At 46.5% G+C, this 144,179-nt stretch overlaps 1 protein-coding gene across 1 annotated transcript; it reads left to right on the plus strand.

The window, feature by feature from the left end:
- The first annotated feature begins 123,414 nt into the window (after positions 1-123,414).
- Positions 123,415-126,917, plus strand: LOC125551321. Its single transcript, XM_048714511.1, has 2 exons — positions 123,415-123,972; positions 126,487-126,917. The coding sequence occupies exons 1-2, from the start codon at positions 123,424-123,426 to the stop codon at positions 126,658-126,660; spliced, it is 723 nt and encodes a 240-aa protein (XP_048570468.1). The 5' UTR covers positions 123,415-123,423; the 3' UTR covers positions 126,661-126,917.
- Positions 126,918-144,179: the final 17,262 nt, after the last annotated feature.

A 144,179-nucleotide genomic window follows, 5' to 3' on the forward strand; every position in this document is an offset into this window, starting at 1 on the left:
CACCTCTCAACGAGCTTACAAAGAAGGATGTGCCTTTTGTTTGGGGTACCGCATAGGAAGAAGCCTTCACGGTATTGAAAGATAAGTTGACACATGCTCCTTTACTCCAACTTCCTGATTTTAATAAGACTTTTGAGCTTGAATGTGATGCTAGTGGAATTGGATTAGGAGGTGTGTTATTACAAGATGGCAAACCTGTTGCATACTTTTCTAAAAAATTGAGTGGGCCTAGTCTGAATTATTCTACTTATGATAAAGAATTATATGCTCTTGTTCGGACCTTAGAAACATGGCAACATTATTTATGGCCCAAGGAATTTGTTATACATTCTGATCATGAATCTTTGAAATGCATTAAAAGTCAAGCAAAACTGAACCGTAGACATGTTAAATGGGTTGAATTCATTGAGACTTTCCCTTATGTCATTAAACACAAGAAGGGTAAACAAAAGGTAATTGCTGATGCATTGTCTCGTCGTTATACTATGCTTTCACAACTTGACTTTAAAATATTTGGTTTGGAGACCATCAAAGATCAATATGTGCATGATGTTGAATTTAAAGATGTATTGCAGAATTGTAAGGAAGGGAGAACTTGGAACAAGTTTGTTCTTAATGATGGATTTGTGTTTCATGCTAACAAGCCATGCATTCCAGCTAGCTCTATTCATCTTTTGTTGTTGCAGGAGGCGCATGGAGGAGGATTAATGGGACACTTTGCGTCAAGAAGATGGAGGATATACTTGCTACACATTTCTTTTGGCCAAAGATGAGACGGAATGTTGAGCGTTTTGTTGCTCGCTGCACTAGATGTCAAAAAGCTAAGTCACGACTCAATCCTCATGGTTTATATATGCCTTTGCCTATACCTAGTGTTCCTTGGGAGGATATATCTATGGACTTTGTTTTAGGTTTACCTCGAACAAAGAAGGGGGGGGATAGCATATTTGTTGTCATGGATAGGTTCTCGAAACTGGCACACTTTATACCATGTCATAAAAGCGATGATGTTGTTAATGTTGCTGATTTGTTCTTTTGTGAAATTATTCGCTTGCATTGTGTGCCAAATACTATTGTTTCAGATCGTGATACTAAATTTCTTAGCCACTTTTGGAGATGTTTATGCGCTAAGTTGGGGACTAAACTGCTTTTTAGTACTACTTGTCACCCCCAAACTGATGGACAAACTGAAGTAGTCAATAGAACATTTGCCTACTATGCTTAGGGCTATTTTGAAGAATAATAAGAAAATGTGGGAAGAATGCTTGCCCCATATTGAATTTGCTTATAATCGTTCATTGCATTCTACTACTAAGATGTGCCCTTTTGAAATTGCGTATGGTTTCCTACCTCGTGCACCTATTGAGTTGTTGCCTCTTCCATCTTCGGAGAAGGTTAATTTTGATGCTAAAGAACATGTTGAATTGATTTTAAAATGCATGAGTTAACTAAGGAAAACATTGAGCGTATGAATGCTAAATATAAACTTGCTGGAGATAAGGGTAGAAAACATGTTGTGCTTGCACGTGGAGATCTTGTTTGGTTACATTTGCGTAAGGATAGATTTCCTAATTTGCGCAAATCAAAGCTAATGCCACGTGCTGATGGTCCTTTTAAGGTGTTAGAGAAAATAAATGATAATGCATATAAGCTTGAGCTGCCTATAGATTTTGTTGTTAGTCCCACTTGTAACATTGCGGATTTGAAGCCTTATTTGGGTGAGGAAGATGAGCTTCCGTCGAGGGCGACTTCATTTCGAGAAGGGGAGGATGATGAGGACATCAATACCATTGTTACACCCACATCCCCTGCTGCTATACATACTGGACCAATTACTAGAGCTCGTGCATGCCAATTAAATTATCAGGTACTTTCGTTTCTCGGTAATGATTCTAATGTTCAGGAGAATATGATGCTGCCTAAATTGGATACATTTGTTTTGCTTACAAATGAAGGGCCTGGCATGGATAAGGGGGATGAACACTGGAGCAAGACCAAGCATGGAGATGATGGCCTGCGCAAGGGGATCAAGAACGGAGTTACAAGTGATGATTTCAGGACTTTGAGGCCACCATAAGGAGTGCATGAAGCCTTGGACGAAATATACAAGATGCTACTTCATAAATTTCGTCCAGAGGCTATTCTAGGTGCTGCGTCACCTTATTATTGGGCCAGGCCCATGTATTTTCGAAATACTTAAGTATAGGCTATTTTTAGAGTCTGTATGTGTGGGGAAACAAGAGTTAGGGTTGGTTTCCGACCCCTCTTCCAAGGGCTACGAAATTCCCCCCTCTTCCTCCATATATACAGCCCTTAGGGCGTCGTTTGGACTTTGGGTTTTGTTTAGATTAAAGTTCGCCATAGCTGCAACTTCACGTACTTCGTTTGTGTTCAACGACCAGACAAAGGCGTCACAGAACCCCGCCTTGATCAATAAAGCTTTCATCTTATATTCGCAATATCCAGAATGCAATCTCAGTTTCTTGCTTGTTATTCGTTTGCTCGCAGGAAACAGACCCTCGTGGTCAGGTTGATCATGCTCCGGCGTGGTCAATAACCCCTCGAAAGTTGGTTTAGCGATTGGTAAGGCGCGACATCTCGCACGTTTGTAGTCGGATCGTCAAGGTCGACTCCCACAGAAAACGATAGCCACCATCTCATCAAAACATCGGGACACCCTCGCCTCTATCAACGAGTGTCGGACAAGATTACGAAACTTCGGACCGTCGTAACATCGTCGTACATGACAACTATCGCGCACGCTATTATGTGGTGCAACGTTTACGATGCATACTTCATCAGAAACAGTTCATGGTTGCGAATTGTGTATGATAAGGCAACTAAAACAAACGTTTAGTTTTCCCAGACCGTTTGTGATATTGTCTAACATCGCACATGCTTTGCAAACGGAAACTGTGTGCATGCTTACACATGTTTACTCTCTGTGAACCGTCTCGGATTATGGTGCATATCGCAAATGTTTCTGTTTTACCAACCGTGTGTGCCGTAACAACCTGGAGAGCGTAATTTCACCATAATTTAACTGCTGCTTTTCCAAATTGTTCCAGATTTGGATTTGAATTTGAATGTATGCTACAGCTTTAATCATATCCATTAGGTTCAAACAAGCAATGCATTATTTGATTCATAGGTACATATGTTCAAACATTATATAAGAACCAAATAAAGAATGATGAACCACAGTTGTATACTTGTACTATTAAAGATGGTAAAGAAAGAGGCAAAATATATTCTGGTTGCTGAACAAGGTGAAGCAGAATGCCCATATTGTGCCCTCCTCCATGCAGAAGGCACGCACGACTCTAGTCCAACCTCTTGTGATGGCCGACCGCCCATCCTTCACAGTCTTCATGAAAACATCTAGATAATCATCATGTTCTGGTAGAAATACTTTAACCTTTGCATGCCCACCAGTCATGTAGTATGAGAGGTAATCTTGAGTAAACTGCTTTGGCAACCACTACAGTGGAATAAGATTTCAAACATTGTCATCTAAAACAACTCATTATGGGCAGTAAAAAGAAGGCTGCAGAGTTCTTACTTACCATCCTGTAGTTCGCTGTTGTCTTGGATAAAGTGTAAACAAATAGTTTAATTTCCATCTTTGGACCCATTTTACTAACAATCTTTATCAGCTTCCTCACTTGATGCTGGTTCATCGATATCTCATTGCCCAATACGCAGAAAGGGTCGAAACGCGGATCTTTAACAATGACATATGTACCTAAAAGCGCCAAGTTAATATTAGAAGCTAAACAGCAATGGCACAATGATGTAGTACAACACTCTTTTATAATATGTCTATATACATCCATATGTGGTAGTCCATTTGAAATCTCTAAAAAGAACAAATATTTAGGAACGGAGGGAGTATCCTATAACATCCAATATACTCACATATTAGATGAATTGACATCTTATATTATGGGACGGAAGGAGTTTAGTTCGTTCTTAAAAATTATCTGCTGCTGTATCCACGGGTTATAGTTAGTTTGAGCTAGTTCAGGCTCAAATAGCCCTAAAGTATATCTAAACATGATGGCTAGTTTGAGCTAGTTGCATTTATAACCCACCCAAAAAAACTAGTATCCAATCCAAGAGGTGCTAATTGGAGCTAGTTCTCCTGGTGCATTTATTATCAATCTAACACTACCATCCAAACAACTCTTTGAATGGAGTTAGTTTAGGGTGAGTAATGATCTAGAAACGAACTCTAACCTCTAGCTAAGTTGAGTATCCAAACAGGGTTGTGTTGTTGTTGTTGTTGTTGTTGTTGTTGCTGCTGCTCTTCTACGTATATCTATACATCATTAGAACGTTAATGTAACACTCTTCCTTGTTGCTATGTAGCGTAGGATTGCATATTTAGACATTAAGTACAGTGCATGTTGCTATGTAGCCTCAGATATATTACATATGGCCCTAGTTAACCTAAGGAAAAATGGGTTGCAGATATATTCAGTTAAAAGTCCGATTCACCGATTAGTCCCTTATCAGCCGCCGACCTATATGGTACCAGCTACGGATATCCTGAACAGTGAGCAGATGTAAGCCATGGGATGAAACTAACCTCGATGGAAAATAGCAGTCGTTCCCAAAATTGTCCTGTGTATGTACATCAATAAGCATGTTAAGCACAACAGGCTAAACATCAACCAAAATTACATATGTCAGACAAAATAATCTCCAAAAGATAGCTTCAGTGTGCAGGTTTAAGCACGCTAGTAAAGCAAAACAAGTGGAGAGGTGTGCTAACTACAACAGGCCTAACATTTAACAACAAGCAAACATGGTCATTCAAACTGGTATTGTGCTGGTCTAAGTACACTGGTTATGGTTAAATAAAATTGGAAAGGCGTGTTAACTACAAGATGCAGCAACCAAATGTAGTCATTCATAGTGGTATTGTTGAAACTGGCACTGATGAAATTGAATTGCACAGTTCATACTTGCACATATAGAACATCACATCGTGAATAACTAGAATAAACAAGGCATACTACGAACAACCAAAGATAGCATTTGACACTGAACATACGCTAACTACAAACAACCGAACAATAAAAAACTTTGAAAGAGGCATATGCTAGCTATAACAGGCTTAACAACAAGCAAATATATGCATTCCTATCGGTACGTTTAAAACTAGATTGATGAAATGTACTGCACAGTAAATAATTGCACATATAGAGCATCACATTATGAACAACTGAAAAAAACAAATCATGGATTTCCTCACTTGTCATAGATGGGCTCATTCTCGTGCGAAGAGCATGGACCCTGGATGCGCTCCATGTTGTCGCAGATGGGCTCCTTCCCCTTGGAAGAGCACGGCCGTAGGGTGCCATCCCTGATGTCGCAGACGGGCACTTTCCCCTTGGAAGAGCAGATGGGCTCTTTCCCCTTGGAATAGCCGGAGAGGGTGCCCTCCTCGTGGTCTCCGTCGATGAGGTCTGACTTGGAAGCTGTGGATCCCAAGCCAGCATCGCAGAGCGTGTCCTTCAGAAATGACAGAAGGGGCTCGATGGCGATGTAGAATGGCAAATTGTTGACAGCGAGCCAGAGGAGATCAGCGGCGGGGCCATGGATGAGATCGACGGCGGTTGAACCCGAGGGGTTGGGCATGGGCCACTTAACCTATGACACAGCCCGCCTCAGGGCATCGCTGTCGATGACCTTGATGTCGTAGCCGGCGGACGAGACATGCCTGCATACTCTAGCCCACTGCTTGAGTGACTGCCGCCAGTAATGGTCGTTATCTTCCTCGGCGACGTTGGGCGAAGAGACCGCTATACACCTCTTTTGGGCCAGTCTCTCCTCGAGCTCCATGGGAAGCGTAGCCGGGCTTAGGCTGAGACGCTCTGGAGTGGGGGATGGGGATGGGGATCTGTGGGAAAGGGGGCGTTTGGCAGGCATCATCTAAGAAACTCAGGGCGGCCTGGGTATGGATATCGGTGGGTAAGCTGCATGGGCAAACCGGCAGATGTTGACAATGGAGGCCTTGCGGCGGTGGGGGGTGGGACTCTGCTAGGGTTTCGAGCGAAGGAGGGGTGTGTGTGTGTGCGCGCGCGCACGTGCACGCCCGAGGAGGTTTTGGTGTGTGTGTGTGTGTGTGGAGGGGGCGTGGGGTGTTTGAGGAAATGACGCGGGTACTGAAAATTTTACTACGCGGGAGTCAAACGCGGGAGTGAAATGTCAGGCTATTGAAAATTTTGATGATAGTGCATCACACACGGTCCGGAGATAACAATCGTGTGTTATGAAAAAGAAAATCCCTCGAGGTGGGCAGATATTTTCGATGCAGGCGGGATTGAGAACAAGAAACATCGCACACGGTCCGGAGATAACAACCGTGTGTTATGAAACAGAAAAACCCTCGAAGCGGGCATATATTTTTGAGAGGGGGAGCCTCGTGGAGCCCAATGTACTGCGCGGATGTGTGTGTGACAGGTGCACCGGCGTGGCACACGGCTAGTTTGAGTGAACCGTGTCTCTTGCATCATCCGACTTGTCTAATGTTCATAAATTTGGCGAAAAATGACGCAGGAGAGGGTCAGAACACGAACACACTTGCATGTGGACCAAATTTATGTATCAAAAGGGTGGTTTTATTTTCAAATACCAAATGCAACTTCGATGTGGCACCTCTCTCGCAAAGCGCACGGTATTGCTTGCTCCCACCCTCTCTTGTCGGCACGAAGGGAATCCTAACCTATGAATGCATGCCCCCTCCCCCTCAACCGAGGTTCACCTAGCAAAGTGCGAAGTAGCTAGCAGCCCCCCTCCTCCCTCGTGCCGGCATGAAGGGAATCCTAAGCTATATATGAATGCATGCCCCCTCCACCTCAACCGAGGTTCACCTAGCAAAGTGCGAAGTAGCTAGCATCCCCCACCTCCCTCGTGTCGGCACGAAGGGAATCCTAAGCTATATATGAATGCATGCCCCCCCAACCGAGTTTCACCATAGCAAAGTGCGAATTATCTAGCAGGCCCCCTCCCTCGTGTCGGCACAAATGGAATCCTAAGCTATGAATGCATGCCCCCCAACCGAGGTTCACCTAGCAAAGTGTGAAGTAGAGCTAGCATCCCCCCCTCCCTCGTGTCGGCACGAAGGGAATCCTAGCTAAGCTATGAACGCATGCCCCCCCAACTAGGTTCACCTTAGCAAAGTGCGAAGTAGCTAGCAGCCACCCCTCCCTCGTGTCGGCATGAAGGGAATCCTAAGCTATGAATGCACATGCCCCCCCCCCCCCCCCCCCAATGGAGGTTCACCTAGCAAAGTGCGAAGTAGCTAGCAGCCCCCCTCGTGTCGGCACGGAGGGAATCCTAAGCTATGAGCATGCCCCCTCCCCTCCCCCAACCGAGGTTAACCTAGCAAAGTGCGAAGTAGCTAGTAGCTCCTCACCCACCTTCATGTCGCCACGAAGGGAATCCTAATTAAGCTATGAATGCATGCCCCCCCCCCCAACCAAGGTTCACCTAGCAAAGTGCTATGTAGCAACCCCCCCAAACACACACACACTTTCAGTCAGCGGGCCAGAGAGGCATATATCTCACCAAGATGGATCGTAAAACGGACCAAGAATAATCCACCTTGGTCGTACAACCTATCTCTTGTTGTTGGTCAAAGTGATGGTCATCCATGCAACCCCGGAGATGGGCTAGCTCGCCAATAGTCACGCAAGTAGCTAGTCCCTGAAGACAACCACTGCATGCGTGTGGCCCAAACATATGTATGGAGAGGTGTGTTTTTGAGTAACAATGAACTACTTTGATGTGGCACCGTGATTTCGAACTAGAAATCCCCACACTGAGTGAGGATTAGGTTGACGATGCATATGTATGTTACACCACACTTCAAGCCAATGACAGGGATTCATATATGCATGCATGCGTGCATAGTATATGCGCTCAAACTTAATTAGGTCAGAATCTCACCATGACCTATACTATTATAACACTAACCAAGTAAAGAATCTGCCATGGTAACCTATCTTGTTATTGGTCAAGGTGATCATGGATGTCCACGCGATCCCACGAATATATAGGCTTGTCGGCGATAACCATGCGAGGGAGTGTATCGTTCGAAGGCAACCACTACATGCATATGTATGGAGGTGATGCATGCATGCATGTTTGAATACACAACATTGATCTGGCGCGTGTGTCAAAAATCGTACACTAGCTCCCCACACGGAGCGAGATCGGTTCATGATGGTGTCGTTGTACTAGCCACTTCGACTTGATGGGAGGGATTCATGCGTACACATGCATATGTGTGTGCTCAAAGTGTATCATGCATGTCATCCCAGAGCAAAAATAATAATCCCCTCCTAAGTCAAATTAACCACTCTTGTTGTCAGGCAAAAAGAAGTGATGGACCAAGCGGGCCCATAGATACAAAGCATCAATATCGCTGATAACCGCTTAAGTGGGTGCGAGAGGACAACCACCACCGCTTTGCATGTGGGCCAAACATATATATGTTGAATACCCAAAATGCACAACTTTGATGTGCCACATGCCTCAAAAACCGTAAACCATGCACCCACACAGAGCGAGGTTCATATCAAGTGTACTACAAATGATGGTCCCCTTCCCCCCTCTTCACCGCATACTATATGCTCCTACCGTAATATATGTACAACCCAAAAGAATCCTCATCGATTGTGAAATTAATTAACCTCTCCCGATGTAGGTCAAAGTGATGCATGCATGCATGCATCGACGATAGCCTCGTGGGCCCACAGATGGAAGTGTCACACGTGAGTGTCCTAGCTAGGATATATATATATATGCATGTTGCCCAAAAATGTGTTGTGTGATGTTTGAATAACCAATTTCACAATTTTGATGTGGCACGTGCCTCGATAATCAAAAAGTCCCGACACTGAGTGAGGTGTACTTGTTCACGGACACATACGTATAATATATATGCTAGTCCCCTCCCACCTCTTCGACGCGTACTATATACCACCATAACACAAACAAAAAAGATTATACCTTGTTGGTCAAATTAACTTCACTACCGGTTGTTCGTCAAAGTGATGGACGACGACCTCGCGGGCCCACAAAAAGCATCACATGCGAGTATCGAATGTCTTGTAGGACAACCATCGACTGCATGTGGCCAAAACATTTATGTATGAAAGGGTTGTGTAATGTTTTAAATAACGATTTAACGACTCTGATGTGGCACTAGCCTAACTAACAATATGGCCAACCCACAAGGTGGCTCACAACTCGTAGTGTACTGCGAACCACCCGCCACCCCCAGACGCACACACCTACACACACACATCGCGAATCCACCGCAACTACGATGCATGTCAAATTAATTATCTCGCGATGAACATACATGTTACCAAAGGAGGGACGTTTTAATTTCAAAGAATTCATAGAGATCATTAAGACGTTTTAGTACATTGATTGATTTATTTTCTATGGGTATAATGTGAAAAAATTCAAATTTGAGCTACATGCACACGTGACAGTGCACCTAAATGGATTTCAAAAACACATGTGTCTCACTGGGTGCATGTTTGCTCCCCATGCAACAAATTTCAAACATTGAGAATCTTGATTTTTAAATTCTAGTACATCCTAAACTTATTTGAAGTTCATGAAACTTATCGTGTTGTCATATGGACACCCATACAAAGTGGCATTGTACTTTTTATTTGTCAAATTTGAGACCAGTTTTGATGTAATCTTTTTCTAATTACAGACGGGAGATTATTAATAATTCGGAACCAATATCCCAAACGGATTATTTATTCGAATCGTGAGCGTTAGACCAACAATGGATATGTGCCATGCTTCGGTTAAGCAATAAAGCGGCAGCATTAATCATCCAAATAGGAAAACAATATACGTGCCACCGTGCGACCCGTATGGCGTGCGACAGGCGTGAGTTGACGGGACACATGCGAGCAGTCCACCGCGCAGGCAGACGGGGAGGCATGCATGCAGGTGTGTGAATTGACGGAGGCGTGCTCGCTGCGCACTGTCATCAGGAGGCGTGCGAGTAGCTATGTGAAACTTTGGTAGGCATGCCAGCAGTCCGGTGCGCAGGCTCACCGGGAGGCGAGCCATCGGTTTGACCGCCGTCCACCTCTCTCCCACAACTCCCACTACTCCATATTAATGGTGCGCCCAAGCAGCCGCACCCCCCATCCTTGATACGCACATACAATCCTCTCTCTTCGCTTGCAACCTCGATGCCGCTCTCAGTCCCCAAAGCCATCAGTGTATGAGGATGCCGCCGAAGCGCCCCATCGGAGGGAGTGGCGACGCCGGGGCTGCTAAAGCACCGGAGCATGGCGTGGAGATGGAGACAGAGGTTGCCGTCGCTGCCAGCAAGTTATCGCTGCACCCTAACGTCGTCGAGCTTCCACAGCCGAAGGCGGAGTTCCAAACCGACTCCAACGACCACTCTGGCGACGACTCCGACAACCACTCCGGCGATGACTCCGACGACCATGGACAGCTGGTTAGTCATCTATATCCATTTATGTGTCAAATAGATCATAGGGTTTCTCTGGTTAGTCCTGCCTCCCCCTTTTTGGAATAGAAATCATGTGCTTATGTTCTCCTAGTCCATGAAATCTGAGTAAGTTTCGTTAGATCCGTGTAGTGTATTGATTGTTTGAATGGTACAGGTGATAAGTTATTAGTTGTTTCATCTGTCCAAATGATTTCTGCTAGTAATCCGACTAGGGTTAGTGTTCGGGCTAATAATTCTTAGCCAGGACTTGACAATTGATTTTGAATGACCTACCTATGTTTGTGCCATTATTTTCTTCAAGATTGGTCTATACATAGACGTCTGTGCTTAAAAATCGAACCATAATCTCTGGATATGTATAAATAAATAGCCATAAATTCCTAATCCTACTTCACGACATGTAATCAGTGATTTGATGCCAAATTTGTTTTACTATTTGTATAGGTGATGTCTGACGATGTGGACAACGAGGATGGAGATGTCCAGAGGAGGTACAACAGGAAAATCCTGAGGGAGCTTCATGCGGGAATGCATAGCAGGCGTATTAGGACCTGGAACGATGGCTATGGATGCCCATTTTGCAACCAGAAGCATCATGCCGCGTATCTAAGTGTTCTGGCGCATGCAAGAGGACGGGCCGTTGGCTCCTTCAAGCAGAAGTATTCTCGCAGGGTGGTGCACGGCGTGTACGCCGAGTAGCTGGAGAAGCTTCGGGATCGTGTCGGCCTGTGAGATGAGATGTGGGATGGATGGAACTATATATGTACGCTTGAGTATGCTTAATACTATTGAACTATGCTTATCTACGTGTATGCTTATTATCTATGTCTGAGTATGTTAATTATTTCACCAAATTTTGGTAAAAATTACAATGGGGGACCAATAAACCAGGACGGAGGTAGTACGTCAATCACACACGGTTCCCAAATTTGGAACCCTGTGTAATGACTTTCATTTTGCCTGCTACGTCAATCGCACACGGTTCCCTCTAGCAAACCGTCGCCCCCAAAATTCTTTGTGGGACAAAAAACCCTCACTACCCAATTCAAAAAAGAAAAAAGAAAACTCTCACCATCCCCACGTCACAAAAACCCTCACCCCGCCTGCCACCCACCTCGGCCCCTCTGGTACGTTCCCCATTAACACCTGCACAAGCTCCTCTGCGTCTATGCATGGCACCGCCTATCATGGCGGTAAACACTTAGCTCGACGCCTGCCGCCACCGCCAGGCTGCCGGCAAAGCCCACCGCATTTCGCCACTTCCGCTTGCTGCCACCTATCGCCATCGACTTTCTCGACGCTGCTCACGGTCGACCCAGCTCCGCTCGGTTGGGGAATCTTCCTTACTGAGGGTTCTTTCTCATGGACGACAAGATAACTAATTTAATGAAAGATTATCTCATCTCTTATCCCAGTTCATCTGCCTCCTTTAATCACCCGGCGGAAATCACCGTGAATTAATTTTTATTCGAGGTGATTTGAGGGTTTTCTTTAATTCATAGAATGTACAGTGCGCCGATACTTCAGGACTTGGCGACCACCGCCAGAGATTCCATCTCATCGTACCACATAACTTGAGGACCCGTGCGGTATGTTCAATCTCACCCAAAATCGGTTGGCATGGCCTACTTTCCTGAACATATTCTAAATATTGCTACATTTGGTTAAAAGGTGCCACATGCACCATATATGTCAAAGGGGATTTCCCCCCTCTTCTTTCTATATTAGGAAAACTAATGATGTATTGTTCTTTCGATTACTCTCATATTTCCATGACATCATGTTTACCTTATCTGTTTAATTATAGACTTTTGTCCTTCGATTTCAACTGTTGTACAGTTCTTTCAATTTGGGTCCATATTTGCATGTTACCATATTTTGTTTAACAACCCTATCATTTTCTGCAAGAGATCCCTCGCTATGAAACAGATTATGTAGTGCACAATTTTTCCCTTTACATACATCAAGGCTCCACGAATGTCATACTGAGCATAAACCATGGATTTACAATCGTTGCTACTGTAAGACTTGATGAACATGGTGAATCATATTTTGGCGCTGGCTTTTGGAATGAAATTGCAAAGTTTTATGTACTGAAAGCCAGCACTAAAATTCCACTGCACATAGAAGGGCCTGGTCATGAGATATATGCTAACTTCCCTGACAAAATCATCCATCCAGACTTTGTTCGAAGTAAGTTTTATTTTCAAATATCTGCATATGTTGACTTACCCAGCAATGTCAAATGAATTGTGTAGTATTTAAGCAACCAATTGCTATTCCCTTATCTTACTATATTCCTACCTAATAACTTCTAGTTACCAATACACTTTTCTATTGCCCCGTTTTAACTAAATATTCCCTGTACTCCCATCTCTATCAGAAAGTGCCGCTAACAAGGAGACTCCGGAGGTGGAGAATGGGGCTGCCAACAAGCGGAGGCAGGGCGAGCTAGAACCGCAAGCGACTCCAGCAGGCCTAGACTTAATCAGCAGCCTCCCTGATGATATGTTGAGAGTCATCATCTCCCTCCTGCCAATCAAATATGGGGCGCGGAAAACCCTCCTTTCCCGACGGTGGTGCCCCCTATGGAACTCCATCCCTCTCGACCTCATCGACAGCCATGAGCTCTGCCATGGCTATCGCAAAAGCTTGGATGCATTCTCCAAGATCCTCGGCAGTCACCTTGGCCCAACCAAAGGCCTTAGAATGGGCAAGTTCCGTTCCAACGGCAAGGACCGAGCCAAGCTTGACGACTGGTTCTGATCCCCATCCCTAGATCAGCTCGAGGAGCTCACTTTTGATGATGGCTATATGCGGTCACTGCCAACGTCCGCACTCCGCCTCGCGCCCACGCTGCACGTCGCCAAGTTCAGAAACTGCCATTTCCCGTCCCTTAATCACGCGCCCGCTCTTATTCTACCACGACCGAAGCACCTCGAGCTCGTCATCGTCTGCCTCTCAAAGGGTGACATGGAGCACCTGCTCCGTGGATGTACTGCACTCGAGTACCTTCGTCTTCAGGCGATCAATGGGTTGAGTACCTTCCACATCACCTCCATGACTCTCCGGACTATTTATGTGTGTTGCTGGTGCGGTAGAAAGGCATCACAAAAGGTGGACCACGGTATGGTCATCCAGGACACACCTGCACTTGAGAGATTACTCTTAGTTGATCAAGAAGGCCCAACAAGAATCTATGTCATTTCTGCGCCAAAATTGATAGTGGTGGGCTACTCATCTAACAAATACTCCAAACTTGTTATTGGATGCACACCCATTCAGGTACAATAGCCGCCTTCTACCTCTCCTTCTACAAATTAACATTATTTCTAATTTTGAAGTGTTTGTTCGTTTGTCATTCAGAAAATGATTCTGACAAGCTTGACCCCGAAACTGCGCACAGTGAAGGTCTTGGCACTAGAATCTATCGGGCCCGACCTGGAGCAAGTTGTCAGTTTCCTGAGATGCTTTCCGTGCCTGGAGAAGCTATATATCGAGGTGATGTTCCTTTCCTGTTAAATGTTAACCATAAGGGAGTTCAATTTGTGACACCTTTTTCCAAGTTTATAATGACAATGTACTACGATTTCTGAAGGTTCTTTTGGAGGATTTCAGTATATACATGCCCCCCCATATTGGTTGCTTGATCCATATGGTTACAATCAATAAGCATTTCTCCTTTGGATTCATCTGTAATCAAATGCCCATGTTAATCATGTCAGATCGAAGATGGCATGTTAGTGTATTTTACAAATCCTGCAAACCAAATAGCTAGGCCTATAGTAATGTTCAAAACTGCATGTAGGCACTAACATGTTTTCTTATTTTGCAGATAAGATTAGGCCCGGTGGTGGATAATGTGACACAATATAACAATCACGTCAAATTCCTAGATCTGCATCTCTCAGAAATTACTTTGAAATCCTACCGAGGGACCATACCGAAGATTATATTCGCCAGGTTCTTTGTTCTCAGAGCAAGGGTGTTGAAGGAAATGAGGTTTTCCCTACATTTATTTCGCAAAAATGAATGGTCTGTTGATCAGCGCTGGTGCCTGTGGCAGAATGGAGTAGGCTCCAAAAATGCTGAATTTCATTTTGGAACTTCAGACGACAGAGTAATCGGAAGTCATCAGGTCAACCCCATACATGACTTCTCTACGGCTGACCCCTTTGCAAAAATTGTGAGGTTTCAAAGCCAGACTTAGAAGCGGTGATATTAGTTTGAACCTCTCTGATATCCATGTTCAGCGCATCAGCACGAGCGTTTGCAGCTGTGAGCTGAATTTCATTTCTAATATCAGTTTGAACCTTGTAATCTTCGAATTTGAGCCATATAACTCTAGAATTTGAACCTTGCAACATTTCAAGCTTTTGTGGTACAATCATTGAAATGGCATCGTATGAGACTCATATATTGCTAGCACTATTTTGACCTTAATATGCAATGGTTTTAGATTTTATTAACCATTCTCGAATCAGCTTACCTTGTCGATCTCACAGCACACGATATATATAGCTAACTCGACTGCGATCTTCGACATTATTGCACACAATTGGTTTCTTCCACCGTGTGCACTATAGAGCGCAGAATTAATTATTGCACTCGAGTGTCCACGCCTGGGGTGCAGTGTTGTCAAGCATGCACTGGATTCTGGAATCCTCCACTATGAACGTCGTGACAAGACGTGACGATTACAGGCCGGCCCCCATTTATTATTACAGCGGCCATTTAACCTACCCTTGTATCTCTTCAACCTTTCGATCGCGCCCCACCATTGCAAGAAGCACAGCCACCATGAGAAATTCTTAGAGGGTATCCTGCGCGGCTCCAATGGCGCTCCGAGCGGCTGCCAACGACGAGCAGAAGTTCACCATGCATGCCGTGGTGGACACCCACAGAAGGTTCATGGACCTCTCGGTGGTGTACACCAATGACCCGGTCTGGGCGGAGCACTCCATCCACATCATGGAGCTATTGCTTACCGAGGAGAAGTACAAGGTGGTCGGGTTCGACCTCGAGTACACCCGCGCTCATGCCGGGTCTCGTCCCAAGGTCGCTATCGCCCAGATGTGCATCTGCCACCACGTCCTCGTCTAACACTACTGCCTGGCCACAAGGTCTTGCGAGCGTTTCGCCAGGTTTGTCAACAGCCCCCACTACATGTTCGCTACGGTGGACATCACCCACTATGTAAAGGCACTCAAGAGTTCGAGCATCGCCTGCCAGAATCTTGTCGACATCCAGGGGCAATACAAGATCTGGGGCGGCAAGGAGCATGAGAAGGACTCACGGCTTCACTTCGCCGAGGCCATCATCGACCCCTACTACAGAGACATGAAGGATTCGTGCAACAAGGAAAAGCGTGTCTGGCACTCGGCCTGGATGGAGAAACTCGACAAAACTCATGTCGTGTACGCGGCAAAGGAGGCATACACGAGCTACGACATGTACTGGTGGATCATTGACATGAGGAAGTCCCTCTTTCCCCAAAAGGGCCAGGGATCTAGCCGGAAGAAGAGCGATGGCAAGCGTCGTCGCAACAATAAGTAGATGATTAGATCCTCATTTCTCCTACTTTAGTATGCATGTAATTGCTTACTTTGGTGTGTGAAAATGTTATGTGTGTAGTCACTTGTGTAATTGTATGCTTAATTTGGTTATGCAATGTTGTCTTTTTAAGTATATATGTTGATGCTCTGTAGACAGAGCGTAGATGGTGTGCGGACAAATAAAATCACATCGCACACGGACTAAACAATGGAACCCGTCGGTGATGTTCTCATCAATCACTCACAATTGTATACAAGCAATCCTTGCTCACAACACACATGTCTTATTAGCAGCAACCGTCTATGTTCTTATCGGTCTTCAGACACATTTCTTATTACAAACATGTTTGCCGCGTATCACACACATCTTGTTAAGTTGAACCGTTTTTGTTCTCATGTCTCAATGCAAATAGTTCATCCGAGTGAACCGCATGCCGTATATCGCACACACCTTTGATATGGCTGGCCATTTCTTTTGTGTTGCCTAATCACAAACAGTTCATCCAAGTGAACTATATGTTGTGTATCGCACATGCCTCCATCTGGCTGCCCATTTCTTTTGTTCCTCATCATCGCAAATAGTTCATTGAACTGAACTGTATCTCCTTCATCGCACACGCAACTAAAACTTGAACCGTGTTTGACGCGTCCGTCATCGCAAACGTTTTACACATTTCTGACGGTTTTCATACAGCACTGTTTGCGATTATGGCATCGCACACAGTTTCTCGAAGGGTCCCTAATTGTAGTGTCGCGTTAGCAACATCATGCAGTAGTGTGTGCCATTCTCTCCTACACAACGCCAGCTCGGGAGGTCCTCCGACCCTTCTTCCTCCCTCCCGTATTGTGCGTAGATCAGACCTGCCGCCGCCGACATCCCGACGACCCTCGGGTATGAGTTCTTCAAAAGCAGCCTTGCTCTACTACCCAGCTCCCCACGTGTCTGCATGTGCATATTTTTCTACTTCCATCAGCTCTTCCAAATCCACCTAAATTTTTAGTATTATTAGAGGTAAAACTACTTCATGCATTCGAATCTAGGACTTGATTCAAACAACGAAGAATGGGGGGAAGTCGTAGCATGAATCTACGACTTGATTCAAAGAGGAAATAATAGGGGGAAGGTAGTAGAGACCGGATACCCAACCGGTCTCTTGGTTGAAAAGGGAAATAATGGGAAAACTCGGTACAAACTGGATAAGGAACAAATCTATTATTGGTTGAAAAAAGGATAGAAAGTGGCGGCTGGTGGACAAGTCAACAGAGTATGTCCAGGATTAGATTTGATGCCCTCAGATAGTAAAAGGTCTCCAGGATTAGATTTGCTTCCCTCACATAGTAAAATGTCTCCATGATTAGATCTGCTGCCCTCACAGAGCATGAACAAACTCGGCACCACCACTTTATGCCTCCTTGTAGGTACATTGTGTTGATGCATCCATTGTCGCATGTCCTTATACCAACCTTTTGGTGTTGTTAATGTAAGGGCGCATGTAAAATGAAGCGATCACGTTGTTACCTTAAGGACATGTCTAACCAGTGTTATTGTTAATCTAATGCCTCCAGTGATATGATGCAATTAAACTGTGTTACAAATGGTACTCCTGCTGTTTTCCCCAGTATGATAAGTAAGTTGCTTCTTTACGCTGTTGAGTGACCTGGTGTCCCCACGGTCCCATGCCCTTAAACCAACTCTTTAGCTGTTGTTGATTTACTGTATCTGGTAAATAAGTAATGCCAGCATTAAAGTAGACCCATATTTGATGATTGTCATAGTTGATCGTAACGCTTCCGGTAACATGAAGCATTGCTGACGTTTTAAAATTTCTACTGTCCTTGTGTGATTGCCATGAACATAATTAAGATGCTTCTTTTCATTTCGTGTATGTTTCGTATATTCTTATTGACCAGCAACATGAAGCATTGCTGGCGTTTTAAAATTTCTATTGTCCTTGCGTGATTGCCATTTCACCTTGTTGCTATTGGGACCTTTTGGTGGACTGCATAAAACACTTTTTTTTGAATGAGTGTCTTCTGCAGTTCAACTAAAATGTCACGTGGGCAACATTTTATTAGCTTTTGCGGATAGGGATATCCATTTCACCTTGTTGTTATTGTGACCTTTTGGTGAACTGCACAAAACACTTTTTTGGAATGAGTGTCTTGTGCAGTTCAACCAAAATGTCACGTGGGCAACATCTCTCAATTTTGGTGGAACTGCACAAAATGGTGATTGGAGTTTCCAAAATCTCTATCAAATTCTGCTGGTAATCTCGTGCAACATTTTATTAGCTTTTGCAAGATGACCCGTCACTCTCACCACAATGGCACTTTATTTTAGTGGAACTACACAAAAGGATAAGCAAATTATAGTTGCACCTTACATGAGCAGGACAGCTAACCTTAATGTTGCTGAATTTTAGTGCAACTACTAAAGAAGAACCTGCCAGCTCACGGGAGCAAGTACTTCTTGCTAGCTGAATGATGCAATCTTTGCTTCATTTCAGGTGAACTGCAAAAAAAGCACATGAATTGAATCATGGAACTCTAGGTTGGCCTTGTCCGAGTGGAGTTGCAGGTTTAGCACGTCGAGTCATGGCGACATAGGGCCCCTCACACCGGTCAGTATTGTCCTTTTATCAACATGATTGTGCTTTGTCATACTGTGCTAATGTTCTATTTTTAAAATAAAGCTATTCTATTGCAATCTTTTCTCGTTTTGGAAATAAGGTTTGCTTCAACTAGTGCCACTATTATAGTAATCATGTTCGTTCTTATATGTGCAAACATGAATAGTCAATTACAGATGTTGTGTTGGTCAAGAGCATTCGCCAAGTTCTTGGGTTGTATGACACGGCTAGCCAAGATGGATTTAATCCCAATATTGAGTTTATCAAAAGGCTCTAATGGGTTGGTTCTGAATCTTGCAAGCTGGGAATCAATGAGATGTGTAGGCATCTTTGTTGTACTTATTGTTTGAATCTTATTTGTTGGTTCTGAATCTTGCAAGCTCGGAATCAATGAGATGTGTAGAAATCTTTGATGTACTTATTATTTGAATCTTATTTGTTGGTTCTGAACCTTGCAAGCTAGGAAACACGGCATGATGATGCAGAGGACAGCAACCATAACAAATAGTTCAAACTTGGTAGTATTTTCTGTGTGAAAGTGCGGCAAATGTGTTGATCGTGTGCGTCTTGAGAATAATAATTCTAATTGTTGTGCATGTTGATCCTATGGCACTGATAGAACGAGCCAATGCATTGCTTGTTTTAATAATAAATTTCTATTAAAGCTAATTAAATTTAAGTAAAGTGACCACTAACACTTGTTATTACAGTACCAATACAGACCCGCTCGTGAACTGACGTGTGGCCGGAATAGGTTTCTTAATGGAGGCGTTTGAATGCGCCAAGGGTGCATGTTCTGCCGGGCATGCAGCGGGTGAGGGAGGGTTAGTAACTGTTGTCGCATGTACACACTCAGTTTACTGTAGAATCCAGTTCCCCAAGAGCTGAAAAACGAACTGCTGCCGTCGCCTATTGATACGTCTCCAATGTATATATAATTTTTGATTGTTCCATGTTTTTATATTATCAATCTTGGATGTTTTATAATAATTTTATAGTCATTCTATATCATTTTTGGTACTAACCTATTGACATAGTGCCAAGTGCCAGTTGTTGTTTTTTCCATGTTTTTTACATCGCAGAAAATCAATATCAAATGGAGTCCAAATGCCACGAAACTTTACGGACATTTTTATGGGCCAGAAGGAACGTAATGGGCCCTGGCTGCGCTTGGGGGTGCTCCGAGGGGGGCGCAAGCCACCAGGGCGTGCCAGGATGCCCAGGCGTGCCCTGGTGGGTTGTGCCCACCTCGGGTTCCCCCCGGACCACCTCTTCGCTCTATAAATACACCAATATTCCCAAAACCCTAGGGGAGTCGACGAAATATTGATCCAGCCGTCGCAGAGTCCAGAACCACCAGATCTAATCTAGACACCATCTCGGATGGGGTTCACCACCTCCATTGGTGCCTCTCCAATGATGTGTGAGTAGTTCTTTGTAGACCTTCGGGTCCATAGTTAGTAGCTAGATGGCTTCCTCTCTCTCTCCTGATTCTCAATACAATGGTCTCTTGGAGATCCATACAATGTAACTCTTTTGCGGTGTGTTTGTTGGGATCCGATGAACTTTGAGTTTATGATCGGATCTATCTCTTTTTCTATCCATGAAAGTATTTTAGTTTCTTTGATCTCTTTTATGCATGATTTCTTATAGCCTCGTATTTCTTCTCCGATGTTTGGGTTTTGTTTGGCCAACTTGATCTATTTATGTTGCAATGGGAAGAGGTGCTTTCTAGTGAGTTTGATCTTACAGTGCTTGATCCCAGTGACAGAAGGGGAACCGACCCGTATGTATTGTTGCTACTAAGGATAAAATGATGGGGTCTATCTCTACATAGATAGATCTTTTCTACATCATGTCATCGTTCTTATTGCATTACTCTGTTTCTCCATGAACTTAATACACTAGATGCATGCTGGATAGTGGTCGATGTGTGGAGTAATAGTAGTAGATGCAGGTAGGAGTCGGTCTACTAATCTTGGACGTGATGCCTATGTAATGATCATTGCCTGGATATCGTCATGAGTATTTGAAGCTCTATCAATTGCCCAACAGTAATTTGTTTTACCCACCGTTTGCTATTTTTCTCGAGAGAAGCCACTAGTGAAACCTACGGCCCCCGGGTTTCTTTCCCATATTATTTGCCTTTGCTATCTATTTTCCTTTGCGTCTATTTTCAGATCTACTAAACCAAAAACCCAAAAATACCTTGCTACAATTTATTCTTATTTATTTTATTCGGCGTTCGATCTATCAATCTACTACAAATTTACCTCACGTTCATTTGCCTATCTTGAGGCATCGTACCCTGTAAGGGATTGACAACCGCTTTAACACGTCGGATTGCGAGAAGTTGTTATTTGTGTGCAGGTGCTATTTACATTGCGTTGCTTGGTTCTCATGCTGGTTCGTTAACCTTGGTTTCAGATCTGAGGGAAATACCTACCGCCGCTGTGCTGCATCATCCCTTCCTCTTTGGGGAAATATCGACGTAGCTTCAAGCGACATCAAAAGGAATTTCCGGCGCCATTGTCAGGGAGGATCTTCAACATATACCAGGTTCCTAATCATAAATCTCATCTCCTCGCAATTTACATTATTTGGCATTTGCCTCTCATTTTCCTCTCCCCACTTCACAAAAAATGCCATTTTATTCGCCTCTCTTTTTCGTCCGCCATTTTCTTGACGGATCTGTTTTTCAGTGCAATCTTGTTGTGTGGTCATCATGACTCAAGAGAACACCAAGTTATGTGATTTCTCAGATAGCAACAACAATGATTTCATTGGCACTCCGCTTGCTCCTCCCACCACTAGTGCGAAGACTTGTGATATTAATACCGCTTTGTTGAATCTTGTTATGAAAGATCAATTTTCTGGTACTCCTAATGAGGATGTCACGTCTCATCTTAATACCTTCGTGGAATTATGCGATATGCAAAATAAAAAAGATGTGGAAAATGATGTGGTGAAGATAAAATTATTTCCGTTTTCTTTGCGTGACTACAAAAATTTGGTTCTCTTCTTTGCCTCACAATTGTATCGATTCTTGGAATAAGTGCAAAGATTCTTTTATCACTAAGTATTTTCCGCCCACAAACATTATTTCCCTTAGAACCCAGATCATGAATTTCAAGCAACTTGAACATGAGCATGTTGCACAATCTTGCGAAAGGATGAAAATGATGTTAAGGAATTGCCCAACTCATGGTTTAAATCTTTGGATGGTCATACAAAAAATTTATGCGGGGTTGAATTTTGTTTCTCGTAATCTTTTAGATTCCACTGCGAGTGGTACTTTCATGGAAATTACTTTGGGTGAAGCCACCAAATTGCTTGATAATATTATGGTAAATTATTCGCAATGTCATATCGAAAGAGCTCCTACTAGTAAAAAGGTTAATTCGGTTGAAGAAATTTCTTCTTTGAGTGAAAAGGTTGATGCTCTTATGGAATTGGTTGCTAGTAGAAGTGATCCTATTGATTTTAATGATATGCCTTTGTCTACTTTGATTGAACAAAATACTGATGCCATAGATGTGAATTTTATCTCTCGAAATAATTTCAACAACAATGCTTATAGAGGTAATTTTAATCCTAGGCCTTTTCCTAGTAATTCCTCTAATAATTATGGTAATTCCTATGGAAATCAATCTTATAATAATAATAGGAACACCTATGATCTTGAGAATAATATTAAAGAATTTATCAATACACAAAAAGTTTTCAACACTTCCATAGAAGAAAAGTTGAGTGAGATTGATGATTTGTCTAGAAGTGTTGATAGAATTGCTCATGATGTGGAAAATCCCAAGATGAAATTTTTTGTGCCTATGGTTGATGAATCAACTAAAGGTCTTTAAGTTTCTATGGATGAAAGTAAGAAAAGAAGTGCTATGCTTTGAGCTAAAAGAGAATTTTTAGAAAAAGCGTTTTCTAGTGATTACTTTCACAAAAGTGATGAAGATCTTAAAATGATCGGTGTTTCTTCTATTGATTCCTTGTTTAGTAAAGTTAATATTGATGAAAAGGGACTGGAGAAGAGTCAACTTTAGCTAGAAGGCGTCCCAATATTTCAGAGGGTGGAAATCTTGTTGAGAAAATTGATAATAGTGGGTTTGAAGAGGTCAAAACTTTAGCTAGTGATGTGCCCACTCTTTTGGATTACAAAGACTTTAATTATGATAGTTGCTCTTTGATTTACTATATTTCCTTGTTGCAATCCATGATAAATTCACCTCGTCCTTATGATTAAAATAAAGCTTTTACTAAACATATTGTTGATGCTATTATGAAAGCTTTTGAAGAAAATTTGGAATTAGAAGTTTCAATTCTAAGAAAATTGCATGATGAATGGGAACCTAATATCAAATTCATGATTAAAAATTATGAGTGTTTTGCTTTGTGTGACTTGGATGCTAGTGTTTCTACTATTCCGAAATTTTTATGTGATGTGCTTGGTCTTACCGATCTTGAATCGTGTTCTTTGAATTTGCACTTGGCGGATTCTACTATTAAAAAGCCTATGGGAAGAATTAATGATGTTCTTATTCTTGCAAATAGGAATTATATGCCCATAGATTTTATTGTTCTTGATATTGATTGCAATCCATTTTGTCAAATTATTCTTGGTAGACCGTTTTTACGCACTATTGGTGTCGTGATTGATATGAAAGAAGGTAATATTAAGTTCCAATTTCCTTTGAGGAAGGGTATGGAACACTTTCCTAGAACAAGAATTAGTCCATCATATGAATCAATCATGAGGACATCTTATGGATCTCGAACCAAAGATGACAAAACTTAGATCCTTGCTTTATGCCTAGCTAAGGGCGTAAAACTATAGCGCTTGTTGGGAGGCAACCCAATGAATAAAATTTATTTTTGCTTTTTGCTTCATCTTTTTGAGTGTTAGCACAATTATGCTACTGTTATGATTGTGTTTTTTATGTTTTAATTAGTGTTTGTGCCAAGTAAAGCCTTTAGGATCTTCTTGGGTGATAGTTGTTTGATCTTGCTGAAAAAACAGAAACTTTTGCGTTCACGAAAATAATAATCATTTTTTTTACCAAAGACCGATAAAATACCCATTCCACTTGCAGTAGATCAGTATACAAATTGCTCAGGTCTTCCTGATTTTCAGAATTTTTGGAGTTACAGAAATATTTGAAATAGTCAGATTGCTATAGACTGTTCTATTTTGACAGATTCTGTTTTCTTTGTGTTGTGTGCTTATTTTGATGGATCTATGATTTTCTTCGATGAGTTTTTGCCATAGAAAAGTTGGAATACAGTAGATATAATGCAAGAAAAAAATATGAATTGGTTTGATACAACACTTATAGTAGTGAATTATTATTTTCTTATACTAATGGATCTCACGAAGGTTTTGTTGAGTTTTGTGTGATTGAATTTTTCAAGTTTTCGGTTATCTTACGATGGATGAAGGAATAAGGAGTAGAAGATCCTAATCTTGGGGATGCCCCGGCATCCCAAGCTATTATCCACAAATGAGCAACCAACTATGCTTGGGGATGCCCCCGAGTGGCATCCCCTCTTTCTTCTAACGACCATTGGTATTTTACTCCGAGCTATATTTTTATTCGTCACATACTATGTGTTTTGCTTGGAGCGTCTTGTATGATATGAGTCTTTGCTTGTTTTATTTTGTGTTTTAATTCTTGATCCCTTGCTGGACACACCTATTTGAGAGAGCCAAAATTACTTCATGACTTGTTAGAATTGCTCTCTTTGCTTCACTTAAATCTTTTATGAGCTATGGACTTGCTCTAGTGTTTCACTTATATCTTTTTGAGCATGGTGTGCTTTAGTATTTTTGAAGAAATGCTCTCTTGATTCACTTAGATTTATTTGAGAGTTAGTAAAATTTTCAAGAAATTCTCTCTTGCTTCACACAAATTAATTTGAGAGAAAGAAAAATTATGCTCATGATCTTCAATTATATTTGTTTGAGCTTTTGCAAAGCAACACATGAAAATTAGTCCCAAAGTGATAGATATCCAAGAAGGATATAATAAAAACTTTCATGAAGATCATTGGACAAAATAAACTTGATTCTTAGTAATAGTTTTGAGATATGATGATGTGATATGTGAGTCATCTTGATGAGTAATTATGCTTTAGTAAGAATATTGGTGTTAAGGTTTGTGATTCCCCATGCAAGCACGAAAGTCAATAGTCATTTAATGAAATTATATCCTACTTGTGGTGCATTATTCGGTGTTAATTATGCTTAATGCTCGCCTATGAGATTATCAGTTTCTTGGCTGGTCGCTTCTCAATCTTTTGCTAGCCTTCATTTTGCACTAAGTATGACCACTACTTGTGCATCCAAAAACCTTTAAATCAGTTTTGCCACATGAGTCCACCATATCTACCTATATGTGGTATTCTTTTGCTGTTCTAAGCAAATTTGCATGTGCCATCTCTAATTTTCAAAAATAAACTTCCTTTTTGTGTGTTCGTTTCGCTCGTGGAGCGGTGAGGGATGGCTAATATTTTCCATGCTAGATGTGTTATTCTCATGATGAGTGTTTATTCACTTGTCATTGCACGAGAGTAAGGCAAAGGTATTAGGGATGCCCAGTGCTAAAATGAAAAAATGAATTTACTTTATGTTGTCAAACAATCAATTCCTTGGAAAGTGTTCGTATGGAGGGCAACCCTGGATACGGCTAGCCATGGAAAGAGAAAGTATGGTGGAAAAAGGAATAAACTTTATTTTCTGTTTGGGAACTGCCTATGATATATCTAAGCATGGAAAGTGTTGGGAACTCTAAGTCGTTTTCGTTGGTGGGATGGATACACCACCCAAAATGCTTTTATCTCTAAGTTTTTCGCTTTGAACTCTCGCACCTCTACAAATCCCTACTTCCCTCTGCGAAGGGCCTTTCTTTTACTTTATGCAATTTTTATTTTGAGTTTGAGTCTCCATATTCTCTTATAAAAGCACCAACTAGGAGGCAATATGATCGTACGTGAGTATTGGGTGTAGCTAATATGCGAGTGTGCTTCATGAATGGATCAATGGTTGAGCATGATGGGTTAGGGATAACTTATTTTAGCGTTGATATTTTGAAAGACATGGTTGCTTGTTAATATGCTTGAGTATTTAAATTATCATGTAAAAACTAGACTATTGCTTTGAACAATATAAAAGCCCAAATGTCCATGCTATAAACAAAAGAATATGATATGACATGTTAGGCAGCATTCCACATCAATTTTTTTGTTTTTATCACTTACCTACTCGAGGATGAGTAGGAGTTAAGCTTGGGGATGCTGATACGTCTCCAACATATGTATAATTTTTATTGTTCCATGCAGTTTTATTATCAATCCTGGATGTTTTATAGTCATTTTATATCATTTTTTGGTACTAACCTATCGACATAGTGCCAAGTGCCAGTTGCTATTTTTTCCATGTTTTTTACATCGCAGAAAATCAATATCAAACGGAGTCCAAATGCCATGAAACTTTACAGAGATTTTTTATGGACCAAAAGGAACGTAATGGGCCCTAGCAGCACCTGGGGGTGCCCCGAGGGGAGCACAACCCATCAGGGCGCACTAGGAGGCCCACGCGTGCCCTGGTGGGTTGTGCCCACCTTGGGTGCCCCCGGACTGCCTCTTTGCTCTATAAATACCCCAATATTCCCAGAACCCTAGGGGAGTCGACGAAATATTGATCCAGCCACCGCAGAGTCCAGAACCACCAGATCCAATCTAGCATCATCTGGGATGGGGTTCACCAACTCCATTGGTGCCTCTCTGATGATGCATGAGTAGTTCTTTGTAGAACTTCGGGTCCGTAGTTAGTAGCTAGATGGCTTCCTCTCTCTCTCTCTCTCTCTCTCTCTCCTGATTCTCAATACAATGGTCTCTTGGAGATCCATACGATGTAACTCTTTTGCGGTGTGTTTGTTGGGATCCGATGAACTTTGAGTTTATGATCGGATCTATCTCTTTTTATATCCATGAAAGTATTTTAGTTTCTTTGATCTCTTTTATGCATGATTGCTTATAGCCTCGTATTTCTTCTCCGATGTTTGGGTTTTGTTTGGCCAACTTGATCTATTTATCTTGCAATGGGAAGAGGTGCTTTCTAGTGGGTTTGATCTTACAGTGCTTGATCCTAGTGACAGAAGGGGAACCGACCCGTATGTATTGTTGCTACTAAGGATAAAATGATGGGGTCTATCTCTACATAGATAGATCTTTTCTACATCATGTCATCGTTCTTATTGCATTACTCCATTTCTCCATGAACTTAATACACTAGATGCATGCTGGATAGCGGTCGATGTGTGGAGTAATAGTAGTAGATGCTGGCAGGAGTCGGTCTAGTAATCTTGGACGTGATGCCTATGTAGTGATCATTTCCTGGATATTGTCATGAGTATTTGAAGTTCTATCAATTGCCCAACAGTAATTTGTTTTACCCACTGTTTGCTATTTTTCTCGAGAGAAGCCACTAGTGAAACCTACGGCCCCCAGGTCTCTTTCACATATTATTTGCCTTTGCGATCTATTTTCCTTTGCGTTTATTTTCATATCTAGTAAACCAAAAACCCAAAATTACCTTGCTGCAATTTATTCTTATTTATTTTATTCGGCGTTCGATCTATCAATCTACTACAAATTTACCTCACGTCCGTTTGTCTATCTTGAGGCGTTGTACCACTGAAGGGATTGACAACCAATTTAACACGTCGGGTTTTGAGAAGTTGTTATTCGTGTGCAGGTGTTGTTTACATTGTGTTGCTTAGTTCTCCTATTTGTTCGATAACCTTGGTTTCACATCTGAGGGAAATACCTACCACCGCTGTTCTGCATCATCCCTTCCTCTTTGGGGAAATACCGACGTAGCTTCAAGCGACATCACCTATCCACTCGTTCACTTGAAGAGACTCCAATGGCGACCCGAGGGGTGAGCCTGCTGGATATGGACTTCAGCAAGGAGTTCACCTTTGAGTTCACCGTTAAGTCCCATGGTTACACCAAGTTGAATGTGATGTACACCAACAATCCGGACTCGGTGAAGCTCTGCCTCACCGAGTTCAAGCAATACATAGAGGATGAGAAAGCACAAGGTCGCAGGACTAGACCTTGTGCCCATCCATTCGTCTCGTGGCACGGACCAGCAGATCACGGTCGCCCAAGTATGCATGCGGGACGAGGTTCTCGTCTACCACTACTGTAGGTCCATCAGAGGTTCTGGAGAATTTTCCCGTTTCTTTGGCAGCGCCGACTGCACCTTCGCTAAGGTGGATATAAGGAAGAATGCAACGATTCGGCCATCTGGTGCAACAAGCTTGTCGACATCCAGAAGCAATAAAAGATCATCGGCAACGGGCAGGAGAAAGACTCTGTGGTTGACCTCGCCAGACCATCATAGACCCCTGCTACGCCAACATGAAAGAAGATAACAATACCAAGGATCTGAACACGTGGGAGGTACATCTGAATCTAGCCTACATAACCTACACGGCCAAGGACGCATACGCATGCTACGACATGTACAGGCGGATCTTGGACATGAAGGTGTGTCTGCTTCCCATAATCGGCGAGTACACGGACAGCCGCAGCGTCATGATCAAGCATGCCAGGAAGGTCTAGATGTTGTACTTTATCTGTTTATAAGCACCTTTATCATCTGAGTGTTTCATGCATTAGCCTATGTGTCGTAATTATCTGTTTTGTCCGAAATATTTATTCTAAGAACTGATTGACCTGTTTGCTTTTTTTAGTGGCTATTTGATTATGTATGTAACTAGTTCACTCATATGTTTCAAAAAAACTAGTTCACTTGGTTGCCGTGCTTTGACTTTCCTTCCTCCCAACGTATCCCCCTTCTCAGGTGGACCCACCAGGTCTCGTACACAGACATATGGGACCAACCACCTATCCATTTGTATTTCTTTATTTTGTTCAATCTTTCGTCCTCTTCCTATACAATGGCTGGCCATCATAGCCTATGGCGTTGGCCAGGCCATCCCTCTACTCCCACACATTGTCCAGCGGTGGCAGATCCATCGGCCCACCCAGCACCCGAACAAGTCAACCCTCGTACTCCCCTCCGCCTGCGTCTTCCCCCACTCTAGTTCGTTTGGTCCAAGGTCTCGACGTCGTCCTCCACCTTGGTGCTCTCACCGCGGCACCGCTGTCTGTATTCCCAACACGGTCAGCAAAACAAGAGGAATCGGGAGACAACTGTTCATCGAGAGGCTGACAGTCCCGGGCCCACCAGGTCCATGGCCTAGGTTTTGTTGTTTAACATGGGCAGGCCACGACATGTTTCAAAGTTTTTTGGATCCAGCGGGTATCAAGCGGCCTCTGGGCCTCCCAACCTAGCTTGTCTATAACATCAGCAGCCCAAGTTATGTTTGTTTTTTCGAGATGACGCACAGCTCAGTTCTATTTTTTCTATAAGAATGCAAAACTGAACCTATGTTTTCCCTTCTATAATAGTACATATATATATATATCTTATTTTATAACATATATATAATAGAAACAACATAAGGTTCCGTTAAACCTTTCATTCGTCCAACCATTTTATAGACCTTCCCACTTCCTTTATTTTTCGTTTTCATTAATCCTATATCTAAATTTTCTCCCACTTTCTTTTTCCATGTAAACTGAGTTTTCTCCCACTACTTTTCCCTAGAACCAACTCAACTGTCCCACGTCTAGCCTAAAAAATAATAATACCCCACATCCTATTAACTCATCAAAATAAAATGATATTTTATTTCGTAAATTGAAAGTTCTTACAAAATAATAATAATAATTGTTTATATATAACTTGGCAAGTTAACTCCTAGTGATTGCGTACATAAGCTTGCGAAGATTTTACTGAGCAATGCTGTAATAGACGTGTAATCATGTGTTTATGTTTTTATAACAATTCTCCGTCCAGCCCAACATGATATTTTCACCCAGCCCAGCAAGTCTGTGGATTTCGAGCAAAATGCAAATGGGCTTTAAATTCTACAATATATATATATATATATATAAATGGGCTCCATAGATGCTACATCATTATTTCACCTAGCCCACCAAATGGACTAAAAAAACAAATGGACTGGCTGACATGTGGGCCAGTAGGTCGAAGCCTAAGCAAGGCGTTGGATTTACATCCAACGGCCGGCATTCTTCTTCAAACTCTCATCTTCTTCCCCCAGCACTGTCGGGACCGCCTGCTCTAGCCTCCGGCATCCAGCAGTGTTGTTTTACGTGCCTTGCAGCGAAACCTACCCACCGAAGGCCAAACCATCCCTCCACTCTGCACCTCCTATTATTCTCTACCGAGTGTAGGCCCACCCCGCACCCAAACCAGTCAAGTTTCCCACTCATCTCCGTCTACTACTCCATGATGACCCACAAGTATAGGGGATCAATTGTAGCTCTTTTTGATAAGTAAGAGTGTCGAACCCAACGAGGAGTCGAAGGAAATGACAAGTAGTTTTCAGTAAGGTAATGTCTGCAAGTGTTGAAATTGTAAGTAGCAGAGTAGTTTGATAGCAAGATAATTTGTAACGATTGAGTAATGATAGTAGTATCAAAAGTGCAACAAGGAAGACCAATCCTTTTGAGGCAAAGGACGGGCCAAAACGGTCTCTTCTGATAAGCAAAGCGTTCTTGAGGGTACACGGGAATTTCATCTAGTCACTTTCATCATGTTGGGTTAATTCGTGTTCGCTACTTTGATAATTTGATATGTGGGTGGACCAGTGCTTAGGTGTTGTTCTTACTTGAACAAACCTCCTACTTATGATTAACCATCCCGCAAGCCTCCGCAAGTATGAGAAAAGTAATAAGAATAAATTGAAACCGTAGCATTAAACTTTTGGATCCAATCAGTCCCTTGTGGAATAGCGCATAAACTGGGGTTTAAATTTCTGTCACTCTCGCAACCCATCATCTAATTACTACTCCACAATGCATTCCCTTAGGCCCAAATATGGTGAAGTGCCATGTAGTCGACGTTCACATGACACCACTAAGGCAATCACAACATACATACTATCAAAATAACGAATGCATATCAAATTCACATGATTTCTTGCAACATGATTTCTCCCGTGACCTCAAGAACGAAGGTAACTACGCACAAATGATAAACACACTCATGATCAGAGGAGTATTAAATAGCATATTGGATTTGAACATATAATCTTCCACCAAATAAACCATATAGTAATCAATTACAAGCTGTAATCAACACTACTAGTCACCCACAAGTATCAATCTATAGTTCCGGTAACAAGACTGACCACAAGAGATGAACTAGGGTAACAAGACTGAACACAAGTATCAATCTGTTGTTGAAGATGTTGATGGAGATTGCCCTCCCCAAATGGGAGAGTTGTTGGTGGTGATGATGACGATGATTTCCCCCTCCGGGAGCGAAGTTCCCCCGGCGGAATCGCTCCGCCGGAGGGCAAAAGTGCTCCTGCCCAAGTTCCGTCTCGAGGCAGCGGCGATTCGTTATGAAAGTACTCTCTTTTTTTCTAGGTCAAAATGACTTATATACCAAAAGATGGGCACCGGAGGTGGGCCGAGGAGGGCACAACCCACTAGGGCGCGCCTGGGCTCCCTGGCGCGCCCAGGTGGGTTGTGCCCACCTGGTGGGCCCCCTCTGGTAGTTACTTGCTCCAATAATTCTTAAATAATCCATAAAAAATCTCCGTGAAGTTTCAGCTTGTTTGGAGTTGTGCAGAATAGGTGGCCTAACATAGCTTTTCCAGGTCAAGATTTCCAGCTGCAGGAATCCTCCCTCTTTGTGTATACCTTCATATTATGAGACAAAGGCATTAGAATTACTCCAAAAAGCATTTTTATGGATATAACATTATAAATAACAGTAAGAAAACATGATGCAAAATGGATGTATCAACTCCCCCAAGCTTAGACCTCGCTTGTCCTCAAGCGAAAACCAAAATCGAAAAACATGTCCACATGCTTTGAGAGAGAGGTGTCGATAAAAACAAAATACGGACATAGAAACATCATGTTGATTATTATAACAACAACAAAATTAAACATAGGACTTTTATCATAGAACTTTTATCATATACTTCTCATGAATAAGTAATAGTTCATCACACAATCGAAGTATAAAGAAAAACCTTTATTAGAAACTAACAAACTATGTTCTCAGTCAACTTTGCAACTACAATTCATCATCTTTTTAGGAAGGGTCACGTGTCGGAGCCTTTAGGCAAGTCCACATACTCAACCATCATATAGTCTTCTATGATTGCTAACACTCACCGCGTACACATGAGCAAAACGTTTCAACCGGACACATAGAAAGGTAGGGGCTTATGGTTTCGCCTCCCAACATACTCACCTCAAGGGTGATGTCAACGATAATAACTCATGCCACCCATATTCAACTGGATATATGTGCCTATATCTTTCCTCACCACATGATGCTTGCCAAAGGAAAAAAATAAAAGGAATAGAGAGAAAATTTTTGACTACTCTTGCATAAAAGTAAAAGATAGGCCCTTCGCAGAGGGAAGTAGAGGTTGCCATGCGCTTATTTCTTTGTATGCTCAATCCCTTCGCGCAAAAGAACGTTATGTTACATTGCCCCTTGTGATAGCGACCTTTATTATGCAGTTTGTCGCTTTTATTCTTCACCATCACAAGTTCGTGCAACGCTCAATTTTCTCTTACACCAAATGTCTCACACTTTTAGAAGCAATTTTTATTGCCTTTTTGCACCTATGACAACTTACTTGAGGGATCTTGCTCAATCCCTAGCTAGGTATGATGGACTCTTCAAAATGAGATTTGGGGTTTAAGGGTTTTTGGATGCACAAGTACACTGGTACGCGTTGGTGCTATACAAACGGTTTTTAACCCCTTTCCGTGACGGCATTTGGAAGCGTTGCCAAGTGAGTGTGGGTGATAAGCGGGTCCTTCCCACACGACCCAGAAACCGTCGGGGATAGGGACCCTACAGTACTCCTACTCGTTTCTGCTCGCATTGCCATCGCAGTCGGTATTCTATGGTGCTACGTCTATGATGTGCGGCCCATCACAAACCGTTCACTATTATAGAACTTGTATGATGCGCGGCCCATCACAAACGGTTCACTGTTAAGAAGATTAGCTAATCATCGTACGAGTGTCAGACAGGATTACTAAACATCGGACCGTCATAACATCGTCGTACACAACAACTATCGCACACGCTATTATGTGGTGCAACGTTTACGATGCATACTTCATCAGAAACACTTCATGGTTGCGAATCATGTACGATAAGGCAACTAACACAAACGTTTAGTTTTCCCGCACCATTTGTGATATTGTCTGACATCACACACGCTTTGCAAACGACAACTATGTGCATGCTTGCACACGTTTCCTCTGTGTGAACCGTCACGGATTATGGAGTATATCACAAACATTTGTGTTTTACCAACCGTGTGTTCCATAACAACCTGGGGAGCGTAATTTCACCGTAATTTAATTGCTGTTATTTCAAATTGTACCTAATTTGAATTTGAATGTATGCTACAGCTTTGTTCATATCCGTCAGGTTCAAACAACCAATGCATTATTCGATTCATAGGTACATATGTTCAAGAATTACATAAGAACCAAATAAAGAATGATGAACCACAGTTGTATACTTGTATTGTTAAAGATGGTAAAGAAAGAGGTGAAATATATTATGGTTGTTGAACAAGGTGAAGCGGAATGCCCATATTGTGCCCTCCTCCATGCAGAAGGCACGCACGACTCTAGTCCAACCCCTTGTGATGGTCGACAGGCCATCCTTCACGGTCTTCATGAAAACATCTAGATAATCATCGTGTTCTGGTAGAAATACTTTAACCTTTGCATGCCCACCAATCATGTAGTTTGAGAGGCAATCTTGAGTAAACTGCTTTCGCAACCACTGCAAAGGAAGAAGATTCAGACATTGTCATCTAACACAACTCATTATGGGCAGTAAAAAGAAGGCTGCAGAGTTCTTACTTACCATCTTGCAGTTCGTTGTTGTCTTGGATAAAGTGTAAACAAATAGTTTAATTGCCATCTTTGGACCCATTTTACTAACAATCTTTATCAGCTTCCTCACTTGATGTTGGTTCATCGATATCTCATTGCCCCATACACAGAAAGGGTCGAAGCGCGGATCTTTACCAATGACATATGTACCTAAAGGCACCAAATTAATATTAGAAGCTAAACAGTAATTGCACAATGATGTAGTACAACACTCTTTTATAATATGTCTATATACATCCATATGTGGTAGTCCATTTGAAATCTCTAAAAAGACAAATATTTAGGAACGGAGGGAGTATCTTATAACATCCAATATACTCATACATTAGATGAATTAACATCTTATATTATGGTCCGGAAGGAGTTCAGTGCATTCTTACAAATTATCGGCTGATTAACTGCTGCTGTATCCATGGGTTACAGTTAGTTTGAGCTAGTTCGGGCTCAAATAGCCCGAAAGTATATTTAAACATGAGGGCTAGTTTGAGCTAGTTGCATCTATAACCCACCCAAAAAAACTATCCAACCCAAGAGGTGCTAACTAGAGCAAGTTCTCCTAGTGCATTTATTGTCAATCTAACCCCGCCATCCAAACAACTCTTTGGATGGAGTTAGTTCATGGTTAGTCATGAGCTAGAAACTAACTCTAACCTCTAGCTAAGTTGAGTATCTAAACAGGGTTGTGTTGTTGTTATTGCTGCTTCTGCTCTTCTAACTATATCTAGATATCATTAGAACATTAATGTAACGCTCTTCCTTGTTTCTATGTAGCCTAGGATTGCATATTTAGACATTAAGTACAGTGCATGTTGCTATGTAGCCTCAGATATATAACATATGGCCCTAGTTAACCTAGATAAATGGGTTGCAGATATATTCAGTTAAAAGTCCGATTCACCGATTAGTCCCTTATTAGCCGCCGGCCTATATGGCACCAGCTACCGATATACTGAACAGTGAGCAGATATAAGCCATGGGATGAAACTAGCCTAGATGGAAAATAGCAGTCGTTCCCAAAATTGTCCTATGTAAGTACATCGAGAAGCATGTTAAGCACAACAGGCTAAACATCAACCAAAATTATCCATGGCAGACAAAATAATCTCCAAAAGATAGCTTCAGTGTGCAGGTTTAAGCACGCTAGTAAAGCAAAACAAGTGGAAAGATGTGCTAACTGCAACAGGCCTAACATTTAACAACAAGAAAACATAATCATTCAAACCAGTATTGTGTCGGTCTAAGTACACTGTTTATTGTTAAATAGAAATGGAAAGGCGAGTTAACTACAAGATGCAGCGACCAAATGTAGTCATTCATAGTGGTATTGTTGAAACTGGTACTAATGAAATTGAACTACACAGTTCATACTTGCACATATAGAACATCACGTTGTGAATAACTGGAATAAACAATTCATACTACGAACAACCAAATATAGCATTTGAAACTGAACATATGCTAACTACAAACAACCGAACAATCAAAAAACTTTAAAAGAGGCATATGCTAGCTATAACAGGCTTAACAACAAGCAAATATATGCATTCCTATCGGCATGTTCAAAACTTGATTAATGAAATGTACTGCATAGTAAATAATTGCATATATAGAGCATCACATTGTGAACAACTGAAATAAACAAGGCATACTGCAAACAACCAGATATAGCAATTAAAACTAGACATATTCTCACTACACTACAAAAGGGACTCGACAAAACAAATCATGGATTTCCCCCTATGAAGAGGCACGGAAAAACAAATCATGGGTTTCCTCACTTGTCACAGATGGGCTTGTTCCCATGGGAAGAGCACGGACCCTGGATGCGCTCCATGTTGTCGCAGATGGGCTCCTTCCCATTGGAAGAGAACGGCTGTAGGGTGCCCTCCCTGATGTCGCAGACGGGCGCTTTCCCCTTGGAAGAGCAGATGGGTTCTTTCCCCTTGGAAGAGCCGAAGAGGGTGCCCTCCTCATGGTCACCGTCGATGAGATCTGACTTGAAAGCTGTGGATCCCAAGCCAACGTCGCAGAACATGTCCTTCAGAAATGACAAAACGGGCTCGATGGCAATGTAGAATGGCAAATTGTTGATAGCAAGCCAGAGGAGATCAGTGGTGGGGCCATGGATGACATCGACGGTGGTTGAACCCGAGGGGTTGGGGGTGGGCCACTTAACCTGTGACATAGCCCACCTCAGGCCATCGCTGTCGTTGACCTTGATGTCATAGTCGGCGGCCGAGACATGCCTGCATACTCTAGCTCGCTGCTTGAGTGCTTGCCGCCAGTAATGGTCATCAGCTTCCTCGGCGACGTCGGGCGAAGAGACCGCTATACACCTCTTTTGGGCCAGTCGCTCTTCGAGCTCCACGGGAAGCGTAGCCGGCCTTAGGCTGCGATGCTCTGGAGTGGGGGATGGGAATCTGTGGGAAAGGGGCATTTGGCAGGCGTCATCTAAGAAACTCAGGGTGGCCTGGGTATAGAGATCGATGGGTAAGCTGCACGGGCAAACCGGCAGATGTTGACAGTGGAGGCCTTTGCTAGGGTTTCGACCTAGGGAGGGGGGAGTGTGCATGCACGCCCGAGGAGGTTTGGGTGTGTGTGTGTATTGTGTGTGGAGTGGGGCGGGGGTGTTTGAGAAATGACGCGGGTACTGAAAATTTTACTACGCGGGAGTCAAACGCGGGAGTAAAATGCCGGGCTATTGAAAATTTTGATGACAGTGCATCGCACACAGTCCAGAGATAACAACCAGTGTTATGAAACAGAAAAACCCTCATGGCGGGCGAATATTTTCTAGGGATGCAGGCGGGATTGGGAACAAGAAACATCGCACACGGTCCGGAGATAACAACCGTGTGTTATGAAACAGAAAAATCCTCTAGGCGCGTAGATATTTTCTAGGGATGCAGGCGGGATTGGGAAGAAGAAACATCGCAGACGGTCCGGAGATAACAACAGTGTGTTATGAAACAGAAAAACACTCGAGGCGGGCAGATATTTTTGACAGGGGGAGCCTCATGGATCCCAATGTACTATGCTGATGTGTGCGTGACAGGGGCACCGGCATAGCACACAGTTAGTTTGAGTGAACCGTGTCTGTTGCGTCATCCAACTTGTCTAATGTTCATAAATTTGGCGAAAAATGACGCGGGAGAGGGTCAGAACACAAACACACTTGCATGTGGACCAAATTTATGTATCAAAAGGGTGGTAGCTAGCAGCCCCTCAACCGAGGTTCACCTAGGAAAGTGCGAAGTAGCTAGTAGCCCCTCCCTCGTGTCGGCCCGAAGGGGATTCTAAGCTATGAATGCATGCCCCCCCCATCGAGGTTCACCTAGCAAAGTGCGAAGTATCTAGCAGGCCCCCCTCGTGTCGCCATGAGGGGAATCCTAAGCTATGAATGCATGCCCCCCCAACCGAGGTTCACGTAGCAAAGTGCGAAGTAGCACACCCCCCCCCCCCCCACATACACACTTCTAGTCGACGGGCTAGAGAGGCATATCTCACCAAGATGGATCGTAAAACAGACCAAGAATAATCCACCTTGGTCATACAACCTATCTCTTGTTGTTGGTCAAAGTGATGACCGTCCATGCGACCCCGGAGATGGGCTAGCTCGCCAATAATCACGCAAGTAGCTAGTCCCCGAAGACAACCACTGCATGCGTGTGGCCCAAACATATGTATGGAGAGGTGTGTTTTTGAGTAACAATGGAACAACTTTGATGTGGCACCATGATTTCGAACTAGAAATCCCCACACTGAGTGAGGGTTAGGTTGACGATGCATATGTATGTTACACCACACTTCAAGTCAATGACGGGGATTCATGCATGCATGCGTGCATAGTATATTTGCTCAAACTTAAGGTCTGAATCTCACCATGACCTATACTACGATAACACGAACCAAATGAAGAATCCGCCATGGTAACCTACCTTGTTGTTGGTCAAGGTGATCATGGATGTCCACAGGGGCCCACGAATATATAGGCTTGTCACCGATAACCACGCGAGGGCGTGTACAGTTTGAAGGAAACCACTACATGCATATGTATGGAGGTGATGCATGCATGCATGTTGAGTACCATTTCACAACATTGATGTGGCGTGTGCGTCAAAAATCATACACTAGCTCCCCACACAGAGCGAGATCAGGTCATGATATGTCGTTGTACTAGCCACTTCGACTCGATGGGAGGGATTCATGCATACACATGCATGTGTGTGTGCTCAAAATGTATCATGCATGTCATCCAAGAGAAAAAATAATAATCCCCTCCTAAGTCAAATTAACCTCTTGTTGTTAGGAAAAAAGTGGTGATGGACCAAGCAGGCCCATAGATGGAAAGCATCGATATCGCTGATAACCGCTTAAGAGGGTGCCAGAGGACAACCACCACCCCTTTGCATGGGCCAAACATATATATGTTGAATACCCAGAATGCACAACTTTGATGTGCCACATGCCTCAAAAACCGTAAACCATGCACCCACAGAGAGCGAGGTTCATGAAGCGTACTACATATGATGGTCCCCTTCCCCCCTCTTCACCGCATACTATATGCTCCTGCTGTAATATATGTACAACCCAAAAGAATCCTCATCGATGGTGAAATTAATTAACCTCTCCCGATGTAGGTCAAAGTGATGCATGCATGCATCGATGATGGCCTCGTGGGCCCACAGATGGAAGCATCACATGTGAGTGTCCTAGCTAGGATAACCATCGCGTGCATGCATGTGGCCCAAAAGGGTGTTGTGTGATGTTTGAATAGCCAATTTCATAATTTTGATGTGGCACGTGCCTCGGAAACCAAAAAGTCCTGACATTGAGTGAGGTGTACTTGTTCACGGACGCGTACGTATAGTATATATGCTAGTCCCCTCCCACATCTTCGATGCGTACTATATACCACCATAACACAAACAAAAAAGATTCTACCTTGCTGGTCAAATTAACGTCACTGCCGACTGTTCATCAAAGTGATGGACGATGACCTCGCGGGCCCACAGAAAGCGTCACACGTGAGTATCGAGTGTCGTGTAGGACAACCATCGACTGCATGTGGCCAAAACATGTATGTATGAAAGGGTCGTGTAATGTTTTAAATAACGATTTCATGACTTTGATGTGGCACCGGCCTGCCTAACAAAATGGCCAACCCACACGGTGGCTTACAACTCGTAGTGTACTACGAGCCACCCGCCACCCCAGATGCACACACCCACACACACACTTTGAATCCACCTCAACTACAATGCATGTTAAATTAAGTATCCCATGGTGAACATATGTTACCAAAGGAGGGACGTTTTAATTTCAAAAAAATCATAGAGATCATTAAGACGTTTTAGTACATTAATTGATTGATTTTCTATGGGTATAACGTGCAAAAATCAAATTTGAGCTACATACACACGTGACAGTGCACCTAAATGGATTGCAAAAACACATGTGTCTCACTGGGTCCATGTTTACTCCCCATGCAACAAATCCCAAACATTGAGAATCTTGATTTTTAAATTCTAGTACATCCAAAACTTATTTGAAGTTCATGAAACTTATCGTGTTGTCATATGGACACCAATACAAAGTGGCATTGTACTTTTTTGTCAAATTTGAGACCAGTTTTGATGTAATCTTTATCTAATTACAAACGGGAGATTATTAGTAATTGGGAACCAATATCCCAAACGAATTATTTATTCGAACCATGAGCATTAGACCAACAATGGATACGTGCCATCCTTCGGTTAAGCAATAAAGCGACAGCATTAATCATCCAAATAGAAAAACAATATACGTGCCGCCGGGTGACCCGTGTGCTGTGCGAGCAGGCGTGTGTTCACAGGACGCATGTGAGCAATCCGTCGCGCAGGCAGACAGGGAGGTGTGCGTGTAAGTGTGTGAATTGACAGAGGCATGCTCGCTGCGCAGTGTCATCAGGAGGCGTGCGAGTAGCTGTGTGAAACTTTGGGTAGGCATGCCAGCAGTCCGGTGTGTAGGCTCACCGGGAGGTGAGCCATCGGTTTGGCCGCCGCCCGCCTCTCTCCCACAATTCCATATTAATAGTGCGCCCGAGCGGCCACACCCCTATCCTCGCCACACACACACGCACACAATCCTCTCTCTCTCTCCGCTTGCATCCTCGATGCCGCTCTCAGTATTCAAAGCCGTCAGTGTATGAGGATGCCGCCGAAGCGCCCCATTGGAGAGAGTGGCGATGCCGGGGATGCTAAAGCACCTAAGCACGGCGTGGAGACGGAGACAGAGGTTGCCGTCACCGCCGGCGAGTTATCGCTGCACCCTACGTCGATGACGTCGAGCTTCCACAGCTAGAGGCAGAGTTCCACACCGACTCTGGTGACGACCACGGCGACGACTCCGACAACCACACCGGCGACGACTCCGACGACCACTCCGGCGATGACTCCGACGACAACGGACAGCTGGTTAGTCATCTATACCCATTTATGTGTCAAATAGATCATAGGGTTTCTCTGGTCACTCCTGCCTCCCCATTTTTGGAATAGAAATCCTATGGTTATGTTCTCCCAATCCATGAAATTTGAGTAAGTTTCATTACATTCGTGTAGTGCATTGATTGTTTGAATGGTACAAGTGATAAGTGATTAGTTGTTTCATCTTTGCAGATGATTTTATGCTAGTAATCCGACTAGGGTTGGCGTTCGTGCTTATAATTCCTAGCCAGGACTTGACAATTGATTTTGAATGACCTGCATATGTTTGTGCCATAATTTTCTTCAAGATTGTCTTTACGTAGACGATTGTGCTTAAAAATCGAACCATAATCTCTGGATATGTATAAATAAATAGCCATAAATTCCTAATCCTACTTCACGACATGTAATCATTGGTTTGATGCCAAATTTGTTTTACTATTTCTATAGGTGTTGTCTGACGATGTGGACAACGAGGATGAAGATGTCCAGAGGAGGTACAAGAGGAAAATCCTAAGGGAACTTTATGCGGGAATGCATAACAGGCATATTAGGACCAGGAACGGCGGCTATCGATGCCCATTATGCAACCAAAAGCTTCATGACGCGTATCTAAGTGTTCTGGTGCATGCAAGAGGACGGGCCGTTGGCTCCTTCAAGCAGAAGTATTCTCGCAGGGTGGCGCACGGCGCGTACACCGAGTACCTAGAGAAGCATCAGGATCGTGCCGGCATGTGAGATGAGATGTGGGATGGATCGAACTATGTATGCTTGGGTATGCTTAATGACGGTTGAACTATGTACTTATGGTTGAACTATTCTTATGTACGTGTACGCTTGTTATCTATGTTTGAGTATGTTAAATATTTGGTCAAAATTTGGTAAAAATTACAAAGGGGGACCAATAAACCAGGACGGAGGTAGTACGTCAATCACACACGGTTCCCAAAATTGGAACTGTGTGCAATGACTTTCATTTTGCCTGTTGCGTCAATCACACACTGTTCGCTCTAGCAAACCGTCGCCCCCAAAATTCTTTGTGGGACAAAATACCCTCACCACCCAATTCAAAAAAGAAAAAAGAAAACCCTCACAATCCCCACATCACAAAAACCATCACGCCGCCCGCCACCCCCTCCGGTATGTTCCCCATTCACACCTGCACAAGCTCCTCCGCGTTTATGCCATGGCACCGCCTATCGCGACGGCAAACACTTAGATCGACACCTGCCGCCGCCGCCAGGATGCCGGCAAAGCCCATCGCACTTCGCCACTTCCGCTTGCCGCTGCCTATCGCCATCGACTTTCTCGACGCCGCTCACGGTCGACACAGCTCCGCTCGGTTGGGGAATCTGTCGTACTGAGGGTTCTTTCTCATGGACGACAAGGTAACTAATTTAATGAGATATTATCTCATCTCTTATCCCAGTTCATCTGCCTCCTTTAATCACCCGGCGAAAATCGCCGTGAATTCATTTTTATTCGAGCTGATTTGAGGGTTTTCTTTCATTCATAGAATGTACAGTGCGCTGACACTTCAGGACTTTGCGACCTCCGCCAGAGATTCCATCTCACCGTACCAGATAACTTGAGGACGCGCGCGGTATGTTCAATCTCACCCTAAATCGGTTGGCATGGCCTACTTTCCTGAACATATTCTAAATATTGCCACATTTGGATAAAAGGTACCACATGCACCCTATACATCAAAGGGGATTTTCCCCCTCTTCTTTCTATATTAGGAAAATTAATGATGTATTGTTCTCTCAATTACTCTCATAATTCCATGAAATCATGTTTACCCTATATGTTTAATTATAGATTTTTGTCCTTCGATTTCAACTGTTGTACAGTTCTTTCAATTTGGGCCCATATTTGCATGTTACCATATTTTCTTTAACAATCCTACCATTTTCTACAGCGCATCCCTTGCTATGCAATAGATTATGTAGTGCACAATTTTTCCCTTTACATAGATCAAGGCTGCACGGATTCCATACTGCACACAAACCATGGATCTACAATCGTTGCTACTCTAAGGCTTTATGAACGTGGTGACTCCTATTTTGGCATTGGCTTTTGGAAAGAAATTTCTAACTTTTATGTACTGAAAGCTGGCACTAAAATTGCGCTGCACATAAAAAGGTCTGGTCATGAGATATATGCTAACTTCCCCGACAAAATAATCTGTCCAGACATTATTCGAAGTATGTTTTCGTTTCAACTATCTGCATGTTGACTTACCCAGCAATGTCAAATGAATTGTGTAGTATTTAAGCAACCAATTGTTATTCCATTTTCTTAATATATTCCTACCTAATAGCTTCTAGTTATTGTGACGCCCCCGATTTGACCGTACACTAATCATACACACAAATGTGTACGATCAAGATCAGGGACTCACGGGAATATATCACAACACAACTCTAGACAAAAATTAAAATAATATAAGCTTTATATTACAAGCCTGGGGCATGGAAGGCTCTTATACAAATGCTCGAAGACACAAGAGTCAGCGGAAGCAATAATATCTGAGTATAGACATAAGTTAAAACAAGTTTGCCTTAAGAAGGCTAGCACAAAAGTAGCAACGATCAAAAAGGCAAGGCCTCCTGCCTGGGACCTCCTAACTACTCCTCGAAGCTGAACTCCACGTAGAATCATCCTCGGGATCCTCTGGCTCCTGGACTCCATCATATGATTGCAATAACCAGGAATTGGGAAAAAGAAGTAGCAAAGCAACCGTGAGTTCTCATCCAAAGTACTCGCAAGCAAGGATCTACACTACATATGCATTGGTATCAATGAAATGGTTAGTATCTGTGGACTGAACTACGGAATGCCAGAATAAGAGGGGGATAGCTGGGCCTATCGAAGACTACACTACTGGCAGCCTCCATCTTGAAGCATAGAGAAGAGAGTAGATGGTAAATTCACCAAGTATCATCGTATAGCATAAACCTACCCGGCGATCCTCCCCCCGTCGCCCTATGAGAGAGCGATCGCCAGGTTGTACCTAGCACTTGAAAGGGTGTGTTTTATTAAGCATCCGGTTCTAGTTGTCATAAGTTCAAGGTACAACTCTGGGTTGTCCTTTTACCGAGGGACACGGCTATTCAAATAGATAAACTTCCCTACATGGTGCACCACATTTCCCAACACGCTCGATCCCCTTTGGCCGAACACACTTCTTGGGTCATGCCCAGCCTCGGGAGATAAACACGTCGCAGCCCTACCTAGGCACAACAGAGAGGTCAGCACGCCGATCTAAATCCTATGGCGCAGGGGTCTAGGCCCATCGCCCATTGCACACCTGCACGTTGCGAGGGCGGACGGAAACAGACCTAGCCTCCCTAATACAAGAGCAGGCTTCCAGTCCAATCTGGCGCGTTCCGCTCAGTCGCTGACGTCACGAAGGCTTCGGCTGATACCACGACATCGAGTGCCCATAACTGTTCCCGCGTAGTTGGTTAGTGCGTATAGGCCGGTGGCCAGACTCAGATCAGATACAAAGATCTCATTAAGCATGTTATTTTGAAGTAACCGCGAACGCCGACCAGGGCCAGGCCCACCTCTCTCGTAGGCGGTCTCAACCTGCCCTATCGCTCCACCACAAAGTAACAGTCGGGGCTGTCGGGAACCCAGGCCCACCACTACCTGGATGGAACCGCCTGCCCCTTCAGCCCCCACATCGGAATCACTTGTGGGTACTCTACGAGCCGACCCGACTTTAGTCACATCATGTATCATGTATAATATGTATGCAAGTATATACCCGCGATCACCTCCCGATTGATCATGGCCCGATAGTATACCATAGCAGATGGACAAGGATGTAGGGCCATTGATGAAATACTAGCATCCTATACTAAGCATTTAGGTTGCAGGTAAGGTATCAACAAATGTAGCAACAATGATAGGCTATGCAACAGAATAGGATTAACCGAAAGCAGTAACATGCTACACTACTCTAATGCAAACAGTAGAGAGAAGAATAGGCGATATCTAGTGATCAAGGGGGGGGGCGGCTTGCCTGGTTGCTCTGGCAAGAAGGAAGGGTCGTCGATGTAGTCGATCACAAGGGTATCGACATCGGTCTCGGGGGTCTACCGAAAAGAAGTAACGGAGGCGGGAGTTCGGGAGTATCGCCATAACTTGTATAACGGATGCTTTTCGAAGGTTGAGGTAGATGGTTTCCGAAGGTTTCTTGGTTATGTGTTGAAGGATGGATACAGCTGGATGTAGGATTTTCTAGTTTGGGTGAGATATTATGCTTCCCCTGTATCCCCAACACCTGATTGCATAACCGGAAAGGTTCGGAAGTTTCATAGGTGGGAATTCTAGTAGCTCTAGTTTTTCTTCCACGGATATTGGTTTGAGATTGGGATTTCTTACCGATTATTCGTTCTTGATCCGTACCTTGTTGATTTATTTCTCTACCTTAATTCTACGTGGCTTCTCAATTTATGGATATGTGACCATTTCAAGAGGAATGAATTCGTTCATTTTGTTCGGATGTGAAGACTATAAGTTGCAATTTTCATGCCGTTGGATTCAGCTTCAATATTTATCTGTCAATGTGCTAATGGTGGTCAACGTCTTCAGGATGGCTCCTCCAACGCGCACGACTCCGAATCCTGATCCGCCACCACCTCCACCTCCTCCAGAGGCATGGCAAGCTGTGATGGCCGCAACCAATGCAAACACACAGCTGATCATGCAAATTCTTCAAGAGCGCAATCAAGGCAGTCCCGGGAATTAAGGCAGCAATCAGAGTCACTTTGCTACACTCAACCAGTTCCTTGCTAACGGGCCAAAGACTTTCAGCAATTGTGTTGAGGCAACCGATGCTGACGATTGGCTTGTGGATCTGTGTAAGCATTTCGAGTGCAGTAACGTCAGGCCTGAGGACTTTGTCAAGTTCGCTTCCTTCCAATTCAAAGATCAAGCTGCAGAATGGTTCCAGCAGTACAAGGACTCCAGAGGTGGACGTGTTATCACTTGGGATGATTTCCGTCGAGATTTCCGAGCTCATCATATTCCCCAGAGCGTGGCTGAAAGCAAGCGTGGGGAATTCCGCAATCTGAAGCAAGGCTCTTTGTCTGTCTATGACTACAACAAGTTGTTTCAGAAGCTCGCCCGCTTTGCCAAGCAGGACGTCCCTGATGAGAAGAGCATGATATATCAGTTCAGGGGTGGTCTCAGAAAAGATATTGTGTCAGCATGACATCAGCATGATGTCAGCAGGACCACGGGTTGACTAGGTCAAACCTGGTAGGTGGGACCCATTCGTCATAGTCTCAGGTTAATTTAAACAAGGTTAATTAGTTTAATTACTTGATTAGTTTAACTTAATTTAATTAGCCAAATTAATTTAATTAATTAATTTTTCTAATTACATATTTTCCTTTTCTTTTTTTAACAGGGAAGGGCCCCGCTTGTCATTTGGCCAGGGGGCCTTAGCAGGCACAAGGCGCCGCGGGCGGGTAACGGGCGCTAGCGCCAGGCACCCAACAGGGTGAGCCCAGGCGCACCGGCAGCGGCCGATGAGGTGCCGGAGTTGCCCGCGGGGGCGGTGATGGTCGGCGCGAGCCCGGGCTGGAGTAGGGCGAGGGGAACGGGGGCGTGCGTACGCGGAGGCGGCAGCAGCGGCGGAGGCGGGGCGGGAGCTAGCGTGAGCGGGGAGGTGCGGGCGCGTCGGTGGTCGGAAGCAGCAGTGCGGCAGCAGCTGCAGGGGCGGTGGCGGCGTTGAGAGAAGCGGGATGCGGCGGCGCATGACCGGACAGTGCAGGACGGGGCGGACTCGGCCCGGAGCGGAGATGCAGGGGTGCGACGGGCCCCAGCGGGGGCGAGGCTAGGCGCACGGGCTGCGGCTAGGGGGAAGGCGAGCGCGTGTGCGGGCGGCGACTCACGAGCAACAGTAGTTACGCAGCGGCAACACGAAGCAGCAACGGCGAGCGTGGTGTCGCGAGGCGGTGCAGGTGGTCACGGCAAGTGGAGGCAGAGGCGCGGCAGCGGTTGAGTGGGCGTGGTCCGGGCGGCGGGCAGCAGAACCAACGGCTGCAAGTGGCGTTGGCGCGGGCGTGGCCGGCCGCAGCAGCCACACGCGTAGGCGGGCATGGGGCGATGCCCAGGGCGCGGCCGGACGGGGCAGGGTGTGCGGGTGAGGAGCTCACCGCGCGACCGGGCGAGCAACCGGCGAGGCCGGGGGATGTAACATCCCAAATTTTCAATTTGGAATGTTATACATTAGGTCATCATGCATATCATATTTTATTTTGCTTTTGGTTTTGATCCTAGAAAATCCTAAGCAACTCAAGGACCCACGGAGAGAGTTGGGGATTTCGTTATTTACATATTTGAGTTTCCTCAAATTTTGTAAACAGGATCATTTGATTTTATTTATTTTATCATCAGTTATTTCTATTACAAAAATATGAGAGGGGGAATAAAATGACTTTCCCAAAATATAGAAATATTGAGGATTTAATAAAAAAATCAAATAAGATTTATTTCGGAGTTTTTCGGTATTTTTAATTGAATTTAGGAAAAATGCGCGTTTTTCAAATTTGTAGTTTGGGCCCACATAAATTTTCACTTTATCGGGCTTGATTTTAGAAACCCGGAAAAATTTATTTCGTGATTTTTGGAGTCCGTTTAGTATTTCTTTTTATTTTTCTTCCGAGCGTAATTATTTAAAAAAACGAAACCGACTATGGGCCGTACCCGAGCGGGACTCCGCCCGGAGGCGCCTTTATATAGCGCCGCACCCGAGCCCCCAGCCCACACCAGCCCCGCGCCCGATCCGCCGCCGCCGCCGGAGCAGCGCGCCGCACGAGGTTCGCCGCCGCCTCGACTTCCGTGCCGAATTTTTTTTAAAAAATTCTCGTCGGTTTTATTTTCGAATTTTTTTTATTTTTTTATTTTAATATTTTTTTTATTTTATTTTTTCCGGATTAGGTTAATTACCGATTAATCTGTTCGTCGTTTTTCTTTTTTGTCGGATTTTCCGCGGTTATTTTCTGATCGCGATTTCTAATCCGATTTTCGTTTTAGTATAACTTTTCGCTCATTTATCGGAATCAGGCGATTCAAGCGCCTGGAGTTTCATCTCGAAACCCTCTTTCCGAATAATCAACTTAAACATGTTTTTGCTACTGTAAAATTTGACTTAGATCCAGATTACTAGAACGAAGTTGTTTTCATTCGCCGTTTGACTTCTTTTGCTTCGTTCGATTTGATTCTTTTTGTAAACCAGGGTTCTTAAGTTGAACTTTCTGGTTAGATCTTCTATTTGAGTTTTACCTGTGCATTAGATGAGTACTTATTGTATGCTTGTTTGTTTGTCTGCGATAGAATACCCGGAGTGCGCCGCCTGTTACTTTGAATCTCTAGGTTTCGCGGATCATCAGCAAGGCAAGTAACACTTCGATCATACCTTTTTCTACAACCCAGTTTTTCTTGCATTAGATCAATCTTCACACATTGCATGATTAGGATCTAATTAAATTGTGGGATGGGAAGTAGATGAGGTAGTACCTATTACCTGTTTATTATCAAACCTTTGGGAGTTACTTCTACGTTTGCTTATTATGCCATGCTATGCTAGTAGACGTGGATTGGGTGAGTGATATCCATGACAAATGTGAGATTGATAATTAATGGTTTATCTAAGGTGGCAACCTAACACACATCTGGGTGGATTGAGGCACCTGGGTATTTCAGGACTTGCCTGTTTTTATTTTGGACCGCCACCCAGGCTCAAAGGGATCATGAGATTATTCATACTAGAAACTTCCATGTGCAGCCACAAGCCATTATGGGCTCTGGCATAGTTGAGTAAGTCGTGCGAACTCTTACAGGGTAGACTAGCAGATGTAGGGGAAAGTAGGTGTACCGGTCTATCCATCGTAAGGTGCTAGCGCTTCTGAAAGACTGTGTCTCGGTCATCCGTTTCTCAAACACCATGTAGTGCGAGAAATCCAACGGAGGCGATCGAGTCTTGTGGGGAAAAGTGCGCAAACCTCTGCAGAGTGTAATAAACTAATCATGATTAGCCGTGTCCCCGGTTATGGGCATCTTGAGTATCTAGTACCTGGATTATCATGTGAATCTCAACATGTTACTCAAAAGTTAATTTTGTTGGGTTTTAATGATGTTACTTAATTGGGATTGAGAATGCTGTCAACCATTCTCAATGTTTAACAACCACCATGATAGTAATTAAATTTATTCCTTTGAAGTAGGGAAAAATTGGCTTTACGCAAAAAATGTAACCATAGAGCTTTCCACTAGCCAAATATGCATATAGTATAGTTGTTGCATTCCATTACTCTCTATGTGTTACCTTGCCAGCATATTCCATGTGCTGACCCGTTTTCGGGCTGCAACGTTAATGTTGCAGACTTTTCAGACGACGATTAAGGAGTTTTTAGGTCGTGGTTCTATACTCAGTGATGCCGTTGGAGTTGATGGACTCACTTATCTTCCAAGCCTTCCACTGTTATCGTTATTAGATGGCCTTAAGCCATATTTATTGTAATAAGTTCTCTTTTGAGACACTCGATGTAATAAGTGTGTGATTGCTACTCTGCTATAGATCCTTCGAGTACTGTGTGGTGTCAGCATTACTGATCCAGGGATGACACCGGAGCACAGGGATCAGACTGTTTGAGGTCTGGTCGCTACAGGGGAGGTCGTAGTCAAGCAAATCATGGCGGATAGTGATGGTTGTACGCGAAGGGGATCGACGGGAGCAACGACACAAGGGCGTCCCAGCTGGTGGCACTCAGCGTGGAAGAAGAGGACGACAACGCGCTTCTTCTGGGCTTCAACGGGCGGCGAACGGTGGCCGGTGGCCACGGCAACAACGACGACGACGCGGTCACCGTGCGAGAATTCGAGCTCGATTTTGAGAAGATGAGGAGAGGGCGCAATGGGGAAAGAGGGGGGTCTGGACAAGGACAAGCTAGGGTTTCCGGGGAACACGTTTATAGGGTTGAGGAGGCACTCTCGTGTGTGTGGCGGTCATCGAGCCATCGTGGCCGTGGATGGCCTCCACGCCATGGCCTCTGCCTCTTCCTATGCGTGAGGTACAGGAAAGGCTGGTAGTGGGCTGGGCCACGTGCACTAAGGCCACTAGGGTCCAATGGCAACAGTGTAGTTTTTTGTTTTTATTATTTCTGTTTTATTCTGTCTCCTAAGTTTTGTATTTCTTTTTGCTATAAAATGAATTTTTCTATATATGAAATTTGTCACATATATACTAGTCAACATTTTAGCTAGCACACAAGGTTTCAAGTCAATGTGAAAAACTACAATATTTGTTTATTTTTCAATGGCTATTTTATTTGTTGTTGGGAAACTTTATATTTTAATAGGGATTACTCGATGAGTCAAATGACGTTGCTTTCAATAGGACAATTGATCAAGGGGATTTATATTAAAATCCGAACATTTTAGTTTTATAGTTTGAGGAAAATAATAATTTGACTTGTCCTTTAAATTTGAATTTGAGGTCAGTTTGGAACAAAGTGATGATTAGCATAAATTAAATATGATGACATGGCACCATTAACAGGAGTTTACTGTAGTGTGATACCCGGGGTGTTACAAATCTCCTCCACTACAAGAAATCTCGTCCCGAGATTTAAGAGGTAGTGTAAGGGGGAATGGTTTCGTAATGAATCTAGCGGGTCTTCTCGGTCTTGCTTGCTCTTCTCAAAGAGGTTGATTCCTTACGTTGATGTCTAGATTTCCCTGCTTCAGGTCATCATGATGAAGTTGCCGTCCTTCCTTCAGGATCTTCACCATACTTACGAAAGGGTAAGAAGGGAAAACTCTATAAGGACGGATTCTAACAAGATTGAGCATCATATGGTTAACTCAGGGGAAGAAGCATAATTATCTCTCGAATTGAAACTTAAGAAGATATCGAGAGCAAAGTAAGAAGGTACCATGAGAAGTTTCAAGCGCATAGGCAATCGTTCGATGCTTGAAACAGGGCGTGAAAGGGGTTCAAAGCAACGAGAATAAGTATTGTGCTGATACCAGAATTGATGATCTCTCGTAGGTTGGCTCGTGAATTACATACGAGGCCACGCGCAAGAAATAACTTTGGAAACCGGGGGGTACAAGAGAGTCAGGTTTCGGTCTTGGGACCAGTGGGTTATGGGCCCACCATGCGGGTTAAAATTATAAAGGGCGCTGACTTCTTGCATGATCAGGATAGCAATGTATGTCAGAGGCTAGCATGTCAGTCATGTTGGCAACAATCGTTGGTACCAAGGGCGAGGGACAAAGAGAACCATCTTCCTGCTCGTTGAACGAGGCGGACCAATAGGCAAAGTTCTCGTCCATCAGTGGTTACCGGAATGCCATTAACAATAGTAACAGGTTCTTGCTGACAGAGTTGTACACCGAGGTGCTTAAAAAAGCAGTGACTTATTACTGCTTAGAACATATAGATCACAAGCAACGTTGTACCAACCAATGGAAAGGAAAATATGATTATCAGATTAAACAGAACAATGGAAAGGAAAATGTGTTTAAACACATATTTCAAGGTTATATCCTTCCCAAGGACAAGCAGAGCATGATATCCATGACATGATATAATGTAGAAAACTCTTTACGTAGGGGAGATAAATTTCATGACATTACCCATACAGCGGTGTTTGGATAATTGAGCAAGAAGCATTTATCATTGGGCTTCAAATGTTCCTATTGAAAATTGGAGTACCATAGACATGCTTCGAGATAGTATTGACATGGTCTTCAGGCAAAGGTCAGACTTTGGATACACAAAGGATTCATCAGGAACAACTCATAGAATAAGTCTTACAATTTTCTCTTGGAAGAATGGATAACCTTGCTAAAAAGGAAACTATAACAATAGGTCCTCTGGCCAGGTGTGCTAGGCATGTCATCATCTTACCAGGTCATATAAAGACCAATGTTATAACTCTTGGCAATATGTTTCAACCATCCTATCTGCCCCGAGGTTCAGATCTGATTGGTGTCAGGATACCTCAGACCCAGGGTGCCTGAGAAGAAGGTGCAACACAAATTAATGAGGTGACATTGTAAGATTCTTGGGAAATGATCTATGGAAGCGAGTTCCGAAACAAGAGTCATCATAAAATCAAGGAGAGGTGAGGAGGTGGCTGATTGACTCAGCGACAATTTACTGAGATTTTCAAAAGATGGATTTCCACACTTATGTCAACAAGGAGATAACATTTGTCAGATCAAATGATATAATGAGGTATGCTCGAGGAAAACATACACAGTTAAACATTGGTTGAAACATGCACCCAAAATATGGGCTTAGGTAGCATGATCAATGTTAGAATGGTGATTCGATAACCAATGGTTTAAGAATGAAATAGCGACCATTAAATTCAAATCAATAGGGTTGCTTGAAGTACAGAATCCAAACAACACCGCTCACTTGTTGGTATCAGGGTCAGAATCAACACGGGGACCAAGAAATGAACAAAGATGGCGAGAAGTATTTCTATGTCAAGAATTCTCAAGAGGTGGAATAATCTGACAACATCCTCGTCATACAGATGGTAATAGTTCAAGGTAGAACACAATATAAGCTAGATAGCGAGGAAATCAAGATACAACTCAAAACATGAACAATTTTGTGTTGGGGGAAAGCAAGAAAGTTGTCAATGATAACACAAATCATCAAGGGGAAAGGATGGTATTTCTCATCATGAGTGCGATTGATATCCTGTAAGAGCTTAGAATGTTGATGATGATCATGACACAATTGTCGAGAGATTTCATGAAGATATAATCAATCGGCGATGACATAAAGTTAAAGGAATGATGAAGCGAAAGGTTATTGGAACCACGAGTACGACACAACCTCGAAACCAAGCTTGTTGTTCAGGGAGAAATGATATGACGAGGAAAATTGACGTAAGCTTAGCTCATCGTCGAAAGTGGTGCTCCGAGAATAAGGACCAGGTAGCACAGTTAAAATCATCATGACAATGATATAGCCAAACAGGCTAGGAATGGCGTGATTGGGTACAAACTCGTACTTAAATAAGATTACTAAGAGTTGTTGAATCGTAGTGCGGACTCGATTCAGTTATCAGTGTCTTTGAGTGTTTAATAACTCAGAGCCCATGAAAATTTGTAATCAGTGGGAATGTAGTACTTGATGAAGAACTCATAAGAAGTTATGTAGTTCCAAGATAATCTCGAGATACCAGGGGGGTAATACTCGACGACAGATCAAAGTAGAGGTTGGACTAGGGTATTGCTCTGCAGAAGATAAGTGCTTAAACTTGCATGAGAAATGGTATTCAAAGGAGAACATGGTCAGAGCAACGATTACAAAAGGCCGGATCCCAGATATAAGAACGTATACCAAGGGAATAATTAATTTAAGAGAAGCTTTAATGATAAGATCTACATCGTGTCTATGGGCATGAACACAAAGTTCAAGGTCGACTCCTATTTCTTTAATGTATAACCTTCCATTCACCTCTCACTTTCGAAGAAGTTGCAGTGTTGAAATTTTATTTGGAAAAATACCAGAAGAGTATGACTCGTGAAAACATCCGAGTTCACACATATTAAGGAAGGCATAGGTTCAACCCGCCAGGGTATCATGGAAAACATATACCACAAGCTTCAATAGTAAATACCACCAGCTCGAAAGCAGAGCATGGTTGAGAAAGTAGAGGATACAATTTACCAAAGGCATTATATATCCATGGAAAGGCTCGCAAGGTTATTGAATATGAAGGACACTGCCGGATAATAATCCAACAAGGGGTTTGTGGTCTACAACAGAGTTGTTGCGAGTATCGGTACTCTATTAGAGGAAGAAAGAATGCAAGGAGATCAAATTATAGAAACAACTGACTAACTCAAAGCTCAAATGCAAATGAATTATGAATTCGAAGACAAGGGATCAGAAGCAATGCTCTGATTAGGGATGGATAAGTTGAATACCCTTAGGGGTAAAATCGATGGCAATTTGATTGGTCGAGATCCAGCTCATGTTTAAAATGGCGTCTGAGCTGGAAGAAAGAATTCTAAGATTCTTCTGAGGATTGCAAGCAATCGCAGTATATTGAATCAATGGACTCAAAATGATAATGACAATGGATGTCAACAAGATTACTAGACTTATGGGATTAATCGTAATGCATGCAAGCAAGAATTTCAAGAGCAATAGGTTGTTGAGGATCTTTAGAAGATCGAATGGCAATTCGAAGATTTCTATGAAATACATGAATCAACTGGGGATGAGAGGATAATCCATAAGTGTGAGAAATCATCCGTAGGGGTATTCGGGTGGTAAAGAAATGCAAGGCGGTAGGCACAAAGGATTCTCAGACTATCGGAGAAATTTTCAGGGTATCAAATAATATCAAGGGGAACTGGGAATGAATATATGAACGAAAAGTATAAGTAGTTATCCACAAGGAATTATCGATGAAAGGGAATTCAAAAGCAATGGCACAAGTCTCGAGAGAACATCATAGAGTATCTTTGGAATCTTCTGGTGCAGCAGGCAATCATCTGTGATAAGGGGCTCTCCGGGTGAAAGTGATCACGAGATCCTAATGTTAGATTTAGCAAAATTCATTTAACCTGAATAGAAGAGAGGTTAGAGTCCCAGAGTATAGACGAGGAATAAAAGATCCTAATACCACCCAATGACGACGTGGGCCCATGGGCAGAACAGCCATGTTAGTAAAACAGTTTTCATCGACTATACTAAACTTCGGTCAAGGAGTGTGGAAGGGGAATTCCTATAGGCAGTCGGCTTTGATACCAACTTGTGACGCCCCTGATTTAACCGTACACTAATCATACACACAAATGTGTACAATCAAGATCAGGGACTCACGGGAAGATATCACAACACAACTCTAGACACAAATTAAAATAATACAAGCTTTATATTACGAGCCAGGGGTCTCGAAGGCTCGAATACAAATGCTCGAAGACACAAGAGTCAGCGGAAGCAATAATATCTGAGTACAGACATAAGTTAAACAAGTTTGCCTTAAGAAGGCTAGCACAAAAGTAGCAATGATCGAAAAGGCAAGGCCTCCTGCCTGGGACCTCCTAACTACTCCTCGAAGCCGAACTCCACGTAGAATCATCCTCGGGATCCTCTGGCTCCTGGACTCCATCATATGATTGCAATAACTAGGAAAGGGGAAAAAGAAGTAGCAAAGCAACCGTGAGTACTCATCCAAAGTACTCGCAAGCAAGGATCATCGTATAGCATAAACCTACCCGGCGATCCTCCCTTCGTCGCCCTGTGAGAGAGCGATCGCCGGGCTGTATCTGGCACTTGAAAGGGTGTGTTTAATTAAGTATCCAGTTCTATTTGTCATAAGGTCAAGGTACAACTCTGGGTCGTCCTTTTACCGTGGGACACGCCTATTCGAATAGATAAACTTCCCTGCAGGGGTGCACCACATTTCCCAACACGCTCGATCCCCTTTGGCCGGACACACTTCCTGGGTCATGCCCGGCCTCGGGAGATCAACACGTCGCAGCACTACCTAGGCACAACAGAGAGGTCAGCACGCCGATCTAAATCCTATGGCACAAGGGTCTGGGCCCATCGCCCATTGCACACCTGCACGTTGCGAGGGCGGCCGGAAACGAACCTAGCCTCCCTAATACAAGAGCAGGCGTTCCAGTCCAATCCGGCGTGCGCCGCTCAGTCGCTGACATCACAAAGGCTTCGGCTGATACCACGACGTCGAGTGCCCATAACTGTTCCCGCGTAGTTGGTTAGTGCGTATAAGCCGGTGGCCAGACTCAGATCAAATACCAAGATCTCATTAAGCGTGTTATTTTGAAGTAACCGCGAACGCCGACCAGGGCCAGGCCCACCTCTCTCCAAGGCGGTCTCAGCCTGCCCTGTCGCTCCGCTACAAAGTAACAGTCGGGGGCCGTCGGGAACCCAGGCCCACCACTACCTGGATGGAACCACCTGCACCATCAGCCCCCGCATCGGAATCACTTGCGGGTACTCTACGAGCCAACCCGACTTTAGTGACATCATGTATCATGTATAATATGTATGTAAGTATATACCCGCGATCACCTCCCGAGTGATCACGGCCCGATAGTATAGCATAGCAGACGGACAAGGATGTAGGGCCACTGATGAAATACTAGCATCCTATACTGAGCATTTACGATTGCAGGTAAGGTATCAACAACTGTAGCAACAATGACAGGCTATGCAACAGAATAGGATTAACCGAAAGCAGTAACATGCTACACTACTCTAATGCAAGCAGTAGAGAGAAGAATAGGCGGTATCTGGTGATCAGGGGGGGCTTGCCTGGTTGCTCTGGCAAGAAGGAAGGGTCGTCGATGTAGTCGATCACAGGGGTACCGACATCGGTCTCTGGGTCTACCGGAAAGAAGTAACGGAGGGGAACACAATAAATAAGAGAGCAATCTAACCATCACAAAGCATAACATGGCAATACGTGGTGCTAGAGGCGACCTACCGCAGTAGGAGGTGATACCGGCGAAAGGGGGAAACATCCGGGAAAGTATCCCGGTGTTTCGCGTTTTTGGACAAATGAACCGGAGGGGGAAAGTTGCATGTTCGCTATGCCAGGGACGTGTGGTTGGCAAACGGAATGCGTATTCGGATTCGTCTGGTCGTTCTGAGCAACTTTTATGTACAAAGTATTTTCATCCTAGTTACGGATTATTTTATATTAATTTTTAAAGATTTAAAACCAATTTTGGATTTAACATATTTAAATTAATTAGAAAATACAATTATTGTGTCAGCATGACATCAGCATGATGTTAGCAGGACCATCAGTTGACTAGGTCAAACCTGGTAGGTGGGACCCATTCGTCATAGTCTCAGGTTAATTTAAACAAGGTTAATTAGTTTAATTACTTGATTAGGTTAACTTAATTTAATTAGCCAAATTAAATTAATTAATTAATTTTTCTAATTACATATTTTCTTTTTCTTTTTTTAACAGGGGCGGGCCCCGCTTGTCATTTGGCCAGGGCGTCGCGGGCGGGTTACGGGCGCTAGCGCCAGGCGCCCAACGGGGCGAGCCCGGGCGCACCAGCGACGGCCGACGAGGCGCCGGAGTTGCCCGCGGGGGCGGCGATGGTCGGCGAGAGCTCGGACTGGAGCAGGGCGAGGGGAACGGGGGCGTGCGTGAGCGGAGGCGGCAGCAGCGGCGGAGGCGGGGCGGTTGCAGGGGGTGGCGGCATTGAGAAAAGCGGGATGCGGCGATGCGCGACCTGATGGAGGAGGACGAGGGCGGCCTCGTCCCAGAGTGGCGATGCAGGGGCGCGACAGGCGCCAGCGGGGACGAGGCTAGGCGTGCGGGCCGCGACCAGGGGGAAGGCGAGCGCGTGTGCGGGCAGCGGCTCACGAGCAGCAGTAGTTACGCAGCGGCAACACGAAGCAGCAGCGGTGAGCGCGGTGGCGCGGGGCGGTGTGGGTGGTCACGGCGAGCGGAGGTAGAGGCGCGGCAGCGGTCGAGCAGGCATGGTCCGGGCGGCGGGCGGCAGAACTAGCGGCTGCAGGTGGCGCTGGCGCGGGCGTGGCCAGGCGCAGCGGCCACACGCGCAGGCGAGCGCGGGGCGATGCCCAGGGCGCGGCCGGATGGGGCAGGGTGTGTGGGTGAGCATGAGCTCACCATGGGCTACGGATGCGCCGGAGGCGGCGTGAAACAACGACGAGAAAAGGGGGAAAAACAGGGGGTGGGTGAGGAGCTCACCATGCGACCGGACAAGCAGCCGGCGAGGCCGGGGGAGCTCATAGTCGAGCGAATCGTGGTGGATAGCGACGGTTGTCCGCGGAGGGGATCGACGGGAGCAACGACACAAGGGCGTCCTAGCTGGTGGCGCTCGGCGTGGAAGAAGAGGACGACGCGGGATTCTTCTGGGCTTCAACGGACGGCGAACGATGGCCGGTGGCCACGGCAACAACGACGACAAGCGGTCACTGTGCGAGCTTTCGAGCTCGATTTCGAGAAGATGAGGAGAGGGCGCGATGGGGAAAGAGGGGGATCTGGACGAGGACGAGCTAGGGTTTCCGGGGAACACGTTTATAGGGTTGAGGAGGCACTCTCGTGTGCGTGGCAGCCATCGAGCCGTCATGGCCGTGGATGGCCTCCACGCCATGGCCTCTGCCTCTTCCTGTGCCTGAGGTACAGGAAAGGCTGGTAGTGGGTTGGGCCGCGTGCACTATGGCCACTAGGGTCCAGTGGCAACAGTGCAGTTTTCTGTTTTTATTATTTCTATTTTATTCTATATCCTAAGTTTTGTATTTCTTTTTGCTATAAAATGAATTTTTCTATATATGAAATTTGTCACATAAATACTAGTCAAGATTTTAGCTAGCACACAAGGTTTCAAGTCAATGTGAAAAACTACAATATTTGTTTATTTTGCAATGACTATTTTATTTGTTGTTGGGCAACTTTATATTTTACTAGGGATTACTCGATGAGTCAAATGACGTTGGTTTCAATAGGACAATTGATCAAGGGGATTTATATTAAAATCCGAACATTTTAGTTTTATAGTTTGAGGAAAATGATAATTTAACTTGTCCTTTAGATATGAATTTGAGGTCGGTTTGGAACAAAGTGATGATTAGCAAAAATTAAATATGATGACATGGCACCATTAACAGGAGTTTACTGTAGTGTGACACCCGAGGTGTTACAGTTACCAATACACTTTTCTATTGCCCTGTTTTAACTAAATATTCCCAGTACTCCCATTTCTATCAGAAAGTGCCGCTGACAAGGAGACTCCGAAGGTGGAGAACGGGGCTGCCAACAAGCAAAGGCGGGGCGAGCTAGAACGGCAAGCGACTCCAGCAGGCCTAGACTTCATCAGTAGCCTCCCCGATGATATGTTGACAGTCATCATCTCCCTCCTCCCAATCAAATATGGGGCGTGGACAACCATCCTTTCCCGGTGGTGGCGCCCCCTATGGAACTCTAGCCCTCTCGACCTCATCGACACCCACAAGCTTTGCCATGGCTATCGCAAAAGCTTGGATGTGTTCTCCAAAATCCTCGGCAGTCACCTTGGCCCAACCAAAGGCCTTAGAATGGGAAAGTTTCATTCCAATGGCAAGGACCGAGCCAAGCTTGATGACTGGTTCCGATCCCCAGCACTAGATCAGCTCGAGGAGCTCACTTTTGATGATGGGCATATGCGGTCGCTGCCAACGTCCGCACTCTGCCTCACGCGCACGCAGCGCATCGCCAAGTTCAGGAACTGCCATCCCCCCTTAATGACGTGCCCACTCTGATTCTACCACGACTAAAGCACCTCGAGCTCGTCGCCGTCCGCCTCTCAAACGGTGACATGGAGCGCCTGCTCCGTGGCTGTACTGCACTTGAGTACCTTCGTCTTCAGGCGATCAATGGGTTGAGTACCTTCCACATCACCTCCATGACTCTCCGGACTATTTATGTGTGTTGCTGGTGTGGCAGGAAGACATCACAAGATGTGTACCATGCTATGGTCATTGAGGACACACCTGCAGTTGAGAGATTACTTGTAGTTGATCAATAAGGTCCAACAAGAATCAATGTCATTTCTATGCCGAAATTGACTGTGGTGGGCTACTTGTCTAACAAATACTCCGAACTTGTTATTGGATCCACACCCGTTCAGGTACAATAACCGCCTTCTACCTCTCCTTCTACAAATTAACATTATTTCTAATTTTGAAGTTGTTTGTTCGTCTGTCATTTAGAAAATAATTCCGACAAGCTTGACCCCGAAACTGCGCACAGTGAAGGTCTTGGCACTAGAATCTATCGGCCCCAACTTAGAGCAAGTTGTCAGTTTCCTGAGATGCTTTCCGTGCATGGAGAAGCTATATATCGAGGTGATGTTCCTTTCCTGTTAAATTTTAACCATAAGGGAGTTCAATTTGTGACACCTTTTTCCATGTTTACAATGACAATGTACTACGATTTCTGAAGGTTCTTTTGGAGGATTTCAGTACATACATGCCCCCCCATATTGGTTGCTTGATCCATATGGTTACAATGGATAAGCATTTCTCCTTTGGATTCATTTGTACTAGTTTTCTTAGGGAACTTTTCATCTACTCCAAACTCTTGTGAAGAAGGCTACATTTTCCTAGAATGTAATCAAATGCACATGTTAATCATGTTAGATCAAAGATGGCATGTTAGTGCATTTTACAAATCCTGCAAACCAAATAGGCCTGTAGTAATGTTCAAAACTGCATGTAGGCACTAACACGTTTTCTTCTTTTGCAGATAAGATTAGGCCCAATGGTGGATAATGTGATACATTATAACAATCACGTCGAATGCCTAGATCTGCATCTCTCAGAAGTTACTTTGAACTCCTATCGAGGGACCTTACCAAAGATTATATTCGCCGGGTTCTTTGTTCTTAGAGCAAGGGTGCTGAAGGAAATGATGTTTGCCCTGCATTTATTTTGCAAAAATGAATTGTTTGTTGATCAGCGCCGGCGCCTACGGCGGAATGGAGTAGGCTCCAAAAATGCTGAATTTCATTTTGGAACTTCAGATGATAGAGTAATCGGAAGTCATCGTGTCAACCCCATACATGACTTCTCAGTGGCTGACCCCTTCGCAAAAATTGTGAGGTTTCGAAACTAGACTTAGAAGCGGTGATATTAGTTTGAACCTCTTTGATATCCATGTTCAGCGGATCAGTGCGAGCGTTTGCAGCTGATGAGCTGAATTTCATTTCTAATATCAGTTTGAACCTTGTAATCTTCGAATTTGAGCCATATAACTCTGGAATTTGAACCTTATAATATTTCGAGCTTTTGTCGTAATGGCATCGTATGAGACTCGTATATTGCTAGCACTATTTTGACCTTAATATGCAATTGTCTTAGATTTTATTAACCATTCTCGAATCTGTTTACATTGTCGATCTCACGGCACACGATGTGCATAGCTAACTCGACTGCGATCTTCGACATTATTGCACACAGTTGGTTTCTTCCACCATGTGCATTGTAGAGCACAGAATTAATTATCGCAGTCGAGTGTCCATCATCACCCTTCTGTGTAACTTTGACCTCATCACCCACAGGTAAACTTATGACCGAAGTCATTCCACACACTTCATTTTTACAAAGCTTTTTGCAACGCCCATGATTTGTCCCTCTTCTAGCCGACGTGTGGCCAAACTAGCCGGGCGGGAAGCCTGCACGGTAAACAGCACGGTAGCGCGGGAACAGGCTCACCGACGATACATTTAGCGCCTCTTCAAGCCCATGCATGTGCTGCGGTTTTGTCAAGCATGCACTGGAATCCTCCTCTATGAACGTCGTGACAAGATGTGATGATTATAGGCCGGTCGGGCCCCATTTATTATAGCGGCCATTTAGCCCTTGTGTCTCTTCAACCTTTTGATCGTGCCCCACCATTGCAAGAAGCACACCCACAATGAGAAATTCTTAGAGGGTATCATGCGCGGCTCCAATGGCGCTCCAAGCGGCTACTGCCGACGAGCAGCAGTTCACCATGCGTGCCGTGGTGGACACCCACAAAAGGTTCATGGACCTCTCGGTGGTGTACACCAACGACCCGGTCTGGGTGGAGCACTCCATCCATGTCATGGAGTTGTTGCTTGCCGAGGAGAAGTACAAGGTGGTCGGGTTCGACCTCGAGTACACCCACGCTCGTGCCGGGTCTTGTCCCAAGGTCGTCGTCACCCAGATGTGCGTGCGCCACCATGTCCTCGTATACCACTACTACCTGGCCACAAGGCCATGCGAGCGTTTCTCTAGGTTTGTCAATAGCCCCCACTACATGTTCGCTATGGTGGACATCATCAATGATGTAAAGGTGCTCGAGAATTTGGGCATCGCCTGCCAGAATCTTGTCAACATCCAGGGCCAATACAAGATCTGGGGTAGCAAGGAGCATGAGAAGGACTCACTGGTTCACCTCGCCGAGGCCATCATCGACCCCTACTACAGAGACATGAAGGATTCGTGCAACAAGGACAAGTGTTCCTGGCACTCGGACTGGATGGAGAAACTTGACAAAGCTCACATCATGTATGCGGCCAAGGAGGCATACACGAGCTACAACATGTACAGGCGGATCGTTGACATGAGGAAGTGCCTCCTTCCCCAAAACGGCCATGGATCCAGCCGGAAGCAGAGAAATGGCAAGCATCATCGCAACAATAAGTAGATGATTAGATCCTCGTTTCTCCTTCTTTAGTATGCATGTAATTGCTGACTTTGGTGTGTGGAAATGTTATGTGTGTAGTCACTTGTGTAATCGTATGCTTAATTTGGTTATGCAATGCTGTCTTTTTAAGTATATATGTTGATGCTCTATAGACAGAGCGTAGATTTCGTGCGGACAAAGAAAATCACATCGCACATGGACTAAACAATGGAACCCGTCGGTGATGTTTTCATCAATCACTCACAATTGTATACTAGCAATCATTTGCTCACAACACACACGGCTTGTTAGCAGTAATCATCTGTGGTTGTCGGTCTTCGCACACTGATACGTCTCCAACGTATCTATAATTTTTGATTGCTCCATGCTATATTATCTACTGTTTTGGACTATATTGGGCTTTATTTTCCACTTTTATATTATCTTTGGGACTAACCTATTAACCAGAGGCCCAGCCCAGAATTGATGTTTTTTGCCTACTTCAGTGTTTCGGAGAAACAGAATATCAAACGGAGTCCAAACGGAATGAAACCTTCGGAAACATGATTTTCTGATCAGATAAGATCCAGGAGACTTGGACCCTCCGTCAAGAAAGCCACGAGGCGGTCACAAGGGTGGAGGGCGCGCCCCCTGCCTCGTGGGCCCCTCGAAGCTCCACCGACGTACTTCTTCCTCCTACATATACCTACGTACCCCAAACGATTGGGGACGGAGCCAAAATCCTAATTCCACCGCCGCAACTTTCTGTATCCACGAGATCCCATCTTGGGGCCTGTTCCGGAGCTCCGCCGGAAGGGGCATCGATCACGGAGGGCTTCTACATCATCATCCAAGCCCCTCCGATGAAGTGTGAGTAGTTTATTTCAGACCTACGGGTCCATAGTTAGTATCTAGATGGCTTCTTCTCTCTTTTTGGATCTCAATACAATGTTCTCCCCCTCTCTCGTGGAGATCTATTCGATGTAATCTTCTTTTTGTGGTGTGTTTGTTGAGACCGATGAATTGTGGGTTTATGATCAAGTGTATCTATGAATAATATTTGAATCTTCTATGAATTATTTTATGTATGATTGGTTATCTTTGCAAGTCTCTTCGAATTATCGGTTTGGTTTGGCCTACTAGATTGGTTGTTCCTGCCATGGGAGAAGTGCTTAGCTTTGGGTTCGATCTTGCGGTGTCCTTTCCCAGTGACAGAAGGGGCAGCAAGGCACGTATTGTATTGTTGCCACCGAGGATAACAAGATGGGGTTTTTATCATACTGCATGAAACTATCCCTCTACATCATGTCATCTTGCTTAAGGCGTTACTCTGTTTTTAAATTAATACTCTAGATGCATGATGGATAGCAGTCGATGAGTGGAGTAATAGTAGTAGATGTAGGCAGGAGTCGGTCTACTTGTCTCGGACGTGATGCCTATATACATGATCATACCTGGATATTCTCATAACTATGCACAATTCTGTCAATTGCTCAACAGTAATTTGTTCACCCACCGTAGAATACTTATGCTCTTGAGAGCAGCCACTAGTGAAACCTATGGCCCCCGGGTCTCTTTCTCATCATATCAATCTCCATCACTTTATTATTGCTTTGCTTTTACTTTGCTTTTACCTTTTACTTTGCATCTCTATACCAAAAATACCAAAAATATTATTTATCATCTCTATCAGATCTCACTTTCGTAAGTGATCGTGAAGGGATTGACAACCCCTAAGCGCGTTGGTTGCGTTGAGCTATTGTTTTTGTGTAGGTACGAGGGACTCGCGCGTAGCCTCCTACTGGATTGATACCTTGATTCTCAAAAACTGAGGGAAATACTTACGCTACTTTGCTGCATCATCCTCTCCTCTTCGGGGAAATCCAATGCAGTGCTCAAGAGGTAGCAAGAAGAATTTCTGGCGCCATTGCCAGGGAGTCTGTGCAAAAGTCAACATACCAAGTACCCATCACGATAGATCTTTGAATAAAAAGTGTGACGAATTACTTTATGAAGCGATTCACGATAGATCTTTGAATAAAAAGCATGATTGCAATGATTTTATTATAAATTCTCTTGATGTCAATTGTGCTAATAATATGCAAAACCCTAAGCTTGGAGATGCTAGTTTTACTATGTCCTCTACTTGTTGCAATGATCATGATTGGGGTGATTCTTCTTTTAATCTTGAAAATTTATTTAAACCCCATGATGAATATGAGATTGATTATAATGTTTGCAATAATATTAAAAGTGGGTTTGGAAAGGTCATGACTTTAGTTAATGTTAATCCCACTATTTTGGAAGAGTGTCAACTTTGCATACATGTGGATCCTGTTAAGAATATGTTTTGTGATACCTATATTGTTGAATTTGCTTATGTTCCTACATGTAATTACTATCAGAGAGGAAAATATGGTTTTAGAAATTTTCATGTTACTAAATTACCTCTCGTTATGTTGAGATTGCTATTGTTTCTTTCCGCTTCCTTGCATATGCTAGTTTTTGCTTGCTATGATAATTTGTTTGCCTTTAAGATGCCTATGCATAGGAGGTATGTTAGACTTAGATGTGTTTGTCACATGCTTTATGATGCTCCTTTTGTGCTTCAATTCTTGTCTTTCTTGTGAGCATCATTAAAATTACCAATGCCTAGCTATAAGGCTTTAAAGAAAAGTGCTTGTTGGGAGACAACCCAATATTTTTCCTTGCTGTTATTAAATAAATAAATTATTTAGCCTATGTTTTGGTTTTGTTTTTTGTGTTTAATTAAGTGTTTGTGCCAAGTAGAACCGTTGCGAAGACTTGGGGAAAGTCTTGTTGAACTTGCTGTAAAAAACAGAAACTTTAGCGCTCACGAGAACTGCTGTCATTTTTATTTGAAAAGCGATATTTAGTTAATTCTTTTTGCAAATGATTAATATATAAATTTCTCACATCCAGGAATTTATTTTGGAATTTTTGGGGTTCCAGATCTTGCGCTAGCTACATATTACTACAGACCGTTCTGTTTTTGACAGATTCTGTTTTTCGTGTGTTGTTTGCTTATTTTGATGAATCTATGGCTAGTAAAATAGTTTATAATCCATAGAAAAGTTGGAATACATTAGGTTTAACACCAATATAAATAAATAATGAGTTCATTACAGTACCTTGAAGTGGTCTTTTGTTTTCTTTCGCTAACGGAGCTCACGAGATTTTCTACCTTAAGTTTTGTGTTGTGAAGTTTTCAAGTTTTGGGTAAAGATTTGATGGATTATGGAACAAGGAGTGGCAAGACCCTATGCTTGGGGATGCCCATGGCACCCCCAAGATAATATAAGGACACCTAAAAGCCAAAGCTTGGGGATGCCCCGGAAGGCATCCCCTCTTTCGTCTACTTCTATCGGTAACTTTACTTGGAGTTATATTTTTATTCACCACATGATATGTGTTTTGCTTGGAACGTCTTTTATGATTTGAGTCTTTGCTTGTTAGTCTACCGGAATCATCCTTGCTGTACACACCTTTTGAGAGAGCCATACATGATTTGGAATTTGATAGAATACTCTATGTGCTTCACTTATATCTTTTGAGCTTTATAGTTTTGCTCTAGTACTTCACTTATATCTTTTAGAGCACGGTGGTGGATTTGTTTTATAGAAACTATTGATCTCTCATGTTTCACTTAGATTATTTTGAGAGTCTTATTAGCATGGTAATTTTCTTAAAATCGTAATATGCTTGGTATGCAAGATTAACAATAAAACTTTCTTATGAGTGTGTTGAATACTAAGAAAAGTTTGATGCTTGATGGTTGTTTTGAGATATGGAGGTAATAATATCAAAGTCATGCTAGTTGAGTAGTTGTGAAATTGAGAAATACTTGTGTTGAAGTTTGCAAGTCCCGTAGCATGCACGTATGGTAAATGTTATGCAACAAATTTGAAACATGAGGTGTTATTTGATTGTATTCCTTATGAGTGGTGGTCGGGGACGAGTGGTGGTCTTTTCCTACCAATCTATCCCCCTAGGAGCATGCGCGTAGTGCTGAGGTTTTTGATGACTTGTAGATTTTTGCAATAAGTATGTGAGTTCTTTATGACTAATGTTGAGTCCATGGATTATACGCACTCTCACCCTTCCATCCTTGCTAGCCTCTTCGGTACCGTGCATTGCCCTTTCTCACATTGAGAGTTGGCGCAAACTTCGCCGGTGCATCCAAACCCCGTGATATGATACGCTCTTTCACACATAAACCTCCTTATATCTTCCTCAAAACAGCCACCATACCTACCTATTATGGCATTTCCATAGCCATTCCGAGATATATGGCCATGCAACTTTCCATCATTCCGTTCATCATGCACATTCATCATTGTCATATTGCTTAGCATGATCATGTAGTTGACATAGTATTTGTGGCAAATCCACCGTTCATAATTCTTTCATACATGTCATTTGGTTCATTGCATATCCCGGTACACCGCCGGAGGCATTCATATAGAGTCATCTTTGTTCTAGTATCGAGTTGTAATCATTGAGTTGTAAATAAATAGAAGTGTGATGATCATAATTATTAGAGCATTGTCCCAAGTGAGGAATAAAAAAATAGAAAGGCCATAAAAAAAGAAAAGGCCCAAAAAAATGAGAGAAAAAGAGAGAAGGGACAATGTTACTATCCTTTTACCAAACTTGTGCTTCAAAGTAGCACCATGATCTTCATAGTAGAGAGTCTCTCATGTTATCACTTTCATATACTAGTGGGAATTTTTCATTATATAAGTTGGCTTGTATATTCCAACAATGGGCCTCCTCAAGTGCCCTAGGTCTTCGTGAGCAAGCAAGTTGGATGCACACCCACTAGTTTCTTTTGTTGAGCTTTCATACATTTATAGCTCTAGTGCATCCGTTGCATGGCAATCCCTAATCCTTGCATTAACATCAATTGGTGGGCATATCCATAGCCCATTGATTAGCCTCGTTGATGTGAGACTTTCTCCTTTTTTGTCTTCTCCATATAACCCCCCTCATTATATTCTATTCCACCCATAGTGATATGTCCATGGCTCGCGCTCATATATTGCGTGAAAGTTTATAGGTTTGAGATTACTAAAGTATGAAACAATTGCTTGGCTTGTCATCGGGGTTGTGCATGATGAGAGCATTCTTGTGTGACTAAAATGAAACATGACTAAACTATATGATTTTGTAGGGATGAACTTTCTTTGGCCATGTTATTTTGAGAAGACATAATTGTTTAGTTAGTATGCTTGAAGTATTATCATTATTATGTCAATATGAACTTTTGCATTGAATCTTTTGGATCTGAATATTCATACCACAATTAAGAAGAATTACATTAAAATTATGCCAAGTAGCACTCCGCATCAAAAATTCTGTTTTTATCATTTACCTACTCGAGGACGAGCAGGAATTAAGCTTGGGGATGCTTGATACGTCTCCAACGTATCTATAATTTTTGATTGCTCCATGCTATATTATCTACTGTTTTGGACTATATTGGGCTTTATTTTCCACTTTTATATTATTTTTGGGACTAACCTATTAACCGGAGGCCCAGCCTAGAATTGTTGTTTTTGCCTATTTCAGTGTTTCGAAGAAACAGAATATCAAACGAAGTCCACGAGATAAGATCTAGGAGACTTGGACCCTCCGTAAAGAAAGCCACGAGGCGGTCACGAGGGTGGAGGGGCCCCCCTAGGGCGTGCCCCCTGCCTCGTGGGCCCCTTGAAGCTCCACCGGCGTACTTCTTCCTCCTATATATACCTACGTACCCCCAAATGATCGGGGACGGAGCCAAAAACCTAATTCCACCGCCACAACTTTCTGTATCCACGAGATCCCATCTTGGGGCCTGTTCCAGAGCTCCGTCGGAAGGGGCATCGATCACGGAGGGCTTCTACATCATCATCCAAGCCCCTCCGATGAAGTGTGAGTAGTTTATTTCAGACCTACGGGTCCATAGTTAGTAGCTAGATGGCTTCTTCTCTCTTTTTGGATCTCAATACAATGTTCTCCCCCTCTCTCGTGGAGATCTATTCGACGTAATCTTCTTTTTGCGGTGTGTTTGTTGAGACCGATGAATTGTGGGTTTATGATCAAGTCTATCTATGAATAATATTTGAATCTTCTCTGAATTCTTTTATGTATGATTGGTTATCTTTGCAAGTCTCTTCGAATTATCAGTTTGGTTTGGCCTACTAGATTGGTTGTTCTTGCCATGGGAGAAGTGCTTAGCTTTGGGTTCGATCTTGCGATCTCCTTTCCCAGTGACAGAAGGGGCAGCAAGGCACGTATTGTATTGTTGCCATCGAGGATAACAAGATGGGGTCTTTATCATATTGCATGAAGCTATCCCTCTACATCATGTCATCTTGCTTAAGGCGTTACTCTGTTTTTAACTTAATACTCTAGATGCATGCTGGATAGCGGTCGATGAGTGGAGTAATAGTAGTAGATGCAGGCAGGAGTCGGTCTACTTGTCTCGGACGTGATGCCTATATACATGATCATACCTAGATATTCTCATAACTATGCTCAATTCTGTCAATTGCTCAATAGTAATTTGTTCACCCACCGCAGAATACTTATGCTCTTGAGAGAAGCCACTAGTGAAACCTATGGCCCCCGGGTCTCTTTCTCATCATATCAATCTCCATCACTTTATTATTGCTTTGCTTTTACTCTACTTTTACCTTTTACTTTGCATCTCTATACCAAAAATACCAAAAATATTATTTATCATCTCTATCAGATCTCACTTTCGTAAGTGAATGTGAAGGGATTGACAACCCCTAAGCACGTTGGTTGCGTTGAGCTATTGTTTTTGTGTAGGTACGAGGGACTCGCGCGTAGCCTCCTACTGGATTGATACCTTGGTTCTCAAAAACTGAGGGAAATACTTACGCTACTTTGCTGCATCATCCTCTCCTCTTCGGGGAAATCCAACGCAGTGCTCACACGTTTCCGATTATAGACCTATTTGTCGCGTATCACACACATCTTGTTAAGTTGAACCATTTCTATTCTCATGTCTCAAAGCAAACAGTTCATCCGAGTGAACCGCATGCCGTATATCGCACACACCTTGATCTGGATGACCATTTCTTTTGTGTTGCCTAATCACAAACAGTTCATCCGAGTGAACTGTATGTTGTACGTCGCACACACCTTCGTCTGGCTGCCCATTTCTTTTGTGTTGCCTAATCACAAACAGTTAATTGAGCCGAACCGTATGCCCTGCATCGCACACGCAACTAAAATCTGAACCGTGTTTGATGCATCCTTCATCACAAACGTTTTGCACCTTTTTTGACGGGTTTTTACACCACCGTTTGCAATTATGGCATCGCCCACAGTTTCGTCGAAGGGTCTCTAATCGTAGTGTCGCATTAGCAGCATCCTGCATTAGTGGTAGTATATCTACTTAGTGCGGAATTTTTGGCTAGCAAAGATAGGGGGCAAGCACCACAAGTTAAAGGATCCATGACAATATGAATTCTATGTGAATATGAACGAACATAAACCATTACATTGTCTTCCTTGTCCAACATCAACAATTTTGGCATATAATATTTTGATGAGGGCTCACAATCACAAAAGATTTCTAGGGTAGTATATTTATATGTGAATCTTCTCTTCCCTTATTAATTCTTTAATGCATTGCATCATTGACTAATGCTATGTTTGTCAATCTCTAATAAAATTTTCTACTTATACTTTTCCTTATGTGGTGCCATCACCTACCATAGGATTAGTATATGATTTTATTGATTTATTTCCTTTCTTTTATTTATTTCCTTTCTCCTTTTCCTTTCTTATTCCTTTTCTTTATTTGCAACATGAGAGTAAAGAAAGCAAAAACTCATACTAGACTTTATTATATAACTTGCACACGATTACAAGGATAGATCACTATGCAAACTCTCAAAGAAGAAAGGATCGAACTAACCTTTATTCATCAAAAGCAAAAGGATCAAACTAAAATAAGTAAAAGCAAAAACATAGTGGGATGGTACGATACCGGGGCTCCTCCCCAAGCATGGCGGAAGCCAATGGGAGTGCCCATACCCAAAACTCGGTTCTCCTTTGGTGGTGAAGATGATGATGGTGGTGATGAAGCGATTCTATCCTTAAGGATCAAGAGGTTCTCCAATCAACGGATGACGCTCGGGAGGTGGGTGATGTGCTCTTGATGCAGAATATTTTCACAAGTGAGATACTTGTTTTGTATATGAATTGTTCCAATGAAGCGAAAGGCTTCAATCTCAGCAGGAGTAAGATGAGTAAGGTAAGGTTTAAGGATATCTTCCTCCTCCTCCTCAACCAGCAGTGCTTGTTCGAGGACCGGAGGCTAATCTATGGTAACCTCCTTGCTCACATCTCCTCCGATGGCTTCCACGGCCTCTTCTCTCTTTAGCTCGATCTTCATCAACCAAGCATCCTCTTCCACGTTGTTGGAGGAAGAAGAAGACATGATGCCTGGCCTGACAGATCTGACAGAAAACAGCAAGAAAAGAGAACACAGGATTTCTCCACGATACGGTAATCAACAGGTTCAGGAAGTATATATAGATTTTTTTATCTTGGAGGACAAGCATACGGTAGAAAAACGAAGCACGGAAGGTGTCCCAGGTGGGCACAACCCACCTGGGTGCGCCAGGCGCCCTGGTGTCCTGTGCCCACCAGGGGACGCTTCTTGGAAGTTTCTTTATTCCTAAAATTCTTAAATATTCCAAAAGTGAGAAAAAATATTTTTGCGGATTTTTCGTAGTCCGTTTACTTACCATATCACGTACCTCCTTATTTCACGATTCTGGAGTGTTCCAGAAGGACTCTTTTATGTGTTCATCCAGTGTCAAAGTTTGGATAATATTACTTTCAACATTAATAGGAGTACCTGAGATATAGTGCTTTATTCGTTGCCCATTGACAGCCTTCGGGTTAGTACCTTCAAAATTATTTATTTTGATGGCTCCAGACCGATAAACCTCCTCGATGACATATGGGCCTTCCCATTTTGAGAGGAGCTTTCGTACAAAGAATCTGAAACATGAGTTGTACAAAAGAACATATTCTCTGAAATTAACTCACGCTTTTGGATTCTTTTGTCATGCCATCTTTAACCTTTTCTTTGAATAATTTTGCATTTCATAAGCTTGGGTTCTCCATTCATCTAGAGTGCTAATATCAAATAACCTCTTTTCACCAACAAGTTTGAAGTCACAATTGGGTTCTTTGATTGCCCAAAATGCTTTATGTTCTAACTCAAGAGGCAAATGACAAGCTTTTCCATAAACCATTTTATACGGAGACATACCCATAGGATTTTTATATGTTGTTCTATAAGCCCAAAGTGCATCATCTCATTTCTTAGACCAATTCTTCCTGAACCTATTGACAGTCTTTTGCAAAATTAATTTTTTTTTCTCTATCGCTAAGTTCAAATTGACCACTAGACTAAGGATGATATGGTGATGCAATTCTATGGTTAACATCATACTTGGCAAGCATTTTACGGAAAGCACCATGAATAAAGTGTGAACCACCATCAGTCATTAAATATCTAGGGACTCCAAACCTTGGGAAAATAACTTCCTTAAGCATTTTAATAGAGGTGTTGTGATCAGCACTACTGGTTGGAATAGCTTCTACACATTTAGTAACATAATCAACAGCAACCAAAATATGTGTATACCCATTAGAGGAAGGAAAAGGTCCCATGTAATCAAATCCCCAAACATCAAATGGTTCAATAGCAAGTGAATAATTCATAGGCATTTATTGACGCTTACCGATATTACCTATTCTTTAACATTCATCACAAGATAAGACGAACTTACGGGCATCCTTGAAGAGAGTAGGCCAATAAAATCCAGATTGCAATACCTTGTGAGCAGTTCTATCTCCAGCATGATGCCCTCCATAAGCTTCGGAGTGACATTTCCGTAGGATTTATCCATGTTCATGCTCTGGTACACAACATCTAATAATATCATCTACTCCTTCTTTATAAAGATGTGGGTCATCCCAAAAGTAATGTCTTAAATCATAGAAGAATTTTTCCTTTTGTTGGTAGGTAAAGCTAGGTGGTAAATATTTAGCAAGAATGTAATTAGCATAGTCAACATACCAAGGAGTACTATGAGAAACATTTATTGCAGCTAACTGCTCATGAGGAAAACTATCATCGATAGGTAGTGGGTCATCAAGCACATTTTCAAGCCTAGATAAATTATCAGCTACTGGGTTCTCAACTCCTTTTCTATCAATGATATGCAAATCAAATTCTTGTAACAAGAGAACCCATCGAATAAGTCTAGGTTCAGCATCTTTCTTTTCCATAAGATATTTAATAGCAGCATGGTCTATTGAATAGTTACTTTGGAATCAACAATATAAGGTCTAAATTTATCACAAGCAAACACAACCGCTAAGAATTCTTTTTTAGTAGTAGCATAATTTCTTTGAGCACTGTCTAGAGTTTTACTAGCATAATGAATAACATTAAGTTTTTTATCAACTCTTTTTTTCTAGAACAGTACCAACAGCATAATCACTAGCATCACACATAATTTCAAGAGGCAAGTTCCATTCAGGTGGTTGAATAATAGGTGCAGAAATTAAAGCTTTCTTAAGTGTTTCAAAGGCTTCTAAACAATCATCATCAAAAACAAAAGGGATATCCTTTTGCAAGAGACTAGTAAGAGGCCTAGAAATTTTTGAAAAGTCTTTGATAAATCTCCTATAGAAACCAGCATGACCTAAGAAACTACGAATACCTTTTATATCTTTAGGACATGGCATTATCTCAATTGCATCAACCTTAGCTTTGTCCACTTCAATACCTCTTTCAAAAATTTTATGACCCAAGACAATGCCCTCATTAACAATAAAGTGGAACTTCTCCCAATTCAAGACAAGATTTGTTTGTTCACATCTGTGCAAAACTCAATCAAGATTGCTTAAACAATAATCAAAGGACTTCCCATAAACGGAAAAGTCATCCATGAAAACCTCAACAATATTTTCACAAAAGTCAAAGAATATAGAAGTCATACATCTTTGAAAGGTAGCAGATGCATTACATAAACCAAAAGGTATACGTCTATAAGCATAGGTTCCAAAGGGACAAGTAAAAGTGGTCTTTTCTTGATCAGGTTGAGAAACAGGTATTTGTGAAAAACTAGAATATCCATTAAGGAAGCAAAACTGTGTGTGCTTAGATAATCTTTTAAGCATTTGATCAATAAAAGGCAAAGGGTAATGATCTTTTCTAGTTGCTTTGTTTAATTTTCTGAAATCTATTACCATTCTATAGCCTGTAACAATTCTTTGTGGAATAAGTCCATTCTTGTCATTAGGAACAACAGTTATACCTCCTTTATTAGGAACACAATGAACATGACTTACCCATCTACTATCATCTATGGGATAGATTATAACTGCTTCTAGAAGTTTTAATATTTCCGTTCTTACCACTTCTTTCATCTTTGGATTTAACCGACGTTGGTGATCAACAACGGGTTTAGCATCAGGTTCCATATTAATTTTGTGCTAACATAGAGTGGGACTAATGCCCTTTAAATCATCAAGAGTATATCCAATAGGATCTCGGTGCTTCCTTAGAACCTTCAATAATCTTCCTTCTTCATGTTCTGAAAGGTTAGCACTAATAATAACAGGATATATCTTCTTTTCATCAAGATAAGCATATTTCAAAGTGTCTGGCAATTGTTTCAATTCAAACACCAGGTAGTCGTTTGTTCCAATAATTATTAAATAATCCATAAAAAATCTTCGTGAAGTTTTAGCTTGTTTGGAGTTCTGTAGAATAGGTGGCCTGACGTAGCTTTTCCAGGTCCAGATTTCCAGCTGCCAGAATTCTCCCTCTTTGTGTATACCTTGCATATTATGAAAGAAAAGGCATTAGAATTACTCCAAAAAGCATTATTATGGATAAAAGCATTATAAATAACAATAAGAAAACATGATGCAAAATGGACGTATCACTCCACTGTCGCGTCTTCCCCATCTCCGGGTCGTTCCAGTTTGGGGCCTCGCCGTCGTCCACCGCCTCGCTGCGCTCGGCGTGGTGTGGTCAACAAACGAGAGTCATCGGAAGAGGACTATACGTGAAGAGCCTGACGGCTGGGACCCACGAGGTCCATGGTCGCATGCAAGGAAAGTTCCTCTTTATTAAGCTGTTTCCTCCCCTTGACAGCTGGGACCCACCGACTGTATCTTCGCACGGAAGGAAGTGCCTCCTTGTTATTTGAAAAAAAACTATTCCTCGCGATGACAGCTAGGACCCAGCAGAATTGGTGGTTGACTTGTGGGCCTACTAAGCAGACGTGTACGTAGGGCTTTGTCAACTTAATCAACAAATGATTCTAGCAGCTGGACCATTGGATGTTGTTAGTGTTAAAACCAGCGGATCTCGGGTAGGGGGTCCCGAATTGTGCGTCTAAGGTCGATGGTAATAGGAGACGGGGGACACAATGTTTACCCAGGTTCGGGCCCTCTCTATGGAGGTAATACCCTACTTCCTGCTTGATTGATCTTGATGAATATGAGTATTACAAGAGTTTGTCTACCACGAGATCGTAATGGCTAAACCCTAAAAGTCTAGCCTGTCTGACTATGATTATGAGGATATATCTATAGACCTAGCCCTCCGGTTTATATAGATACAGGAGGGATCTAGGTTTATATAAGGTCGGTTATAGAGAAAGGAATCTTCATATTTGGCCGCCAAGCTTGCCTTCCACGCCAAGGAGAGTCCCATCCGGACACGGGTAGAGTCTTCCGCCTTTGTATCTTCACAACCCATCAGTCCGGCCCATGTCTAATAGGTCGGACGCCCGATGACCCCTTAGTCTAGGACTCACTCAGTAGCCCCTGAACCAGACTTCAATGATGAGGTGTCCGGTGCGCAGATTGTTTTTGGCATTGCAAGGCGGGTTCCCCTTTCTGAATACTCCAAGATAGTCTTCGGTCGCAATGAGCATGTCCGGATCTGCAACACAAGTACCACACACAACCGTAGAGAATATAATATTTGCACGAGTCCAATCTGCTGACGGTCCTTTTGTAATGTGATATCACATCTACTTGGTCATCATTTCAAACCATTTTCCGTCTGCTGTTCCACATTTCGAGACACGGTTTTAATAGGAACGTCTTGTCGAAGTAGAGATCGTGTCCCCTTATTGCAAGATTCTCATCAATACGAGCGTGGGTAATATAACCGTGCCGTTTACACAACCCTTCGGAACAGGCGAGTTTTAAGGCTGGTGGGGAGGGGCTTGATATTCACTGTCTTTATAAGGAGATAAGGACTCCCTTTCTTCAGCCACACCTTCTCTCTTTCTCCGCCCTTCCGGTCTCGAGCTCCAGCGCCCAAGTTCTCATTCTTTCTGCCTCGAGGAAGCCCTCAGCCATGTCCGGATCAGGAGGGCAAGGCAAATGGATGGCCTCCTCCGTCAGGGAGAAGGATGTAACACCCTCGATGCGGCTATATCTCCTACGTGTCGAAGCACGACTTAGAGGCATGACCGCATTGAAAGCAATGTCGCAAGTAAGGTAATCTTCACAACAACCCATGTAAATAGATAATAAGGGGAAAGGTACATAGTTGGCTTACACTCGCCACGTCACACAAAGTACATAAATAGCATTACATCAACCAATCACTCATGGTCCGACTATGGTACCAAAATAAAAGATCAACCCCAACAAGCGACATGGTCCCGATCACCCCAACTGGGCACCACTACTGATCATCAGGGAAAGACACATAGTAACGGTGTGAGTCTTCGTCGAACTCCCACTTGAGCTCAAGCGCATCATCTGGAACGGAGTCATCAGGCCCTGCATCTGGTTTGGAAGTAATCTGTGAGCCACGGGGACTCAGCAATCTTGCACCCTCGTGATCAAGACTATTAAAGCTTATAGGTAAGACAAGGTAATATGTGGAGCTGCAGCAAGCGACTAGCATATATGGTGGCTAACCTGTTCGCAAAAGAGAGTGAGAAGAGAAGGCAAAGCACGAACGAAGAACTAGATAACAACCTACGGCAAACATAACTCCAACACCATGTTCACTTCCTGGACTCCGCCGAGAAGAGACCATCACGGTCACACACGCAGTTGATTCATTTTAATTAAGTTAAGGTTCAAGTTATCTACAACCGAACATTAACAAATTCCCATCTGCCCATAACCGCGGGCACGGCTTTCGAAAGTTCAAATCCCTGTAGGGGAGTCCCAACTTAGCCCATCACAAGCTCTCACGGTCAACGAAGGTTAAACCTTCTCCCGAGACATTCCGATCAGACTCGGTATCCCGGTTCTACAAGACAACCTCGACAAAGATAAAACAAGTCCAGCAACACCGCCCGAATGTGCCGATAAATCTCGATAGGAGCTGCACATATCTCGTGCTCAGGCCACACCAGATAAGCTAAGCATACGGGAGCCAACGTAACCCAAGTTGCCAAGGGATGGCCCCGCACGGTGCTCTGGGTTGGACCAACGCTTAGAGAAGCACTAGCCCGGGGGTTTAAAGCAAAGATGACCCTTGAGTCCGTGAAACCCAAGGGAAAAAGGCTAGGTGGCAAATGGTAAAACCAAGGTTGGGCATTGCTGGAGGAGTTTTATTCAAGGCGAACTGTCAAGGGGTTCCCATTATCACCCAACCACGTAAGGAACGCAAAATCCGGGAACATAACACCGATATGACGGAAACTAGGGCGGCAAGAGTGGAACAAAACACTAGGAAAAAGGCCGAGCCTTCCACCCTTTACCAAGTATATAGATGCATTAAGATAACAAGATAATATAATGATATCCCAACAAGAAAATAATGTTCCAACAAGGAACGATCTCCAATCTTCACCTGCAACTAGCAACGCTATAAGAGGGGCTGAGCAAAGCGGTAACATAGGCAATCAACGGTTTGCTAGGACATGGTGGGTTAGAGGTTTGACATGGAAATTTGGGAGGCATGATAAGCAAGTGGTAGGCATCGTAGCATAGGCATAGCAAGAGAGCGAGCATCTAGCAAAGCAAATATAGAAGTGATTTCGAGGGTATGATCATCTTGCCTGCAAAGTTGTCAGAGTTGACTGTATCCTCGAAAGAAAACTCAACAGGCTCCTCATTAGCAAACTCGTCTCCCGGCTCTACCCAAACAAGACAAACAAGCAAAAGGAACACAATCAACCACGTGCAAAGCTCAAACAACATGATGCAAACATGGTATGCTATGCGGGATGCGATATGTGATGCATATGCAAGATTTGACAAGGAAAGAATGAACTTGTCATAAACTTGGAAATACAAGAGTGCCACTGGAAAGGTGAGGTGATTTCGGTTGAAATCGATATAAAGAACACCGGAATCGGATGCACGGTTTGGAAATGGCAAGCAAAACAAATATGGCACCGGTCTGCGATAAACAGCGAGTAGCTATCTAAATGCATCAATATAATCATGCTACAGCACTCAAACATGGCAACAAAATACATGGCACGTATCCACTCATAAAGCTTGTCAAAAGATCAACACTGAGATACGGCCAATTCATCCATTAACAGGTTCAAACAAGCATGGCAAAAGTGCAATTGATAAACAGGTTCCAGATCAGGTAGCCCACTTTGGAGCAAGAAAACTGTATGCTACAAGAACTTAACATGGCAAAGCAAAGCTTGGCATGGAGCTACTAAAAGAGCTTAACAAAAGTCCCTTAGTGAGCTTGAGCCAAAAGTGACCGGAAAATACAATTGCAAGCATGTGAACATGGCAAAAACATAATCAGGTTACAGACTTCGAGAAAAACTGGAGCATGCAAATATCTTAACGAGTAGGCATGTTCATGAGCTCGATGCACTCACTACAGAGCAAGGCATGACAAACTAAGAATACACCCATCAAGAATACACATTGTATAATCAAGACATGGCAAGAACAACAACATAGCATGCACGGATCAACAACAACATCCTCGGCAAAATCGCTAACAAGTAGGCAATCTGCCAGGACTCACGAAATAGCAAAAGTAGAGCTCGATTGACTCAAGCTAGGGTGCTCCAAAATTGCAAACAAAGACATGTATGGATAGAGCACCACAATATTAACAAATCATCCTTACTGATCATCCTCAAAAGAGGCACGGATCACTGGGAAACAACATGAACATATGGCATATTGATAAAAACAAATCAAGGACTTAGTGAAATTCTAAGTCCCTGAAATCAGCCTTAACGAATGCACTACTTTGCAAGCTTGTGCTAGTCACCTCACATGTCACAAAAATACATGGATAGCACCTCTGTAAAGACGGCAAAGCATATAACAAAACACATGTAGAGCTCAGGAGCATATCATGCACACATTAATCATGGCAAAAAAACAAATAGCTATTTGGTGCAGCAGATCTGACAATTAACTCAAATAGCTCTCTTCCAACAGCATTTCGGGCGTCAAGATGAGCTACAATGAAAATGATGCAATGAGATGAAATTATGTACTCTCTGAGTCGAACATTTTGATATGCTACATGCCCAAAATGGAGCTACGGATGCGGAGATATAGCATGATGAAAAATGCAAATTATCTAGGGTTTCGGGAGAAAGTCAACCGATCCAAAATCCTCAGATCCAGATCCGGATCGACACAGAAGTCGAGGTTGGCCAAAAACACTGTTGGTTGCCGGAGTTCATCGGGGAAGAGGTGGAGGTCGCCGGAGAGGGGGCCGGGTCACCGGATCCGGGGCCGGCGAGGTGGGGGCGCGCCGGGGCGTGGTCGCCGGCGTGGTTGGCGGCGCGGGATGCCGGACGACGAGGGCACGGCTGGCTGGACTTGAGGGCTCTCCGGCCGGATGAAGAGACGGGGCGGCGCGGGACTCCGGCCACGGGAGTTGGAGAAGGAGGCGACGGAGCCAGGAGCTGCGGCTCGGGGAAGAGGCGCGGCCTGGCGGCGGAGGAAGTGCGCTCCGGGGGCGGCCTCGAGCCCTCGCGGGCCGCGGCGGGCGGCGGCAAAGTGGGGCTCCCACTTGCCACGTGACGTCGTGCGGTTGGACCGGGCGGTGCGGCGGACGTGTCCGGCGGCCGGCGGACGTGTCCGGCCGCGCGGAGAGGAGCGGGACTAGGGTTTCGGGGGAGAAGAACCGAGAATTTCGGAGGAGGACCTATTTATAGGCATAGAGGGAGCTAGGAGAGTCCAAATGAGGTGCGGTTTTCGGCCATGCGATCGTGATCGAACGCTCTAGATGATGGAGAGGGTTTTGGTGGGTTTTGGGCCAAATTGGAAGGGTGTTGGGCTGCAACACACACGAGGCCTTCTCGGTCCCTCAGTTAACCGTTGGAGTATCAAACGAAGTCCAAATGGTACGAAACTTGACAGGCGGTCTACCGGTAGTAAACCAAGGCCGCTTGGCAAGTCTCGGTCCAGTCCAGAAATGTTTAATCCCCACACACGAAAAGAAGGTAGAAAGGACCACCGGAGGAGATAGGAGCGCGGGAATGCAAAACGGACAACGGGGAAAATGCTCGGATGCATAAGACGAACACGTATGCAAATGCAATGCACATGATGACATGATATGAGATGCATGACAACGACAACCACACACGAAGACAAAAACCCAAACCCGAGGAAATAAAATAACTTAGCGCCGGAAACGGCAAGAGTTGGAGTACATAAAAGGTAAATTACATCCAGGGTGTTACAAAGGACATCACCAACCTTCGGGAGGTCGGGTATCTGGCGAAAGAAATAGCCCACTAGCTTCCAGCTAAGGGGCAAATCGTCCCCACCCCGAAGCCCAACGAGAGGGTGGTGTTCATCCCTCATTTCGTCCGCAGTTAGGGTTTCCTCTCCGCCCTTTCGTTCGCGGGCTTATGTTCTATTACGGGCTAGATTTCCATGATCTAGCCCCGAACTCCTTCCTAAACATCTCGGCATCCATTGTAGTGTGTGAGGCCTTCCTCCACATCCAACCCCACTTCGGACTGTGGCTCATGATCTTCAACGTGAAGCCGAAGGTGGTGGACGGTCAGCACGCGGAGTGCGGAGGCGCCATGGTGAGCTAGATGCCCAATGTCACATGGCCCCAAGGTACTTTTGTGGAGACTGTCAAGGAATGGAAAAACTATGGTTCTACATCACAGAACCCCGAGGCGCCACCTGGGCCGCGGCTCCTGAATTCAACTCCGGAGCCCCAATATGGCTCACCTCCTGGTTAGAGAAAGGCCCGAATTGGTCTTCGTCGGACGAGCTGATAGCGCTGCAAATGCGCATTCAAAGTTTCGGATTTCGGGTTCCAGCAGACCCTTGAGGTTTGAACACTGGGGTGCGCGCGGAGATTTCGCCTCCTACCTACCTGCACCCCTCCGCCATGCTAAGATCTAAACTAAGGAAAGAACAACACAAGACACACAGGGTTTATACTGGTTCGGGCCACCGTTGTGGTGTAATACCCTACTCCAGTGTGTGGTGTGTGGATTGCCTCTTGGGCTGATGATGATGAACAATACAAGGAAGAACAGCCTCGCAAGGGTCTGTTCTTGGCTGAGGCGATGAACTGCTGGGAGGAGTTCAGCCACCTTTCTCTCTCTCTCTCTCTCTCTCTCTCTCTCTCTCTCTGCCCTGCTCTCCTTTGGCCGACCGATCCCCTTTGCTGTGTGGGTGGCTGGTCCTATTTATAGAGGCCCTGGTCCTCTTCCCAAATATTGAGCGGGAAGGGAGCCAACAATGGCGGGCTAATTTGAAGGGGCACAGCAAGTATCAGCTATCCTGACAAAAGTAGTCTTCGCCTGCGCAAAGCTTTGGTGATGACACCGTCTTGGGCTCCATGGTGACGTCCGTCTCGTAGTCCTCCTGGTCTTGGTCTCGTTGCACCGAAATGGCAACCTTTGCCTGATGCCTCGGTACTACGCGGCTGCGCTTGCCCCTTTGCACCAAAGAGGAAAGGAGGACGCTGCGCGGGCTGGCGCCCGCCTGGCGCCCTAAGTTGTCATGGCTTGTGTCATGGGCACCTCGTGAGGTACCCCACCTTGATCTCTCCGCCTCCTCGTGAGCCAGCCTGACGAGGCCGTGCCTGAGGAAGCTTCGCATCGTCCGCCTCGCGAGGCTTGGCCCCTCGCGAGGGTCTTGGGTTTGTGTTGGTGAAGATGGACCGTGCTGGGCCCCCCTTTGAGCCATGTCGCAGGCCGCAGGCAGGCAAGCCTGGGGACCCCCGTTCCTAGAACACCGACAGTAGCCCCCGGGCCCAAGGCGCGCCCGGGCTTGGCCGTGCAGGGAGGCGGAAGGGCAAGAGCGAAGCGCCGCGGGCCCTAACAGCCTGCGGCCTTGGGCACCGCGTGGCGGTTGACTGGACGTGGGCACCTCAGCAACCGCGCGAGTTGATAAAGGAGTGGCATCCGCCTAGGCCCTGCTTCTTGCTTCCTCCGGCTGTTGCTCAGATCCCCTTTCTTGCGCCTCTCCTTCCTTCCTCCGAGATTTCCAGATCTGCTCTGACCGCGCGGCCTAGGGAGCCATGGCGCCTCGTCAGCCCCCGGCCGCAGCTTGGTACTCGTCCGCCCTGGACACGCCGAACGTGTCGGAGGCGGGCCTTGCCCGGCTGCACCGGATGGCGACGGCATGGGGCATCGACGGGGAGAAGGTGTTCAAGGCCGGCTCCGCCACCCCTGAGGGTCAAAGGAGCACCTTCTATCCGCTCTTCGTAAGTGCCATTGTTGCTGGCCTGGTGCCTCCCTTCTCCGAGTTCTTCTTCTCCGTCCTCCGCCATTACAAGCTACAGGCTCTGCATCTCCATCCCAACTCCGTCCTTCTCCTGGCAATCTTTGCTTATTATTGCGAAGCACATGTTGGGGTGCAGCCCTCAGTGGCCTTGCTGCGCCACTACTTCTACCTCCGGACCTCTCGTGGGACCGCTTCCGCGTGCACGAGCTTCGTCGCGTCCGGCGGCGCCATTGCCATCTCGAACTCTGGGAAGAGGATTGAGGGCTTCAGGAGCAAGTGGATCTTGGTGGATGCTGGGCGCATCCACCCTCGGCTGATCCTGCCCACGGAGCAGCCCACGAGCTCCAGTGAATGGGGTCGAGCGGAGCTCATGGATCCCCGCGCGAAGACGGTGTTGGAGAAGATGGACGCGGATCTGAGGCCGGCCGACATGGCGGCGGCGAAGCTGACCGGTGCGTCGCTGCTGAGGGAGTTCCTGGAGCACCGGCTGGCTCCGCTTCGGCAGTACTCGCTTCCAATGTGGAGGCCCCATCCGAACCCCGCGGCCTTAGCCGCCGGAGACCTGGCTCCGGTTCTCCAATCTCTGGTCGGGGGCAATGTGGCGAGGCTGGAGGGCGCTCCTACGCCCTTGTTCCTCCGCAACGACTGGGAGCAGGTGGTGAAGTCCATGCCCGTCTTCAACGGGGATGGGCCAGTGCCCCTGGAAGCTCCCGAGGAACCGGTGGACGTGCCCTCCAGCGACTCCAGTGAAGAGGAAGAGGGAGGGGAGCGCGGAAAGGGGCCTGACTCCAAGGCGACTGACGGAGAGTCGAGGGATCCCCTCCCCCGGCGCAGGTCCCGCTTTCTCCGCCTCTCTCCGAATGATGACGACGAGGATGACGACGAAGACGACGACGAGCAGGACGGCGAGAGCTCGCCCCCGATCCCGAAGAAGGACAGGACCGGGCTGATCTCCCGCGGGTCTCCTCTGACCCCGGGGCGAACCGCAGACACACCTTCTGCCTCCAAGCTTCCCGAGGTCGACCCTTCCAGCCGACTTTCAGGCTTCAAATTTGGCCGGAGGCCGCTTGAGCTCACTGGCGATGACCCGTAAGCATTCGATTCTTGTATTTATCTCTTGCTCTACTTCTGAGGCTTGACGTCCGCATCTTTGGATAGGTTGGCGCCCGCAGCAAAGAAGCCGAAGGGGGCTCCTGAGGTCCCATCCGTGGCGGCGCTTCTACCCGCAAAGGAAGGTGACCGCGACGCACAGGCTTCTCCTGCCCAGTCATCCTCGCGAGGTTTGGCTGGGCCGGCTGGGGCGAGCTCAGCCCCCACGGCCCAAGTGGCTCCCGAGGTGCTCTTGCCTGCCGCCACCACTACAGCTGTCGGGGCGCGGCAGACTCCGCCTCAGGATGCTGTGGCTGCGCTGCCGCCTTCTCCTCATACTCCACCGGCCGCTGTCCCTCCAACTCCTTCTGCCGTTCTGGATCGTGCTGTTGCTGAGCTGGACCGACTGCGGTAGGATCTTCTTGGCACCGACCCCCGCTTGGTGGCCGGGCGTTTGGAGCTGGCTTCTGGATGGGTTCGCTCCAACGCCTCGATTCGGGCGGCGCTGGTCCAGGCCTCGACGGCATGCGACGAGGAGAAGCAGGCCGTCCTAGAGGCGAAGGCTGCCCGTGATGCAGCCTTGGGGGAGGTGGTCGACATCCACGGTCGCTGCAAGGCGCTGGAGGGCGAGCTGCAAGGCCTGCGGGATCGGCTCGCAGAAGAGGTCCGCCTTCGCCAAGAGCAAGAAGAAGGCGTGAAGGCTCGCGAGGCAGCCGTCGAGGGCCGGGAGGCCAAGCTCAGGAAGCGCCGCGACCGCCTAGGCGCGCTGGAGCAGGAGTTGAGGGCGAGGAAGGCCGAGCTGGACGGCAAGGCCCTGGTTCTTGCCGAGGACCACGCGGCCTTCACGGAGTTGGAGGCGAAGGCTCGCTCCTCGCTGAGGACGCTTTACGACAGCGGCCTGGAGAGCCCGCTGGCTGGCGCCGAGGATGGCCCCGCCAAGCTGCTTCCCTTCCTGGCTCACGCTCTTGAAGATGTCACCCTTGGCCTTGGTCCCACGGCCGAGGCCGAGGCGCGTGTCCTGTCTTCTGCAGCACTGACGCGGGTCCTCACCCACATCTACCTTCGCGATCCCGGTGTCGACCTCGACAGCCTGCTGGAGCCAGTGAGCGTGCCGCTGCCGCTGCCGAGGTCGTGAAGGGTCGCGTGGAGGTTCTGCTGGGGAAGTTTCGGGCCATCAGCACCAAGCCGGAGCAAGACGCTACCGACCCCACTGCTCTGTGAGGCGAACCCGCTCCGTGCTGCTCCCCCACCGCCAAGTGACTCCGTCGTGGCTCCTGTCCTACTTTTAATTCCTGCACACGTATCATGCCTCGGGGAGGCATTTAAACTTGCGTTTGGCATTGAAATAACAGTGTGGACTATAATATTTGCTTTTGAATTCCTTGAGATTAGCGCTTTTCCTTCCTACTTGCTTACGTTCTACGCCGGCAGAGCCCGGCCCCGCGCGTACCTCACCCAGCAATAGTCCCGACCGGAAACCAGGACAGGACCAAGGAGTGAGGGGCTACGTGACAAGTTAGGCTCCTGAGTCGCGATGCTCAGGAGTCCCCCTTGGCGCACGAACAACAAGTAGGGAGGTGTGATGCAGGTGGATCCACCGTTCTACGTCTGCAGGGCCCGGCCGCGCGCGTGCCTCACCCAGCGATGGTCCCGACCGGAAACCAGGACGGGGCCACGGAGTGAGGGGCTATGTGACCAGTTAGGCTCCTGAGTCGCGATGCTCAGGAGTCCCCCTTGACGCTCAAACGGCCTTCGTACCTTGGCTTCGCTCGAGGAGAGACGCGCGACGAACCAGGCCCGGGGGGACCTGGCCGGGCGGCGTGCGTCTGGGTGTGACCCAGGCGCAGCCCCCGTGCCCAGCCCCATCGCGCGGCACTCCCGAGGGGAGGCGTTACGATGAGGCTAGACACTGAGCTCTGGGCTCCCTGAGGTTGATGCGGCCCGGGGGCCACCCTCAGTTGTTTATCACCAGCGCGGAGCATAGTGCTACCGTATGTGTACGGGCATAGCCGCTCCTCGGCAGTGTCGTCAGCCAGCACGGAGCATGGTGTTTCCATTGGTACGTGGGAGGGGGCTCCCCTCCGGGAGGAGCCCCCGGGGCGTGTACAGCCCCGCCCTGACACGTGGCTGGCACGGTAGGGCCTGGCAAGGTGTATCTGGGCACCCGTGAGCCAGCGCGGGACTCACGGGGCCCTACCTCTAGGCGAGTTGCGCCTGGCACTGGGCCTTATCTTGTGATGTGTCCCTGCAAATTTGGTTAGATGTCGGCACTCTACGTCCTTGGGTCCCGGCCCTCGAGCTGGTCTCAGCCGTCGCTGGTATGCCAGGTCGCGATGCCATGGACAAGGCCAGAGGGTGAGGGCTGGAGAGCCAGTAAGAGCCCTCAGTCGCGATGCTCAGGTGCCCCCCCTTTAACGTGCAAGTGGTCGGCATGGAGGAGAAGAGGTGCCGTGGACCGGCGTCAAATAATCAAGCATGGTGGGTCTAACGCATGATTAGAAATAAACGCAAATGGGATACATGCCACTGGGCCTGGCCCGAGCGGCTTGGGGATCATGCAGCCTGAGGGGCGCCCCCAACAAGATAAGCTAACAACATGGAATAAAGGGATACACGCCGCAGGGACGGACCCACGCGGCCTGGGAATAATGCAGCCCTGGGGGCGCTCCCAGCTGGAAGTAAAACTCAAAAGATGTCACCTGATGATGTTGAGGATGAAGGGGTGTTGGTGTAGCAGGCTCGGGGGGCTGCAAGAGCCGATCCTCACGAGCCCCCAGGCCCAGGGGCCTCGGGAGGCTCCGGAGGCGCTGGCGGCTCCTCGCGGGCCATCTCCATCTCTGCCAGGGCTGCGGAACGCCTGGCCTCTCATACCTCCATGATGCCCCTCATGAGGCGCTGGTACGCGTCAGCCGCATTCGGCAAGCCGTAAGGCATGCGAACGTAGCTGTGGGGTGGACCTCCGCAGCGCCCCACTCGCGAGGGCCAGAGGCGCTCCAGAGAGACGAATCGGTTGAGCCCTGGTATGTCGATGCAGACGCGCAGCCCACCATCCTCGCCTGGATGGGGGGCCACTGCTGGTAGGCGACGGGCGCCTCTCATGACTCTTGACTCCTGTAGCTCCTGAATGGCCTTGCTGACGAACTCCTGTGGGTCTGGATCTCCTTGCCTTGCTCCTTCTTGAGGGAAACGTGCTTCAAAACACGCCTCCATGTGGTGCCCAAGCGCCTCCCTCGTGACCCTAGCTAGGTCGGTGGCCTTCCAGGGGGAGCCCCCGAGCCCTGCCTAGGGAGGGCGCCGGGCGCGCTTTCCTAGGTGACGGAGGGAGGTTCCCCCTGGGCAGGCGCAGGCCCTGAGGGGCCTGCCTCCTGAGGGGCCGGGCCGGATGATGTCTTCTTGTTCTTGGGGGCGGTCTAGGGAAGCCTCCTGCTTCCGCGATCCGGGTCTTCCAGTGATGCGGCCTGAAAAGCTCGTTCCAGGGAACACACCGCGTCCTTCTCTTCACAGGGCACCATGATGACTCTGCCACTTCCTGGCATCTTGAGGACGTTGTAGCCGTGGTGAGTTACGGCCATGAACTTGGCCAGCGCTGGGTACCCAAGGATGGCGTTGTACGGCAGGCGAATGTGAGCGACATCGAAGTCGATGAGCTCGGTGCGGTAGTTGTCGCGTGCCCCGAAGGTGACAGGGAGGCGGACCTGCCCAATCGGGACCGTGGAGCCGTCAGTGATACCGGAGAAGGGCTTGGTTGGCTGAAGCTGGCTGTAGGGCACTTGGAGGTTGTTGAACGTCTCCACGGACAGGACGTTGAGCCCTGCCCCGCCATCGATGAGGGTCTTGGTGACCACCACGTTGCTGATGATTGGGGAACAAAGCATCGGGAGGACTTCGGTTGTTGCCGCACACTTGAGCTGATCTGCTGAGCTGAATGTGATGGCGCACGCCGACCACCTGAGAGGGCGTGTGGCTTTGAGTCTGGGAAGTACTGCGTTCACTTCGCGGGCGAACTGCTTGAAGATGCGCTGAGAGGCTGGGGCTTGTGCTCCGCCCAAGATGCAGGCGATCGCGCGCGGCTCCTGGAAGCCCCCAGCCTCCTCGTCCTGATGGCGGTCCTCGTTTCTCCTTGGCTGCGGCGGCAGCGGTGGGAGGCCTGCGTTGCCTAGCGGGCGATCCTCGCGAGGCTGATCCCTCCATCCTCTCTCGCGAGGTGGGTCTTGCCAGCGATCCTCGCGAGGTTGGTCGCGCCACCCTTGGCACGGCCCACGGTCTTCCCAGCGTCCTGCGTTTCTTCCTCCTCCTCGACCGTAGCCCCGGTCACCGCGGTCGGGGCGACGGCCGATCCTTCCTTCACGCACGGCTCGGAGTTCTTGGCATTCGTTGGTGTTGTGGGTGTGGAGGTCGTGGTACACGCAGTACCAGCTGCCCTTGGGAGGTTCGGGCTGATCTCTGCCCCGCTTGGTGTCTGGTTCTGCCGCGAGCACTGCAGCCCCCTTGCACTTCACATCCTTGGCCTTGAGCTTCTTCTCTTCTGGGTCTGCGGCAGGCAGCTCAAGGAGGGAGAGACGCCCCTCCTCAGCCCTGGCGCACTTGTTTGCCAAGTTGAACAGCTCCAAGGAAGTGCACAGGTCTTCATGCATCGCCAGCTCCTCCTTCATCTTGACGTCGCGCACTCCGTCGGAGAAAGCTGAGATGATGGCCTCCTCAGTCACCTTGGGGATCTTGAGGTGTGCGTTGTTGAAGCGCTGGATGTACTTCTGCAGGGTCTCCCCGGGTTGTTGCTTGATGCGGCGCATGTTGCTCACGGCGGGCGGCCGGTCGCGAGTACCTTGGAAGTTGGCGATGAAGCGGGTGCGCATCTCTTCCCAGGAGGAGATTGTGCCTGGAGCCAGGTTCAGGAGCCAGGTGCGGGCCCCGTCCTTGAGCGCCATGGGAAACCAGTTCGCCATGACCTTCTCGTCTCCGTTGGCAGCTTCGATGCCCAGCTCGTAGAGCTGGAGGAACTCCGCAGGGTCGGCCATGCCATCGTAGCGAGGAGGCAGGTCTGGTTTGAACTTGCCGGGCCACGCGACGCTGCATAGTTCGGTGGTGTAGGCGCGGCAGCCTGCTGTGGCCACGGGAGGCCTTAGGTGACGGAGAGACTGGTCTTGCATGTCCCCACGCGCTGGAGCAGGGGGATGGTCACGACGTGCTGGGGCAGGGAGCGCCCGGGCAGCTTCTGGTGGGCGAGGGACTTCTTGGCAGCTCTGTTCTTGTTGCACTGGCACCTGACGGAGCGGGTTCCGCCCAGGGGCCATGTGCCTTGGAGCCATGGTGTCTTCTTGAGGAGGAGCCGGCCGGGGCGCCGCCGGAGCCTCTTCGCCCGCGCGGGGCGGGGTGCGGTGCAGCAGAACGGACGGCGCGGAAGAGCCCCCTACAGCGCGGATGAGCTCGGCGACGCGGTCGAGCCATTCTTCGTAGACGTCGTCGACGGGACGGTAGCGCAGGAGCTCGTTTGCCGCGATGAGTGCGGCCCGAGCCTCCATGGGCGCGCAGAGCGTGCGGGACAAAGATCCAGCTGGGGCGAGCGAGGGGGTTGCGGTGCGGCCGTCTTGCCGCACGGACGGATGCTGGGATGATGCTTGCCGCTTGTCCCCTGCCGGGCCGGTGGCGGCGTTGACGGCAGGTGACGGGGAACGGCGTGGATGCCCGCCGACAGGGGCCGTCTGGGCGACGCGGGAAGCGAGTGCGGCCCGGCGCTCGGCGCGGGCCCGACAAGCATCAGACATGGGCGTGACGGTCGGAGGAGAACGGGGCGGTGGAAGACGAATTCCGGCGCACCCCTACCTGGCGCACCAAATGTCGGATTTCGGGTTCCGGCAGACCCTTGAGGTTCGAACACTAGGGTGCGCGTGGATATTTCGCCTCCTACCTACCTGCACCCCTCCGCCATGCAAAGATCTAAACTAAAGAAAGAACAACACAAGAGACACAGGGTTTATACTGGTTCGGGCCACCGTTGTGGTGTAATACCCTACTCCAGTGTGTGGTGTGTGGATTGCCTCTTGGGCTGATGATGATGAACAATACAAGGAAGAACAGCCTGGCGAGGGTCTGTTCTTGGTTGAGGCGATGAACTGCTGGGAGGAGTTCAGCCACCTTTCTCTCTCTCTCTCTCTCTGCCCTGCTCTCCTTTGGCCGACCGATCCCCTTTGCTGTGTGGGTGGCTGGTCCTATTTATAGAGGCCCTGGTCCTCTTCCCAAATATTGATAGGGAAGGGAGCCAACAATGGCGGGCTAATTTGAAGGGGGACAGCAAGTATCAGCTATCCTGACAAAAGTAGTCTTCGCCTGCGCAAAGCTCTGGTGATGACGCCGTCTTGGGCTCCACGGTGACCTCCATCTCGTAGTCCTCCTGGTCTTGGTCTCGTTGCACCGAAATGGCAACCTTTTCCTGATGCCTCGGTACTCCGCGGCTGCGCTTGCCCCCTTTGCACCAAAGAGGAAAGGAGGACGTTGCGCGAGCTGGCACCCGCCTGGCGCCCTGAGTTGTCATGGCTTGCGTCATGGGCACCTCGTGAGGTACCCTGCCTTGATCTCTCCGCCTCCTCGTGAGCCAGCCTAACGAGGCTGTGCCTGAGGAAGCTTCGCGTCGTCCGCCTCGCGAGGCTTGGCCCCTCGCGAGGGTCTTCGGTTTGTGTTGGTGAAGATGGGCCGTGCTGGGCCCCCCTTTGAGCCACGCCGCAGGCCGCAGGCAGGCAAGTCTGGGGACCCCCGTTCCTAGAACTCCGACACAAAGCATGGTGGATAAAACATCAAGCTCGTCGACGTAATCCAGGTGATGCTGGTTCGCCGAATCCTCCCATGCCAGAGCCAAAGCTGCCCCTTATGGGAATTCGACCGAAAGAAGCACAGAACTTTGGAAAGGCTCTTCGGAACCACTCACGAAGAAGCCTGGAAGTTGCTCTTTAAGGGAAATGAGACGCCGCCCGCCATAGACTCGAACCACGGGCACGATATTACCCATTCTGCTAATATGGTAAGCTTTTCCCGTCTCAAGGCGCATCCTCTACTTGCTTCCTTCAAGGAGGATATCTAAACCTTATCACTATTGTTTTTTCAGGTATGGACGGAGAGGGTCGAGCGGATTCACTATTCGACTCCACTGCCCGAAGAACCAGTCATCCCGCTCCTGGCGAAGATGCTGGTGCCGGCGCCCTATAAGGTGCCGGAGAAGAAGGCCAAGGGGACTTGGAGTGGCCTCCACCGCAAGGGAGCTTCAGACGTGTCGTCTGAAGACAAGACTCTCTCCTCTGCCACCGAAGACGATGACGAGGAGGAGGAAGAAAGCACCTCTCCCCCTGATGGGGGGAGGAAGAAGAGGGCGGCCTCCACAAATCTGGAGGCGGAGGCGCCCAAGAGGGGGAAGGGTCCCCCCGTGGATAACTCTGCATGGGACATCGACAGCAGCCCAGAACGACACCCCCGAAACATGCCTTTGGCCGCGTCGTAAGTACTAGAAACCCACATATGTCCATGCATCCGGCCCATGATAGCTCCCTGCGATCGTCATCAAGAGGTTCGATGGATTCGAAGGCGATGGCCAGCGAGTCACTGCTGGCCGCTCACTCTCCTACGACCAAGGGCAATGACGAGGTGTTGTCCCAAAGGACCTTCCCCGACTAGGGAGAGGTTCAGGAGGCCGCCAGGGTGGCGCCAGAGGGCGCAGCCTCGGCTGCCAGACACATGGGGGAGCAGACCCCCATGGCGACCGGGATGGGGGCCTTGCTCAATTCAGCCCCCAGCCAAATACAAGTCTGGAGACCTATATGGCTCCGGAATTCGGTGAGCAACCTCTTCCGAAAGAAGAGGGTGTGCCTGTTCCGCCGATGACCTCTGTCCAACCAGAGGCACCGGATAATCTGCTGGAAGCGCTATGAGGCGCTTCCATTGTGGATGAACACCGTATCCTTATGGGTACGGTGATTGAGAGGGTTCAGTCCATCAAGAGTGGACTAACCAAAGCCTGCAGCATCCTGCTGACAGGTTTTGAGGTAAGCGATGCAAAAGAGAAAATCCCCATATAGACAGTAGCCCCTGAGACACTGTCTGGTGTTCAGAAAGAAGAGCCGGACAGAGGCTCAATTTATTTTTGCAGGGAACTAACTAGATGTCTTATATGAATAAGTAGGCGTCATTGCTGGCCGCGACCGTGCACACTACCAAAGTCTCCGGACTAAAGCAGAGCCTAGAGCGGACCGAGCAGGAGATCGGCCAAGCGAGAAAGCAGACGGAAGACCAGCAAGGTATGTACTGGCTGGCTATATATTTCGGAAAGAGTAATTAATGTGTATTGACCATAGTGTCATGGCATGCATAGGAGCGACGACCAAGGTCGAGGTCCTTAAACAGGCCCTGGTCGAGGCCGAGGAGAAGGCCACCAAGGAAAAAGCCGCTCGAGAGCAGCATGAGGCCAGCCTTGATGAAGTCCAACAAGAGCTCCAGGATGCAGTGAAGAAATGTGAATCCTTGGAGCGCGATGTTTTGGCTCGAGAGACTGAACTCGCTAAGGCCCGCCAAAGCGCGGAAGAGGCCCGGGTTGAGGCCCAGGGCGCCCTCCAGGAGATCCAGGAGGCCAAGAAAATCGCGGCGGGTAAGGCGTTTAGTATGCAAAGCAAATATGTGAAGAAGAAGTATTTCATACTAACCCAGATTCAGAGTTCTCCAGGGGCGTTTGGAGATCTGTTGTGCAGTGTGTCTAACGCTGCGGAGTTCTTCTGGGCCGAAGAGGGGAGCTCAACGGAGAAGTTGTTCTGGTCGCAATATCTTGCGCTAGAACATCCAGTGCCCTTTAGCGATCAGCTAAAACAGTTGGTCGAGCTGCATAGGGTGGCCGAACTAGCCATGAAGGATTCAATAATCCGGCTATGGCCTGTCGAAGCTATGCCCGGCAGCTACTTCGGGCTCGCGAAACGGCTGGTGAACGCCTGTCCAAGCTGGTTATGCCTCCATCCATGCCCATGGTATTTTTAGTGCGTAGCTATGTACGCATGGTACAATTGTCGCCACTTGGTCGGGACTGGGACGGAGGCCGAATTTCTAGTCGAGCTCTTGACGAGCCGAGTTGTCCTGCTGCAGAATAGTCCGGACTCTCTTGACAGTGTCCGGGGGATCGGCCGCCGAATTAAGGTTCTGCTTGAAAAGGCCGCTCTATACTTCTGCTGCTAAGGCAGCAGTGTGCTCCTCAGTGCGGAGGGAGCGTTTCGTGTTTCCATTAACTGTTATGACGCCTTGTGGTCTGGACATCGTGAGCTTGAGATAAGCGTTGTGTGGCACTGCGTTGAATCGAGCAAATGTGTTTCGTCCGAGCAGTGCATGATATCCACTGCGAAAAGGGACGATATCGAAGATTAACTCCTCACTTCGGAAGTTGTCCAGAGATCCGAAGACAACCTCTAGTGTGATTGAGCCCGTACAGCGGGCCTCTACACCTGGTATGACTCCTTTAAAGGTAGTCTTTGTGGGCTTGATCCATGATGGATTGATGCCCATTTTATGCACTGTATCCTGATAGAGCGGGTTGAAGCTGCTGCCACCATCCATGAGGACTCGCGTCAGGTGGAACCCATCAATTATTGGGTCCAGGACCAGTGCGGCTGAACCTCCGTGACGGATACTGGTGGGGTGATCCCGACAATCGAAGGTGATCGGGCATGACTGATACGTCTCCAACATATCTATAATTTTTGATTGTTCCATGCTATTATATTATCTGTTTTGGATGTTAATGGGCATATTTATACACTTATATATTATTTTTGGGACTAACCTACTAACCCAAGGCCCAGTGCAAATTGTTGTTTTTTTGCCTATTTCAGTGTTTCGCAGAAAAGCAATATCAAACGGAATCCAAACGGATAAAACCTTCGGGAGAGTTATTTTTGGAACAAATGTGATCCAGGGGACTTGGAGTGTACGTCAAGCAACCAACAAGGAGGCCATGAGGCAGGGGGCACGCCCTCCCCCCTCATGGGCCCCTCGTGGCTCCACCAACCTACTTCTTCCTCCTATATATATTCGTATACCCCGAAAACATCCAGGAGCACCGTGAAACCCTATTTCCACCGCCGCAACCTTCTGTGCCCAAGAGATCCCATCTTGGGGCCTTTTCCGGAGCTCTGCCGGAGGGGGAATCAATCACGGAGGGCCTCTACATCAACTCCATGGCCCCTCCGATGATGTGTGAGTAGTTTACCTCAGACCTTCGGGTCCATAGTTATTAGCTAGATGGCTTCTTCTCTCTCTTTGGATCTCAATACAATGTTCTCCTCGATCTTCTTGGAGATCTATTTGATGTAACTCTTTTTGTGGTGTGTTTGTCGAGATCCGATGAATTGTGGGTCTATGATCAAGTTTATCTATGAACAATATTTGATTCTTCTCTGAAATATTTTATGTATGATTGGTTATCTTTGCAAGTCTCTTTGAATTATCAGTTTGGTTTGGCCTACTAGATTGATCTTTCTTGCAATGGGATAAGTGCTTAGCTTTGGGTTCAGTCTTGCGGTGTCCTTTCGCAGTGACAGCAGGGGCAGCAAGGCACATACTGTATTGTTGCCATCGAGGATAAAAAGATGGGGTTTATATCATATTGCTTGAGTTTATCCCTCTACATCATGTCATCTTGCCTAATGCATTACTCTGTTCTTATGAACTTAATACTCTAGATGCACGCTGGATAGCGGTCGATGTGTGGAGTAATAGTAGTAGATGCAGAATCATTTCGGTCTACTTGTCACAGACGTGATGCCTATATACATGATCATGCCTAGATATTCTCATAATTATGCACTTTTCTATCAATTGCTCGACAGTAATTTGTTCACCCACCGTAATACTTATGCTATCTTGAGAGAAGCCACTAGTGAAACCTATGGCCCCCGGGTCTATTTTCCATCATACAAGTTTCCAATCTATTTTAATTTCCAATCTATATCATAAAAATACCAAAAATATTTATTTATTTATTATTATATCTATATGATCTCACTCTCGTAAGTGACCGTGAAGGGATTGACAACCCCTTTATCGCGTTGGTTGCGAGGTTCTTATTTGTTTGTGTAGGTATGAGGGACTTGCGTGTAGTCTCCTACTGGATTGATACCTTGATTCTCAAAAACTGAGGGAAATACTTACGCTACTTTGCTACATCACCCTTTCCTCTTCAAGGGAAAACCAATGCAGTGCTCAAGAGGTAGCAAGAAGGATTTCTGGCGCCATTGCCGGGGAGATCTACGCACAAGTTAAGACATACCAAGTACCCAGCACAAACTCTTATCCCTCGCATTACATTATTTGTCATTTGCCTCTCGTTTTCCTCTCCCCCACTTCATCCTTGTCATTTTATTCGACCTCTTTTTCTGTTCCCCTTCTCTCTTCTGTTTGCCTCTTTTCGCTTGCCTCTTGTGTGCTTGTGTGTTGGATTGTTTGTCACGATGGCTCAAGATAATACTAAATTATGTGATTTTTCCAATACCAACAATAATGATTTTATTAGCACTTCGATTGCTCCTCTTACCAATGCTGAATCTTGTGAAATTAATGCCGCTTTGCTGAATCTTGTCATTGAAGATCCGTTTTCCGGCCTTCCTAGTGAAGATGCCGCTACCCATCTAAACAACTTTGTTGATTTGTGTGATATGCAAAAGAAAGATGTGGATAATGATATTATTAAATTGAAGCTATTCCCGTTTTCACTTTCAGATCGTGCTAAAACTTGGTTTTCGTCTTTGCCTAAAAACAGTATCGATTCATGGAATAAGTGCAAAGATGCTTTATCTCTAAGTATTTTCCTCCCGCTAAGATCATCTCTCTTAGAAATGATATTATGAATTTTAAGCAACTTGATCATGAACATGTTGCACAAGCTTGGGAGAGGATGTAATTGCCCCCACACATGGTTTGAATCTTTGGATGATTATACAAAAAAATTATGTCGGATTGAATTTTGCTTCTAGAAATCTTTTATATTCGGCCGCGGGAGGCACTTTTATGGAAATCACTTTAGGAGAAGCTACTAAACCTAGATAATATTATGGTTAACTATTCTCAATGGCACACTGAAAGATCCACTAGTAAAAAGGTGCATGCTATAGAAGAAATTAATGTTTTGAGTGGAAAGATGGATGAACTTATGAAATTGTTTACTAATAAGAGTGTTTCTTCTAATCCTAATGATATGCCTTTGTCTACTTTGATTGAGAATAATAATGAATCTATGGATTTGAATTTTGTTGATAGGAACAATTTTGGTAATAACGCGTATAGAGGTTTTTTTAATCCTAGGCCGTTTCCTAGTAATTCCTCTAATAATTATGGTAATTCCTACAACAATTCTTATGGAAGTTATAATAAGATGCCCTCTGATTTTGACTCTAATATTAAAGAATTTATTAGTTCACAAAAGAGTTTCAATACCTTGATTGAAGAAAAATTGTCTAAGATTGATGAGTTGGCTAGGAACATGGATAGAATTTCTCTTGATGTTGATTCTTTGAAACTTAGATCTATTCCACATAAGCATGATATCAATGAGTCTCTCAAAGCTATGAGAATTTCCAATGATGAGTGCAAGGAAAGAAATGCTAGGATGCGTGCTAAAAAAGATTGCTTTGTGAAAGCGTGTTCCTCTAGTTTTGATGATAATAAGGATGAAGATCTAAAAGTGATTGATGTGTCCCCTATTAAGTCTTTCTTTTGCAATATGAATCTTGATAATGATGGGATTGGAGATGATTCAACTTTAGTTAAAAGGCGTCCCAATGATTGGGAGTTTTTTGATCTTGATGCAAAAATTAATAAAAGTGGGATTGGTGAGGTCAAAACTTTACATAGCAATGAACCCACCATTCTGGATTTCAAGGAATTTAATTATGATAATTATTCTTTAATATATTGTATTTCCTTGTTGCAGTCCGTGTTAAATTCTTCGCTTGCTTATAGTTAAAATAAAGCTTTTACTAAACATATCGCTGATGCTTTAATGCAATCTTATGAAGAAAAGCTTGAATTGGAAGTTTCTATGCCTAGAAAACTTCATGATGAGTGGGAACCTACTATTAAAATTAATATTAAAGATCATGAATCTTGTGCTTTATGTGATTTGGGTGCTAGCGTTTCCACGATTCCAAAAACTTTGTGTGATGTGTTAGGTTTCCGTCAATTTGATGATTGTTCTTTAAATTTGCACCTTGCGGATTCCACTATTAAGAAACCTATGGGAAGGATTAATTATGTTCTTATTGTTGCAAATAGGAATTATGTGCCCGTACATTTCATTGTTCTTGATATTGATTGCAATCCTACATGTCCTATTATTCTTGGTAGGCCTTTCCTTAGAACGATTGGTGCAATTATTGATATGAAGGAAGGGAATATTAGATTCCAATTTCCGTTAAGGAAAGGCATGGAACACTTTCCTAGAAACAAAATTAAATATGAATCTATTATGAGATCCACTTATGGATTGCATACCAAAGATGATAATACCTAGATCTATTCTTGCTTTTATGCCTAGCTAGGGGCGTTAAACGATAGCGCTTGTTGGGAGGCAACCCAATTTTATTTTTGTTCCTTGATTTTTGGTTCTGTTTAGTAATAAATAATTCATCTAGCCTCTGTTTAGATGTGGTTTTATGCTTTTAATTAGTGTTTGTGCCAAGTAGAACCTTTGGGAAGACTTGGGGAAAGTCTTTGCGATCTTGCTGTAAAAATCACAAACTTTAGCGCTCACGAGATTTGCTGCCATTTTTTACTGGAGAGTGTGATTAAGTTGATTATTTTTGCATATGATTAATATATAAATTCCTCACGTCAAGCAATTTATTTTAGAATTTTTGGGGTTACAGAAGTATTCAAAACCTACAGATTACTACATATTGTTCTGTTTTTGACAGATTCTGTTTTTCGTGTGTTGTTTGCTTATTTTGATGAATCTATGGCTAGTATCGGAGGTTATGAACCACAGAGAAGTTGGAATACAGTAGGTTTAACACCAATATAAATAAAAAATGAGTTCATTACAGTACCTTAAGTGGTGGTTTGTTTTTTCTTTTACTAACGGAGCTCATGAGATTTTCTGTTTAAGTTTTGTGTTGTGAAGTTTTCAAGTTTTAGGTAAAGATTTGATGGATTATGGAACAAGGAGTGGCAAGAGACTAAGCTTGGGGATGCACATGGCACCCCAAGGTAAAATTAAAGGACAACCAAAAGCCTAAGCTTGGGGATGCCCCGGAAGGCATCCCCTCTTTCCTCTTCTTCTATCGGTAACTTTACTTGAGGCTATATTTTTATTCACCACATGATATGTGTTTTTCTTGGAGAGTCTTGTATGATTTGAGTCTTTGCTTTTTAGTTTACCACAATCATCCATGCTGTACACACATTTTGGGAGAGACGCACATGAATTGGAATTTATTAGAATACTATATGTGCTTCACTTATATCTTTTGAGCTAGGTAATTTTGCTCTAGTGCTTCACTTATATCTTTTAGAGCATGGTGGTGGTTTTATTTTATAGAAATTATTTATCTCACATGCTTCACTTACATTATTTTGAGAGTCCTTTAGAACAGCATGGTAATTTTCTTTGGTTATGAAAATAGTCCTAATATGATAGGCATCCAAGATGGGTATAATAAAAACTATCATAGAAAGTGCATTGAATACTATGAGAAGTTTGATACTTGATAATTGTTTTGAGATATAAACGTGGTGATATTAGAGTATGATAGTTGAGTAATTGTGAATTTGAGAAATACTTGTGTTGAAGATTGCAAGTCCGGTAGCATGCACATATGGTAACTGTTGTGTATTTGAAACATGAGGTGTTCTTAGATTGTCTTCCTTATGAGTGGCGGTCGGGGACGAGCGATAGTCTTTTCCTACGAATCTATCCCCCTAGGAGCATGCGCGTAGTGCTCGGTTTTTGATGACTTGTACATTTTTGCAATAAGTATGTGAGTTCTTTATGACTAATGTTGAGTCCATGGATTATACGCACTCTCACCCTTCCATCATTGCTAGCCTCTTCGGTACCATGCATTGCACTTTCTCACCTTGAGAGTTGGTGCAAACTTCGCCGGTGCATCAAAACCCTGTGATATGATATGCTCTATCACACATAAACCTCCTTATATATTCCTCAAAACAGCCACCATACCTACCTATCATGGCATTTCCATAGCCATTCCGAGATATGTTGCCATGCAACATTCCACGGTTTCATTTATGACACGCTTTATCATTGTCATATTGCTTTGCATGATCATGTAGTTGACATCGTATTTGTGGCAAAGCCACCATGCATAATTTTTCATACATGTCACTCTTGATTCATTGCCCTTCCCGGTACACCGCCGTAGGCATTCATATAGAGTCATATTTTGTTCTAGTATCAAGTGGTAAATAAATAGAAGTGCGATGATCATCATTAATAGAGTATTGTACCAAATAAAAAGAGATAAAGGCCAAATAAAAAAGGCCCAAAAAAGAAAAAAAGGAAAAGAAATAAAAAAGGAAATGCTACTATCCTTTTTTCCACACTTGTGCTTCAAAGTAGCACCATGATCTTTATGATAGAGAGTCTCTTGTTTTGTCACTTTCATATACTAGTGGGAATTTTTGATTATAGAACTTGGCTTGTATATTCCAACAATGGGCTTCCTCAAATGCCCGAGGTCTTCGTGAGCAAGCAAGTTGGATGCACACCCACTTAGTTTCTTTTGTTGAGCTTTCATACATTTATAGCTCTAGTGCATCCGTTGCATGGCAATCCCTACTCCTTGCATTGACATCAATTGATGGGCATCTCCCTAGCCCGTTGATTAGCCTCATCGATGTGAGATTTTCTCCTTTTCTGTCTTCTCCACATAACCCCCTATCATTATTCTATTCCACCCATAGTGCTATATCCATGGCTCACGCTCATGTATGGCATGAAAGTTGAAAAAAGTTTGAGATTACTAAAGTATGAAACAATTGCTTGGCTTGTCATCGGGGTTGTGCAAAATGAGAGAATTCTTGTGTGACGAAAATGAAGCATGACCAAGCTATATGATTTTGTAGGGATGAACTTTCTATTGCCATGTAATTTTGAGAAGACATGATTGCTTAGTTAGTATGCTTGAAGTATTATTATTTTTATGTCAATATTAAACCTTTGTCTTGAATCTTTCGGATCTGAATAGTCATGCCACAATAAAGAATATAACATTGAGAATTATGCTAGGTAGCATTCCACATCAAACATTCTGTTTTTTTTCATTTACCTACTCGAGGACGAGCAGGAATTAAGCTTGGGGATGCTTGATACGTCTCCAATGTATCTATAATTTTTCATTGTTCCATGCTATTATATTATCTGTTTTGGATGTTAATGGGCTTATTCATACACTTTTATATTATTTTTGGGACTAACGTACTAACCCAAGGCCTAGTGCAAATTGTTGTTTTTTTGCCTATTTCAGTGTTTCGCAGAAAAGGAATATCAAACGGAATCCAAATGGAATAAAACCTTCGGGAGAGTTATTTTTGGAACAAATGTGGTCCAGGGGACTTGGAGTGGACGTCAAGCAACCAACAAGGAGGCCACGAGGCAGGGGGCGCGCCCTCCCCCTGGGCACGCCCTCCCCCTCGTGGGCCCCTCGTGGCACCACCGACCTACTTCTTCCTCCTATATAGATTCATATACCCCCAAAACATCCAGGAGCACCACGAAACCCTATTTCCACCCCCGAAATATTCTGTACCCAAGAGATCCCATCTTGGGGCCTTTTCCGGAGCTCCGCCGGAGGGGGAATCAATCACGGAGGGCCTCTACATCAACTCCATGGCCCCTCCGATGATGTGTGAGTAGTTTACCTCAGACCTTCGGGTCCATAGTTATTAGCTAGATGGCTTCTTCTCTCTCTTGGGATCTCAATACAATGTTCTCCTCGATCTTCTTGGAGATCTATTTGATGTAACTCTTTTTGCGGTGTGTTTGTCGAGATCCGATGAATTGTGGGTTTATGATCAAGTTTATCTATGAACAATATTTGATTCTTCTCTGAAATCTTTTATGTATGATTGGTTATCTTTGCAAGTATCTTCGAATTATTAGTTTGGTTTGGCCTACTAGATTGATCTTTCTTGCAATGGGAGAAGTGCTTAGCTTTGGGTTCAATCTTGCGGTGTCCTTTCCCAGTGACAGTAGGGGCAGCAAGGCACGTATTGTATTGTTGCCATAGAGGATAAAAAGATGGTGTTTATACCATATTGCTTGAGTTTATCCCTCTACATCATGTCATCTTGCCTAATGCATTACTCTGTTCTTATGAACTTAATACTCTAGATGCATGCTGGATAGCGGTCGATGTGTGGAGTAATAGTAGTAGATGCAGAATCATTTTGGTCTACTTGTCGCGGACGTGATGCATATATACATGATCATGCCTAGATATTCTCATAATTATGCACTTTTTCTATCTATTGCTCGACATTAATTTGTTCACCCACCGTAATACTGATGCTATCTTGAGAGAAGCCACTAGTGAAACCTATGGCCCCCGGGTCTATTTTCCATCATATAAGTTTCCAATCTATTTTACTTTGCAATCTTTATTTTCCAATCTATATCATAAAATTACCAAAAATATTTATCTTAATATTATTATCTCTATCAGATCTCACTCTCGTAAGTGACTGTGAAGGGATTGACAACCCCTTTATTGCGTTGGTTGCGGGGTTCTTATTTGTTTGTGTAGGTACGAGGGACTTGCGTGTAGTCTCCTACTGGATTGATACCTTGGTTCTCAAAAACTTAGGGAAATACTTATGCTACTTTGCTGCATCACCCTTTCCTATTCAATGGAAAACCAACGCAGTGCTCAAGAGGTAGCAATGACGACTGTGGATTAAATTTTGTGGCGACTGGCTCTATCGTCTAGATGTCCCTGAGCGAGCGCTTACGCTCCCTCTTGGGGATGTGGGTAGCGTATATCATGTTCACCATTTTGACCTGAGGGAGAAACTTCTTTTGTCCCCCTGTGTTCAGTGGCTGGGGCTCCTCGTCGTCGTCCTCGCTTTGTGACCCCTTCTCCTTGCTTTCGGCATTTCACTTGCCGGCCTGTTTAAAAACCCAACAATCTCTGTTGGTATGATTGGGTGGTTTTTCCGGGGTGCCATGAATCTCGCACAGATGATCTAGTACGCAGTCCAAGCTGGATGAGCCCGAATTGTTCTTTTTGAACGGCTTTTTCCGCTGATCGGACTTAGAGCCACTGAATCCGGCATTAACCTCCGTATCATCGGTGTTGTCATTGTTGTTTCGACGCTTGTGTCTGTTGCGTCGAGACTTGTCGTTGCTATTTCTTGCTTTAGGGGTGCCGGCGTCGCTTGCATTGTTTTTGCTATGGGCCAGCCAACTATCCTCACCCGCACAAAAGCGGGTCATGAGTGCCGTGAGGGCTGCCATGGACTTCGTCTTTTCTTGGCCGAGGTGGCGGGCGAGCCATTCGTCGCGAATGTTGTGTTTGAAGGCCTCTAGGGCTTCGACATCCGGACAGTTGGCGATCTGGTTCTTTTTAGTTAGGAACCTAGTCCAGAATTTCCTGGCTGACTCTCCGGGTTGTTGAACTATATGGCTTAAGTCATCAGCATCCGGGGGTCGAACATATGTACCTTGGAAGTTGTAAAGGAAGGCTTCTTCCAAGTCCTCCCAGCTGCCGATGGAATTTTCGGGCAGGCTGTTCAGCCAGTGCCCGGCTGGTCCTTTGAGTTTTAGGGGGAGGTATTTAATGGCATGAAGGTCATCGCCGCGGGCCATATGAATATGGAGAATGAAGTCTTCGATCCATACCGCGGGATCGGTGGTTCCATCGTATGATTCAACATTCACAGGTTTGAACCCTTCTGGGAATTCATGTTCCATGACTTCGTTAGTGAAGCAAAGAGGGTGTGTGGCGCCTCTATGTTGGGCCACATCGCGACGTAGCTCCGATGGAGTCCGTCTGCGGCTTTCGGCCCGCGCATGACTAGGTTTGTCACGTCCGAATAGATAGCCGCCGTCACGTGTTGAGGCACGTCCTCGCGATCCGTAGATCGATCTGGTATGTCCTGCTCTATTGTTCAGGTCCTGCCGAAGGTCATATGTATGACCGCGAGCTGTTTTACCTCTGCATTTGCGATGAGGCGGAGCGGGCTGGTGTTCGGCTTGAGTTGTCGTTTTATCCCGACCACGTGGTGGTCGGTCGGCCGCATTGCGCGATGGTGGTATGTGCTCCGGCACCTCGTCGTCGAACTGAGGTAGAAATTTGCGCTTCGGGTAGCTTTTGGCTGGGCACTTGGGGTCGTATTCTTCGGCTGCTAGGACATCGGTCCATTTATCGTTGAGCAGATCCTGGTCATCTTGAAGCTTCTGCTGCTTCTTTTTTAGGCTCCTTGCAGTGTCTATTAGCTAGCGCTTGAAGTGCTCCTGCTCAAGAGGTTGCTCGGGCACGGTGAAATCCTCAGTGCCGAGGCTTGCCTCATCCTTAGAGAGCAGAAGATAATTACTGTCCTCTGAGTCTTCGTGTGTGGCCTGTTTACCAGGGCTAACTTTCCCATCTTCCCGTTTATCCTGTTCGGCAATTGCATCAACAGGGTCTTCGTTGTCTTCAGCACCTTCCGGAGTGTTATCTTCTCATGTGTCAGTGTTGCTATCTTTGCTGCGGCGTGACTTAGAGCGGCGCCACTGACGCCGGCGTTTTGATTGTATCTCGGGAGGTTTATCCTCAACTGGATCTTTCTTGTCATCGCTGCTATTCTCTTTTTGTGCATCCGCCATGTATACATCATACAAGGAAGTGGTCGTCCAGCGTCCGGTAAACGGCGGGTTTTAAGCCTCTTCTTCTCCAGCATCGGCGTCCATACTGTTGATGTCGTCGGAGCCATAATCGAGCATGTCAGTTAAGTCTTCGACAGTGGCTACAAAGTGGGCGTGGGTGGGAAGCGAAACTCTCCGTCATCAGCCTCCTGTTAGAACCGGATACAATTCGGCTGTGAGTCCCCTGCTAAGGATAGTGCTCTTAACGAGTTTAACACGTCGCCCAAGGGCGAGTGTCGGAAGATGTCCACGGAGCTGAATTCGACGATCGATGACCGATCAAGCTTGACGTACGCGGACGCACAAGGTTCGGAACCTGTAGCCGGAGACGAATCCATGGTTCCGGTGACATAGATGTCACTTGAAGTTAAGTCTATGTGCGGCTCCAACGCCGCTGAGTCTTCGGCTTCCGCGACGGGGTTAAGCTTCCCGTCTTCGGATGGCGCGATCTGCTCCGAATCTAGGGCCAGAGCAGCTACAGGTACTATCTCCTGCGTATGGACCGATGACAGATTTATGTCATGTTCATCGTGGTGACAGGGGCGGCTGCCGTGGTCTCGAATCCATCGAAGATCAAGTCTCCACGGATATCCGCGGCATAGTTCAAGCTCCCAAATCTGACCTGATGGCCGGGGGCATCGCTTTCGATCTGCTCCAGATGGCCAAGCGAGTTGGCCCGCAGTACGAAGCCGCCGAATACGAATATCTGTCCGGGGAGGAAGACTTCCCCTTGGACAGCGTCGTTGAGGATGGTAGAAGGAGCCATCAATCCTCTTGACGACGGCACAGTGGAACTCTCAATGAAAGCACCAATGTCGGTGTCAAAACTGGCGGATCTTGGGTAGGGGGTCCCGAATATGCGTCTAAGGTCGATGGTAACAGGAGACGGGGGACACAATGTTTACCCAGGTTCGGGCCTTCTCTATGGAGGTAATATCCTACTTCCTGCTTGATTGATCTTGATGAATATGAGTATTACAAGAGTTGATCTACCACAAGATCGTAATGGCTAAACCCTAAAAGTCTAGCATGTCTGACTATGATTATGAGGATATATCTACAGACCTAGCCCTCCGGTTTATATAGACACAGGAGGGATCTAGGGTTACATAAGGTTAGTTACAGAGAAAGGAATCTTCATATTTGGCCGCCAAGCTTGCCTTCCACGCCAAGGAGAGTCCCATCCAGACACGGGTAGAGTCTTCGGCCTTTGTATCTTCACAGCCCATCAGTCCGACCCATGTCTAATAGGTCGGACACCCGAGGACCCCTTAGTCCAGGACTCCCTTAGATGTTGATCCAGCAGCCGTGCTCCTTCTTCAACCTCTGTTCTTGCTCCTGTCTCCCGTGAGTAGCAGTGCTGCCGCGCACCCGAACCAGTCAAATTTCCCACTCCTCTCCATCTGCGACTCCACCGCCGTGTCTTCCCCATCTCCGGGTCGTTCCAGTCTGGGGCCTCGTCATCGTCCACTGGCCTTGGTGCGCTCAGCACGATGTGATCAACATGGTCAACAAATGAGAATCATCAGAAGATGACTATACGTGAGAAGCTGACAGTGGGGACGCACCACGCCCATGGACGCATGCATGCAACTGCATCCTTTTTACCCTAAAAATAATGTTTTCTCCCCCTGACTGCTGGGACCCACCAGCTACATCTTCGCACGCAAGGAAGTGCGTCCTTATTACAGGAAAAAAAAATACCCCCCCTGATAGCTGGGACCCAGTAGCTATATCTTCACACGCAAGGAAGTGTGTCCTTATCCTCCCTGACAGCTGGGACCCACCCGGTCGAAGCGTACGTACCGTTGTCTATCTTGTCAGAACATGTACGTGCATACTGGTCGATCAATCGCTCTGCAACGATGAACCATGGCTGAGTAAGTAGCAGCACATGTCATAGTAGAGCCCCCCCCCACGTAGCAGTTCAGGCTGTCTCGTCTAAACCTTGTACATGTACATACAGCCACACGCCAAAAAATACGACCACGTACGTACATATGGGTGGGGTCTCGATGAAGGAAATATGACCTAGAGGCAATAATAAAGTTGTTAATTATATTTCCTTATATCATGATAAATGTTTATTATTCATGCTAGAATTGTATTAACTGGAAACTTAGTACATGTGTGAATACATAGACAAACAGATTGTCCCTAGTATGCGTCTAATTGACTAGCTCGTTAATCAAAGATGGTTAAGTTTCCTAGCCATGGACATGTGTTGTCATTTGATGAACGTGATCACATCATTAGAGAATGATGTGATGGACAAGACCCTTCCGTTAGCTTAGCATAATGATCGTTCAATTTTATTGCTACTGCTTTCTTCAAAACTTATACATGTTCCTCTGACTATGAGATTATGCAACTCCCAAATACCATAGGAACACCTTGTGTGCTATCAAACATCACAACGTAACTGGGTGATTATAAAGATGCTCTACAGGTGTCTCCAATGGTGTTTGTTCAGTTGGCATAGATCGAGATTAGGATTTGTCACTCTGTGTATCGGAGAGGTATCTCTGGGCCCTCTCGGTAATGCACATCACTATAAGCCTTGCAAGCAATGTGACTAATGAGTTAGTTAAAGGATGTTGCATTACGGAACGAGTAAAGAGACTTGCCGGTAACGAGATTGAACTAGGTATTGAGATACTGACGATCGAATCTCGTGCAAGTAACATACCGATGACAAGGGGAACAACTTATGTTGTTATGCGGTTTGACCGATAAAGATCTTTGTAGAATATGTAGGAGCCAATATGAACATCCAGGTTCCGCTATTGGTTGTTGACCGGAGACGTGTCTCGGTCATGTCTACATAGTTCTCGAACCCGTAGGGTCCGCACGCTTAACGTTCGGTGACCCATTAAGGCCCAATACGAATTCCTGTAACTCCCCGGTACTCCGAAAAATACCTGAATCACTCAGAACCTTTCTGATGTCCGAATATAGTCATCCAATATATCGATCTTTACATCTCGACCATTTCAAGACTGCTCGTCATGTCCTTGATCACATCCGGGACTCTGAACTACCTTCGGTACATCAAATCACATAAACTCATAATACCGATCATCACCGAACGTTAAGCGTGCGGACCCTACAGGTTCGAGAACTATGTAGACATGACCGAGACACGTCTTCGGTCAATAATCAATAGCGGAACCTGGATGTTCATATTGGCTCCTACATATTCTATGAAGATCTATACCGGTCAAACCGCATAACAACATACGTTGTTCCCTTTGTCATCGGTATGTTATTTGCCCGAGATTCGATTGTCGGTATCTCAATACCTAGTTCAATCTCGTTACCGGCAAGTCTCTTTACTCATTCCGTAATGCACTATCCTACAACTAACTCATTAGTTGCATTGCTTGCAAGGCTTATAGTGATGTGCATTACCGAGAGGGCCCAGAGATACCTCTCCGACAATCGGGGTGACAAATCCTAATCTCGATCTATGCCAACTCAACAAGTACCATCGGAGACACCTGTAGAGCACCTTTATAATCACCCGTTAGCTTAGCATAATGATCGTTCAGTTTTATTGCTACTACTTTCTTCAAAACTTATACATGTTCCTCTGACTATGAGATTATGCAACTCCTGAATATCGGAGGAACACCTTGTGTGCTCCGATGGTGTTTGTTGAGTTGGCATAGATCGAGATTAGAATTTGTCACTCTGTGTATCGGAGAGGTATCTCTAGGCCCTCTCGGTAATGCACATCACTATAAGCCTTGCAAGCAATGTGACTAATGAGTTAGTTACGGGATGTTGCATTACGGAACGAGTAAAGAGACTTGCCGGTAACGAGATTGAACTAGGTATTGAGATACCGACGATCGAATCTTGGGCAAGTATCATACCAATGACAAAGGGAACAACGTATGTTGTTATGTGGTTTGACCGATAAAGATCTTCATAGAATATGCAGGAGCCAATATGAACATCCAGGTTCCGCTATTGGTTATTGACCGGAGATGTGTCTCGGTCATGTCTACATAGTTCTCGAACCCGTAGGGTCCACACGCTTAACGTTCTATGACGATTTGTATTATGAGTTATGTGATTTGATGACCGAAGTTTTTTCGGAGTCCCGATGAGATCGGGGACATGACGAGGAGTCTTGAAATGGTCGAGACGTAAATATCGATATATTGGAAGGCTATATTCGGACATCGCAAAGGTTCCGAGTGATTCGGGTATTTTTCGGAGTACCGGAGAGTTACGGCAATTCGTATTGGGCCTTAATGGGCCATATGAGAAGGGCGAGAAAGGCCTCAAGGGTGGCCGCTCCCCTTTCCCATGGACTGGTCCGAATTGGACTAGGGAAAGGGGGCGCTCCCTTCCTTCCTTCCTTCTCCTTCTCCCTTCCCTTTTTCCTATTCCACGTGGGAGGTAGAATCCTACTAGGACTAGGGAGTCCTAGTAGGACTCCACACTTTGGGCACGCCCTATGAAGGCCGGCCTCCTCCTCCCTCCATCCTTTATATACGTGGCCAGGGGGCACCCCAGAGACACACAAGTTGATCATTGATCCCTTAGCCGTGTGCGTCGGTCATATTGTAGCGGTGCTTAGGCGAAGCCCTGTTCCGATAGCATCATCATCACCGTCATCACGCCGTCGTGCTGACAAAGCTCTCCCTCGACACTCTGCTGGATCGTGAGTTCGTGGGACGTCACCGAGCTGAACGTGTGCAGATCACAGAGTGTCGTACTTTCGGTACTAGGATCGGTCGATTGTGAAGACGTACGACTACATCAACCACGTTGTCATAACGCTTCCGCTTACGGTCTACGAGGGTACATGGACAATACTATTCCCTCTCCTTGCTATGCATCACCATGATCTTGTGTGTGCGTAGGAATTTTTCTGAAATTACTGCGTTCACCAACACTCGAACGCCTACTCGCGCATACGTACGGCCAGGGCTCGTGTACATGGCTGGGTCGGAACGGAGAAACTGTGTCCTCGTGTTCATCGGGAGGCGAAGGAATGCGTCATGTTCATCGGGAGGCAACGGAATACGTCGTGTTCATCGGGAGCCAACCGGCTTGGACGGAACAGCCGATCAAAACGAGGCTTGGCGTAACGCAGAATGGAGGAAATGGCCTTGTCTTCGACCGGCCATGGTCAAAACAAGATCCTGTTCATCGGGAGGGGTCTGGCGTACCACAAAATGGAGGAAACGGACTTCTCTTGGACCTCATACGGTCGAAACGGGGTCCTGTTGATCGGGAGGGGTGTGGCGTATGGCAAAACGGAGGAAACAAACTTGTGTTGGAGCGCTACGGTCGAAACGGGGGTCCTCTTCATCGGGAGGGTGTGGCGTACCGAAAAACGGGACTCTACGGGATATAGTTCATCTCCACTGTCGACCTCCTCCAGCCTCCACGAGCTACTGTTCATCCACCGTCGACCTCCTCCAGCCTCCACCTGCGACTGTTCATCCACGGGCTCCTGTTCATCCAGCCTCCACCGCTCCTCCACCAGCTACTGTTCAACTAACCCTCTCCATGGGGTCCTGTTCAACCACCTCTCCATAGGCTATTGTTCATCCAGCCGTCCACCGGCTACTGTTCAACCAGCCCTCCACGGGGTCCTGTTCATCAACCCCCAACCGGCTCAATCAGGGTCATGTTCATCTAGCGGCAACACCACGGGGTCCTGTTCATCCAACCCCCAACTAGGAACTGTTCATCCAACCCCCCCCCCCCAACAACACTCACTGTTCATCAAGGGAAGGAGGCAGCAGGGTTCGATCGGCTTCAGTTAGCAGCAGTAGTGAAGGAATCACTCGGGTTCAGTTAACAGCAAGGGATCGATCGCTCGGGTTCAGTAACGTAGCTAGTGCAATCGCTCGGGTTCAGTTAGAGCGCAACACCTAGCACACACGCACGTACGTGTAGGAGAGAAATGCACAAACCTCCGTGCATCGCTCGGTCCCGACCACCCAGCGTAACCGGGAACACCCCGATATTTTCCTCGCCCTCGCTTCTACCATGGTTTTTTCCGTCATGGACGGCCCAAAGAATGTCATGCAGCTGCGTCTCCAGCCCGCCCAGGACGAAAAGCCCATTTTTCTGTCATGATTTTTTGTCATAGAAGTAGGAGACCACCACATCTATGATGATACCGGGTTTTGTCACAATTATCATCATAGAAGTGTCATAAGCATGACAAAAAAATTCGTTTGGCCCAAAATGTCACGGATATGTCTTTTTGTTGTAGTGAAGATACCAAATCATGTATATAAGAATTCAGAGAAGAATCAGATAATATTCATAGATAAGCTGATCATAAATCCACAATTCATCAGATCTTGGCAAACACATCGCAAAAAGAATATTACATCTGATAGATCTCCAAGAACATCAAGGAGAACATGGTATTGAGAATCAAAGAGAGAGATAAGAAGCCATCTAGCTACTAGCTATGGACCCATAGGTTTGAGGTAAACTATTCACGCTTCATCAGAAGGGCAATGGAGTTGATGTAGAAGCCCTCCATGATCGAATTTCCCTCCGGCAAGGTGCCAGAAAAGGTCCCTAGATGGGATCTCACGGGTATAGAAGGTTGCGGCGGTGGAAAAGTGTTTTTGTGGATGCCTCTGGAGGTTTGGGAATAGATGTGAATATATAGGACGAAGAATTAGGTCAGGGGGTGTTGGAGTAGGACACAAGGCAGGGGCGCACCCCTGTGGCTTGTCGTCTACTCCAAGGTCTTTTGACTCGGAGTCCAAGTCCAACATGTGTCTTCTGGTCCAAGAAAAATCATCGCGAAGGTTTCATTCTGTTTGGACTCCGTTTGGTATTCCTTTTCTGCGAAACTGAAAAACAAGGAAAAAACAGAAACTGGCACTGGGCTCTGGGTTAATAGGGTAGTCTAATGCATATAAAACATCCAAAACAAATAATATAATAGCATGGAACAATCAAAAATTATAGATGCGTTGGAGACGTATCGGACCTAGTCATCCGGGGCCCACCAGGACATCCGGCCCTGCCCGGATATCCGGCTCGACCAAATCAAGGAGCAACAGAAGTTCAGCAAAGACAAGCCGGACATCCGGTCAGAGGCCCGGACATCCGGCTCGTCCTAAGCTGTCGGACATATGCCCCAAGCCCGGACATACGGCACCTGCCTGTGCGCAGAGATGGGGCCAAAGGCCCATGTACCCCTCTCCTTTCACCCCACTTGTACTAGCACTACAAATAGACTACCCCCTTCTCCTTCTAGGGTTAACAAAGGTTAGAGCTCATTTGAGATTGAGCTTTACTCATCCACTCACCACTCCATTGGAGTTCAAGACCTCCATGTGAGATGATGCCCAAGTGGATTTAAGACCCCTTCATGGGAAGATCCCTCTAGGATTCAAGACCTCTCTCCTCCAAGGATTGGGATGAAGTAGTTATCCTTTGCATCCTCTAGTGTTGACTTTGGATCCTCATATCTTCTTTATGTGTATGTGGATTTAGCACATGTGTGTAACGCCCTCGATGCGGCTATATCTCCCACGTGTTGAAGCACGACTTAGAGGCATAACCGCATTGAAAGCAATGTCGCAAGTGAGGTAATCTTCACACAACCCATGTAATACAATAGGGGAAAAGAGATACATAGTTGGCAATCGCCACTTCACACAATTACATGAATAAAGCATTACAACATCCAAATACAATCAAGGTCCATCTACGGAACCAAAATAAAAGAAGAACCCCAAATGCGACAAAGGTCCCCGATCGACCCCAACTGGGCTCGACTACTGATCAACTAGAACGAAACAACATAAAGGACAAGATCTTCAAAGAGCTCCTCCTTGAGCTTGGTTGCGTCATCTGCACGGACTCATCGGCACCTGCAAGCTGGTTTTGGAAGTATCTGTGAGTCACGGGGACTCAGCAATCTCTGCACCCTCGCGATCAAGACTATTTAAGCTTATGGGTAAGGTAAAGGTATGAGGTGGAGCTGCAGCAAGCGACTAGCATATATGGTGGCTAACATACGCAAAAGAGAGCGAGAAGAGAAGGCAAAGCACGATCGAGAAACTATGATCAAGAAGTGATCCTAGAACAACCTACGTCAAGCATAACTCCAACACCGTGTTCACTTCCCGGACTCCGCCGGAAAGAGACCATCACGGTTACACACGCGGTTGATGTATTTTAATTAAGGTCAACTTCAGGTTTTCTACAACCGGACATTAACAAATTCCCATCTGCCCATAACCGCGGGCACGGCTTTCGAAAGTTCAAATCCCTGCAGGGGTGTCCCAACTTAGCCCATCACAAGCTCTCACGGTCAACGAAGGATATTCCTTCTAGCGGGAAGACCCGATCAGACTCGGAATCCCGGTTACAAGACATTTCGACAATGGTAAAACAAACCAGCAACACCGCCCGAATGTGCCGACAAATCCCGATAGGAGCTGCACATATCTCGTTCTCAGGGCACACTCAGATTGTCTAAACTTCCGGTAGGCCAGCCCAGAGTTGCCCCTGGTGGCCACCGGCGGCTGACAGTTTGGACCAACACTCAGAGGAGCACTGGCCCGGGGGGGTTAAAATAATGATGACCCTTGAGTCTGCAGAACCCAAGGGAAAGAAAAGGCTAGGTGGCAAATGGTAAAACCAATGTTGGGCATTGCTGGAGGAGTTTTATTCAAGGCGAACTGTCAAGGGGTTCCCATTATAACCCAACCGCGTAAGGAACGCAAAATCCGGGAACATAACACCGATATGACGGAAACTAGGGCGGCAAGAGTGGAACAAAACACCAGGCATAAGGCCGAGCCTTCCACCCTTTACCAAGTATATAGATGCATTAATTAAATAAGATATATTGTGATATCCCAACAAGTAAACATGTTCCAACAAGGAACAATCTCCATGTTCCAACAAGGAACAAACTTCAATCTTCACCTGCAACTAACAACGCTATAAGAGGGGCTGAGCAAAGCGGTAACATAGCCAAACAACGGTTTGCTAGGACAAGGTGGGTTAGAGGCTTGGTTCAACAGTATGGGAGGCATGATAAGCAAGTGGTAGGTATCGCAGCATAGGCATAGCAAAAGAGCGAGCAACTAGCAAGCAAAGATAGAAGTGATTTCGAGGGTATGATCATCTTGCCTGAGATCCCGCAAGGAAGAAGAACGAGTCCATGAAGAAGACAAACGGACGTAGTCGAATGGATCCTCACAAACGCAACGTTATCGGAACCAACCCGAAGAAGCAACACCGGAAAGAAGCAAACAACATGGTAAACAACCATCACATAAACATGGCATGATGCACAACCAAGAATGATGCATGTCCGGTTTAAATATGCATGGCATGGCAAAAGCACAAACAACTCTACAAGTTAAGTGGAGCTCAATATGCAACGAGTTGCATATTGACGACACACCACATCAAATATTTAGTTCTCTCTCGGTTAGATACTCAACAATTTAAATGTTGGTTAACATGGCAAGAGGTGAAGCATATGAAAACAAACTACTAGGCAAGTTTAAATGAGGCCGGAAACAAACAATAATTCCGGTAAATCCTCATATGCATTTATCAATTTGGTACAACAACAATTTTTAAACATTTAAATGTTATTATTATGATGCGAATGACATGTGCAAGTTATGCAATATTTATTAAAAGTTGATAAGAGCATTATGAAGCATTTGTCACCGTGGTGGAAAGAAAGGGAGTGCCACGGCAACGATAACGGTTCTGGTAGCTCATGGAAATACCGGTGCAAAAGGAAAAGTGATGGGAGCATGCAAAAGATGGTGGGGTGATCTCGGTTACCGGGTTCCCACGAGTCAACGACGGCATGGCAACGAGGAGGAACCACTAACGTTCACGGGCGAAAACAACAACTAAACATGCATCTCATACAAAACATGCTTTCGTCCACGGGTCATCGTCTCGGCGGTTATACCTTCCAGGTGCATTCTCGGAGCGGTTCGGGTTCGTAGAGGAAGTAGAGGAAGTAGTCGTCCACGGCGACGGTAGTTGTACACGGGCCTTCGGCCACGGAAGTAGTCGTACAACGTTTACGTAGAGGGACTTGGTCTTGCGAAGAGGTACTTGACGGTAGTGGTACTTGACGCGTTCGAGGGTCGTTCATGTCATGGTACTTAGCAAAATCCTCGGAGAAGGTGCTTGACGGGTTCGAGGTGTCCGGACATAGTGGTACATGTTCGTTTTTCGGAGAGGTACTTGGCGTTTTTTGGTCATAGGTACTTGACGTTCTTAGAGGTTCCGAAGATGGTGGTAGATGAACATGACGCGTCGCCGTGGTACTTGTTGGTCTTGAGGGTCGAGGGTAGTGGAACTTGGCGCCATCCATGAAAACAGTGCTCGTTCAGGCATTGTAGTCGGTCTTGGCGGGTCGTCATGTAGTCGTGCATGTGTCTTTGGCGGGACCAAAATGCATCTTGGCGGTCTCGTCTCGGTCTTCACTCCAAAACGAAGCAAGGCAAAATACTCGGGGCGGTGGTACTTGGCGGTCCACAGCAAAGAGGAACCCTGAAGGGGTGGCCCGAGGAAGAACACCGCAGCAAGGCGGCGAGGCCAGGGGAGGCGCATCGGCGAAGCAGGGACTCGCGAGCAGAGGAGCAAGTCGCGGCGCTGGTGCAAGGTGGCGACAAGACGAGGTGGCACAGGGCCGGGCGAGGTGAAGCAGCAGGATGCCGACGAGGGGAAGGTGAGGTCGCTGGACGAGACGGCAAGGCGGGTCAAGGGCGGCGGAGCTCCTGGTCGCAGCGGACGGGATCCAGCAACGTGCGACTTCAAGGAAGCTCGATGAAGGGGCGCGGCAGGGAACGATGCAGGTCGTGACAATGGCAGCGGCACAGAAACCTCGCTGGTGGCCGGCCGGCGGCAAGGTGCGACGAGGAGGGAGAAGGCGAGGTGAAGCACGAGAAGAAGAGGGAGATCGAAGGGAGGACGAGGATGGGATCGGGGCTCCTCGACCTGTGTGGCGGCGCGAGGGAACGAGGGAAGGGAGAGGGATCGAGGGAAGGGCAGGAGAGACTGGGGAGACGGGGGAGATCGAAGGGAGGATGAGGATCGGGCGTGGGGGCTGCGGTCGAGCACGGTGGCCTATCTCTCCTGGCGGCTCAAGGGAGGGAAACGAGGGAGACGGCATAGGGTCGAGCGGGGAAGGCTAGGGTTAGGACTGGGGATGGATGGCCTTGGGCCTTAGGAGGGAAAGGTCTGGGCCTTGGAGGCCGGCCCAAAAGAGAGGAGGAGTCAGCTGGGCTTGCCGGATTGGGCTCTCCCTCTCCTCTCTTTATTCTTTAAACGAAAAGAAAATAGTGAGAGAGAGAGAGAGGAAAAAGAAGGGGGTTAGGGAAAAGAGTTTTTGAGCAGGAGGACATTTCTAGACTCATAAAAATAAACATGACCACAGAAAAATAGAAGTGGCAAGAATGGCAGGAATTAAATTCAAATTCTTTTGAATATACCTTCAAATGGTTTTGAATTGGGACTAGGTTCGGGTGTGGCCAAAATGTTCGGGTTTTTTTGGTGATCTTCCGTGCTATGATGAAAGAATATATGGCAATGTTGGAGACCAAGACTTAAGATAACAATGGCATTGATATTTGCAAGTGTGTTTATGGGTTGAATCCAAATTATTGGAATATTTAAAATATAGGCTCCTAATATCGGGAGGATATGTTATAAAGAGAATCAACCACGTGAATTCCCTCGGTTTAAATGGATCGAAGATCCATACGGTATTTAGTTGAGTTAGAAAAGAAATGACATGATGGGCATGATGACATGAGAATGAAACAGACGAAACAAATCACACAACGAAACCCGGAAACCCTGGAAGGCATCTGAAGCTCCGGTCTTGGGGCGTTACAACACTCCACCACTATGAGAGGATCTCGTCTCGAGATCTAGAATGGCACCGGAGGGACAACGAAAGAGAAATTGAAGAGGTAAAACTAAGTTGCTTCTTTGACAAACGAGTGAGACCAAAGAACCTTGCGAGGTTGAACAAATTCGAGAAAAGAATACAACGAAGGTGAACAAAGTTGAAAGCAGTCCGGTAGGGAGAGTTTCAAGGAAGAACAAATTCCGATAGCACTCCGGTTGAAACGGAAGGCAAAAACTTGATAAAATGAAAAGAACTTGAGCAAAAGGGCACGACACTCCGGTTTAATGGATAGGCATGAAAGAACACGATCCTGACAAAGCAAGAAGATGGGTTGGAGAGAGCAACATCACAATGCCTCCGGAACGCAGGGAAACAAGATCTTGAGGGAGCACGCTTACAACAAATGCTAGAACGGAGTTGTTGGAAAAACAACAACGAAAAGAATAAGCTTGGTATGGTCTTGTGGAAAACATCTCAATTTTTTTTGAGGTGACACCAGGCCACTCACGGGAAAAGAATTGGATTGATATGAACGAGGAGACGAGAAACTATCTCATCGGGAGGATAAATGAAGAACTTGTATCATTGATAAACACCATAAGAGCGACAATCCTTAAAGGAAAGCTTTAGGTGGAATATAACCCAAGATAATTCCAATGAAGAAAGTGATGGGTTTAAATACCTCATTCTTGACAACATGTGAATCATGAAACATGAACTCAAATTATCAAGAATGATATAATACCACCTCCAATGATACGGTAGAAAGAATTGCACTCCGGATAGCAAGAAGAAGAAAACTTGAGCTCCCCTGAAAAGAATCTTGACGAACACTTCGAGAAGGAATTAAATCCTTGATGAACCATCATGAAGAACCTTCATGAAGAACTCTGGCAACAAAAGAAATGATCAAACGGAAGGAAAGAGAGGTCGAAAAACACAAGGTGAAACCTTGTAATGATTTAGATGGATCTCCGTGGTGATATAATTGCGAGAGCTTGGAACTCCGGGAAAGAAAGATGAGCACTTGAAACCAAGAATATGTATGATGAACCACTCCGGAATAAGGAATTGAATCAACTCGATGAAACAAGAATAAGAATTACATTATGCTTATCCTTCACCAATTCAAATTCATGACAACCAATGGAATTGGCATACTACTTATTCTCGTAGAAAGGATTAAGATAGATAATTCGCAAACTTGAAGAGGCCTTCGATGATCCACCGGTAGGATTTGAAAGAACAGAAGTATGATAACGTAAGAAGAGGAATCTTGAACAAACCACCGTAAGAATTGAAAATGAACGAAGTAGGGGTGAATCACCGGTAAGAATTAGCAAATGAACGAAGATATATGAGAGAGTTTAGATACATGAGAACGAAGGGATCACGAATTGATTAGAGAATATTTGAATGATGCACCGGTAAGAATTAGAGAAAGAGAGCTGAAAGCTGAGAATGAATAAATTCTGAGATGATGGGCTCCGGAGAATCAAACTGAAAAGACTCTTGAATTGCTCCGGATAGGTGAAAAAAATTCTCACAATCCAAAAACAACTATGAGAGAATGGCAACAAGCTAGAATGACGAGTCTTGAAGAGACAAGAACAAGATTGGGAGAAAAAAAATCTTCTTCGGTCTTCACATGATGAGAAAAACCACCAAATTGTTGAGATACTCCGGGATGAAAATGGAAAGGTTGAACCAACGATGAAAGAATTTGAAAGATCAAGGAGAAAGGCATTTGACTGATGATAATTCATTCTTATGTCAAACTTTGACAAGAAATTTGAGGATATCTCCGGGAAATAAGAAGAGTCAGGTAAGATCCTCGGAAAAAACCTATGGGTTAGGGCCCACTCAAAAGAAACACCGTTGAATGACTTAAAAGATAGATTGCGTCGGTTGAATTAAATGGCTTGAATGAGAGAACATCCTCAAAAGATCTTGAACTACTGCAGAGTGGAAACACGAATCTTCGAGATATCTTGAGCACTCCGGAACAATTGAATAGCGAGAAATGACTGAATATAAGGTGCACCGGCATGAGAAGGCATTTGAAACGAGGAAAAAGGGATATGATCAACACCAAAGCTTGGATTGGTCCACAGGAGAAGAAAAGAGAATGAATAATGATGAACTTGAGGTTCCGTCAGGATCTTCATGAGAATCACTGGATAAGAACATTCAAAGAGAGGAGTAAAGAGGATTCACATCCATAAGATGGATACTTGATAAAGAAATCCGAGTCCTTGAAGAAACAAGGGTGGGTGGGCGGGAAAAACAAAGGAACTTGGGATGGATGAAAACAAACACCATTGAGAAGAAGTGATAATAGATCTTGCGAATGTTGAAGTGATCGGATCCACCTGAGGAGAGACACACCGGTTAAAAGGGATTGACAAAAACAATCTTGATGATCAAGAAGGATTAGTATTCACATAGGAGTATGAGAACACCGCTTAGGGAAGGTATGGAATCAACATTTGACTTCGAAGCAACTCGAATACCACAACTCAAAACAAAACAAATGATTGGCTTGCAGAATAAGCCGGAACAAACATATGATAGAGATTTCGTCCGAAGTTTTCGTGGTGGGGCCTACACGGGCTCGATCGTACAGCACCATCATGTACAAGGCAGTGCACATGACATACGAAGCGTCCCCGAGTCGGCATATCCAAGGACTCTTTAAGACACAACGGGACCACTGTAAAACTAACCGTGAATAGGCGGACCACTAGACGTCGAACCCCAATTTCATATCATAAATCCGGCGGAAAGATATCCTAAGAGCTACTTGATTTCCCACTTATAAACTCCCGAAACTTTCCGGTTATGCAATCAGGTGTTGGGGATACAGGGGAAGCATAATATCTCACCCAAACTAACAAATCCTACATCCAGCTGTATCCATCCTTCAACACATAACCAAGAAACCTTCGGAAATCATCTACCTCAACCTTCGAAAAGCATCCGTTATACAAGTTATGGCAATACTCCCGAACTCCCGCCCCAGTACTGGGTGGCGTCGAGGTTATCTCACCAACGAACTGCATAAAAGAGATTTTCGATGTCGGCGTACTAAACTCAGGTATTCCAGAACTGCAACGATAAAATTATGACGACAACACCTCGGAGCTCAACTCCCCGGGACACTGCCACAAAACCCCTGACAGGAGGCACCAAGACAATGTTCTCGTCACAAAACCATCGAAACGATTCCAAGATACCCGCGTGATCCTAAATTTTTTTTAGTGAAATATGAGAAGAGAAGAGTCAAAACTCTATGTCAGGATGCCTCACCAGAGCGACGAAGGGACTGAGGAGTAAAAAGAATTCCTAAACTCTCCGATATATAATTCCTAAATGACTCAAAACATTTTTCTAGACTCAACCCGTCCACTAATTCGATCAAGCAATGGGGCTCCTAAGGTCGGGGAAGGCTCTGATACTAACTTGTAACGCCCTCGATGCGGCTATATCTCCCACGTGTCGAAGCACGACTTAGAGGCATAACCGCATTGAAAGCAATGTCGCAAGTGAGGTAATCTTCACACAACCCATGTAATACAATAGGGGAAAAGAGATACACAATCGCCACTTCACACAATTACATGAATAAAGCATTACATCATCCAGATACAATCAAGGTCCGACTACGGAACCAAAATAAAAGAAGAACCCCAAATGCGACACGGTCCCCGATCGACCCCAACTGGGCTCCACTACTGATCAACTAGAACGAAACAACACAAAGGACAAGATCTTCATCGAGCTCCTCCTGAGCTTGGTTGCGTCATCTGCACGGACTCATCGGCACCTGCAAGCTGGTTTTGGAAGTATCTGTGAGTCACGGGGACTCAGCAATCTCGCACCCTCGCGATCAAGACTATTTAAGCTTATGGGTAAGGTAAAGGTATGAGGTGGAGCTGCAGCAAGCGACTAGCATATATGGTGGCTAACATACGCAAAAGAGAGCGAGAAGAGAAGGCAAAGCACATCGAGAAACTATGATCAAGAAGTGATCCTAGAACAACCTACGTCAAGCATAACTCCAACACCGTGTTCACTTCCCGGACTCCGCCGAGAAGAGACCATCACGGTTACACACGCGGTTGATGTCATTTTAATTAAGGTCAACTTCAGGTTTTCTACAACCGGACATTAACAAATTCCCATCTGCCCATAACCGCGGGCACGGCTTTCGAAAGTTCAAATCCCTGCAGGGGTGTCCCAACTTAGCCCATGACAAGCTCTCACGGTCAACGAAGGATATTCCTTCTAGCGGGAAGACCCGATCAGACTCGGAATCCCGGTTACAAGACATTTCGACAAGGTAAAACTAAACCAGCAACACCGCCCGAATGTGCCGACAAATCCCGATAGGAGCTGCACATATCTCGTTCTCAGGGCACACTCAGATTGTCCAAACTTCCGGTAGGCCAGCCCAGAGTTGCCCCTGGTGGCCACCGGCGGCTGACAGTTTGGACCAACACTCAGAGGAGCACTGGCCCGGGGGGGTTAAAATAATGATGACCCTTGAGTCTGCAGAACCCAAGGGAAAGAAAAGGCTAGGTGGCAAATGGTAAAACCAAGGTTGGGCATTGCTGGAGGAGTTTTATTCAAGGCGAACTGTCAAGGGGTTCCCATTATTACCCAACCGCATAAGGAACGCAAAATCCGGGAACATAACACCGATATGACGGAAACTAGGGCGGCAAGAGTGGAACAAAACACCAGGCATAAGGCCGAGCCTTCCACCCTTTACCAAGTATATAGATGCATTAATTAAATAAGATATATTGTGATATCCCAACAAGTAAACATGTTCCAACAAGGAACAATCTCCATGTTCCAACAAGGAACAAACTTCAATCTTCACCTGCAACTAACAACGCTATAAGAGGGGCTGAGCAAAGCGGTAACATAGCCAAACAACGGTTTGCTAGGACAAGGTGGGTTAGAGGCTTGGTTCAACAATATGGGAGGCATGATAAGCAAGTGGTAGGTATCGTAGCATAGGCATAGCAAAAGAGCGAGCAACTAGCAAGCAAAGATAGAAGTGATTTCGAGGGTATGGTCATCTTGCCTGAGATCCCGCAAGGAAGAAGAACGAGTCCATGAAGAAGACAAACGGACGTAGTCGAACGGATCCTCACAAACGCACGTTATCGGAACCAACCCGAAGAAGCAACACCGGAAAGAAGCAAACAACATAGGTAAACAACCATCACATAAACATGGCATGATGCACAACCAAGTATGATGCATGTCCGGTTTAAATATGCATGGCATGGCAAAAGCACAAACAACTCTACAAGTTAAGTGGAGCTCAATATGCAACGAGTTGCATATTGACGACACACCACATCAAATATTTAGTTCTCTCTCGGTTAGATACTCAAACAATTTAAATGTTGGTTAACATGGCAAGAGGTGAAGCATAGAAAAAAAACTAACTAGGCAAGTTTAAATGAGGCCGGAAACAACGAACAATAATTCCGGTAAAACCTCATATGCATTTATCAATTTGGTACAACAACAATTTTTAAACATTTAAATGTTATTATTATGATGCGAATGACATGTGCAAGTTATGCAATATTTATTAAAAGTTGATAAGAGCATTATGAAGCATTTGTCACCGTGGTGGAAAGAAAGGGAGTGCCACGGCAACGATAACGGTTCTGGTAGCTCATGGAAATACCGGTGCAAAAGGAAAAGTGATGGGAGCATGCAAAAGATGGTGGGGTGATCCCGGTTACCGGGTTCCCACGAGTCAACGACGGCATGGCAACGAGGAGGAACCACTAACGTTCACGGGCGAAAACAACAACTAAACATGCATCTCATACAAACATGCTTTCGTCCACGGGTCATCGTCTCGGCGGTTATACCTTCCAGGTGCATTCTCGGAGCGGTTCGGGTTCGTAGAGGAAGTAGAGGAAGTAGTCGTCCACGGCGACGGTAGTTGTACACGGGCCTTCGGCCACGGAAGTAGTCGTACAACGTTTACGTAGAGGGACTTGGTCTTGCGAAGAGGTACTTGACGGTAGTGGTACTTGACACGTTCGAGGGTCGTTCATGTCATGGTACTTAGCAAAATCCTCGGAGAAGGTGCTTGACGGGTTCGAGGTGTCCGGACATAGTGGTACATGTTCGTTTTTCGGAGAGGTACTTGGCGTTTTTTGGTCATAGGTACTTGACGTTCTTAGAGGTTCCGAAGATGGTGGTAGATGAACATGACGCGTCGCCGTGGTACTTGTTGGTCTTGAGGGTCGAGGGTAGTGGAACTTGGCGCCATCCGTGAAAACAGTGCTCGTTCAGGCATTGTAGTCGGTCTTGGCGGGTCGTCATGTAGTCGTGCATGTGTCTTTGGCGGGACCAAGATGCATCTTGGCGGTCTCGTCTCGGTCTTCACTCCAAAACGAAGCAAGGCAAAATACTCGGGGCGGTGGTACTTGGCGGTCCACAGCAAAGAGGAACCCTGAAGGGGTGGCCCGAGGAAGAACACCGCAGCAAGGCGGCGAGGCCAGGGGAGGCGCATCGGCGAAGCAGGGACTCGCGAGCAGAGGAGCAAGTCGCGGCGCTGGTGCAAGGTGGCGACAAGACGAGGTGGCACAGGGCCGGGCGAGGTGAAGCAGCAGGATGCCGACGAGGGGAAGGTGAGGTCGCTGGACGAGACGGCAAGGCGGGTCAAGGGCGGCGGAGCTCCTGGTCGCAGCGGACGGGATCCAGCAACGTGCGACTTCAAGGAAGCTCGATGAAGGGGCGCGGCAGGGAACGATGCAGGTCGTGACAATGGCAGCGGCACAGAAACCTCGCTGGTGGCCGGCCGGCGGCAAGGTGCGACGAGGAGGGAGAAGGCGAGGTGAAGCACGAGAAGAAGAGGGAGATCGAAGGGAGGACGAGGATGGGATCGGGGCTCCTCGACCTGTGTGGCGGCGCGAGGGAACGAGGGAAGGGAGAGGGATCGAGGGAAGGGCAGGAGAGACTGGGGAGACGGGGGAGATCGAAGGGAGGATGAGGATCGGGCGTGGGGGCTGCGGTCGAGCACGGTGGCCTATCTCTCCTGGCGGCTCAAGGGAGGGAAACGAGGGAGACGGCATAGGGTCGAGCGGGGAAGGCTAGGGTTAGGCCTGGGGATGGATGGCCTTGGGCTTAGGGGAAAGGTTGGGCCTTGGAGGCCGGCCCAAAAGAGAGGAGGAGTCAGCTGGGCTTGCTGGATTGGGCTCTCCCTCTCCTCTCTTTCTTCTTTAAACGAAAAGAAAATAGGAGAGAGAGAGGAAAAAGAAGGGGGGTTAGGGAAAAGAGTTTGAGCAGGAGGACAATTTTCCTAGACTCATAAAAATAAACATGACCACAGAAAAATAGAAGTGGCAAGATTGCAGGAATTAAATTCAAATTCATTTGAATATAATTCAAATGGTTTTGAATTGGGACTAGGTTCGGTGTGGCCAAAAATGTTCGGGTTTTTGGTGGAGCTCCGGAATATGATGAAAGAATATATGGCAATGTCTTAAGATAACAATGGCATTGGGATATTTGCAAGTGTGTTTATGGGTGAATCCAAATTATTGGAATATTTAATATAGCTCCCTAATATCGGGAGGATATGTTATAAAGAGAATCACCACGTGAATTCCCTCGGTTTAAATGGATCGAAGATCCATACGGTTTATTTAGTTGAGTTAAGAAAAGAAATGACATGATGGCATGATGACATGATGCAATGCACACGATGCAAAGATGAATGCAACAGACGAAACAAATCACACAACGAAACCCGGAAACCCTGGAAGGCATCTGAAGCTCCGGTCTTGGGGCGTTACAATGTGTGACTGGATCTTATTTATTTGAGAGTTCTTCTTGTGTTCCTCTTTGATTTGCTCCCCCCTCCATGTGTGAAAAGACCACCTATTAGGGTTCTACCCTTCATCATTGGGGATATCTAGGATTACACATGGTCGGTTGCCAACTAGGAATAAACACGCCGACGGTTGGAGCAGTCCTTCAAGTACACGCCAAGTCTTCGGCGGTATCCGTCTTGATCATGTCGGGGTTCAAGGCTTCTGGGGTCCTTCCTCGTGAGATAGGCGGGTCGTAAGCTCGGCCAATGTATTATGGGCCCACTAGGTTGGTAACCCCTAGTCCAGGACACCCTCAATCATGGAGCGATTTTTTTTGTTTCTACTACGTTTTCCAACAGCAACACATGCAACATAAGAGCTACTCTACGTGATCAAACAACATAAAACGAAATCGCCATCAAACGGACAACCAAACGCACATAAACAAATTGTTTACCATCCAAAAAATCATTGGAGCTCATCGCCGGACAAGTTGTTAAGTTCAACAACTAAAAAAGATAATAAACACAGGAGCACGAGCATCTTCACCACTTCCTTGTCGGGCATTTTCCCATCCGGTCGCCGGCGTAGCTGTAGGCGTTTGCAGTTGGTCGAGGATCTTGGTCATCGGAGGAGGTGGAACTATGGTTGGTCGTCATCGTCGCTGTCCTGCCTTCGCCGCTGCATCCTTCTCCTCGCGCTCCGACTGCTCTATGGCAAGCCGGAGCGCCTTCGCGTTCTCCCGCTGTAGGTAGCGAGCGTGCGTCTCCGCCATCGTGAGCGATCAACGGTAGACCCAGCGAGGAGCCGCTCCTCCTCGCTGGGCTCCGCTAGCAACCGGGTTGTGATGGTGGTGCGCGGACTGCTCCGCTGTGTCCCTCTCCCTTGCCCGCTTCCTCTCGCGGCGGGTGGTGTGTGCCTCTGATTCCAGGGTGCACATGCGGGCCAGCGACACGGGCACTAGCACCCACCGCTGGACCGCGCAGAGCAGCGACCGGTGGGGGAAGGGGACACCATGGGGTCGGAGCGGACTGCGCTGCCCCTGGCGGTGCTGTGCTCATGCTGGGAGGAGTCAGCTCCGACGTCCGCCCAACACTGGCACAGGAGGTGCAGCGACGCTGTAGATCTGGAGCTATCCCAATGTCCACCTTGGACCGCTCCAAGACAATGCAGAGGGTCAGCTCCTCGTTGATGTTGAGGACAGAGCCGGAGTGGTTGCCGGAGCTCGACATTGCGTAGGATTGGATCAGAATCAGAGAGGGGAGAGGAGAGGACGGAGCGAGAGAACAGATTGAGTGAACTAGGGTTCCGAGCGAGGAGCTGAATTAAGGTCTTTTATGGAAAAGCCGTGAGGTCGATGATGGGACGTGCTGTCAGCAGACCGTTTTATATCTGCCCTACATTTGGGCTGGATACACGAGACGCCGGATAACCTGAACATTTGAGGTCGGTTTAAGGCACGCGGTGGAACCGGTCCGGCCATTCATTTGTTCGAGTTGCTGTAACCTACCGCATTAATGTGCAGACGTAAAATTCCCCAACAAATTGAGTTCGTCCGTAGCGGCTCAACGACACGTCCCCGCTCCTACCTGGCGGCGATCAGCCTCCGGCCACAGGAGATGGGCACCACCGCAAAGCCCCCTTCCTTCGTCTGCTTGAAGTGGCCTTGGGGCCCTAGCCTTAATGCGAGCCCTAGCGGCAGCCCAAGCCCCTGCGGTGACCTCGAGCGCCCCTGGCTCTTCAAGTCCATCTCGACCGTCGCGCAAGGCCTCGTCATCGCCGGTGACATCCCCTCCGCTTCCACTGGAAGCGGAGGTCATGGGGCGAGGTTGTGGAAGCGTCACCCGGGCACCGCGCCGGTGGAGGCGTACCGCGGGGACGCGGAGCAGCGGGCGCTGGCGGCGGCGCTGGTGAGCGCGAGGGCGACCACGGTGCTGGAGTTCTACTCGCCGCGCTGCCGCCTCTGCTCATCGCTGCAGGGCCTCGTGCGCGAGCTCGAGGACGGTGGCAATGCATCCGCGAGCTTCGTGCTCGCGGACGCCGAGGACGACCGGTGGCTCCCGGAGGTGAGGGCGTCTCCTCTTGTTCATGCCGATTGCGTTGCTATCCATATTCTCTAGATTTATGCTGTTAATTTTCCTATCAATCGATGGATTAGTCTCGTTAGCCTCGTTGCTCTAATTATTTTTTGTCGGAGCTGGTGCAACGTGTGGTGATTTGTAGAGAACTGAGGTTATAAACACTGATATTTCAGGAGAAGGTTGGGTTTTTTTAGAACGAAGACGCAAGAAGCGTCCGGCTTTAAATTAATAAAGCCCACCAACAGGCAGCATCCAACAGTTGTAACAGAAACAAACAAAAGGAAGTCTTTGGCCGAAGCCCAAGTGAGATACATGCAACCGGCCTTTAGCCTGAATAAGATGGAACTAGACAATAACACACAGGAGAAGGCTGGTTGCTTATAAAAAAATTTCGTTAGCATATGCTGGGATGGTATTGAAGAGTCAAGTGCAGTTATTTTCATTTAAAATCAAACCCTGTGGTGTGCTTGCATTTCAGTTAGTATGTGAATTGGGTGTTGAAAGTTTCTGCTTTAGGTTCCACTTCCTTGAAAGCCACGTGTTAACTCATAAAACGGTAAATGAATGAGGACGAGCTTCTTATCTTAGATGTGGTTATGTCAATCCCTGTTCCACAACCCACAGTCAGCTGTATTGTTTGAGATCAAAGAGTTGTGGTGTTTACACTTCACACTGATTTATGTGCTGCAATGGTGGCATCAGTGGACATAGTTTGCAGTCATTAGTGTGTATTGGTGAAGACTCTTGTTACTGCTAAAGTGTAGCCTCGGTAGAAGCAACAATTTGTTGAACTTGAACATGCCTCCTGACTGTCAGGTTACAGCCAATCGTTTAACTGTGTTATCCTCTCGTCATCTGAAGGTTAATGATGGAGTGAGTAAATACCATGCAGATGAATGGCTCAGACAGTGCAACTTGAGGAGCATGACATGCTAGACTAAGGAGAAATAGACTATACATGAGAGAGCACTTCAGATGAGGATTAGACATGGTTCCTAATCTCCAGGACATACAGTGCGCGCCCCTATATAGTATAGTGATGACCGGACCCCAATTACTGATTATGTGGACTGGGATACAGACCCTTGGTTAACCTATATCTACCATCTGGCTCAATCTCTAATATGTTGTTCTTTTCATACGATTCAACTTCTTAATCCTCATGGGCCCCAGGCTCTTGCTGCATTCTGCTGCTAGTGTTAGTTTCGGACTCCCGAACAACCTGACTGTCTTGCTGCTGTCGGATGTCCTGGCCATTGTTGCCGAATGTATTGCTGCCACGATGCTCCTATTGCCTTGCCTTGCGCCCTAGCCCCTTTGTCCGCAACGTCCTCTTTCTGCACAGACATGGCTATTCTTCTTCTACTTAGCATCGATCAAGCGGTATTATGCATATGCTATTGTTTACTTTAAGGAACTCTGTTACGGATATTTGATGTGCCAAAAAAAAAGGGCTAGGGCATGCATTTGAAGGTGCTAGGTAGTATTTACTAGTAATGGTATCCTTTTTTAGAACAGTAATAGTGGTACCTTTGTTAGTAGGTCCACATAGGTTTTCAAACACATGTCCATACCATGGAACAAGCCCCTAGTGCTTGGAAAGTTGGAAGTAAGCACTTGGGCAATGAAGATGGTGGGCTTAGTTGAAGGATAAGCAGACGACAGTTCAGGATAAGTATAACAGAGGCTTGACTGATGCTAAATTTGGTTATTTTGTGCGTTAAGGTTGTTTGAATATCTGACCTGCTAATCATTTCAAACATGGTAGATCTCTACTTTGGTTCTAACTGTGTCAGCAGCACTGCTGTCGGTTTCTGCAGAAACATTGGCCCATTCTGCTTTCCCATTTTGAGAAAGGGTTGCTCAGTTGCTAGACCTAAGTTCTTTGAAATTGTACTAAAAACTGTTCCAGTCTCGCAGACACCCTAAACCATCCACCAACTCACTCAGGGTTCCAATTCGTTTAGGGTAGAGAGGGACTGGACTCGGTCTCTTGTGATGTTCTGGGAAATTGAACTAAATTCCCTCCCTACATGAAGGGATTGGGTAAATTCCCACCATTCCAAAAAAGTTTTATTGCATGTTAGTGGTCTATATCAGTTCCTGAAAACAATTTTTTATTTATACTAGTCTCCTTTATGGCTCACAGGCTCAACTTACCAAGCTCACCGAAGATGCTATTTTTCTTGACATTGTTTGTTTTGAGGTTGCTTACCGCGTGCTCTCCTTCACACCCGGTCTTTCTTCTGTTGCTAATCTCCTCTGATTAGTGACAATTTCTGTAACTCTCTCTTCTGCTAAGCCAATGAAAAGCCAGGAAACTGGGTCTTTTAAAAAAAAAGGACATACACCATGTGGTTACTGAAGATGCTACTAGTACTATGGGTTGTCCATATTCATATACTGCAGTATCTGCGCATGCTTGCATATCCATGATGTTTCCACTCTGAAGTCTGATGCTTCCAGCTTTAACAGCGACAATTATATGTATATTTGCAGCTTCTGCATTATGATGTCAGACATGTTCCTTGTTTTGTGCTCCTGGACAAGAATGGTAGAGCCCTAGCTAAAACCGGAGTTCCAACTAGCAGGCAGCATGTTATCGCTGGCCTTCATCATCTTCTTAACATGAAGCAACCATCTGGGCAGGAAGGAAAGAAGAGTCGATCATGATGACAATTTCTTGCGCATGATCTGTAATCATGGATCGTATCTGATAACACATTTTGTTTGTTAACCAAGCATAGACAATGTTGGAAAAAATATTTTTAGCCAACTCATATATGGTCAGAATTCTAGAAGTTGATGTGGTGTAATTAGAATGTGGGAGATTGTGCTGCTTTTGTGTCTTTTTTCCTGATGAATAGCGGTGTATCTGAATATACACGCTGGAATATTCTTCTGAAATAATTCATCATGATTTCTGTTTTGCTGTTCAGGCTGCAGGTGGGACTGCTCGTGGGTGTCCCACCTCTGCCCGCTTCGTCCCAATACAACTTTTTTTTGGGAAACACTATCCATCTGTAGTCTGATATGAGCACATCGTCAGACCACGCGCAAGCTGTTGATTCATGCTCGATCTCGCGGCAAGAGACCACTACAAAATCCTCTTTAATTGCCCCCTTCCGTTTTTCATGCATCACCTTCCGGTAATCCCTCACCCCGTTACCTTTCTCCCGAATCGATCACCACCCCCGTGTCTGTCTCCTACCTCCCGACCCTCCATTGTCGGGGTCAACATCCACCCCGCTACCCTTGTACTCTCTACCAGGGGTTGGATCCTGTTGGGGATATAACTATCAGATATGACCCGCCCAGGAGGGGCTGGGTCAACCACAATGGCGGTTCATCTAAATGAAACCCAAGAGTATACAAGATAGCGGTTCACAGTTAGGCTTATAAGAGCCCCAGGCCCAGAGGCGACTTAAGGCCCGTAAGTATAAAACCATCATGTATGTGTAGACTTGTAATGTAAGACATGTAAGATACGTCACCGAGCCGGACACGTTGTATGAACCGGCCGGGACTCTGTAGGGCGCAGGGCGTCAATCCATGTATATAAAGGGACGACCCGGTGGCGGTTGAGGGCAAGAAACATTAGATCGAGAGCCAGACAAAGCGTGTTTGCTCCCTGGTAATCGAAACCCTAACAATACCACCTCAAACTGGAGTAGGCTTTTTGTAACACCCTCGATGCGACTATAGCTCCCACGTGTCGAGGCACGACTTAGAGACATAATCGCATTGAAGGCATATGTCGCAAGTTAGGCAATCATCACAAACATCCCAAGTAATATAATAATAAAGGGGAGATAACATAGTTGGCTTACACTCGCCACGTCAATCAAGGTATATAAATAACATTATATCATCCAAACACTCATGACCCGACTACGGCGCCAAAATAAAAAATAACCCAACATGCGACACGGTCCTGATCACCCCCAACTGGGCACCACTACTGATCATCAGGAAAAGAAACATAATAACGTTGAGAGTCCTCGTCGAACTCCCACTTGAGCTCGAGCGCGTCACCTGGAGCGGAATCATCAGGCCCTGCATCTGGTGTAATAGTAATCTGTGAGCCACAGGGACTCAGCAATCTCGCACCCTCGCGATCAAGACTATTTAAGCTTATAGGTAAGGCAAGGTAAATATAAGTGGAGCAGCAGCAAGCGACTAGCATATATGGTGGCTATCCTGTTCGCAAAAGAGAGCGAGAAGAGGAGGCAAAGCGCGAGCGAGAAACTAGAGGACAACCTGCGCAAGCATTACTCCAACACCGTGTCCACTTCCCAGACTCCGCCGAGAAGAGGCCATCATGGTAACACACTCAGTTGATTTATTTTAATTAAGTTAAGGTTCAAGTTATCTACAACCGGACATTAACAAATTCCCATCTGCCCATAACCGCGGGCACGGCTTTCGAAAGTTCAAATCCCTGCAGGGGAGTCCCAACTTAGCCCATGACAAGCTCTCACAGTCAATGAAGGAATAGACCTCCTCCCGAGACGTTCCGATCAGGCTCGGTACCTCGGTTCTTCTTCGACATGTTAAAACAAGACCAGCAACACCGTCTGAATGTGCCGACAAATCCCGATAGGAGCTGCACATATCTCTTTCTCAGGGCACACTCAGATTGTCTTAGGTACGGGTAGGCCAGCCCAGAGTTGCCCCTGGTGGCCACCGACAGCTGACAGGTGGACCAACACTCAGAGGAGCACTGGCCCGGGGGGGGTTTAAATAAGATGACCCTCGGGCTCCGGAAACCCAAGGGAAAAAGAGGCTAGGTGACAAATGGTAAAACCAAGGTTGGGCATTGCTGGAAAAGCTTTAATCAAGGCGAACTATCAAGGGGTTCCCATTATAACCCAACCGCGTAAGGAACGCAAAAATCCGAGAACATAACACCGATATGACGGAAATTAGGGCGGCAAGAGTGGAACAAAACACTAGGCGAGAGGCCGAGCCTTCCACCCTTTACCAAGTATATAGATGCATTAATATAACAAGATAATATAATGATATCCCAACAAGTAAATAAAGGTTCCAACAAGGAACGACCTCCAATCTTCACCTGCAACTAGCAACGGTATAAGAGGGGCTGAGCAAAGCGGTAACATAGCCAAACAACGGTTTGCTAGGACAAGGTGGATTAGAGGTTTGACATGGCAATATGGGAGGCTTGAAAGCAAGTGGTAGGCATCGTAGCATTGGCATAGCAAAAGAGCGATTATTTAGCAAAGCAAAGATAGTAGTGATTTCGAGGGTATGATCATCTTGCCTGCAAAGTTATCAGAGTTGACTGGATTCTCGAAAGCAAATTCAACGGGCTCCTCGTTAGCGAACTCGTCCCCCGGCTCTACCCAAACAAGACAAATAAGCAACAAGGACACAATCAACCACGTGCAAGGGTCAAACAACATGATGCAAGGATGGTATGCTATGCGGGATGCGATGCGGGATGCAGATGCAAGAATTGACAAGGGATGCATTACCCTGGCCTCAACATGGAAATCCAAGTGTGTCACTGAAAAGATGAGATGAAATCGCTTGAAAACGATATAAAGAACGCCGGAATCGGAGTTACGGCTTGGAAATGGCAAGCGATTCAAATATGACACCGGTCTGCGATTTACAGCAAGTAGCCATCTAAATGCAATGAGAAGAACATGCTACAGCACTCAAACATGACAACAAAATACATGGCAGGGATGCATTCAAGATGCTTAATAAAAGTCTAGCACTGAGCTACGGCCAATTCATCCATTATCAGTTTCAAACAAGCATGGCAAAAATGCATATGGTAAACAGATCACAGACTTAGTGAAATTAACACTTGTCTGGAATTTCAGATCAGGTAGCACTCTTCGGAGTAACAAAACTATATGCTACAGGACCTGAAGATGGCAAAGTAAAGCATGACATGGAGCTACTCAAAGAGCTTAACAAAAGTCCCTTAGTGACCTTGAGCCAAAAGGGATCAGAAAATACAATTGCAAGCATGTGAACATGACAAAAACATAATCAGATCACAGACTTAGTGAAAACTGGAGCGTGCTGAAAACAGATATCAAGTAGGCATGTTTACAAGCTCGATGCACTCACTTCGGAGCAAGTCATGACAATCTAAGCATACACCCATCAAGAGTACACAAAATGCAAGCTAGACATGGCAAGAACAATAGCATAGCATGCACGGATCAACTACAACATCATCGGCAAAATTGCAAACAAGTTGACAATCTGCCCAGATTCACAAAGTAGCAAAAGTAGAGCTCGATTGACTCAAGTTAGGGTGCTCTATAATTGCAAACAAAGACATGGATGGATAGAGCACTACAAGATTAACAAAACATCCTTACTGATCATCTTCAAAAGAGGCACGGATCACTAGGAAACAACAAGAATATATGGCATCATGAGATAAACAAGTCAAGGACTTAGTGAAATTACTAAGTCCCTGAAATCAGCACTACCAAGTGCCTCTCTTTGCAGGCTTGCACTAGTCACCACACACATCACAAAAATACATGGGTTGCACCTCTGGAAAGATGGCAAAATCCTTAACAAAACATATGTAGAGCTCATGGGCATATCATGCACACAATAATCATGGCAAAAATGACAAATATGCAAAATGGAGTAGCAGATCTGACAATTATCTCAAGTAGCCCTCTTCTAGTAGCATTTCGGACATCAAGATGAACTCAAATGAAAATGATGCAATGGAATGAAATGATGTACTCTTTGAGATGAACATTTTGATATGCTATATGCCAAAAACGGAGCTACGGATGCGGAGATATGATGCGATGAACAGGAGCACATGGATTAGGGTTTCGGGCGAAAAAGTCAACCCACGTTGGGTCTAGATCCAGATCCGAACGGTGCGGATTCCGGGGTTCGCCGGAGAGAGCTCGAACTCACCGGAGAGGGGGGGGGGTCGCCGGAGCCGGGCCAGATCTTCGCCGGAGAGGGGCGCGGGCGCCGGATCCGGGCGTGGGGACGCCGGATCTGGCCGGCAGCGGGGCGGCGCCGGTGGCCGGAGGAAGCGGCGAGGCGGCGCGGGCGGCGGAGCAGCTCGGGCGAGGCGGCGCGGGGCGGCGGAGCCGGTTGGGCCGCGGGGGCCTCGCCTGGGTCGGGCGGGCCGCGGTGGGAGTGGCGGCGGCGATGCCACGTGGCGGCGCGGGTGTGGTTGGCGGCGGCGTGTCCAGCGCCGGCGGACAATGTCCGGCGCGCGGAGAGGAGCGGGACTAGGGTTAGGGGTGGAATGGACCGCGAATTTCGGAGGGGGTGATATTTATAGGCGTAGAGGGAGCTAGGAGAGTCCAAATGAGATACGGTTTTCGGCCACGCGATCGTGATCGAACGCTCTAGATGATGGAGCAGGTTTAGGTGGGTTTTGGGCCAAATTGGAGGGGTGTTGGACTGCAACACACACGAGGCCTTTTCGGTCCCTCGGTTAACCGTTGGAGTATCAAACGAAGTCCAAATGATACGAAACTTGACAGGCGGTCTACCGGTAGTAAACCAAGGCCGTTTGGCAAGTCTCGGTCCAATCCGGAAATGTTTAATCCCCACACACGAACGAAATCTAGAAATGACCACCGGAGGAGAACGAAGCGCCGGAATGCAAAACGGACAACGGGGAAAATGCTCGAATGCATGAGACGAACACGTATGCAAATGCAATGCACATGATGACATGATATGAGATGCATGACAACGATAACAACACACGAAGACAAAAACACGAACCCGAGAAAATAAAATAACTCAACGCCAGAAACGGCAAGAGTGGAGTACAAATTGGGAAAGTTACATCCGGGGTGTTACACCTTTACCTTCACCTCAAGGGGCCGAACCAGTATAAACTCTCCGTGTCCTTTGTCCCGTTTAACCCCTTTAAGCTAACCTCGTCGCAATGGCTCCACAACTATGTCCTTCCATAAGGACATCTGCCATTTCACTTCCACGACAGTTCGCGCCCACCGTGGGGCTCGCGCATGGTGGTTTCGAGTTCTTAAAGGGCAACTTCAAAGGGCTCAAGGGATATGCGGTGGGCCGGATGACCAAGAGTTGTCGCGGCAAACTCTACATCTACGATGCAGGCTGGGGCCCCGAGGCCGGCTCAATTGAGTATGGGTACCGGGTCCCCTTCGGCGGAATCCATGTCTTCATCGGCAAGATTGGCGAGCCGGGCTCTAAGCCGGACATCTGCACCGACATCATCGAGACGGCTCAGCGTGCACGACTCGCCCAGGCTCAGCCCGCCGTAAAGCATGTCTTCGTTGGATGCACCGATGGGGCTGAGTTGGAAGGCTCTGTCTCCGGCGGTAAGATGGAAATCTGCTCTGATGACGAGTCCACGGGTGAGACCAATTCAATGTATCAACTGCAAGATGGAAGGCTTGGGGACTGTTCTGATGGCGACAGTATTCTGGATCCCTGTGAGCCGCCGAACAGGGTGGCGATCTTCATGGCTGGCACACAACCGGTTCTTGGCTCAACAGTCGCCGCGACTATGACTTCTAGTGCAGCTGCGATTACGGCAGCTTGGGCTGGCGGTTCAGCTCTTCCGCTGGCTCAAGTCTTAACAGATCTATTGGATGCTCTAGCGACTCTGATGGAGGTTGAGGTAACCCCACAAAACTAGGAGCAACAAAAGGTAGAAGTGGCTAAATTACGTGATGGAATAGCACAAGCTAAAGCAGACTTAGCGGCAGAGAACGCTAGGATGGCTGCAGAACAAGCCGTTTTGGACGCCCAAGCACAACGGATTCAGGCAGATTCATATTGGCTTAGGGTAGATCAGAACGCTTCACACGAAGTCTTGAGAAGGAAGCACCCGAGTCGTTTGCCCTTGCTTTACGAGTCGAGGGATCTCTTCAACACCTCGGGAGTTGGGGCAGTAACCCGCCGGTGGTGAATCAGATAATTGAACCACCAGGCCAGCCGCATATAAACGACACTCCGTCTCAGCGTGTGGTGGCACCATCGGGTCATTACTCCACCCCTCTAGACAACATGATTGCTGCGGCTACCCGATTGGCGGCTCTGCCCATCAAGGGTGAAACTCCAGCGGCGGTTGAAACCCGAAGGGCCAAGGAGCTTCTTCAAACAACTCTGGTGGAGCAACAGGCTTATTCTTATAGTCATGATCGGATTCATGCAACCCCTCGCCCAAGACGGAGCTACAATAGGCACATTGACTCGCCAGCGGTCTCCAGTACTGAACGACGTCGTAACCAACCTCATGGACATGACCTGGCACACAATGGAGTCAATGCGCATGATTTGGTGGACCAGGCCAGAGCACGCCGGGAGGCTGAGCTGGCGGCTCAACTGGTGGCTCATCAGCACACGCCGGTTTACCCAACAGTTTCAATTGAGGCGGGTGTGACTCCCAAGGCTTTTCGTGTGCCATGTCTAACGGCGGCTATACGAAACGAGCGTCTGCCCAAGGACTTCAAAGGCCCTCGTAAGGTGCCTAATTACGCAGCCGATCAACCCACTGAGGTGTGGGTGGAGAGTTATGAGATGGCCATGGAGATGCTGGATGTTAGTGAAGCTGCTTACGCCAAGTACTTCACCATGATGTTAGAAGGGACGGCTCGTACCTGGTTAAAGGGATTGCCGGCTAATTCCATCGGGTCATGGGCGGAGCTGAATGCCCAGTTTATCCAGAATCTCAAAGATACATGTAAGCAGCCTATATCGATTGTGGATTTGGTTTCGTGTGTGCAGGCCAAGGGCGAGTCAACAACCAGTTGGGTGCGCCAGGTCTCGACTATCATTCATTCTTCAGATAATATCAACGTCGGCTCAGCAGTTCTGATGTTGGAGAAAAATTGCCGATTCATTCCACTCAAGCAGAAGCTTGGGCGGCTGAAGCGTCATTGCAACGACATGGGGGTGCTGATGGCGGCTCTTGTTAAATATGCCGACTCTGGTGGTACCAAGGACCCTGACTCAGAGGACGAAAGATTAGGAAAGGGAAAGAAGAGTAACGGCATGAAGGGACAACAGTACAACCCTACCAATCAGGGCGGCAACGGTAAGCGCAAAGCTGATGACTTTGTAGCCAACACAGGTACGCGCAATGATAACCAGCGCCGTAGGGGACAGACGGGGCCGCCGGCTCCAAGGACAGGATTCGACCTTGAGGCAATGTTAAATCAGTCGTGTCCTAAACACGGAACGAATCAGCCGGCTACTCATTCATGGAGGGATTGCAGCATAATGAGAAGCTTTCGAGAATCCATCCAGCGCCACCATGGCCCAAATGGCGGATCAGGGTCTGGTTCTCATGGTCCGGGTCATGGAGGCGGCGGTTCAAGTTTCGATTTTCAAGGTCACGGTAACCAGGGTGGTTACAATCAGCAAAGTAATCAAGGGAGTCAACAGCAGCAGTCTGGTTATCAGATCAAGCCGAAGCAGTTGAATAGTGGGCAGTATCATGTCTTTACCACTAGCTTATGTAAGCGGGACCATAAGCTTCATAAGAGGGCCGTGAAGGCGATTGAGCCGGCGGTGCTGCGTTATCTGCGATGGTCAGAGCAGCCTATTGTGTGGAGTCGAGAGGATCATCCTCCCCGGGTTGATAATCCGGGTCATCTGGCTTTGGTGGTGGCGCCTCAGGTTGGGGGTTATAAGTTTACCAAGGTGCTCATGGATGTAGGTAGCAACATTAACATACTTTATTATGAGACCTTCCGTCGCATGGGACTGACGGATAAGAACCTTAAGCCGTCAAACACTGTCTTCCATGGTGTGGTGCCGGCAAAGTCAGCCTACCTGGTGGGTAAGATATCTTTGTAAGTTGCCTTTGGAGATGAGCATAATTTCTGGTCCGAAACCTTAACATTCGAAGTGGTTAAGATCAAGAGCCCTTATCATGCTCTGTTTGGGCTACCGGCTTATACTAAGTTCATGGCGAGGCCTTGCTATGTGTACTTGCAGCTTAAGATGCCGGGTTATAAGGGCACCATCACAGTGCATGGGAGTCACAAGGTGGCTTTGAAATGTGAGGAAGGAGATGCGGCTTATGCTGAATCGGTTTGTGCAACGGAGGAGCTGAAATTTTACAAAGATAATGTTGACCCGGCAGACATGACGTCCTTGAAAAAGCCAACCACGGCGCATGATCCTTTGTTAATGTTTAAGTCGACAGATGATAGTAAGTTGGTTGATTTCATCCCTGGCGACTCATCTAAGCAGTTCAACATCAGTGCTAATCTGGATCCGAAATAGGAAAGCGTGCTCATCGAGTTCATCCGTGAGAACTGGGACATCTTTGCATGGAAGCCTTCAGACATGCCGGGTGTATCGAGGGAACTCGTAAGCACACTTTTAATATTGATCCGAACTTTAAACCGATCAAGCAATTTCTTCGCCGGTTTAATGAGGAGAGGCGGAAGGGCATTGGTGAGGAAGTGGTCCGTCTCCTGGCGGCCGGATTTATCATTGAAGTTTTTCATCCTGAGTGGTTGGCTAATCCGGTGCTGGTACTCAAAAAGAACGGCAGTTGGCAAATGTGTGTGGATTACACGGACTTAAACAAAGCTTGTCCGGCTGATCCGTTTGCTCTCCCTCGTATTGATCAAATTATTGATGCTACGACATGTTGTGAGTGTTTGAGTTTTTTGGATGCTTATTCTGGTTATCATCAGATCAAGATGACAGTTAAGGACCAGGAGAAGACAACCTTCATTAGTCCATTTGGAGCCTTCTGCTATGTGTCTATGCCTTTTGGGCTGAAGAGTGTCCATGCGACTTATCAGCGGTGTGTGCAAAATTGCCTTCACAATCAGATTGGGCGCAATGTTCATACTTATGTAGATGACATTGTGGTGAAGTCAAGAGAGAAGGAGAGCCTGTTGATGATTTGAGGGAGACGTTTGACAATCTCCGGGTCTGCAAGATGATGCTCAATCCGGCTAAGTGTGTCTTTGGTGTGCTAACATGCAAGCTCTTGGCTTTCTTGGTTTCTAACACGGGCATTGAAACTAACCCGGAGAAGATCAAAGCCATTACTTCATTGGCTAAGCCGGCGTGTATTAATGATGTTCAGCGTCTGGCGGGTCAGATTGCGGCTCTGAGCCGGTTCATAAGCCGGCTGGGGGAGAAGGCTATTCCTCCTTATCAGATGATGAAGAAGACATATCACCTTGTTTGGAGTGATGCTGCTAATCAAGCGTTTGAGGATCTGAAGAAATAGTTGGTTGAGCCCCCCGTGCTTCCTGCCCCCGTTGATAAAGAGCCTCTGTTGTTATATGTGGTTGCTAATAGCTGGGCTGTCGGTGTAGCCATCGTGATGGAAAGAAAAGAGGCAGGTAAGGAGTACCCGGTCCAGTGGCCAATTTATTACATCAGTGAGGTGCTTATTGAGTCTAAACAGAGGTATCTGCATTGGCAGAAACTTGTATATGGGGTTTTCATGGCAAGCCAGAAGCTTAAGCAATATTTTCAAGGTCATCCTATCACTGTGGTTAGTTCTGCTCCTTTCAGAGATATCATCCAAAACAGGGAAGCCACAGACCGGGTTGCTAAGTGGGCCATTGAGCTGGGGCCTCGCGATTTAAAATATGTGCCTCGTACGACCATCAAGTCCCAAGCACTTGTGGATTTCATCAATAACTGAACAGAGCTGCAAGCACCTAAGGAAAAGTCGGATAACACATACTGGACCATTCACTTTGATGGATCCAGACAGTTGGAGGGCTCGGGGTTGGAGTCGTCTTGACTTCCCCACGAGGTGACAAATTTTCTTATGTTCTCCGGCTATTGTTCCCCTGTACGAACAATGTAGCTGAGTATGAAGCTTTACTCCATGGTCTTCGGATGACTAAGGAGATGAACTTAAGCCGGGTAAGGTGCTTAGGCGATTCAGATCTGGTGGCTCAGCAAGTTTCTGATACTTGGGATTCTAAAAATCCACTTATGGCGGCTTACCGCCGAGAGGTTGATGCCATTGCGGGTCATTTCAAGGGATATCAAGTTGATCATATTGATCGCAGGAAGAATGAGGTAGCTGATACTTTAAGCCGGCTAGGGTCTCAGCGTAAGCCGGTACCACCTAACACGTTTCTGGACATTTTGCTTAACCCTTTTATTAAATTGCCTTCAGAGAAGGACCTTGCTGTTGCTGACCCGGAAGCATAATTGGTGGCGGCTCTCCATGCTATTCCTGATTGGACGGTTCCGTATTTGGCTTACATGACCCGGGGTGAGTTGCCAGAGGATGAGGTCTTGGCCAGACAGATAACCCGGCGGTCTAAGTTAATGACGATTGTCAACGGGGAGTTACACCATCGCAATGTCACGGGGGCGTTTCAATGTTGCGTCTCTCCTGAAAAAGGTTGTGAGATTCTACGAGAAATCCACGAAGGAGACTGTGGTCATCATGCCGGCTATCTCTTGTAGCCAAGGCTTTTCATCATGGGTTCTATTGGTTGACGGCTCACGCTGATGCTGAGGATTTGGTAAGAAGATGTGATGGCTATCAGAAATTTGCACGACGAGCTCATGTGTCGGCTCAAGAATTAAGGATGATTCCAATTACTTGGCCGTTTGCAACTTGGGGGCTTGATATGATTGGGCCTTTTAAGAGGTCCAAGGATAAAAAGACCCACCTCTTGGTGGCGGTGTATAAGTTTACTAAGTGGGTTGAAGCAGAGCCGGTTAGTAAATGTGATGCGCCAACAATGGTTCAATTCATGAACAAAGTGATCTTCTGGTTTGGCTTTCCACACAGCATTATCACAGACAATGGCACTAATCTTTCCAAAGAAGCTATGGAAGAATTTTGTCAACGAGAGCATATTCGGCTTGACGTTTCCTCTGTGGCTCACCGTCAATCCAATGGGCAGGCAGAACGAGAAAATCAGGAGATTCTGCGAGGTATCAAGCCCCGACTTATGGTTCCTTTGCAGAGAACGCCGGGTTGTTGGGTGGAGGAGTTACCCTCAGTATTATGGATCATCAACACGACCCGTGACAGATCTACGAGTTACACACCTTTTTTCATGGTTTATGGGGCATAGGCGATACTTCCTAGTGACATCCGCTATGATTCACCCCGGATGGCGGCTTATGTTGACGCTGACAATAAAAAGGCGCGTCAAGATGCACTTGACTTATTGGATGAGGAGCGTGATCTCGCGGCGACTCGTTCGACGATTTACCAGAAAGACCTACGACGTTATCACAACCGCCGGGTCAAAACCAGAACCTTTCAAGAGGGCGACTTAGTGCTCCAGCTCATCCAAGATCAGACAGATATGCACAAATTATCACCACCTTGGGAAGGACCTTTTGTGGTCAGCAAGAACTTACATAATGGGTCATACTACCTTATCGACATTCGAGACAACAAAGACTCGCGTACATCGGAGGAGGAGACCCGTCGGCCGTGGAACATTGCTCATCTTCGGCCCTACTATACTTGAGCCTCCGGCTCTCATGATGTACATAGTTATCTGATGTATATATTATAAGCAGTATAATAAAGCCGGCATCCCTGACAATTCAGGGCCTCTGTCATTTCACTTTTTCAAAGCTGAAGTCTTTATCATCATTTAAGAGGCTTGACGCCCACAACTTCAAAGACCAAAGAGAGTTGGATGCACAGCACAGCTCAAATATAGGTCCTTGATGATCATTTGGGGGCTTCCTGCTCATCGAGCATAGCTATCGGTACCCTCTTGATCGGCGCAATGCCAAAGTTCATAAGATCATTTGGGGGCATCCTGCTCATCGAGCAAAGCTGTCGGTACCCTCTTGATCGACGCAATGCCAAAGTTCATGTGATCACTTGGGGGCTTCCTGCTCATCGAGCATAGCTGTCGGTACCCTCTTGATCGGCGCAAGGCCAAAAGTTTATATGGTCACTTGGGGGCTTCTTGTTCAAACATAGGTGTATTCACCAAAGAGAACATAGCTGTCGGTACCATTTTGATCGGCTCAACGCCACGCTTGTAAGTATGTCACTTGAGGGCTTCCTGTTCAAACATAGGCGTATTCGACCAAAGAGAACATAGCGTTACTACCCTCTTGACCAGGTTTGTTCAAACATAGGCGTATTCGACCGAAGAGAACAAACTCTAACCCGGTCGTCCTACCTGTACACCAGCTGCTTCAACTCCATCAGGTCATCCCGATTGACCCGCCGAACTCTTAACGGTCAGTCTTTACGGCGCATTCGACCAAGATCTGAGCTCGATTAAGGTTCAAACAGCGGCTTGTCATGCTAGAGCACGGTTTACAGGGTCAGATGGATCCAGGCTTCATAAGCCGCCTTCCTTAGAACTTGGATAAATCGGCCCATGATATTGTTACTTTGGCCCCGCGTACTCCTGATAAGTCTTTGAGCAAGACCAGACTTATTCCAGGGTTCAAATGTCGATTGGGTACACTATGAGTCAGGATCACGGCAGCACGAACAATCCAGTGGCTCCGGCTAGTTTCATTGAAGAAGACACTTTAGTTTGACAGTCTACAAAAACCTCGAATTTCTTTTGATTTCTTATTCGTATTTGAGTTTTTTGCTGTCTTCCGGTTATTTATAAGTCAGGCCCAGCTGCCCTGTTTACGGCTCATATTGGAAGCACACTTTGGGTTTATACAACCCATCAGCAGGAGAGACTCTAAATCGCCAAAGCGTGATGAATACTATGGTTGGAGTTATAGTTCTAACACCTCTAAATTACACCAAGCTGATAAGCCGGCAGTTTCAGTATATACCACAGGTATGTTGTTTTACTTAGCAGTTATCAGACCGGCTTTGGTTATGGACTATTCGTCCCTAGCGGCTTTAATTGGGTATCATGACCCACCCGACGGTAAGCCGGCAGGGCCTTTGTGTTTTCTTTATATACATGATAATAATAATAATCAGTCAAATCTGCTCAAATCAAAGACTATCATACCCATAATGGTTTTTTAAACTGGTGGATCAGCAGTATTATGCAAAACAGAAACGTGCACGATCGCACGACAAAGACAAGTTTTAACTACCCTATTACATGGCTCCATGATCCAAAATGAGGTCAAGTGTTTTTTCAAAGATTAAGTCTCTAAACCGCCCGGCGGTTCAATCTTCTTGGTCTTGCTGATGGGAGGCCTCCGGTTCATCCCTTGCCGGTTCTTCGCCCTCCTTCGTCGTCTGGAAGATTGTTTTGGACCAGTCAAAGCCACGCAAGGCATAGAATTCAGCTTCGTCATCAATAAGATTGGACGGGTCAATTTCAGGGCGAAGGTGTGCTTACGAATTGGAGGAATCAGATCCATCACTTTATATGCTGGGGTAGACATCTTCTGATTATCCGCATCGTAAGCCGGCTGATATTTGGAAAGATTGGTCTCTTTAACGATGACTGTTGCATGAGGACGAATCTCTTTGACACAGGCGGCAAAGTCTTGCTGATCGAAAAAGGTTCCATCTTCCTTTAAGCTAGGATACCCACTGGCCACATCTGCCGGGTCTAATTCCGGTACCCATGCTTTGGCACGGCTCAAGGCTGTTACAGCTCCGGCTCTTGCACAAGACCGTTTGATTTCTTGAAGTCTGGTGGGCAAGATGGACAATTTCTTCAACACATCACTTAACAGGTTTGGTCCTTGATTCATTGGGGAGATAGTAGCAACAGTCCGCTGAGCTCCGGTGTACAATTGTTCAACAATGGTATAAACCGCTGTAACACCCACGATGCGGCTATATCTCCCACGTGCTCATTGGGGAGATAGTAGCAACAGTCCGCTGAGCTCCGGTGTATAATTGTTCAACAATGGTATAAACCGCTGTAACACCCACGATGCGGCTATATCTCCCACGTGTCGGAGCATGACTTAGAGGCATAACCGCATAGTAGGCATGTCGCAAGAGGGGTAATATTTACACATCCCATGTACTGAATAAGAAAGGGATAAAGAGTTGGCTTACAATCGCCACTTCACACAATACATAGATATAACATTACACCATCCAGATACAAATGAGGTCCGACTACGGAACCAAAATAAAGACAACCCCAAATGCAAAAGATCCCCGATCGTCCCAACTGGGCTCCACTACTGATCGTCTGGAAAGGAAACATAGTAACGTCCTGAATCCTCGTCGAACTCCGACTTGAGTTCGGTCGCATCCCCTGTACTGTCATCATCGGCACCTGCATCTGGTTTTGGAAGTAATATGTGAGTCACGGGGACTCAGCAATCTCACACCCTCGCGATCAAGACTATTTAAGCTCATGGGTAGGAAAAGGTAGTGAGGTGGAGCTGCAGCAAGCACTAGCATATATGGTGGCTATCTTACGCAAATGAGAGCGAGAAGAGAAGAAAAGCACGGTCGAGAAGCTATAATGACCAAGAAGTGATCCTGAAACTACTTACGTTCAAGCATAATACGAGACCGTGTTCTCTTCTCGGACTCCGCCGAAAAGAGACCATCACGGCTACACACGATGTTGGTTCATTTTAATTAAGTTAAGTGTCAAGTTCTCTATAACCGGATATTAACAAATTCCCATATGCCCATAACCGCGGGCACGGCTTTCGAAAGTCCAAAACCCTGCAGGGGTGTCCCAACTTAGCCCATCACAAGTGTCGGAGTAATCGACCACGGGTACCCCGAGGACGGCAAGACGATATTTCAAGACATCGGGGCTAGCAAAGCCCCTCAGTCCGACTGCCCAGCCGCTCCTGCCGGCTCCCCGTCCGACTGCTCTGACCAGCCGGCTGCCGACTGTGCCAACCAGCCGGCTGCCGACTGCGCCAACCAGCCAGCTGCCGACTACGCCAAATAGCCGGTTGCCGACTGCAACCCGACCCGACACCGACAAGACCCCGACGTGGCGGCCATACCGCGGACGAGACGACTGTACCTCATGTCATCATGTATAGTGTCACTTGTCCCCCGGCACTATTTATGAAGTGACCCAGGGGACAAGCATGACACCCCATCATGCCCCCTTGTTCCCATGCCACTACCTAGCTTACTTCCTAAGCTACCCACATAGCTTACATATCAAGCTAGCTCCACACTATATATATTGGCTCACATCCATCCATCCAGGGAGGATGAATTCCCTCACGCATGCATACATGCCACTCACGGTGGAGCACTCTCATGCCCACTTGCTAGCTAGCTCATACACCCATATAAGACATATGCAAAGCCAGATGCCTATGTCACTGAGCTCAGATACAGCTCCACGAGGAACTCTGTACCAGATAGATATACCAGATATACTCAGACATGCAGGAGTAGGGGTGTTATCTCTCCGGAGAGCCTCGAACCTGGGTAAACTAGCGCGTGCTACTCGCATACCCGCTCCCGGTCCTATCAGCAGTAGTCTTACCCTCACACTAAGCCCTTGTGGCATCTGTCGACTCGCAAGCCCCCCGTGAGAACACCACGACACTTGGCGCCCACCGTGGGGCGGTACTACTACTATGCTACCACGCTGCTGCTGGTTTCGCTGTCCGGGCGGGACCCTTTTTTCTTCATCGCCTCCGCTGCGGCGTCGCGCCGTCTCTCCGGTAGCGCTCGGGGGCTCGACATCGACCCGCCCACGGAGTGGCCGCGAGGGGCGGCGCGTCCTTGCCATCGGCCTCGCCATCTTCGTCGTCACCGCGGCGTTGCGCCGTCTCTCCGGTAGCGCTCGGGGGCTCGACACCGATACGCCCCCGGAGCGGCCGCGAGGGGTGACGTGTCCTCGCCGTCGGTTGCGCCTTCTTCACCGCCACCGTTGCGACGCCGCCGCCCGTCCGCGCGCGCGCCGCGCGCAGGGCCTCGCTTCGGTCGGCTGCATCAATCCGCGTGCTGCTCGCGCTCGCTCCCCTCCACGCTTGTCTAGCTCCGGCCGTAGCACGCGGTCGCTCCTCCATACACGCTAGCTAGCAAGCCACTCAATCCCCATACCATGGTCGTACACTTCCTTGACTATGGTCAGATACTAGCCATGCATTAGTCAGACAATGCCCAAACACTTCCAATATCCATGGCATTGCTGTCCGATTGTAGCTGCTCCCGCTGCATCCTCGCTCAAACGCCACCAGGGGAGGAACCCCTCGCGCTTGGGGCCGTGCCCTGCCCCCGCTGCTGTTTCGTCCTTCAGCGCGCCACCGCGCCGTGGCCGCTGCCTCCTCCCCTGCGATCTTCAAACACCCCGCTCCACCATAGCGCTCCACTCTAGCCCGCCAGCCACTGCCGCGCTCGGCCTGGTCCCCGCACCGGCTCCGGGTCGACTCCCCAAGCTAGGCCGCATCCGACCCCGCGTCGGCTCCCCGACGCCGCCCTGGGCCTGGCCAGGGTCGGCTGCCCATCCGTCTGCCGGCTTCCACCGACCCGGCCTCCACCGCGCTCGCTCCTGGCGATGCCTCGTGCGCCTCACCCCGCTACCGCCCCTGCTGTGGCCGGGTCGCCTATGCCATGGCTGGGCCGCTCCCGCCGGGTCACCTCGCGCCCCTGAGGACTTACGCTCCTCCGCTCGTCGCCGTCTCCGGCTACAGCGCCGGCCCCAGCCTCATCTGCCGCCTGCCGGCTCCGCCTCCGCCCACGGCCGGGTCGCGCGTGCCGGATCCGCTTCTGCCCGCGGCCAGGGGCCCGCGCTGGCCGGCCTCCCGTGCCGCCCGCCCGACCTGCCCGCTCGGCCGGCTCCCGCGCTGGCCGGCTCCCGGCCGCCCTGCGCCCATCCGCGCTAGCCGCCTACGTTCGGCCTGCGCGCGCGACGGCTCCACCTCGAGCCCGGCCGCGTCCGGCTCCCTAGCGCCGCCCCGCACCTGGCCGGATCCGGCTCCGTCCGCCTCCGGACACCCACCCCAGGACGGCTCTGGGTCGCCGCTCCAGCCGCCGACCTCGGCCGGCTGACCAAGAAGAGAAAAAGGTCCGAATGTCCATGCCCGGCCGGGTCCGGCTCCGTCCGGCTTCGCCCTCACCGGTTCCCCCACAGCCCGGCCTGCCGGCTTCGCCGCGACCCGGACGCCGGCTGCCGCCGTCCCGCTCCTGCCGACTGCTCAGGCAGTGAAAAAAAGCAGAAGAAAGAAAGAGGCCGAGTGCTAGAGAAAAGAAGCGGGCCGGCTGCCCAAGTCCGGGTAGGACTAAAAAATGAAGTGGCCGGCTGCCAGAGAAGAAAAGTCAGGTGCCGGCTGCCCAAGCGGGCTGAGAGAGAAGTGGCCGGGTGCCAAGC

This window comes from Triticum urartu, chromosome 4, assembly GCF_003073215.2.
Source record: "Triticum urartu cultivar G1812 chromosome 4, Tu2.1, whole genome shotgun sequence".
NCBI lineage: Eukaryota > Viridiplantae > Streptophyta > Magnoliopsida > Poales > Poaceae > Triticum > Triticum urartu.

What these genes read in the sequence shown, in the direction of transcription:
- LOC125551321 (XM_048714511.1), top strand. Translation starts at nt 123,424, where the DNA reads ATGTGCAGACGTAAAATTCCCCAACAAATTGAGTTCGTCCGTAGCGGC. An exon ending in ACGACCGGTGGCTCCCGGAG is followed by an intron (nt 123,973 to 126,486) that starts GTGAGGGCGTCT and finishes GTATATTTGCAG; the next exon opens with CTTCTGCATTATGATGTCAG.